Consider the following 140,766-nt stretch of genomic DNA (forward strand, 5'->3'; position numbering starts at 1 on the left):
TATGCTTCAGTTTGCAGACGATACTGTATTTGTAGGAGAGGCAATACTGCAGAATGTGCAAATTATTAAATGTATCTTGCGTTGCTTTGAGCTTATTTCTGGGCTAAAGGTAAATTTTCATAAGAGTAAGATAGCCGGAGTGGCAGTTGATCGGGATTGCCTAGGGAGGTTTGCTTCTATTCTTCATTGTAAATTAATGACTATTCCCTTTGTGTACCTGGGAATACCTGTCGGAGGCAGATTGAGGAGCTTGGCTTCATGGGAACCGGTTATTAAAAAGATGAGAGGGAGGCTTTCATCATGGAAACAGAAGCATATATCCTTTGGAGGTAGAGTATGTCTCATTCAGAGTGTATTATCCGCACTACCGTTATTTTTCTTATCATTCTTTAAAATTCCGGTTGGTGTGCTTGAGATATGTACTGGCATTATGAGACGGTTCCTTTGGGGGGGAGTTGATGCGGAAAATAAAATAAATTGGGTTAAATGGTCGGAGGTGTGTAAACCAAAGGATCATGGGGGGCTTGGCATCAAGGATTGGAGACTGTTTAACATGGCTTTGTTAGGAAAATGGAAATGGCGGTTCTTGACGGAGCCAGATGCTTTATGGTGTCGTGTGGTTAAGGCCAACAGTAGTACTTGTGGTGAATCCATGTGGTGGAAGGAGATTCAAGCGATTACTGTGGAAGGTGGCTGGCCTTGGTTCCAAGATAGTTTACACAAAACTGTGTGTGAAGGGAATGAAACAAAATTTTGGGATGAAAATTGGCTTGGTTCAGGAAGCCTGCAGTCCCGTTTTAAACGCTTGTACAATTTATCTTGTCAAAAGCGTGAATATGTAAGCAGCATGGGTCATTGGGACAATGGGGAGTGGCTATGGACATTCCGGTGGAGGAGGGCATTGCAAGGCCGGGAGATAGCTTGGTTGGCAGAATTAGTGGAGATAATTCGTGGTGCACGGTTGGTAGCAGAAAAGAAGGATAGGTGGACATGGAAGTTGGAAGGGGATGGCAATTATTCAGTTAACTCATCCTATGTTTTCTTGCAGGAACAATATTTATTGGAACCAGATTCTGTTTTTCAATGGATTTGGGCAACACAGGTCCCTTCAAATATTAAGGCGTTTGTGTGGAGAGCTATGCTGGGAAGGCTGCATACTCGCGATAATTTGCTCAGGAGACAGATACTCAGAGATGTGGATGATGCTAAATGTGCGTTCTGCAGATTGGAGGTAGAAACTTGCTCACACTTGCTCTTTACGTGTTCTGAGTCAATGGCTATTTGGTATGAATGCTTTGCTTGGTTGGGGGTGTCTACTGCTCAAGTTGCTGATCCAAGGATACACTTATTGCAATTTCCGGTGATTGGAATTAGTAAATCTCAGAAGCTAGCAGAAACTGCAATTTGGATGGCCACTGTATGGTCAATTTGGTGTGTACGGAACAGGGTCATTTTTAGTGGGGGGGAGCTAGATAAAGCACAAGTCCTGGAGCAGGTTCAGCTAAAAGCATGGCAGTGGCTAACTGTAAGAGTGGATAATTTTTCCTATTCATGGTTTGAATGGAAAACTAATCCTAGGGTGTGTCTCATGTCCACATAAGAACTGGGGTGGCTTCCTGTTATTATCCTTGGCAGCGTGTTATATTCACATATAGCACTATTGGATATGGAGTTGGTTGATAATTATTCTTAGACAGTGGGTGTATTGCAATTGAAGATCATAGCAAGTAGGTTCAGAACATGAAGATGTGATGAAATTAGGATCTATCATGGATGGTTTTTCACTTATTTGTTGGTTCTCTTGTGGGCTGGGTTTGTATTTCTTCTTGGAAATTATCTTTTGATTCTAGAAAAGTGGTACTCTTTTTCCTTATTAGGTTTTCTTAAGGGGGTTTTTCCTAATAAGGTTTTAATGAGGCCACTTTTGTAGAGTCGATTTCCAAGGGAGGGGGTGGGTAAGTTTAGCAGTAGAAAGTTTTTTATCCTTGCCTTTGTCAATGTTGTTACTGTTAATCTCTTATTGTTTCCTATTTGTATTGGGTTGAAGTACCCCTTGTACTTCATTTCAATATAATTATTTTGCTTATAAAAAAAAAAAAAAGAACATAAAAAATACAACTCAGAATTAAATGTGATAGTCACGTTCACCGTCATCACCATGGGAAAGAACAAAAATTCCTAGATTCTGAAATGCTTCCAACTGTCTGCACTGTCCTAAACAAAGCAAACTTCGTCAAATTGAGACTTGAGATTGATGCTCTCCATTTAAATAACATTAAGATATCATTCTTTTTGTTCATACTACTACTTTAATGAAGATATATCATTGAAACATTAGAAAAACAAACAAGACAATAAAATATTCCAAAATTGTTGTATTTGCATAGAAACACTTGATTAATGAGTGAATAATCCTTTATTCACACCTTAAATATAGGTGAAAAGAGGTAAAGGAGGAGAGAAATAATAAGAAAAGAGAGAAAATAAAGATGAGATAGATGATTTGATGATAGAAAAGAGAAATAGATAGAAATAAAGGTGGACAATAGATGTGAGGTGTGAATAAATCATAACTCATTAATTAACTACTCTTATAATTTTCGGCGGTGAAGATACTTCATTCATTCGGACTAAATACACATTTAATTTCCTTTTATTTACCTTCTTATTGTATTATATCGCATTATCAATAAAGTCTAGGATAACTATAGATAATTAAAATTTTTAAGCATCTATTTTATGATTCTATCCATAAACAGTACATATGGAAAAAAATGTAATCAAGAAATTTATAAAAATTAATCTCATAATTGTCAGCTGTGATGGGAATACTTAAATATATGATGTGAGTGGGATTTAGGTGTCATCACATATTATCCATATGTACATTGCAAAATTCCAGAAATACCCCCAAGACGCGTTTACAAGTGGATTTTACGCGCACACGTTTTTCCTTCCTTTCACTACTTAACACCCCACACCTGATCTCAATCTCAACAACACTCATCACTCACACAAACCTTGCTCTTCTTTCTAACTCGCCGCAACTCGCTCCTCACTCACTGAGTCACCGACTCACCACAATGGCTGACCGAGTTCACCCCCACACCTCACCCCCTGCTTCCGCCGAGTCACAACCCGCTCCACCTCCCTCGGAGAAACCAGCCTCGCCTACCGGAACCTACGTCATCCAGATCCCCAAGGACCAAGTCTACCGCGTCCCTCCGCCGGAGAATGCGCGCCGCTACGCCAACTACAACCGCCGCAAAACTCGCCGATGCGGCTTCTGCTGCTGCCTCTGCTGGCTCATCGGCCTCCTCTTCATCTTCCTCATCCTCCTCGGCATCGCCGCCGGCGTCTTCTACCTCGTTTTCCGTCCCAAAGCGCCTAACTACTCAATCCAAACCGTCTCCGTCAAAGGAATGAACCTCACCTCGCCATCGCCGTCATCCGCGGCGGCAATCTCGCCGGAGTTCGACGTCGCGGTGAGAGCCAACAACGGCAACGACAAGATCGGGATCTACTATTTGAAAGGAAGCTCGGTGGAAATGTTCTATAGAGACTCGCGGCTCTGCGGCGGCGCGTTGCCGGCGTTTTACCAGGCGTCGAACAATGTGACGGTGTTTAAGGCGGTGTTGAAGGGCGACGGCGTCGAACTCGCCGGGTCGGATCGGACGGCGTTGGTGAACGCGGTGGCGAAACGGAGCGTGCCGTTGACGATGAAGCTGAGAGCGCCGGTGAAGATTAAAGTGGGGTCCGTTAAGACGTGGAAGATTACCGTTAAGGTGGATTGTGACGTGGCGGTGGATCAGTTAACGGCGAAGTCGAAGATTGTTCATAAGGATTGTAGTTATGGATTGGATCTTTGGTGATGAAAATTGAAACTGTTTAGATTAATTAATTAATACATTCTTTATAAATTTTTTGTATTATTAGCATAGATATTATGTAGATTTTCATGTATACATTGATAATACATTGCTGTTAATTTTACATTCTTTATGCTTGTTTTTGTAATTTTGTCATTATTAATTAATTTTATAAGTATATCAATTTTAGATAAAATGGATCAATAATAAACAATGTTTCAAATAATAAGTGTTTATGACTTTCAAAAAAAAAAAAAAAGAATAATAAGTGTTTATGCAGTGCACATAAATTAAAGTAAAAAATAATATTTTAGCTAAGGTATGTTGTTAAGTGTATCATTTGATTTGATTGTGGTACATAATCCACCAAGTTAAGGAAATTTTTGTCTCCCACTTGTGGTTAAACTGATATTTAATTAAAATCTGGCTTTTGCTGTCAATTAGACTGAGTATTGATTGGTTTGCTTATAAATTTATAATTTTGTATTTGCATGATGTACTTCTTTGATTATAAAAGTGACTACTAAGTTAATTTTTAAATGAGCAATTTGGTTAGTTGTGTGTATAAATATTACACTAATATCTACCCGTTACAACTATATTTAAGTCAAAACATGTTTGTAGAGATTTTGGCTTTCGATGTTTCTGACCCTTCTTTACCTTGACACTCTTATCTAGCTTCGACCAACATTATTGTTGTTGGCCAAAACTAGATGACTAATGTTTTGAATGTCTCTGTCGCACATCGAGCTAAAATAAAAAACACACGAGTAGTAGATAAAGAACCTCTTTGAAATTGTTCTCGTCCAAATTAAAGTAAGTTAGGGAATACATCACTTGAGGTCGTTATCCACACTCGAGGATCGGCTAGCACCAAGGGTTTGCAATCTTCGTGAGCTATCTTTGCTAACAACCGGACAAGTACAAGAGATCAAAGGAGGAACGGATCATGCACTACGTGCGACATCACCTTAAATCCCTCGACCCTCACATCGAAACTTGTGGAATCTCTGTCATCTAAAAATCAGCCACCAAGGCAATTTAAGGGCAAGCCACGAAGCACGTTGCGCTCAAGGCGGCAAAATGACATCAACGCAACATCAAAACCCTTCAACCTTAGACTACTTAAAGGATTGGGGTAAACACTATCATGTATGCTTTTATGATCTAAGTTTAAGTTCTTTATTCTTCTATTCTCTTAATAATTTGAATGTTGAAGTGTCCCTGCAAGTACCAATGGTGGGAACCGAACACCTGACTTGAAGGTTGCCTAGATCAAAGTGAAATTCAAAGTCACTATTCACCGATTATTATCAGCACTTTTTCAAAGTAAACTAATTTGAGTGATTTATTAGAGTTTTTTTCTGATCAATTTGGATATACATTTACTTTGTTTAACAAACATGGTTTGAGATTAAAATCTGATTGTGGTTCTCCATTTAAGTTGATAAATTCAAACATAATTTATTTCACTTCAAATCCAATTTTAATGAATTCATTTTTTTTAAAATTAAATTTACCCAAAACAATATTCACTCACGATAAAATACACAACACTCTTAACACAAAACTGCGCCTATATATGGATCACACTTGGCAAACACTCACCAGATATCAAGTTTATCATGCAATTTGTCTACATTGCTGAGTCAAAATCAACCAATGGGAAATTCTGAATTTATTCTATCTTTGCCGACTAATTCAGTTTCAAATATTGAAGTTGCATCATCAAACACGTAAATAAACTGATATGAAATTATTCTAACCGTAACAAAAATTTCAGGAAAATATTCAATATGAAGATTTGTTGTTCATAGTAATCCTACATGACTCAAACAACCTATATTGAAAATATTTGTGACTTATAAACTAAAAGATAATTAATGAAGTTGCCCAATTAGCACAGTGTATCCACATGCTTTACTTCTAATATTTCAAACCTTCCAGCTACTTAAAATTAACTATTACTACTATTTGAGACACAACTTATTGGTGAAACACTAGTCTCAAGTCTCTGATTAATTGTGCAAACTGCAAACAGATGGGTCAATAAACTTGTAACAAATTTCTTGTACCTAACTTGCTCTAATATTCTAACATAGCTGTCCTCCCATTGATTATGGGGCAGATTTCAAATTAGATGCCACTAGGAAACTGTTTTGTGAAAAACGGGTCATTTGTTTTTCATGAGTCAGAGCTACCTTACACAATAGTACACTTATTGCTTACTACAGCCTGTCATTCTTCATTGGCTAAAAAGCACTTTTGGCCCCTGATGTTTCAAGTTTGTGCAAATTCTGCCCCTATTATATTTTGGCTTAATTACAACTTTGGTCCCCGACGTTTACCAAAGCCACGATTTTGGTCCCCCACCTAATTTAATTACATGGATGGTCCCCGACGTTGTAGGCCGTGTGCAACGTTAGTCCTACCATTTATTTCTTAATGGAGGAGGCTTACGTGGACGTCTAGTTTGAGAGAAAAATGAGATCTGAGGAGAGAGGGAAGCACATGAGTATCACGTGAACTCACATGAACCTTATATGAACCCATTATACCCAAATCTGAAACCCTAGGATCTAAATCGCGTTACCTTCTTCGTTCCAGGGAGGTCAGAGGTTTGGGTATAATGGGTTCAGATAAGGGTCACGTGATACTCACGTGCTTCCCTCTCTCCTCATACCTCCTTTCTCTCTCCAACTGGACGTCCACGTAAGCCTCCTCCATTAAGAAATAAACGGTAGAACTAACGTTACACACGACCTACAACGTCAGGGACCATTCACGTAATTAAATTAGGTAGGGGACCAAAATCGTGGCATTGGTAAATGTCGAGGACCAAAGTTGCAATTAAGCCTTATATTTTTGTCGATGTTTCTACCCCTCATGTTTTCAAACAGTGTATCGTCTACCCCTCATGTTTTCAAACAGTGCACCGTCTACCCCTCCGTCAGGGGTAGACGGTGCACTGTTTGAAAACATGAGGGGTAGAAACATCGACAAAAATAGATAGGGGCAGAATTTACACAAATTTGAAACATCAGGGGCCAAAAATGCTTTCTAACCTTCTTCATTTTATATACTGTACATACTTTTTATAATCCTTAATAAATATCTAAGCAGAAGAAACTACACAATCAATTTGTTTTAAACTTGATATCTTTTGCATTCACACGTTTTCTTCCTTTCAAATAATCCATATGAAATAAAAGGAAAATTAATACGAAATATTTTTTTGACAGTGAATACTAAAGATGATATAAGAGGAAAATGATCCTTCCTCCGCTGCTTTATTATTTATTATTTGCTATTATTTTGAGATTTTTTCTATTTATTATTTATTTTTAAATTTACTACTTAGTTTTTACTTAATATAATTCTCCATGGTAAAAAAAGTTGAAGAGTAAAAATGAATAAAAGAGATAAATAGTGTATTAGAAGTGTGTTAACAATTTTAATGAAGACAAAGTGGTGTGTTTGATCTAAGGCGTCTTCCCAAAGGAGCGTGATGTCGCCGAGCTGGGTGTTGAGCACAGGTTTAATGGGACATGACAATTGGGTGTCGTTGAATCTAGGATGCATCATGAGGCGTTGGATTTGAGACGCCACACCTTATAGGTGAGGGCCTCGAAAACCCCACCGGACTTCGTCTCTTTTGATCATTTTTCAACCTTGTAACCTTATCTCTCCGATAGTTCTGTAGTATTTTTTTTCATGTATAAAATTTTGTTCATTAACTTTAATGTCTATTATTAACTCTAATTATTATATTTTATGAAGATTATGCAAATGGTTAGGGAAAGAGTGATAAATCCTAGACCAATCGACTATGCGTAGCCACGTCTTCAACCCATCCATGTTTCAGAACATGTTTGGAACAAAGAGAATGATGAGTTCTAAAAGTGCGACTCGCACAACCAAGTTTACTTATAATACCAAATTAAATAGGATAAAGATAATAGCATAAAAAGTATACTTTAGAAAGGGCAAATAAAAATGCTAAAGAAACAGTAAGGTTTAATCAGTGACCATTTTTAATAAAAAAAAGTTGTATACTGATTTACTGTTAGAAATCTGGGTGTGATAATCCTGGATAAAGTCAAGAATCGTGAGCGTCCACTTTCCGAACAAATTATTTCGACCCTATAATTGCCTGGGTTCACGAAATCTTTGTTGGGATAAGACAATCAATCTGTTTCTTGGCACGAGAGAACAGATAACGAAAAGTACAGATATTCTGTTTCTGGTTTTCTGTGTAGAATTCCTTAGGCTGCAAGTAACCTTATATAGAGGTTGCACGAATGATCACAACTGTTTGAAAATAAGTCACGACTTTTCAAACAATTTCAAACTAGGGTCACAACCTTTCAGAAAAGAAAAAAAAAAAAAGCCAAGGGCTCCGCCCCTTGGACCCCGGTTCGTATTCGCGGTCAATTATGCGTTGGCTCACCGAGCGTGCACTCCGCACTAACCTGACTCGATTCCGAGCCTAACACATAATTGCATCAGCCTATAGTAGATCACATTACTACTAAAATACATTGATGATTCTAAAATCACCAACATTTACAAAATATTAACCTCACGAGTTTACAAGTTAAATTAACAGATTAAACCTTTCATGTATCAGTATTCCTCCCAAAATTCAAATAAACCTTAACCTATAACTATAAGCATATAGGCATCTCATTTTTTTTTTTTGGTACATCGGAAAAGATAGGCATCTCATTTATGCAAACGATTTGTACTGGTAAAGAAAAAACAAGTCTTATAAGAGACACTTTTGTTTACAAACTATACAAAATCCTTCTCTTTGCACACAAACTCTTCAACTGAATCTAGTAATTACAGCATATTCACCTATCCTGGGAGTTAACCACTCCATTTTATTGTTTAAAGGATGAATCTATCAAATAAAAGTATCACCAACCAGCAAAGATTTTATTCTGTCCTTTCCATGTGTATATGCCACATCCAATGGACAAGTTTCTGAGTCAAAATTAATGAGCTCAAAATAGCTATAAAACTGCAACTTCCCTATGTTTAATCCATTATTTTCATTCTTTGGAGCTTTCCATTTTAGACTTATCAACTTTAGATTGGGACTTGGAATGATCATCTTGAGATTGAGAATTTCCCAAACCATCTTGAGTCTGAGAATTAGATCTATAGTTATAACGACTCTTAGCATTCTGAATGTCTTGTCTCAGATCTGTGTACATCTTGACAGAAGAACCAGCAAAACCATTTAACTGACCAAGAAAGTTAATAAAGCTTGCTCGAAATCGATCAAAACCTGGATTCCAGTCTTCTGAGGTGTCATCTCTCAACAGATTATCCCTTGATTCGCTACCGATATCAGCGGCGGTCCAGGATGTTAGATTAGCGCGATTCACAGCTTTTCCATGCTTCTTCTCATGACGCGGTAAGAACCGCGCAGTTTCAACCGCTAAACTCTTCATAGAATCCACGAGATCCTGGAAGGGTAATTCACCAACCTTTTCCAACCAGATATCGCAGGTGGTGTATATTGGAGGACCATAAATTCTCAGGAGTGGAGGTTGAGGCCTTCTTTTTTTCTTGACTGATTTCTGTTGAAGGGGAACACATTTGTTCAGCCATCCATTTATCGCCACCAGATAGGACCTCTGAGCTCCGATCCACTTTGTAAAACTTGAAGCTAGATGATGGAGTTCACTTTCAAGATAGGAAGCAATTTGTCTACGTAGTTCAGAATTCATGGTGATTCTAGCATGGCTACTGTTAAGTGCTGTTGATATGATCTGAAACTGAAGCTTGTGACAATCAAACATCACTTCCCACATCCGACTTAACCTGCCATCAAAGCGAAGTAAAACACATGAAACACAAAAGCATAAGTTCATATTTATAGACACGAGTAAATTAGCATGTGTAATCCATAAATTTTATACCTAAGAGAATACAAGTGACGTGTGATTCACAGTGGAAGGTTATTAGAATAGGATCAGTAAGTTACCATAGAACAAAAAGCTAGCAATCTTGTACAATCAATTAGTAAATTTAAATTTAGGGTGCAGTGCACTTGCATGAGCTTTGAAAAAAAATTTACATATTTAAGATATAACAGTTTTGTAGTTATTTTCACAACTTATACTTTTAGGCTTTTGAGAAAGTACTAATACTGTTTCGTTTTTCTAAAAGAAAAAAAATTCTTATTATCATTTTGAAGAGGATAGAACGATCAAATTCATTTGATAGGCCAGCATAGAAGGAGAGGAACAAAGTAGTGTCCTTTGAACCATGAAGAGGTTTGGCCTATTTAAATTCTACTTAATTATGGCAATATGAACAAGAATTTGAAACAATACATAAAATTCAGTAATCAACCTTTTTGGAGGATTGATTATGATTGAATTTAATAGCTTTTCTAAACAACTTTCAAATTAAGACCTTTAAAAAAATTCTAATATTTTTTTAATAAAAGTCATGTTTGTCCCTAGACATGATTTACAAAACAATATAATATAATTGTTTGATCTATGTAGTACATCCCACCAAGTGGGGAAAAAGCTTTTGTCGTTGTTTCTCTTTAAAAATCTTTTGTATCTAAAAGACACTCCAAATTTCTCTTTCAGATGTTGCACCTTATGTTCCACTCTGCAAATATATTTCATGTAAAGCTAACACACGACAGCACGGACTACTATCTTAGCAAAACAAGACGAATCTAAGGAATCATACCCTTCAATTAACTCCTCTAGTTGTGGCTGAAGCTCTCTGTCCCGTAATTCCTCAATCCTCTTTGATATAGAGTCTATCCTGAGAATTGCAACTCTGATCCGTGAATGCAGATCCTTGACTATAGCACGAGTTTTATCAATTGTAGAGGTCTTCTCTCCTTGTGATTCCAAGTGCTGCAAGATTTTACACTTCATGTCATATTCCTTTCTGATCACCCCACTAGCCTGCAAGTAGCAAAAATATGGAAGAAAATGAACAAATAGACAGACAAATATTCATATTAATATCAGATAAGAATGCATTGAAGTTAAAGAAGGATTCCACTTATAAGGAAGCATACTGATGAAGAACGAAGAAGCAATATTATGATGTCTGTCAATCAAGAGCTCTAGTTGTTGAGGCTTAAATTTGTGTTATTGAAAAATGAAGAAGATTAGGTATGTTAGCTATTCAAGAGTCATTATTACATGTATTTGATAAGTTAAAAGCCTATAGAAATCCAATCTTATAAATTGTAATCAGAAGTTAAAGTACTTCTAGGTAGTCCAAAAATCATAAATAAAGCTACTTAAGAGTCCAGACTCCAGTCAATTCAAGACACACTGGGTTTATAAAGATTCATTCCCTACCTATTTTGGCCATGACCAGAATCGCAGAGTTGCAATTTTATTTATGTTATTCATTTCAAGTCATCATTCCATTGATACAGATCACAGGTATTATCCAGTGTTGTTAATGGCAGATGGCGGAAAGCCAAAAACAGGCCATATTTGACAAATACTGATGGCGGATTATCGGCCATGGCGGCTTCCTAGAACTCCTCCATGAGATTCGGCCATGGCTGATACTTGACAACAATTATCGCCAAACCACAGCTGCATTGCCAGTAATATTAGAATCACAGGAAACTAGATTCCTTGGTGCCTCTAATGATGCAGATCTTAGAGGAATAGGTTGATAAACAGAGGCTGTGGGATGACAGACTGAGGATGTGAGGATGGAATCTCGTCAAAGGAGAGGTCTGTGCAAATAAATCATAAAAAGGGGCTAATACATGTTGTCTTGCGCTGCGGATCTGAGGGTGTTCCTTAACAGGCACACGGTAGTATGAAAGTCTAGTAGTAGTAGTGAGGGTGACGGGGTTAATGGGAGATGAAACAGACCTAAGATCTGTATATGTAAGATGAAAAGCTGCGGAGCAAAGAGTCAGCTGAAAAAAATAGGGTTTCTGTTGCAAGGTCCTAGTAATCAATGTTGAGAGATGAAATTATGCAAAAGATCAAACTAATTAAAATACATAGAAAGGAAATGATGTCATTGTTCTATTTCAATTCGAAGTTTTATTATCATTTATCAACATAAAACATATCCAAAACAGAAAAGTTTCTGTAATTGTTGATGAGAAACACACAATATATAGTACCTTGACTTCATCATAGAGCTTCCTTTCCCATGCATATAATCTATCCAAGGTTGATGCATGGCTTCCAGAGATCATACAGAAATTATCGAATAGATTATTTGTATGGTCTTCCATATCATCTTTTGAGTTTGCTCCCATAAGGTTTCTGGATGAAGTGGATGGAGAGGACATTGTCCTATGCCAAGTTAAATACTTAACCGAGTTCTGAGCAGGTTCTAGGAAAATATAACAAGAAAAATTAGATATAAAATTCCAGAAACAGCTTTCAGCAAACATAAATGATATAGATAGAGATCATTTCATAAGTTTCTAACCTCACAACTTAATGGAGAGTAGTTAAATACCAAGATAAGCCCCAAAAAAGGTACGAACATGATTCATATTAACAATTAAGGTGGAAGGGAAAGCCACTACTATCAAAATTCAATATGAAACTTCCTATAATTCACAATTAATTTCAAGTTTTAAACACAAGATGACCGACAAAGTCCTTTTAACATGAAAGATCAAAAGCAAAAGGAATAATGGAAATACCTTTTGGGACTTGACTTGGGTCTTCCCCACATGAGAAACATGCCTTCAATAATGAGGATGCCACCGAACCATCTGTTACAATTAATAATTTATTGTTTAAACACATTTCATCTTGAAGTGCACTACATTGTAGTGACCATAAATTTCTAAAAAATCAGTCTGAAACAGGAACTAATTTTCAAACCCTAAGAGGTAAGAAAACAAGACATTCTGCCAAAACAGTAATCTCAGTAGCAGACATTCATGCAAGAACTACCTATAGCCCATGGGTAAATTCCTGTTTTTTCAGCTTGTCTACAGCATATAGTATTTATTCTACAGAAGTCGCAGAGTTTTTAAATCATACTGAAAAAGAAAACATGTCATACAAAATCTTGCCAATTTAATTTTAATGGTACATTCCTATAAACAGATTTTGAAGTTTGACATTTTCTCTGTCATTGAAAAGAGTGATAAGCACAAAGACATAGCTCAGGGCCCATAAATTTTTTCCTGTCCAGGATCTTTGTCACTATGGCTATCCACATGACCTTGTCAAGTGAAAACTCACAAGGCGGGATCTACATCCTACTAATAACTGCTAAAATTTAATACTGCCGAAATGATAAATGACACAGATAGACATGGGGAGAATAGAGAGCAATAAAACATACTTTCTTTTCCTGGAAGTATAGGGCGAAAATGCAACTTATTTGCTTCAAGCATCCTTGGAACCTCTTTACCAGATTCAGAGGCTTTAACGAAGAGGGATTCTATAACTTTCATGCTTGCAAAGAAATCCTTGGGGGCAACTTTACTTTCATTCTGATTTTCTTTCTCCACAAACTTACTTGTTTCAGTTGGAAGCACCGATGCAGGAGATGCTGTCTTTAATGGTGATGCATCAGGAGAGCTCCCCTTCCCTCGATTCACAAATTCAACTTCAGAAGCTGAATCTCCTGACTGCGGCTTATTTGGGGTAGGTAATCCATTTGCTTGTACATGGTCATTAACTCTGTTAAAATTTTCAAATCTTCGGACTAGGGTATCTGCAGCAGGCTCATCATCGAATTCATCTTCAGAGTCCAGAGAGTCTTCCTTTCCATGAGAATAAACTTTCTCTTCATCATCTTCCAACTCAGGCATTCCTTCCCCCTCCCTTAGTCTTGTTATATCGTCAGCATTGCCCATATCTTGGTGCATGCCCTTCCCTTCTTGAAAAGAAAACTGATGGTCAATTGGATGAAGAAGGCCAAAGAAATCCCACGGTGGAGTTCCATCTGGAAGAGAAGAATCTTCAAATGCTGTTGTTTCAGACCGTTCAGAACGAGGAGTGGCATTTTGTGGTGTACCTGATGATGTTACTGTTCCTACAACAGGTACAGGTGGCTTTTCTTCTACCTTTTTAGAAGAACTACTGCTAAATTTCATAGGATTTGCTTGGAACTTTCTAGAGCTAGGAGGAGAGGGTGTTGGGGAAAATGCTTCAGCTGGATCAATACGCTGTGACGCAGATGGTGAGGAGAACGAGAACTGAGACAGGGTCTTCCCAGTTAAACCAAGTGGTTCTGGCGTTGCACTGGTGGAAGTATACAACGAAGATTCAATAGGTGCTTCAGGTTCTGTGAATTTTCGCAGAGCTGTTCCTGTACTTTTCAGGGACTGCACATATATAGCATGCGCGGCTGCTAGAGAACAACGCCCATCAAGTGCTTGCCTGACAAATTTCTTCCTCTCACGGCACAGCTGGAGTGCCTTATCATCATTCAATTTGGAGCTCGTGGCCCCCATTCGCACAGACCTAGCCTTAGCTTTCCTTTTATGTAAATTTGGGAGTAATGAGACTTATATCTGCAAATTAATTCAGCATTGAATCCGTTAAAGAAAGAAACAATAAACTAATTATATCCGAGCAGTGAAGAGAATAAACGCAGTAATAACACGGGAAAACTACAGCTCAGAAAGTGTTTTTATATCCACAGAAACCGGATGGTGAAAACATTTTGATACTCACAAACAAGCATCAAGTTAAAACACGTGGAGGAGATGACATAATGACTGTTTGGTCGCAAACGGGAAAATACACATCCCAACTAATCAACGGAGAAACTAGATTTTTGCCACATTGACTCAAATGTGGATCGACATTGAGTTCAACGGAAATCCAAACATACATATAGTTATAACTCTGAAATATCTCCATCAGTATACATCTTGACACAAAAGCAAACATAAATGAATCTTACCAACACACTGGAAAAAAAAATACATGTTGATTAATTACCAATGCAACAAACAGCACCAACAATTGCTGAAAGAAAACATGCTCAATCAAAGTAATAACCAATCCCCAGCAGACAAATTTCCAAGCCTTTTTCAAGCTTTATCTCAAAAGGGGCAAATAAAATGGATAAAAGCTTGAACAACAACAACACTACCTTTACACACTAACACAGATGAAACTTTATTAATCACCAAAAATTAAAATAAAAGTAAAACCAAAGTTGAACAAAGAGGCAGAAGAATCTCATGAATATTCCCACATCCAAGTTCCTCAATCCCACCCCTTTTTAGCATAGAAAAAAAAATCAAACCCACATAACAAGCAATCCCTCATCAAATATGCATAAAAACATCACACGCAGTATGAAGCACAACGCTTGAAGATGCAGAAAGCAATAAAATTTAATGCAAAGGAAGCAACTTTCAAGCAAGAGAAATGAAACCCACTTACAAAATAAGGAAACAAAACATGGGTATCTCTCAGAACTCAGAAATGAGAAAACTTTGAATCAAACCCAAATAGCACAGTACATGTGTGAATGGAAAAAACAGCAGAGTGAACACAGAACAAAGCCAAAAAAGGAAGAGAATTTGATAGAGTTGAGAGAATTGGAGTACCGAGGGTGCAGTGAATCAGATTTGCATGCTAAGAACTTGGATTTCAGTGAGAATCATGAACACAGAGGAAAGGGGTAGTAAAATTCTTACATTTTTTTTTGTTTTCTAGAGAGAGGAGAGAGAAAGAGAGAAGTTTTTTAGAGAGAGAAAGTGAAGAGAAGAGAAGAAGATGGGGATGAGTGGGAGAAGAATCTTGATTGACCCATGCAAAAGGCACTTAGAAAAAGAATGATAATGCCACCACCTGGCTGACTAGGATGGAAAGTGGGACCACTTCAAGTGACCAAAAGATCAAACTAGCAACTAGCAAGCTTGACCATTCCCTCCTATATTTTCTATCTCATCTAAATTGTGCTACCTTTAGCATCTAAATTGTGGAAATTTTCAATTATGATCTTTCTTTTTCATGTGTTATTACTCTTTATCCTTTTAAAGGTTAACCTTCAATGTCATTGTGTTTCTTTTTACGTTTCGATCCCTCTCAACGTCTATTTGTTCGTGCCTTCATGGTGTTTTGGGGCGTTATTTCGAAATACGGGCGCGCATTGGCGCGAAAGTTATTGAACGTTAGACTGTTCATCCGTTTTTGTCTGTATATTTTATTCAGTTATTATCATTCTTCCTTGTTATACGCAATTTCTTTTCAGTCTCTGGTACAAAGAATTGAAGTTGTTATGCTCGTGAAAGAAAGTTCATTTTCCGCGCGGATAAAAGGACATTTTTACCAGTAGTTGTATTACAATAATTGCTCGAAACTTCGTTTCTCGATCTTCAAGAAAGATCGACTCTTTCGTCTCCTTTTAAAGTAAGTTTCCACGTGTCTAACATCTACTCATTTGATTTGAAATCCTTGAAATTATTCATTAAAATCCTTCCATACATTTACTTTGACTCTTTGAGTCATTTAATAATTGATATGAATTTGATGGTGATTGTTACAATAGTAGTCATAACATAATTCTTCTCAATCAATGCTGCAAAGTGATGCATGTGTTATTTATAATAGTCTCTCATTGCTCTCACACTAACTTGAGCGTTAGAGGTTCTTCTACAGGTAGTCACACATCATGGTGTAAGAAGCTCCACCATGCACCTCAAGCCAGTCCAAATCCAAGCAGTGCTCTGCCGTAGAGATGAACCTCCTAGTCTGGTTTCGGGAAGAACGACATGTGTATGGAGAAAATAGAATCTCATGGGTGACACTGCTGCGAGGAGAGGGAGAAAATGAAGTTAGGTTTTACATGAAGATAGTTTAGTCATTTCAAAAATTTAATCTCAATCGTTTAATATTATAATATTATATCAACGATAGTTAATACTGTTTATCTACCAATACAAATCTCACTTTATCCTCAATCAATTTTTCCTGCTAGTTTTCTTCTAACATATGCTCTCAAACTATCTCGCAGTAGATGGGGGAAAAAATCTAGTCACCTTACTAAAAGAAATTTTAAAACGTGGGATCCTATCTGACATCTGATAATTTATAGAAAAATGTATAAAATGTAAAAATAAAATACAATATATAGAATATATATTATTTATTGAGAGGACCTATTTTTATGTGAGAGTGAAAGGAAGAAGGCACTTTACATTATATAAGTTACTGAACTGAAAAGCTAGGAATCTTGGACAAAAAGTTCCAAATAATAAAACAAGGACCATGGGATTAGAGAAGGTTGATCACAATTTTATCATGTGATGAAGTACAAAAGTTCCTATTCAATTAACCTGCAGGCTGCATGTGCATATGCCATATTGTATAGAATCCGAGGAGATCTCGGAACAATAGCTTCTTTCTTTCAGGAACTTAATAATTAATGATGCATCCCTTGTACAAGGGAATTTGTATACTCCAAGTCCAAGCTATGACTTCAGGTACTATGCGATCACATGATTGTTAATTCACATCATCGAAAAGTGTTCACTAATAAAATAAATGGTATAGATTTCAAATAAGTATATAAATATTAGTCATTGTAATCACAAGAGGATAGTTAAGTGAATAGAATTTCATACTACTATTTCACCAGTCACAAATTTAAGCCACGCTTGCCTCTTTAGGTTAAGGTAAAATGTAAGTTAGAAATACGCGAATGCCCTAGACATCTTAAATTTTGTTTAATACGAAGCTAAACAGCGTCATGACTCATGATAAACTTTATGGTTAAAGAATAATGCCATGATTGAAGAAGCAAAACACTTCTAAACCATACATATCAAAAGATACATCTACCTCGACATGACTAATATTGACACAAATTTACAAATTAGTATTTTGATTGCTAAAACGTTGGCATTCAAGCCACAGGTCAATCTAACAAAACAAGATGGTGCTTAAAATAGTCACTCACTACTAGCGAACTGCATCGATACAAAAGCTCATTCATATAACCATGAATCTCAGCAAAAATCATCAGCAGCAAAATATATATCGCTTCACCTAGCATTCCCTGGTACAACATGGCACCATAGCTGATTTACATTTGACTAGATCTTCGAGTAACTCTTCTGAAAGCAGAAGTTGCAGAAGATTGAGATGCACTAGGTCCTCCTGTATCTGCAACGTTAGCTCTACGTGCTCTACTCGCTTTTCTTGTCAATCCATTCAGCTCATCCTGATTGCTGGATCCAACATCTTCATCCTCAATGACTATATTGGCTCTGCGCTTCTTTCTTTTAGAACTAGTAGCTCGTTGGCTTTCCTGAGGAGGTTCATTGTCTTCTTCAATATGTAGTGCTTCAGCCTTGGGTACTACATAGGGCCATGAAGTGCTACAACTTGGGCAAACTTTTGCAGCCTAAAACAACATTAAGTAGTAGTGAGATAGTCTGGGCCTCTCCTAATTTCTAACAAGGTAAGAATGGAACAAGACTAATACCTTTCTCTGTGAGAAAAGTTGCTTCAGGCAGTAGTGGTGAATTCGAACAGTACAGCTTTCATTTTGGCATAACTCTGCCTGTCATACATTGATGAATGAATTATCAAATAGAGAGTGGCAATGTGTGGAAAGTATATTGGTAATTGATACTATCTACATTATCAAAATTCTAAATCCCCATCTATTCCTTCTAATAGAAACAAAAACTAGTGATTTTCTTGTCTTGGTTCTCAGTGCCTAATCAAGCCAGACAATTAGGTGATAGGAATGACATGACAACATAAAATTTTAGAAAGCATTATACATATGAAAAAGAGTTAGTAGTGACTAGTGATAAATTAACCACTAAACTATAATGATGTTCAAATTGTGATTAACATGTAACTAACCACTGCAATTGTTGACTTACTGCTTCTGTTTTTTTCCCTTTTAAATTCCCCTTAAATTTACATGATACTAAGCACTTAAACCCAACAGAAAACAGAGTATAATGCTGATTCAAAATAATCACAACCAATGTTAGGAAAAGAAGAAAAGGGAAGGAAGACTTGTTGTAATGCAACAGGAACAAACCTTTATTCCAGCTTCATTGCAAACATGACAGGATGGAACCTCATTATTTAGAAACCAACTGCGAAGATCAAGGAATGACTTCACACCAAGTTTAATATTACCATCTGTAGTCAAATGAAGCCACCGGTCTCTCACAAGTTCATCTAGAGCTTTTTCCTTTTGAGACAAGCCAAAATTCTTCAATGCAGGAGGGACAAGTGCTTGGCTTCCTTGAGATTGTGGATCGGTCGCAACTGTAACCTGAGCATAGACCATGAAATTTGAGCACCATTATCTATATTTACCATACATAATACATTAAGGAATAAAAATATTTTTCAATATGAAACCGCTGTCATATGTTTCAACAAATCTCCAAAAACATTCTTCTCTTGATAGCATGTGTAATAATTTTCTATGAGCAGAACAGGTTATCTTGCTCTCCAAAATGTACTTCTAGTTTGGCAGCAAAAAATAAGGAAAAAGAATAAAAATAATTTTAATATGAAATCAGTATAATCTTTGTTTCGCTAAATGTCCTAACTCATTCCCCTCCTCAATAACAGGTGTAAAAGCTTCCTGAGAGCAGACCTGATTATCTTGTTCTCCAATCTGTATATGGTTTCACAGCAAAAAAATGCTCAACCCCCCCCCCAAGAAATGCACATATGTATACAAAAAGAAAAATGTGTTTTCCCAAAGTCTTCAATACTTATCAACCAAAAAGCCAGAAACAACGACTATTAGCCCAGTGTTTTTGGACAAAAAGTGAAACAGAGAAAAATTAAAGGACAATGAAAAAAATAGAACATGGAGAGAGATACTGAAAGTGTTAGCTGCAATTTCTGTAATCTCTCTTAATCAAATGAACTGAGTACAGAGTCCTCATATTTTACACAATCAGTTGAAAACAATTAGAGACACTGTCTTAACTGAGTCATAGGGTAGTTCTAACAAACTGACATAGGCAGAACAGAATCAACTAACTTATTAGCAACTAGTAGAACTAATACCTGTGTAGGAGACGGCCTATAACAACAATAAACTATTTTCAATTAAATTGCATATTTACAATTCATTGCATTTATAAACAATTAAATTCCCCCTAATCTTAGGCTGGCTAGTCCTGTCCATCCAGCTAAAAATAAAATATTATCACTAATCTAATATATTGACAAATTACAAACATTTACATGCACATGTTTGATTGCACTTCACTGCCATGCCATTAACACCAGTATATTAAACTAAAAGTAAATTGTTTGAGTAGAAAAATGTAGGCAGGTGAAAATTTAAAACCTGACTATCCAAATTAAGATTGAGAGCACCAATGCTGGAGATATAACCATTTGCAGTGGCATCTTGAACGATCGCTTCAATCTGTTGTTTGCCAAAAAAAAGAACATTATAAGATTATTAGTCTCAGATGTCAAAATATTGGGAATCCAATTATTATTCTGCAAAAATAAATACTATTATTCTGCACATATAGCAATATGCATAGTTAAACACCTCTTCACCCATCTATCTTCTCTGAGCTCTCTATTGAATGGTTATGCACACAGAAAAAGAAGCCCTGGTCTAATTATTATTAATACTTCCCTTTGGATCTATCTGTATGCACACCCTGAATTTAAGGATTAAGCAAGCTGATAACTGACACTTGAGAATAATGTAATTGTAAGTATACACAGTTGTTGAGTGCTTAAGAACCTTCTTTCTACCTAATCTTCTTAAACTTCTATCTTGTATACATGGACTATGAGTATTTACATAATATCTGACAGCCCAACTATTCCATCTCTGACAAATGCAGCAACTTCCTAAAATCCATGCTTTTTCACCAAAGCATTTAAATTTGTCATCATCAAATGTCAATCTTTCAAAACAAAGCATCAATTCTAAGACAAATTCCTCTCATTTCAAAGAAATCACACTATGTCAGATGATAGACACACACACAGGTTGGCGTACACACGGACAACCACAAATACTTTAATGCATCATTGATCATGCCAAGTAATTTATATAGCCTGGTATTTCTTCCACATCTGAGGACATACACTAATAGAAAAACACAAGCAAGTTCGGCTACACTTACAACAGCCTTATAGAAAGCAATCTGCGGAACAGTATACTTCGTTCCCAACTTCGATTGTTCATCAGAAACAGTATTGACCACTCCATAATAAACTTGCCCATCATATTGATCTATGCAGCCACGCAACTCAAAATTAGCACAAGTGAGTGCTTTGTTTATGGTCAGAATAAACGCATCAAATAGCTTACGGTCAGCGCCTACACCAGGAAAACCAATGCAATCAAGGTCATGACAAAAAAGACAAGAAAAAACACAGTACAAATAGTCTGAAATTATAAAATAATGTTTCTTTTCTAACATTACCCCCTTTCTCTATTTTCAAATCATGTTACATTTCATCCTCATTGATCATGCTACAGCCTTAGACTGCATTATCAGAACTTAACTTAAAAACCCATGTTTAAGCAAAAATATCCATCATGGGAAAAGGCTTGAATGTTGCATGACAAAACTACCAACTTCAGTGTAAATTAAAACTAACAAATCAGGGAGAAAAAAAAAACTGAACAAACAACAGAACTGTTTGAAAATAAAATTGCTAAACATTTTTTGAGAAAGGGGGAAAGAAAAACCTGGGTTTCTCTTGGTGATGTCCTCAAACATGGAGTGTAATTCCTTCTCCTTGAGCGGGCCTCGTGACAATAGAGCTTGAATTACAACATGGTGCCTCGAGTTTAACCCACCCGACATCCTTCTTTCAATGTAGATTCAAAAACCCTAATGTGGAATCAAATTTAGGAAATAGGAATTAAAACTGGTCCAAAATCTTCCACATATCCAGGAATGGAAGATAACAATAATAATAAAAATTATAGAGACGAACAATTGGAGAAAAGTTTAATAGAGATGCTCTAAGTCATCAACTTTTGAAGGCTAGAAAATGTAAAGTTTAAGGATGCAGCAATCATGTAGTTAACTAGTATTAGGGAAAACTCCATTTCATATTGGTACTTATCATATCACCCTTTTTCATTAAACTTCAAAATGAATCAAACTACCTTACCCAAGAATGATTCAATTCCACTACACCAGTGTTATCAAATCACGATCGCGGACCATCGCGGTGAGCCAAAAATCCGCTATCTCGGCTGCTATTTGGCGGCGAATAGGCGGCGTTGCGATAGTCAAAAATCCACTACGCTATAGGGTAGCCGCTATTTGATAACACTGCACTACACCTTCTTCATACTCCTAAAAACAAACTAACATACCAAACCAGATTTTAGCTTACAAATTCACAACAAAGTTTTTTGCTCCTCCTCAGTGCATATTTCGGCAAGTCCGTTTACGCACCGAACAACAACAACGAAGACTTTAACCCCAAAATTGAATCAAGACACCCAGAAACTAAACAGTAAACTAAACACCATGTTAGATACGCAAGGTTTTCAAGTAACTTCAACAGTAACAACAAACCCTAGAAATACATCAAACTGAAACTTCCTTAAACCAAAATAAACGCAAACGAAAATCACTATGTGCTTCTGAAAAAACCGAAACTGAGCAGTAAAGGGTAAAGGAACACAAAAAAATGGTTCGGAATTTGCACCGAAAAATAGGGATTTACCTCAGTAGCTCGTAACTGGCGGCGACGGAGAAGGGGGAGAATAAGGAGATGCGCGGTGGCGTGGGTGGCGCGAAACCGTTGAGGGAAGGGAGCGATTAGGGATTTTGGGGAAGATGAAGAAGAAGCGTTTGGTTGGGAAGAAAGAGGGGGGAAAACAAATAAAAATATTGCTCTGGCGGGAGAGAGTGGTCAATTATAAATAGAAATGGAAAATTATTAATTTGTGGTCTAATCATGGTTAGCTCAACCAAACCCCCCTATTGTGATTGCTCTATCATCTATGCAAGTAGGAATATTAGATTCTCATATTTTGTGTAGGGAATTGATTTCTATGTATGCTTAGATTTTTAGATTCCGTAAGTATTTTTGCACTATATTATTTATGAAAACTTCAATATGTGTGTATCAGTAATTGAAGTGCGGGAACTTGATTTCTGTCGTGCTTTAATATGTGATCTTTTTTTGTATGTGCTTGGAAACGTCAAAAAGGGTTTTGCTGACTAAAGTGTAGAGGCCTTTAATCCAACCGCACATTTAAGTGTGGAATGTATAGTCACAATTCCGCACATTTAAAGACGGAATGTGTTTTTTGTATTTTTCAAGCGTCTGGTTTAGTGGTACAAATCCATAACAGGTACTATGTTCCTGTCTGAATAAGAGTATTTGATAACGAAAAGTGATCCTATCTGAAAATAAATGATAAATTAATCTTGGCTTAATTCCACTTTGGGCCCCTGATCTTTCAAAAATGAGCGATCGGGGCCCCCCGTGTTTAAACGTAGCGGTCAGGCACCCCAACGTTTCAAAAAAGTGCGATTGGGGCCCTTCTGTTATGTTCCGTTAGTTTGACCAAACGGAGCAGTGATGTGGATTTTCTTTTTCATTTTAAGATTAATTTTTTGGCTTAATTGCCTGGTTCTTGAATCTAACACTTTCAGTATCACTTGGTCACCTTTTCTTATCATGAATTGTTACATACAATGTCCAAACACAAATTCTACCAATAAAGAGCTATCTTAGCTTGGAATCAATTCAACAAGTGAATGGATACATTCTGTCTTTTACACAAGGAGAATGGTTTACTAAGAACACATTCAGATATCTCAAAAAATCAAACCCAGCAACACTTAAATTGTTCAGTTCATTCAAGATCCCAAACAACCCTCCAATGCTTTGATTCTGGATGAAAATGAAGAGTCTGGGCAAAGAAGATAAAGAAGAGCAACCGAGCCACCACCAACACCATCCAAACCCAACAACCTAGCCACCACCAACACTACCCAAACCCAGCAACCGAGCCACCACCAACACCACCCAAACCCAGCAACCGAGCCACCACCAACACCACCCAAACCCAGCAACCGAGCCACCACCAACACAAATACGCTCCCCCCCCCCCAATTTTTTACCCTAATTTCACCCTAATTTAGCAAGAGAAAGAGAAGAGGAGAAGAGGGTGAGTCGCCGGAAATCGCCTCCGGCGGCGGCGCACGGCGGAGGTTGTCGGAATCGGAAATTTCTTTGTGGGTTTTGTTGCGGACGAGGAGAGGAGCACAGCGGTGGTGTTGGTTTGTTGAGATCGTGAGCGGTTCGCCGTAGATCGGACTTTGAAGGCGGCGGTCCTAGGTTTTCATGGTGGTGATGGCTTCCACGTGGTGGCCATGGTGGCTGCCCTTTAGGTTCGCGCGAGGATGATGAGGAGGTGATGGTGTGACCGGCGGTGGCTCTCATTGAAGAAGAAGAAGAAGGAGGAGGCGCAGTGATGGTGGTGTGGCCAGCGGCAGTGGCTCTCATGGAAGAAGAAGAAGAAGAAGAAGAAGGAGGCGCAGTGATGGTGGTGTGGCTAGCGGCGAGCTCGCGTGAGGAAGCTCGCGGTGGTGGTGGCTTGGCCGAAGAGCAGTGGCGGTGACCATGAAGAAGAAGATGAAGTTGTGTGGTTTTAGGGAGAAAAATGGAGAAGAAAGTGAGAAAAGGGAGAGATGTCGAGATTGAGAGAGAATTTGGGGGGGGGCGAAATTTTTGGGTAAAAAAATAATATTAAAATGAAAAAGAAAATCCAGGTCACTAGTTCCGTTAGTCAAACTAACGACACTTAACAGAAGGGCTTGAAACGCACGTTTTTGAAACGTTGGGGTGCCTGACCGCTATGTTTAAACACGGGGGGCCCCAATCGCTCATTTTTGAAAGATCAGGGGCCCAAAGTGGAATTAAGCCATTAATCTTTTATTTAAATTTCAAAATAAAAAATAAAAAATATTTCATTTGAATTTAAATTTTAAGTGCGAGATAAAAATATTTTCATTTGAATTTAAATTTTAAGGATGAGATGGAAAAAACACAAATTCAAAAAATTAACCAACACATTTTTTTAGTTTTGAATTAAAATAAACCAACACATAATTAGTCTTTATATTTTTGTAAAATTACTCTTGGAATATATATATATAAGATTGTTTGTTGGTATATTATTCTTTTGGAAATACAAACTCATGCAACTATGAATTTTCTTTTACATTTAATTAATTAGATTTTTTGTTTTTTTAACTAAATACTTTTTAAAAAATTCTTGAAAATATTAAAATCTTGCCCCTTATACTATAAAGATTTTTTTTGGTACATCCCCTTATACTATAAAGATGACACATATTAATATATTATAATAATTTAATCCCATCGCAATTTTTCTCAATTAAAATCTGCAAATAAAATCAATTATTCTAACAAAACTTGAAAAAAACCTTAACCCCTTACTTTGAAATCAATTTGACTAAAATGTAACCCAAACTTCATTAAAATGAGTTGAATTTTGTGTTTATCACTCTTCATATGTATGTATTAAATAGGTATATGTGAGACCTTTTAAAATGTTTATGAAAAGAAAGATAAAGGGAACATGAGAGAAGTTTCACATGAGAGGCATCCTGATTCTTGTCATGCTAAGCATGGAGTTTCACCAATAATTTGTTTAGATTTTATAATGTTCAATTGGAAGTAGAATTGTGCTTGCTACTGTCATTTTCATTTCAATGCATATAACGATACAAATCTGTGTTTCCCCTTCCATACTACTCTTACATGTCATATTGATATGTCAGATTACACTGAAGCCAATGACAAACTAATATGAACTACTGATATTTGAATGAAAGCAACTTGAATATTCATTAACTGCACATCGTAAACTCTGTAGTGTAAACATCCTCTCCTCTTTAAAAAGATCAATATGATCAATTTATATAAAGCAACAATGTTGTCTTGATGCAAAAACTCAATTACAGGTCATTCATAGTTCTCATAGGGAAACTATCTTTGAATGTGAATGCCCTCCAACAGAACTTACTTCTCCATGATGATGATCATCATGAAAAATTAGGGTCAAAACTCCAACCAAACACAGTACTGAACCAACAAGGAGTTTGTCATACCGCTCTACCCAGTGAAACTTCAGCTGACTGGCCCCATAGAATGATAACGCTACCAGTGAAGTCATCACAGTTATTGTACTGCAAATCAAATATTACAATGTGTTAAGCTTTAACAATAGTACAAATATTCGAACATAAAAACTTCCACCAACTTAAATTGACATCTGAACCAAATGAGTAGCTAGTACAATTCCCATATAAAAAATTGATAGGGCTTCAATGACTACACATACAGAATAACAGTAAAATACAAGAGAAAACCGGGACTGTTTAGTTCAATATTTTATCAGATAATCTGTATTTTGCAATAACAAACAAGTTCTTGCATAGAATCAGATGGGGCATGGTGAAATTATAGCAACTAAGAGCACGCCACTTGTGCAGTATTCTCTTTTAGCACAAGTCTTGGTGGAGAAAGGATTGACATGACATCATGTTTTATGATTTAAATTCCTAGATGTTCCTTAACATGATATGTTAATGTTAGAGTAAGGGAGATTGTATTTATAAGTTCCTGTTTCAGTATACAATACTTTTCTTGAAGTGAAAAGTTGCATATCAGCCTCTGCTGATTTCAAGTTTATAGCCGAAATCAGAATTTCTAACCATGATATTAAAAGGCCCAGATTTCCATGAACCAGTCAGCAATAAAACATGCACATGGATCCACTATATAGACACACAAAAAGTAAAAAAAGATGAAGGAAAGTTTGCAAATCTAAGAAGAAAAGGCATCAATGCAACTGATAGGTACCTGAATAGCAACACTATGATAGCCAGCACCATCATGGTAGATGAATTTCCAACAGCAAGAAATACTGGAAGTGTTGTGGCACAAGGAGACAATGCAGGAACAAGAATAAGCCCAGCAACAGCCATTTTCTCCATCGGTTGGTTGTGCGAATGATTATGGCCACCCTTTCCAACCAAAAACAACAGAACATAACTACCGCCTAGAAACACAAGCAAAAGTGATGCAAGCTTGTGAACTGCTTCTTCACCAACAATGGTGTTTGCCATGGTGACTGCTGTTATACCAAGAAGTGCCGTGGATATTACGTGTAAAATTGCTCCTAGTGCAGCTGCATGAAAAAGAGAAATGGACAATTTAAAAGAAGATTTCCACAGACAATGCCAGAGGAGTCCTCAGAAGATGTCAGTTTCAGTATTTAATTTAGGTATAACATCAAACCCCCAAAAATGTGGCAGATAACAATCTAATATTTCCATGTGGAGGAGGAATCCGTTGACTCCAGGAGTCAATTAAAAAACAGACTCCCAATCTTGACCATTGATTTTATTAAAATTTAACGGCTAAGATTAAAACCTAATTAAACCCTTCCTTGAGTTGTTGCCGGCTGCACACCCAAGAGGGAATTTCTGTTGATCGGAGCTGCTATCTAACTACCCTTTATTCTCCATCGAATTAGACAAAGTGGCTATTGGGTGAAAAAGTTGGCTTGTATTGGGGATTAGACAAAGTGGCTTCATTCTTTACGATGTTTTAAGCCAAGTTGAGTTTATGGTGGTAGAAACAATGATGCTTTAAACTAATTGCCTCGTTATTCAATCTCCCTGCATAAAGGACCTCTCAATGAGTCGATCAATAAGGAATTTTACCAAGTTCTCTTTGAATATCACTTAACTAGTGCACTGATTAGAATTTGTCTCATAATGATTACAGTGTCAGAGCAAGACAACCTAATAACAAGTTTCCACAAACATGAGAGCGTGAGATGACTTAATCTCAAGGTCAAGATCATTTTATTTAAATCTAATCATACCATTCATTTATGTTTTCCAGTCAAGTTTAAATTCTCGTCATGAGTAACCAGCTCACACTGCTCTTACTCAATGTATACATAATTTGGTTCCATATTTTGTAAGTGCTATAATTGACTCTCCACTGTCAGAATCAATATTTTGGTGTTTGGATATTTCCTTCCACAATTAAGTGCGTGATTAGAAACTCTTTGACTTTCAAAAACGACGGCGAAGACATAGTCATGGTGAACATAAGCAAAAGCTAAGGGAAGTTGCTTCTGTCCGCCATGATTTCCGCTTCAGTATGGTTTTCGAAAGGGTTTCCAAGACATGCACTAAATCTAGCTCCAAAATCAATTTTGGGATGAAGCAATAAATCCTAGCTTCTGAGGTGGAATGTCACAACTTGGGTCTCACAACATTCCTCTATGAAAATCACTTTACTCATAACTATATTCAATCATAAATCACTTCACTTTCAACTCCCTTTTACTAAAACCAATTCTTGCACTAAGAAATAGGAACTATGAGAACATTGTTCCAAACATGCACTCCCACACTCACCCTCTAGTCTGCTATGTTCTATATATAGAAATAATCAATGTTGCCAAATAAAAACACAATGATTCCATGGTATATCACCATTTTTGACAAGTTTAAGAAAAAAACAAAACAGAAACAACAAAATGCCATCTTTTTCATGAAGTATATACTAAAACAAAACAAAGCAATTATTCATGTATGATTTGATTCAAATAAAAAACCGCATTCCAATAAACTGGGATCTGAAAAATCCAAACAAGGGGAGGGGTGAAAAACGTACTAACGAGAAGGGTTCGTGAGAGAGTCCACTTCTGGGCACGACCGACAATGGAGAAGGGAAGCCAGTGGGTGGGAATGAAGGAATGGAGAAGCGAAACGGTGGCGATTCCTCCGATTGTTGGAAGATCCTCAGCTGTCAGAGTATCCATTGCAATTTGCACACACACACAGATTTGGTTCAGAGAATGGAAGTTAGATGAGATCTGTGTTATGAGTGCATCTCTCAAATGGGAGTTACATTGATTGGCATATGAAGGTTTTGAAACAATGTTCAATTCTCACTGTTTTCTTCTTGGAAATTGACAAGGGTGAGAGTGGAAGAACAGAGGGAGGAAAGTTGTTGGGGAAATGAAATGAAAATTGTTGCTTGGAATTTGGAAAACAAAAATGATTCCTGAACCACTATAGAATCACCCCTAAACACCCATTTTCCTGCGGATTTTGCTTCGGATCCCTAATTTAGGAATTTTAATTTTACACGGTTCTGTGCTTTATGGTTAGTCATGTGTATTTAGGTGGTTAGTTCAGTGTATTATTTTGCCAAATCCCTAATTTAGGAATTTCAATTTTACACGGTTCTGTGCTTTATGGTTAGTCATGTGTATTTAGGTGGTTAGTTCAGTGTATTATTTCGTCAAATCCCTAATTTAGGAATTTCAACTTTACACGGTTCTGTGCTTTATGGTTAGTCATGTGTATTTAGGTGGTTAGTTCAGTGTATTATTTCGTCAAATCCCTAATTTAGGAATTTCAACTTTACACGGTTCTGTGTTTTATGGTTAGTCATGTGTATTTAGGTGGTTAGTTCAGTGTATTATTTGGCTAAATCCCTAATTTAGGAATTTCAATTTTACACGGCGGTTAAATAAACCGCCGCAAAATCATTACCTGCGAAAATGCGTTCGAAAATAGTACTTTCCTGCGGATTTTCTTACAAATTTTACCTTCAAATTTTTCCGATGCAAAATCCGCAGGAAATCCCGTAGCAAAATCCGCAGAAAAAAGGGGTGTTTAGGGGTGTTTCTACTGTATGGTGGTTCAGGAATCATTACTGTTTGGAAAAAGGTTAAGTGTAGCAACAATATAATATCATTGACAATTTAGTATAGTATATTAAATTAGTGTAACATTTTTCAAGTGATTATATGTCTTGTGAATGGCGTGGAAATAATTAGAGAGTAACTAGTTTAGTTAAAAGGAATTAATAAGTACTACTAAGTTATTAAGGTTGATCACATGGAGGATATTATATGGTTAGAACTTAGAGGTAGAGTGGGGTTGAGAACAATTAAAAGTTGGATATTGAGAGAGATTTAGATGTAAAAGATCTAAATTTAATACTTGGACAAAATTTTTATAGGCTTAATTCCACTTTGGGCCCCTGATGTTTCATAAATGTGCGATCTGCACCCCCCGTGTATAAAACGTGCGGTCAAGGTCCCTGATGTTTATAAAACGTGCGATTAACGCCCTTCCGTCCAAATCCGTTTGGTTCCTCAGTTGACCAAACGGGAAATGCTGACGTGGCGTTATTTAATTAATTAAAAATTCATTTTTCATATAAAATTATTTCAACATTATTTCAAAACATAAAAATAAAAATTATTTCAAAGCAAAAATTTATCCAGAAGCTTCTCTACATCTTCAACCTCTAACTCATCTTCTTCAACTTCCCTAATCAAAACAAAAAAACTCAAACCCAGATAGAATCCCCAATCAACACCCAACCAACCTGCAACCTCCTCCCTCTCCCACCCACCTGCTATCACCACCCTTAGCTCACCCCAATCAATCTGCAACCTCAACAAACCCACCCCTACACACCTGCAACCGCCACCCTTAATCCATACCTCACCCCAATCAACACCCAACCAACCTGCAACCTCAACAAACCCACCCCACCCACCTGCAACCGCTACCCAACCAACCAGAGGAGAGAGCGGGATCGAGAAATAGAGGGCGAGATCCAGAGGAGAGAGCGAGATCGAGAGAGAGAGAGCGAGATGCACAGGAGAGAGCGAGATGCACAGGAGAGAGCGGGATCGAGAGAGAGAGATCCAGAGCGAGATCGAGAGAGAGAGAGAGAGAGAGAGCGAATCTAAGAGATTTGGGGTTGTGGGGTGAGGTTGGGGTGAGGTGAGGTTGAGGTGAGGTTGAGGAAGCCATGGAAGCCATGGAAGGAGGAAGGAGGAAGGAGGAAGATGAAAGAAGAAGAAAGAAGAAGAAGCGTGAAAAGGGAGAGAGAGGGTCGAGTGAGAGTCTGAGTTCATTTTTTTTATTATTGAATTTTAATATTTTTTTATTTTTGTTAGAAAAATGATTTTTTATGAAATTAAATAAGTGTCACGTCAGCATTCCATTTGGTCAACAGACGGAACCTAACGGAAGGGCGTTAATCGCACGTTTTAGAAACATCAGGGACCTTGACCGCACGTTTTATACACGGGGGGTGCAGATCGCACATTTATGAAACATCAGGGGCCCAAAGTGGAATTAAGCCATTTTTATATGATTCATGAAACCAATTTGGATGGTTACTCCTATAAGGTTATGTTTGTATTCAGGTTGATAAATTTTAAAGCACATTCAAGCCAACAAATGTAAGGAGTTACCTTTGAGTTGCTTCATTAGAATTCATGTTTATTCATCTAAATTGTTTGATACCATGTGTGAACCCGGGCTAAAAGTTGGTAATAGATTACTTGTTAATTCATAATAAATACTTAAGTAAATACTTATCAGGTGGTAACATGATATACTAACATATTATAATTTATTAACTCAAATTGATTTAGAAAAATTCATAACAAATTATAGTCTTATGGTTTATAAAACTTATCATCATATCTTTGTATTTGCGTCGAATAGTCAATTTTGACAATTTATTTTTCGTCAAAATCAATTTTGATACTTAGAAAGCTCACATAAGTTACAACCCAAAATTAATTATGACTTTAGAATCAATTCATTAGGGTGTTAAAACATGCAAATATCAATGTCTCGTGTTATATCCATCTTTTCTAGTTTCTAGTTTCACACTTGCAATTTCCTTACACTAATACTTTCATACAATGGGACTAAAAGTCAAAGAACATTCTTGTTTTTCTCTCTCATTATACATTGAAAACCTTTGCATCCTGCTCTAAATTTTACTAGATCCTTCCATATGACGAGTTGTTCTCAGTCCTAGACTATTACAATAAAAATATACAGCCAGAAAGAAGCACCTGGGGCACTATGAATGTTGTAGTGAAATATGACAGAAACCCACCAGATCCTTTCAGGCCATATGATCAAACTCTGACATGAAGCCTTTGAGTTTTCTACATCCATTCAAGATACCATATGTCCATTTCCGGTACTGTAATCATTACCCTTTTCAATATTTCATGCAACAGGAATTTTAGGTTCTCCTAAGTTCACAAAAGCCTCTCCCCATGCCAAGCGTTCAGTTGCAGCATTCCAAGACACAAGGTGGTCCATAAATACATTCACATACTTTGCTCTGTCATTCTGCCCAAAATTGGCACAAGGATTGTTAGGCAAATGTTTGTGGAAAATAAGTGTTGATTATGATAGTAGTTACATACCTTGTAATCCAGATAGTATGCATGCTGCAATAAAGTAAAGCGATAGTCAGTAATGAGCTATTGATTACTACATAAATGTTATTTCTTGTTATGTAATTTGCATATGAATCTACTTGTTTTGGTTTGAGTTGATATATATATATATATATACACACACAGAGAGAGAGAGAGAGAGAGAGAGAGAGAGAGAGGTCATACCTCCCACAAATCCAAGTTGATGATTGGCTGCATGAGAAAAGATGATCAACTCCATGTCCAATATTAAATCAAACAAAAATTATGGAGGAAAGAGGAAATGGACTTACTATGTCATCCCACACAGTAGGGCAAATGGCATTTGAAGTTTTAACAATGGCTAGTCGTCTTTCTTCTCTCTTCACTGGTACAATCGATGAATATTAGCAACAACCCACCATTATTAAAGCAAAAGATCAAACAATTAACGTTAAACTAAGACAATTTATGTTAGCATAGGTATACCCAACAGACAACTGGTCTGACAATGCACATATTCTGGAATTGAACCAGCCAAAGAGCATTTAGTAGTTAACTGCCTCAGATAAAATATTAATTCTCAATGAATAAAAGCAATGAGAAACCATTTCCACAACCAGAAAAACAAAATTGACGTTCTTATATTTAAATCTTATATTTAGTTTAGATACTTAAATTGGTTGTTCTTATTTTAATAGGATTGGGAGCAGAGGAGGAATCAATTAGGAATGGACTTACAGACTAGCCAAACCCAGCCAGAACCAAATAATGTGAGGGCAGCTTCTATAAACTTCTCCTTAAAATTTGTAAATGATCCAAAATCCTTTTCAATCTGTTCAAGAAGACCTAGTATGGGCATATCTCCCCCTCCTGGTTGCATGGATTCCCAAAAGAAGTCATGATTCCAAACCTGTGAGGAAGGGGGGAGGTTAATCAGGTTAGGCAGTATTAAAACATAAAAGCACATAGCAGCCACAATCGTAATTTTACTATTATGATGAACAGACAAGATTAGCTTCATCACACAGATAGGGCAGACAAGTTCTATTTTGACGCAGACTAGAGAAAATGCAAACAGGCAAATAAACATTTAAAAAAAAAGACTACAAGAGAGAGGAGGAACAAACGTTTACTAAAAGACAAGTAGAAATAGGAACTGGCGCAAAAGAGCCACAAGAAGAAAGATTATTAATTTATTTCAGCTTCCAATTTACATTGATTTAGTTTTGAACTTAGAGTTTGATATATTTAATACTTTATGGTCTCCAGAAGAGTCTCAGGTGCAAGTTTTCTGATCATGACCTGAGGTCTCAATATGTGCTCACCAAGTGTACATCACCTTGATCCACGTGCTTAGTGGTTATTTTTTTTTTGAGAAGACAGATAATATATATATATATATATATATATATATATATATATATATATATATATAAAGATAGGCTGGACAAAGCCAGCAAGAGATTACAAAAAGAGGGGAAAAACCCCAACAGTACAGTAGGAATAACGAACAAAACAAAAAGGCAAGGGAAAGCAAAGCTACAAATACTACAAGGAACCAGATAAGAAGACCTGCAGGCAAAGAGAAAAAAAAAACACGACAGCACAAGTAAGCAGAAAAATAGCCCAAAAAAAAGAATATGGGGCTCAATGCACTCCCTCTGAATGCCACCACAAATTCGTAGCGCGGTTGCAGCCCGCCTTTGCCAAGGAATCCGCAGAAAAGTTTGCTTCCCGATATATGTGAAAGATACCCAAGCAGTGAACTTCAACCATTAGGAGATCAATATGGTTGAGGTCATTCAGCAGCTTCCAAGGCCGATTCTTCTTAGATTTAACCCAACCAATAGCAATGGTAGAGTCGCTCTCTATAACCAAGTCTTTGAGATTGAATTGCTGGCAAAATAGCAAGGCCTTTAGGATGGCTTTCACTTCAGCTTCGAAAGCCCACCCATGCCCCATGTTAATGGAAAAGAAACCCATAATCAAGTTTCTATAGTCTCTAATAAGTCCCCCCACTCCACATGGCCCCGGGTTGCCTTGGGAAGCCCCATCAACGTTGAATTTAAGGACTCCTCTACTTGGTGGTTCCCAAACTGCCCATCTTTGTTTGTCCACAGGTTTTTTAAAGCACAAGAGGCAAAAAATTCTACAGAATTGATCCAAGGAATAGGGACACTCCTTCCAAATAGCTTTAACCCACCAACTGATTCTCAAAAGATGGATATCCCAAACCTCTTGAGCACAGGATACTTTATCTTTGAAGGTCACCTGATTCCTTTCGAGCCAAATGGACCAGACCAATGCATAAGGGATAAGAGACACAATTTTGAATCAGAGATTATAGCACACTCTTCCCACTCGGCAGCCAAATCGCAGAGTGATCTTGGGATGACCCAAGAAACACCCTCCCGCAAAGATATGTCAGTCCAAAGTTTCCAAGAGAAGGGGCAGTGAAGAAACAAATGTTCACAAGACTCAATCTCATTACGGCACAGGGAACACGCACCATTGTCAGCGAAACTGACCCCTCTTGACACCAAATTCTGTTTGGACGCAATCTTGTTATTACAGGCTTGCCAAAATAGAAGTCCAACTTTAGGGGGGAGAATTTTCTTCAGGAATGAAGGAGCTGTCCATTTCTCACGTGCTTAGTGGTTATACTTCATAGATATAATCTTACATAGTTCAAAGTTCCTACTAAAGAGTAAACTACCATTTGAGATTTACCTAAATTAGTAAATTACTCCCACCTGCCCACTTCATCGTTTTTTTTTTCCTGACAACTACAAGTGAACGTAATTTCTGAAGCAAGTCAAGAGGTAAATGCAAGTTTGGAAAATTATGAACACTCAGACACTATATTTCTCATTTACTATATAATAATATACACTAGAGTATTTTGAATAGTTTAATATGAACAAGCAAGCAGACTTAGAGACTTAATCAACTTAAAATGATCACATCCAGTAAGCAATCAATTTAATTAGTACCTCAGCTGCATTGTTGAATTCAGGCAAGGGATTGCCATTGTTGTAAGTCACTTTGACTAGTTCATCCAAGGTGTGACCATATAGTATATCATCCTTCTCCAGCTGTCTGTTCAAACCTTCTACAAAATTCCGATGATGTTCTCCCCAGTGCATGTCAATTGTCTTCTTACTCATATATGGTTCTAATGCATCCTAAGAGCATCAAAACAGAAAATAAAGTAAGAAAAGAGTTATGATAAAGGGCCTACCAGTAGCTGCTGAGGGTAATGCTGAGCATTGAATTTATAAGAGCCACAAAAGGATTGTAGGATTCCTAATTATGAATTTATCATATGGGCGCTTAGTCTTTCGAAATTCTAACATGGTGTTAGTACTTTTTTTCCAATTTACCCAAGATATAGATACCTTAACAAAAAATTGAATATATTGAAATTATAGGACATCTATCTTTGGAGTTACTACAACAAAGTTTTACGGCATCGTGTGATCCATGTAGTCAACCCCATCTAGTGGGAAAAGACTTGGTTATTGTTGTTGTATAGAAATTATAGGGCATAGGTAAGGAAGGAGGAATAAAGGAATGCTAAGAATAATAAGGTTATAATGATCTTGGTGTGTAATAATGTGATACAAAAGAGAAAGCAGTAGCCCTTATTTATGGTAGTACTAGACTCCTAATCTGAATCCATAAAGGGAATAAATCAAGAAATATAAGGTAGTCTAGAAACCACTTCTAGAACACCATCTAGGGTACTCTAACATATAAGATACAAGAAAGATATTTTCAGAAGGAAGTCTTGAATTCTAAGATATTGCAGGATATTTTCTACATATTTTCAGAAGGGGTCTTTATTTTTCGCATAAATTTTTTTCAGTTACAATTTAGAGTTTGTTGAAAGGCTAGATGCAATAAATAGTAAGACCGTCGTTAAAACATCCTTCTATGATGTCATCCCTTTGGCATTTACTAGTAATTTTCTCAATTCTAGTTTCTTTCTTGATTGTTATAATGGCTAAAATAGCAATAGGTATAGACTTGTTTTAACAAGCTTAAATAAAATGATATATGACAATTAAACCTATGAATGCAACTATTTTGCTGATAACTTTTTTACTGCACAACCTGCTTCAGCTACAAGCATGTATGCCAAAACAGTATAATTGTCACTAAACAACATGGATTCAGGTAATGAAATGGTTCACTTACAAGTTCATAAGGAGGGGTTTTCAAGCCATAAAATGCAGTAACTTTTGAAGATCTAGGCGAGCCATTAAACCTCCTGTTCTGCTTAAATGCAATTGATGGTAAACAACACATCAGCACAAAACAAAAAGTAAGTTGTCATAGAGAAGAAATGTTTGGTAGAAATCAAAAAGCAGTCCACGGAAGTTAATGGTTACATTTAGTTTGCTCAAGTGCAATAGAAGTAAACATTCAGAGACTCTTCAGAATTTTCTATGTTGAGGAGTGATACTACCCCAATAACCATTTCATGTTGTCATGAGCCTATTGTACAAAATACAGAGAGAACTGATAACACACACAGTCTACATGTAACCGCTAACTAATACTACAGAGCCACACTATTTCCCACTTATTGCCTATAACCCCATAAGTCATTTTACTTTCCTTGAAGGAATAAAACTCATGTTCAAAATCAGAAATGAATTTCAATACTGGAAAGTGGAAACCCACCCAAGTCAATGGAAACTTTGCAATTCTTGATATTACATTGTAATTTGATATGTTTCCATTTCTAGAATAGAATTAAGTTCAAACATTTTCATGCAGAAGATCCAGATTGCTCAATGCAATAATATATCACTATGTCTTCAAACAAAATTAAATATGTTTAGTGTCTGAAACTCTATTTATCAAAAGTACCAAAAGACAAATATGACACTAGAAAACTAGACGCAGACAATTTATCTTGGGTACAATGCATTTTCATGGTTATTATGTATATTATTAGAAAAAGGAAGCTACAGAAATTACGAATTTTAATACGGGAATTAATCAGCAAAACAATGAATGTCAATCAAAGAAATTTACCCTGTGAAGAAGCTTTGGAATCTTGAACTTTCTAGATAAGTCTGACAAAATGGGATGAGAGCTAGTAGGTATAGGATTGAAGTAACAGCAAGCCATTGTGACTTTGTTCCCTAGCATTTTCATAAACAAATCAATTCAATATGTAGCATTTGATTGTGTTGCAGAAAACAGCTATTATAACCCAAACTGTAGAAAATACAATTCTGTAGAATTTGGGGGAGAAAGATTCATTTTCATTCCATGGTCGGATAAGGATTTCAGGGCAGAAACAAATAGTGAAAACAATACATTAATTTAAGAGTATGAAATGAAAAGAAATAAAGTCCTTTCCCTATCAATAGAAATAATATGAACACTTAAACAGCTAAAATCAAAATGGACTTCATATACAAATAATCTCTTTAATGAATGTAAATAAATAAGATTACAGCTGCCCCAGCTAAGACGGCCTAAGAAAACAAATTCAGTCAATCACCACCGATTCTCACTCTGCTAAATCAATTATCTAAGTCAAAATTTCAAATTCTAGATAAACAATGACGAAGTGGAAAATAAACTTGATGATGCCCTCTTCATGCAAAACCAATGCCCACCCACCTCCAAATTAAACCCAAACTCATGCCTTTCCCACATGGGGCAACAACATATAAACAAGAGAATTCAACTGAACAAACCTTGACCCATCTATTCACATGAAGGCATGACATCAATTTTAGCTTGCAGATACTATGTTCCATCCAAAATCAAATAAGCTAAGCATATAACTAGAATAAACACCAAATCATGTATCCCTAAAAGTAAAAGATAAACAACAACAACAACAACTATAATAGTAGAATGATAACAGTAACAAGAGCAACACAGCTTTGAGAAACAGTTCCCGAAGCACGGACAACAATGTTTACAAAACAGAGAGATGGTATTCATTGAGGCATTTCAACAAACATTTGGCATACTCAGGAACTTCACATTTCATTCTATAGAAGAAATGAAAAGCTCGTGAAGGAAAAAAAAAAACCAGAAGGGAAATTCAGAAATGGGAAAAGAATGTTACAAGATGCTGAAAACCACGCAGTTGAAGATGTTGAAGAACAACGTTGGTAACTTGTTCTCTCAAAGGAAGACAGAATGGAGCAATGTCTTGAAGAAACACAACCTTCTTCTCTGACTTGTTTCGGTGAATAAAAGATAACGTAACAAAAGTTCAACCAGACCGGACCGGACCGTGAATAGTTACAGAACCGGTTCGCAAGGCATAGAATATCATCATCTATCATGTTGATTTGAACTATGTTAAATTGCTTTTTTTGGTCACCCATTGAGTCAATATAATGTTTAATCTGATTAATGATCACTTATGGATTAGAAGTAGTAATTTCAGTTCGAAATTGGTGAACCGACTTTGCAAACGCATACTAAAGCGAATTATACCATGCTTGCTATTTTAGAAGAGCTTACTAAATTCGATCAAGAGCCTACTTGATAGAAGTGACCATTATATAAATGATGACGATGAGATACAACTCAAAAGTGATTTTGTGGAAGTTCATTGTAGGAGACTTTATCCTTCGTAAATTAGATGTTGGTGGAATGAATTCATGGAAAATTAGCAGCCAATTGAGAAGGCTCATATAGGGCAATCCAATCAACAGATAGAAGGGTTTATGCTATAAAGTCTCTTGATGGAAAATGTGTACCATACTTTGTTGCAAACTTAAGAATATACTATGATTGAAGAAATTAAACAACCTCTTCAGATTGTTCTTTGTAAAGTCCATACTCCAACTTCTGAATCAAAGCCGAGATGAATTCCAATGATTCTTCTTATCACTCATCTTTTCTTGATGTTTGCAGGTCAATATATCACAATGACTTGATTTTCACCTCATATACACTACAAGAAAAATGATAAATGCTGACTTCCAAAAGTCGTATGTAATCACTAAAAACTATCAGGAATGCTAATTTATCGACGGATATTCAACAACTTGAAATTCATCGATAATAGACTAGTTAAAAATAGTTACAGACAACTCATCAGTAAATTATTAGCGGTCCAACTCGAACATGGATTAAGTGATAAAATTTACGTAATAGGTTAGATTTGAACTAAAAATCGGTAAGCACCCTGAATAAGCCCTTAATTAAGTACTACAACTATAATTACACGCTTACAAATATTAATTTAATACTTCTATAATTAATTTAAGCCAAGAGTCTATGTGGGATCAATTTGGCATATTCCTCATGTACTTCATTTTCTTCTTCTTCTTCTTCCTTCTCCTTCTTCCGCCATCCACCACCCACCACCCACCGGCCACCACCATCCTCTTGGGCCTAGGCTTAACAGTGTCCAATGGGCTAATGCTATCAATTTCTCACAAAGCAAAGCATTTTAGTGTAGCCTTCAAACTATTGTTTGGTAGAGAAGAGAGAGATAGAGAAGAGAGAGTAGAGAAGAGAGAAGTTGAGTAGAGAGAAATATGTGAGAAATATAGTAGATTTAAAGAGAAGAGAGATAGGGAAGAGAGAGACCCCAAACATAGTGTAAATCAAGCCTTCACTCATCTCTCTTCAATCTCTCTTCAATTTGGAGAGACCAAAAAAGTGGTGGGACCCACCACTTTTTCTCCCCTCTATCTCTCTCCTCTCACCTACCAAACACACATACTTCCCCCTAAGAGCAACTCCAACGCTGGTTTCTTAGTCCAGCTGGAGTTGCTAAGAAATCAAGGGACAGTTTCTTTTGCATTGGAGCAGTTTCTTAATGGTTTCTTAATTCTCTGAACAGTGCCCAGAGTTTCTTCCACAAGAAACTTTGCTTTTGGTTTCTTAGCATTAAAAAAATATTATTTTCTCTCACCAAAACCCAACTGATTTCAGTGGGAAAACAACAGACTGAAGATGAAGGTTAGAAGATGATCAAATTGAATAGAAAACATAACACAGATAGAAAATAATTACAAAGCTTCAGAAGATTAAAATTTTACAAAGAAAAATGGAAAAAAAAAATTACAGAAGCTGAAGGGTGTAAGGAAAAAAATTACAGAAAAAAAATTACAATAAATTTTTGCTTGATCCGGTTGTTTTTCTCTGATCTGGTGGCGGTGGCAGAGGGTGGCCCTTGAGGAAGGCTTGCATGTCTCCGATCCAGTGCTTGAGGGGCGATTTGGGTCGAGATTGAAGCTTTGGTGGCGGCTGAGGGTAAGTTTTGGTTGCGGTGGTGGGTGTTTGGTGGCGGTGAGGAGGTGGTGAGACGGCTTTGGTGGCGGTGAAGGTTGTTTGGTGGCGGGTCAGTGGCGGTGAGGTGGTTTTGGTTGTGGTTGTGGGTGTTTGGTGGCGGAGAGGTGGGTTTTGTTTGAGGTTGTGGGTGTTAGGTGGCGGTGAGGAGGGTGGTGAGGGTGAGGAGGCCGTGAGGTGGCGGTGGTGAGGGTGAGGAGGGTGAGGTGAGGAAGAAGAGAAGAGGAAGAAGAAAAGAAGAAAAGAAGATAAGAGGAAGAAGAAAGGGGAACAGCGCTAGGGTTGGATGGGAGTGATAAGGAAGTATTTATAGTGGATGACCGGGTTAGCCGGTCATCCAACCGTTTGGGACCGGTCCAGATCGGTTTTGATCGGCTGGACCCGGTTTCCTGCCCGTTTGGGCTTTTTTTTTTTGAATTTTTTTAAATTGACCGGTTTGACCGGTTTTCTGACCGTTTTTTCAATTCTCAGCTTCTTTACCTTATATATAGTGCAGTAGACCATTTGAAACACCAACATTTACTCCCACAATTTCTCTCTTGTCCAAAAATTCTCAAATTTCTCAAAATGTCTAATCCTTATGAGCAATATTATCCACTGCTCGACAATGAAACACCTCCTACAAGTGAAGGTTTGCAACCTTTGCCTATGTTTCCGGCACAAAACCAACCTCCGCAGACTTGGTGGAGCATATTTGGCAGCTTCCCGAAAACGAGAATAATGAAAATTAACCTTCAAGTGTTATTATGTATTTCATTTCAAATGTATTGTTGCTTATTTTTCATTGTCATGTATTTTCTTTCGTCTTTATTTCTATCATTCAATAAAATTGTTTTTACTAGAAATAACACAATGTACTTTTTTATTTTTGTTTCAAGTTAGCATGCCGATATTTAAATTTAATTGTTTTAAATATTAAGTAAAATTAAATTTAAATTAAATTCGTATTAATTTTAATTAAATTATTTTTAAGTTGAAGTATTGATTTAGTATTAAATTTTAAATCTAAATTGAGTGAAAATAAATATTATTAATTTATGTTGTATGGTGGGACACGGGTGGGACCCTTCAAATAGTAATTTAAGAAACCATGGGTTGGAGCAAAATCTGCTTCAGTTTCTTAGGAGTTTCTTAAGTCTGATGTGGCAGACAGGGCCCACAGGAATAATGCTGAATAGTGCTGAATAGTGTGTTAAGAAACCAGATAAGAATTTTGGGATTGGAGTTGCTCTAACTCTCTCTTCTCCATCTCTCTATCCAAACCTCCCTCTACCAAACAAAGTGTTACCAAACTAAGAGTTGTAACATGGAAAAAGAAATAAAAGCTTTATCTTTTGATTGGGAGTCTATATTATGTTCTGCTCCTTTCTACAGCCAAGGTCTACAAGGCCACCAATCAATGACCATCATCATATGTACCTTACTTTCGGGGGCCATGGCAGTGGTCACTGGTCAGCTCGGTCCCCTGGTGGTTGTCATTCTCAATTAATGTGCATATGCATGGCCTAGCTACTCTGTCACTACATGTGTTTCATACTTTTTTACATGTTTCAATTTTGAAGTTTGGAATTTATTTTAGGGTGTTGTTGCGGTAGCTTTTAAAGTTTGAAATTTATTTTAGAGCATTATTCTAGTAATTTTTAAGTTTGAAATTTATTTCCTAGATTGTTTAGAGTATAAATAAGGGTGGAAGTAAAGTAGACGCCTCATTCTAAGTCTATAGTGTGATCCGTCAAAGGTCTGATCAGGCTTGACCCATCAAAGATCTGACCCGTTATTAAAAATGTTAAGTTTAAACATTTTAAAAAAACTTCATTAACTAAAATTATTAGGCTCAAGTTATAAAAAAAATTGTTTAACCTAAAAGTCAATCTGTTACATAATATTATTTTTATTAATGATATAAATAAATATAAATCCATGACATGTAAAAATATTTGTTATATAGTCTACAATCTATAAGTCAGCTGGCTTACTAGCTTCTTTAAGAGAACATTTTCGATAAACTTGTAAATATGCTAGTAGGCTAGATCAAACCATCTTGAAAGTTAGGTCAAAATTTAAAATTTGGCTTATGAGATGCCACATGCTAGACTTAAGCCACAGAATTATAATTAAGGTCAAGATTATGAAAGTTTATTATAAGAGAAAGCATGAAAAATCAATACACAAGACATCCATTTTAAATAGGTACCAAAAGAAATTGCTATAATTTTATGACATAAAATCTGAATGAATTCAGCACGTTTGTACTAAATAAATTATGGATATGAATTCATTAAAATGACATGCATCTTTTTATACTACCATTATTATTATGTTAGGAGCAATGATTTATAAGTTATAACCTCAAATAATAATAAAAATTATTAAAAATTAAAAAAGACACCACTAAAAGTAAAACTTTATCGCATTCCACTCGCCTTGTTTATATCACATGCAAATGCAGAAAGACTGAGAGACTGAGATACAGCTTTTGGTCTTGTTAGTTACCTCCATGGCCACTGAAGGACAACCTATACGCTGCAAAGGTGTTTCATCAATACATATTTTTCCCATTCAATCAATTATATTTGTTCTTATTTTTAGTTTGATAGATATAGTATGCTTTAGATTTTGGTTGAACTCAATGTGATCTATTCAATGTGTCTAATTCTAACTTTCTGTTTATAATGTGAAATCACGTTTGTGCTACCTTTGATGCTAGAAACATGCATGCTCACCATTCTATTCTCATTTGAATCATGTTTGAGATGAATATTGAATAATGCTCTGATCTGATGGTTGCCTTTTTCATTGCAAAACTATAGCGGCGGTTGCAAGAGCCGCCGGTGAACCGCTAGTAATTGAGGAGATTGTGGTGGCGCCACCAATGCCTCGTGAAGTCCGGATTCGTATTATATGCACCTCTCTCTGTCACAGCGATGTCACTTTCTGGAAGCTGCTGGTTTTTTTCTTTAAATTTATTTTTATTATTTATTTATTTAATCTCTCAGTCCCTTTCCAGCACCTTTTTTTATGCATACTTTATTTTTTCTTAATATTTTGTTGATTTATAATTTTTTTATAATATATCTGAATGATTTTATAATATACCTTTTTCTCTGTTTTGACTTTTGAAGGACTTTTTTCCAAGAATATTGGGTCATGAGGCTGTTGGGTGAGTTTCTGCACTAAGTTTTTTTTATGATCAGATTTTAATTGCTGCCTTTGTTTCAATTGATTATTTTTCCATTGACCTAAATGTTTTGTGCTTTGCTAGTGTTGTGTGGAAGATTTTTAATTGAGGCTTATAATATTTTGAATTAGCTTATATTTCTTTAGAATCAATTCTGACATCCAAAAGCTAGCTTCTCTCCAGAATTGATTTTGACTTTAGAATGAATTGTATACAGATTCCCAAACATGCACTTACTAGATGTTTGTTGTCAAATTTTGAGCATGAATATCTGCAAGCACTTTGATGGTTCAATGAAAAGTAATTTCAAAGTACATGATGCAAATTCTGTTACTATCTATGTTTCTCCAGTTGTCTTCTTTGTATTTTGCATCCACTAACTTCTTCCACATATTCAAACTCTGATCAAATCATATGTTTCAACTTTCAACCAATATTGATGTGATTACAGGGTTGTGGAAAGTGTAGGGAAGGATGTGACAGAAGTTACAAAAGGAGATGTGGTTATTCCAATTTACTTACCAGATTGTGGGGAGTGTACAGATTGCAAATCAACCAAGAGCAATCGCTGTACTAATTTCCCATTCAAGGTGTCTCCTTCCATGCCGAGAGATGGTACCACTAGATTCACTGACCTAAACGGAGAGATCATACATCATTTCATGTTTATTTCAAGTTTCAGTGAGTACACTGTGGTCGACGTTGCCAATGTAACCAAGATTGACCCTGAAATTCCACCTGACAGGGCATGCCTCCTCAGTTGTGGCATATCAACAGGTAATTTCCTTAACAATGAAAACTCTATCTGAAAAATATAGAGAAGGTCAACATTAGTTCTAATCTAAATTATGGTCAAATTAATCGGCCTAGAATAACTACAAAGGTTTTCTTATTCATGTTAACATACATTTGATTCAATGTTTTGAAGTCTTGATTGAAAATTTCGATTTTAGGGGTAGGTGCTGCATGGAGAACAGCAAGCGTGGAGCCAGGGTCTACAGTGGCTATTTTTGGTCTGGGATCAATTGGATTAGCAGTATGGACTCTTAACATGGATTTGGTTTTCTTTGTGACTTAGTGTTCTTTGGTCATCTCTATACTTGAAATGCTCATTGCTATTGATTGGTTTCCTAGGTTGCTGAGGGAGCTAGACTTTGTGGAGCAACTAGGATTATTGGAGTTGATGTCAACCCGGGAAAATTTGAAATGGGTAATGCCTTCTTTGCAGAAATACTCATCTGATTACAGTTTCTATCATAATGTTTAAATGGTTTCTTTTGATGTTATTGTTATGCAAGAATTCTGAAATTGATCTTACGTGTTCAACATTCTCGTCTAATCAGGAAAAAAGTTTGGACTCACAGACTTTGTCAATTCTAGAGAATGTGGGAACAAACCTGTGAGCCAGGTCTAACCTCTTGAAAACTTCAATCCTTGTTGCGAAGGAGATTTTATTTTTTCCCTCATTGCATTAGATCAAACAAAAAGATAAAGGAAAATTTGTAAGTAAATATTGTAAGCATATTCATGTGTTCAATGTCTTCAAGAATTGTCTGTCAAGATATGGTTCCTGTGCAGGTTATCATAGAAATGACTGGTGGGGGAGCAGATTATAGCTTCGAGTGTGTTGGTATGGCGTCATTGGTACATGAAGCATTCGCTTCTTGTAGAAAGGTACATGAAACTCTTAAAGACTCTGAAACACAACATGAATGAAGCTATAATAAATTCTGATTTTGACCAATCTCCCCTCTGGATAAAGTTTGAATGGCCACTAAGTTCATGTTTGGATTAACTACTCTTTCATCGTAATCAATTCAAAAATCCAGAAACTACTCATCACAGAAGCTTCTCCACAGATTTGTTTATGCCTTCAGAATCGATTGTAAACATGCACTAAAAGTTGTAAAGTTTTAGTTTGTGCTAACTAACCAGAGATTCCAATATTCCACATACATTATGATCATATATACTTTACATTAGATAGAGGAAGGCTTGATTGAACTTGCCAATACTATGAGCTCCATAGATCAATACTTAATGATATAACTAAGTGGAACATATGATGATTTTATCTTCAGGGTTGGGGAAAAACAATTGTTGTAGGAGTGGACAAGCCAGGAGCCATGTTGACTTTCAGTTCTAGTGAGGTGCTTCATGATGGGAAAACTCTCATGGGATCCTTGTTTGGAGGACTCAAACCTAAGACTCATGTGCCCATTCTCCTTAAACGTTACATGGACAAGGTCAAATGTGAACATTCTATTAATCTTTCATCTTTGTGCTATGTTCTCTGTCTTTATTACAGCGATACCATTTGGGACAGTTCTAGTCTTTTGACATTTTCCCCTTTATCAACAGGAACTGCAGTTGGATGAATTTGTCACTCATGAGGTGGGGTTTAAGAACATCAATGAAGCTTTCGACTTATTGTGTAAAGGGCAGTGTCTTCGATGTGTGATTTGGATGGAAAAAATGAGCACATTCATTCTTATGTAATGTTAGCCCTTGAATCATGATATGCAACATTAGAACTATTGTACAATGCTATTCTCTTTTGTACTTGATTTGATTAAAACAGATTCAATAAAACAGAGGTGCTATTCTTGCACTGCAAATGCACTTGAAGCACCACTAGAGTAATTAATAGGGGAGGTGATGGTGATATTTGGTGGCTAAAATCAAATATAAATTATGGACAATTTTTGTAAATATTTCTTGAGTTGGAATCCATTTTTATCGCTACTGTGGTGCATTGCTTGTTTATGTTTGTGTATAGAGGCTATGAAGGTAGAAAAGGGACAAAAATATGTGTTGTTGAGAGGTTGGATCATCTAGAGCAAAGGTTCTCTACAACTCCCTTCTTCACAACTGTAGACCATTGGTTTTTGTAATCATTGCTAGGAATAATGTAAATAAAGAAAAGCTTATTAAATTAAAGAGTTTAGGGTGATTTATTTGCTGCAGAAAATCTGAATTCGACGATACAATGGTTGGGTTATGTACCTCCTATACATATTTCTGACAAGGTGCCATACTTATTTATTAGCATGTTTGGAAAACCTTATACTAATTGATTCTAAAGCTAAAATTAATTGTGAGGCGAAACATCTGTGAGTAGCTTCTGAATGTCATAATTGATTTTGAGAAAAAAATAAATTGATTCAAGCATTCTAATGTGCTTGCTGATACAACATGTACTTAATGCAGAATTTTACAATCTATAGTAGTCCAACAAAAGCTTTCCTTATGATTCACACTAGAAAACATGAATTATGTGGCAGAGCACTAAATGCACATACAAACTCACTACTACACATTACAAATACACAGTCAATACAATAGTCTTACATAGGAAGTACCTTAGATATACCATCCAATTAGCTTTGCTAGTTCATAAGCATATATTGACAGCATATTAGTAGACATAAACAGTACCTAAGTAATCTAATGGTTTACCCTTACAAAAGCACAGTATAATAAACACAACAATCGAACTGGTTTAGACAAATACAAAAACTTACTATGAAGTCTAGTTAAATATGATGACTCAAACTAAGTTTTCATGTAAGGTAGTGGGTTATAAGTTGTATGCTTAAGCTCAACAAGCATCGCTCATATCCTTCTAATAATAGAAATATTATCTCTCACTTGCAGGCTTGAACATTAAAAGCTTATATGTTAAGAAACAAGTTTAATACAAGCCCAACTACACAAATCACAGTTAAAAGATTAAAAGAAAAATGATATAAATTTAATACATACACTTTATTTAAATTAAAAAAACACTCATTACAATGAAAATATATTGTCTTGCGTCACCTTCAGGTATACCACGTTACAACGATATTTTAGTGTTACAAAATGTTGTGGTGTTAGAAACCGCTGCAAAATGGTAAAAAGAAATTACTTCATGTTTCTAATATCTACCTTCTCTCCCGTTGATGTCAACCACACATTGATAGCATCCACAAGCAACGTGAAATGAATGCCGTTTTTCACTTTCTTTCCAAACTGCCACTAGTTCAGTGCTGCAGACAGAGAGAGAGAGAGAGACACAGCTTTTGTTGTTGTTAGTTGAGCTGCACTGACATTGCCATGGAACATAAACTACCACCGACAGCAACAACTGAAGGACAACCTATCCGCTGTAAAGGTGTTTCAGCAATACCTCTTCCTTAAACATTCTCATTTGAAGTTTGAGATGAACTTTTGAACAATGTAATTTGATTCATTTTTCATTGTGAACTGTAGCGGCGGTTGCAAGAAAAGCTGGTGAGCCACTGGTGATTGAGGAGATCATTGTGGCGCCACCACTGTCTCGTGAGGTTCGGATTCATATTATATGCACCTCCCTCTGCCATGTTGATCTCACTTTTTGGAAGATGCAGGTTTTTTTATTTACTCACTAGTCACTACCATTTCACCATCATTTTGTTTATTCACACATTTTTCTTATTATATTTGAATGAATTTCTTAATGTTTTGAAGGACCCTCCTGGCTTTTTCCCAAGAATTCTGGGTCATGAGGCAGTTGGGTGAGTTTCTTCATTTATATTATTATTTTTTAATGTCTATAGCCTGTCTAGATCAGCTTAATTTTCTCAGAATCAATTCTAGCCGCCAGAAGCTACTAACAGAAACTTCTCCCCGTAATTGATTCTGGCTTTAGAATCAAATATAGAAGGACTTCCAAACATGATATTATCCTTGTTGGGTGTAATTTGTAAATGATTTGCTATATTGTGCATCCATTAATTTCTTCTGCATATTCAAACATTTAAGACTATGGGATCTGATGATTTGTTACAACTTTCAACTGTTTTTAATGTGATATAGGGTTGTGGAAAGTGTAGGGGAGGGTGTAACTGAAGTTACAAAAGGAGATGTGGTTGTTCCAATTTTCCTACCAGATTGTGGGGAGTGTGTAGATTGCAAATCAACCAAGAGCAACCTTTGTTCTAATTTCACTTTTGAGGTGTCTCCCTGGTTGCTTAGACACGGTGCCACTAGATTCACTGACCTTAATGGAGAGATCATATACCATTTCATGTTTGTTTCAAGTCTCAGTGAATACACTGTGGTTGACATTGCCAATGTGACCAAGATTGACCCTGAAATTCCTCCTGAAAGGGCATGCCTTCTCACTTGCGGTATAGGTGCAGGTAATTTCCTTAATAATGCAAACACTCACTAACTGAAAACTGGAAAAGAACAACATTGATTCTAAACTAATATAAACAAAGTTGTCTTACATTACAAATTAACAACATTTGTCTGATTTAGTGTTTAAATCTTGTTTGAAACTTCAATTTTCAGGGGTAGGTGCAGCATGGAGAACAGCAGATGTGGAGCCAGGGTCTACAGTGGCTATTTTTGGGCTGGGGTCTATTGGATTAGCAGTATGGACTCTTTGAAAATTGGCTTTGTTTCCTCTTTGATTTTGTGGTTATCTGTATATCGTAACACTCATTGCAATTGATTGGTTTTCTAGGTTGCTGAGGGAGCTAGACTTTGTGGAGCAACTAGGATTATAGGTGTAGATGTCAGCCCAGATAAATTTGAAACTGGTAATGCACTGTTTATTTAATAACATCATATCAACTATTAAGTCAAACAATATATTGTTAACTCTACCCTTCTATTATAAAGGTGTATCGTAACCTGTAATCTTTCTGTTTAGAAGAGGGAAATTCTGGTTTTGTGAATACAGTAGTACTTATCTGATTATTGTTTCTTATCATATATGCTGTAATGATTTCTCTCAATGTATTTACAATGCAAAAATTCTAAACTTGATTTCATGGCGTTGTTCTTCTTGTTTAATCAGGAAAGAAGTTTGGAGTCACAGACTTTGTCAATGCTGGAGAAAGTGGGAACAAACCTGTGAGCCAGGTCTAGCCTCTTCAAGACTTTGAATTCCCCTCTTGTTGCCAAGGGAAATAAATATCATACTCTCTACTTGCAAGAGATCAAACAAAATGATTAAATGAACTTTGTAAATATTGTAAGCATATTCATGAATCAATGTCTTTACTGATCATCTGCCAAACTATGTTGAAATTTGATTGCTGAGCAGGTTATAATAGAGATGACTGGTGGGGGAGCAGATTATTGCTTTGAATGTGTTGGTATGGCCTCATCGGTGCATGAAGCATTTGCCTCTTGTAGAAAGGTAGATGTCCCTCTCAAAACGTTCCCAAACACAACCTTTACAATATCATATATTGGCAGACAGTAATACTGTGGCTAAATCTACAACTGAATTATGGTTTGGAAGTTTTAGTCAATCATCTCAAAAGCTTGAAAGGCCACTAGAAGTAGTGAAGTCTTAGCTTACTCATAATAAATTGAAAATTCCATATGCAATATGAGAATATACTTTAAGTGGCAAACTCATGATTTTGCTTTCAGGGTTGGGGAAAAACAATTGTTTTAGGAAAGGACAAGCCAGGAGCCAGGTTGAGCCTCAGTTCTAGTGAGGTTCTTCATGATGGAAAGAGCCTCAGGGGAAACTTATTTGGAGGACTCAAACCTAAGTCTCATGTATCCATTCTCCTCAAACGTTACATGGACAAGGTACTCTGTGCAATTTCTTTTTATTCATTTTTTAACTGTTATTCGTCTCCTCTACACTCTACAATGATAGATATGTTATAAGAAATTCTGCCAACACACTCTTTGACAAAGAGAGTATCAAAAGAATGTTGCTAACATTTCCCACAATGCACAATAGAAATAATAATGTAAAAATAGTTAGGACAGAATAACAAAATGTCAAATCATTTGGGACATTTCTAGCCTGTTAAATTTTGAACCATTTATTAACAGGAACTGCAGTTGGATAAATTTGTCACTCATGAGATGGACTTTAAGGACATCAACAAAGCTTTTGATTTATTGAGTAAAGGACAGTGTCTTCGAAGTGTGATTTGGATGAACAAATGAGTAAGTTCACATGTTATCCTATCTTGACCATGACATGCAAAATAAAAGATATTGGTCATAGCTCTTTTCTTCTGTATTTGATTAAAACATATTCAATAAAACAGAGATTCTATTTTTATTGCACTGCAAATGCACTTGAAGCCCCAGTAAAGTAATTAACTGGGGAGACAATGGTGTTCTTTGATGCTCCAAAGTGTCTTAGTCTGTATACTCCAGAAACAGCACCATTTGGTATTTCCCATTCTATGGTAGCTAAGCCATGTGAGGAAACATTATCTACTTTCCACTTGAAAAACAAGCTTAAATCATCATCATCGTGAACAGAAATCCATCTTTCCCCTTGAAGGCTCTCGACTGCTGCAAATGTACCTTCTGTTAGAAGGTCATATCTTGGGTTGGCACTCCAGAATGTAGCACTTGGTCTATCTCCCTTTGTAAAATAGCCTTGTTTAGAAAATGCAATATCTTCCTTTATGTCACCAAATTTGATGCCTTCTGGGGTTGAGTCTCCAAAGGGATCAAGTAAGAGGCTTAGTTGTACTGATGAAAGATCTGGCGGCGAAGGACCTTTTCCGATGATTTTCTCGCCTTCAGCCATTGCTTGTGCGAGTCTCTTAAATTCTTTGATGTATGCTGATAATGTGTGAGGACCATATAGTGTTGAAGCAGCCTGCATATGTTATTGTTGCTTATTAGCAATAATTTAATTATAATTTGTTCAAGATATAGATTTCCAATAGAACTTGGTATCCTCTTCCATACCTCGTACCGTTGCTGCTGGTATTCTTCAAAAGTTGCGATATATTGTGAGTAAGTATTTGTCAATCCTGCAACAACGACATGTGTTTCATTATTGAATTCTCCATTACTGCTAGATATTAATGTCTTCTTCACTGCCTCCCTGAGCCTTCTACCCGACATTGTTGTGAACTCTGCAATACTCAAAGTCAAAGGATTAGAGCATGTGTTTGTGCTTCATTCTGCATTTAACAACTATGCAAATCATATGAAAGCTTTAATCTTATATGTATAAAAGCCTATTGCAGCTTCCTAGTAGCTTAAACATCATGTTATTTAGCCAACTCAAGTATTTACTTAAGTTGTCTCTTATAGATCATCTCTTATATTCCATATGTATAACCTCTTCTGTTTATATCTTTTGAGGGGAAAACATAAATATAAACTAGCAATTACAAAATATAGTTAAATTTCATTTATGCACTATGTTAGTTCACAGATTAAAGGAGCACCATATACCTCACATTTCTTCATCGAAATCTATCTCTAAACCCTAGAAATAAAATTTGTTCACCTATTTGAAAGGGGAAAAAATACTAAAATTGACAACAAAAAACATCATAATGGCTTTTGCCATTCTAATAAGAAGAAATACTTCGCAATGAGATAACACTAGAGATTAGGGATGTTTGTGAGATGAGTCAAGACGGGTTTCAGTTGACCCTATCCTGGCCATAAATTTTGGCATGGTCTATTTTTTAGACTTAAACCCGACCATAGATCCAATGAAACCTGATAATAAGACAGAGTTTAAGTATAATGAGATTGAAATGTTTGTGTATTATTTGAAATGTGCATTCTATTCAACCATTATAGATTTGACAATGTCAAAGATACAAACCTCCTGGTACAGAAAGAATGATGAGTTTTCCCAATCTCAGAATTTGGATTGGAAGAATTGCTGGCTATACAAATCCAAAACACCATGATCAGTATGCAATTGTTATCACCATTTACAAAAATTGCTGATGATTAAGTAGTCTTACCGCCCAAGGATAAGGATCAAACATTTCTCCAGTGCTTAACAATACTGCCTTTGGGTTTTGGCACCCCACTTGATATTGACTTGGTTCTTTTAGCGTATCCCTCACCGTTTTCAAAAACGGATTAATCTACACAAAAGGACCTTAGTTAATAGTGCACTGCACACATAGAAGAATAAGCAACAACTGATACAAAAAAAAAGCAGGACCATTATATAAGGGCACATACCTCAGTATCACCTTGTTGAAACCCAAAAGCACCTGGCCCATCTGTTGTTCCTGCTGCAAAACCAGCACCAAGGGCAGCAGGACATGTTTTAACCACCTTGTTGGTGTCCAATTCAACTTCAATGTTTGTGAAGTTCAGATAAGCATGGCGATAGTCAATGTTCCCTGTCAGTTCCTCTGAAGCAGACTCAAACAGGTCCACAGCTGTTTTGAACTGCCTTTCTCCTATGATCTTTGTGCTTAATATTTCATCTGGGTACCTGCTCCATGAAAAATCATAACCACATCATGTGCACATCTTTTCGTACAAGCATGCGGCTATGTTTGGATACCCGTCGGCACCTGTACAAATGAACGAAACACTTCTTATAGATTGGAATGGAAGTCTGTTCACATTGCACTCAACCGGTATCCAAACACACCCTCATCTTTCGTTAGAGTGACTCATTACCCGGGTCCCCTGCCAACACAAAGTTGGTCATTGCCATTGCATGAAGAATGGTTGAAGTCACAAGGGTGTCCAGTGTCAATGCAAAATGCTCCTAGAACATTTGGTGACACGTCTCCTACATTTGATTGGCAAAATGATCCAACAAATAAGGATCCATCATTCTTTCTAACTTTAGATGCTTGGCTTGTATGTTGATTGCAATCCTTTCCTCCTGTGGCTTTAATTGATTGTGCTTTCTTCACGAGTTGACCAATATCTGCATCATCATCAATAAAACATTAACTAAAACAAGCATTAAGGGAAAATTTTGGAAATTCAAATTCATTTTTCTGATTTTAGTATTAGTATACAGTTTGAGCCAAACTTGCTTAATTTGTATGAATATCGTATAAAAATTTCTAGAAATTGATTAACAAATATACCTGGTACTGTGGAATTGGTGTTTGAGGATGAAGAGTTAGTCTGAGAAGCAAACAAATCTTCAAAGAGTCTAGCAGCAACACCCTTGTTGTCTCCGCTGATAAGCTTGTTTTCTCTGCTCATGGAGGTTCCATGTGTTGCGTGCCAGTTGAATGCTCCAACACTTTTACCACTTGCATGATCCACAAACCTCAAAAGGGTCATCTGAGTGTCAACATTGGAGGGATATCTTGCTCTCTCCTCTGCAGGGTTTAGAAGATATGCACTTGGACTCCTGTTTATACCTGCTTCCTTCACATCTCCTAAAGAACCACAGCAAACTCAACATATTAGAATTTCACAACATGTTTGAATCAGCTTTTCTTCCGGAAGCTACCCACATAAGATTTTCTACATAACTTATTCTGGCTATAGAATCAATTGCAGAAAGATTTCCAAACATGTTATCAATCTTATGCTACCCTACTTCAATTTTAGGATACCAATAGCCTTATGAATTGTCAAATATTTAAGATGTTTTTGGATAAATGATCAAAATAGATTAGGTTATAAGCTTAATCAAGCAAATGTTATGTGTTTATATTATAAGATAAGTTCAAATAAATTCATCTAAATAAACTCTTATTAACTGATGTTTTTCATAATATATGTTTAGAGAAATGTTAATATGTGTTCTTTGACATATTTTTAATATTTAGAGAAAGGTTAGAAGCTGATTTGATTTATAGTATGGAGGCACTGAGAAATGTTCACCTGTGTTAATAAAAATGGAACCAGGCTTGAGGTTGTTGTGAGCTTGAATTATACTTTGTTCTATTGCGTTAGCAATGGCTTCAAAGGACTGCTTCACAAAACCAAGAGAAGTCACAGAGTAAAGCACGTACTGCAGATACCCGCCAGGGCCAGCATGTGTATGAATCCCACTGATTGCTACGTTTTCTTCAGTGTACAAATTTCCAAACCTTCAACAAAAATATTAATTGTTCAGACAAAACTCATTTTCAAAGCCAGATTTACCCTCTCCAACTTAATTATAAGAAACTTACTGCATGTTTGGAAATTATTCTCCAATTGATTATAAATCCAGAATTAAGTCCGGTAAGAAGTTGAGTAGCTTTTGAGTTTCAAAATAAGTTTCGACGAAACAGAAGCTGATCCTAAACTTGACTTCTACTTAATTTTAAAACAATGGGACCCTAAACTCAATTTCAATTTTGCAAAATCAAGACCACTTGAAATCTATTTTGCGAAGGCTGATATAAAATGAACTATAAAAACTGTATTAGAAAAATGCTTATAAGAGGAAGTGTTAGCTACATTTTTGTACCTTGATTTAAGTCTTTCAAGCACCTTAATAGTTAGGAGCTGTGATGCCATTCCAGCATCAAGATTAACAAAGGCAAACCTAGGACCTCCAAGGCTCTCAGCCACAATGAAAGTTCTTGCTCTTAGCCGGAAATGAATCCCAGCAGTGTTCTGTTCAAAGTTGGCATAACCCATCATGTTCACATCAGCAGCAGGACCAGTCATGTCATAGCTTCCCACACCAATTAAGTACTCACCATCTATGCTTTGTATCCAAGTCCAAGCACATACCAAACCCAAAGCAACAATAATTGGATTTTGAGCCATTTTGCTAGTGACTCCTTAAGATTGATGCTAGTCTTCTTATATACACTCGACTAGTAGCTGAGAATTTCTTGGATTGAGCTAAGTAAGTTTGTTCTTTCTGCCTATCCTAAGGTTTCATGTTGGCATAAAGTATTGATGCTTAGGTAACGACAAATATGTAAGTGATATCCAAGGCATTCTTCTGTCCCTTACCGTGGGAATTACATGCACTATGCCGTCAAATGTGTGTCAGCTTTTTATGATAAAGAGCACTTTTTTTTAACTTGTATAATTCTCCAATGATTACAAAAGTATACATTATGATTATTTTTATGTTAAATTATTAGTTTTGGAACATTGGAATTCGGAATTGCAAGTTTTGAAGCTTCAAATGTGAAAGAGGCTACCTTTGATCACCCAACACCAGTTCATGTTGGGTTGTCAAACAGTTTGTGAAAACAGTTAACCACGGTATTATTACTTTCTTAATATTATAATCAAATGTCAATTGTGGATATTATTTTACTTGATGCTAGTCTAGCATTTTGTAAAAGCAACAAACGCAGCGATCAATCAAGAACCGATTGCAGCATCTACAAAGAAAAATACAGCCCACACAAACAGAATTACTATCCATCAACCATTTTTTGTGCTCGAATGCGCTCTTACCAAAACATTAAGCTGTAGCATTATAATTAAGTGAAAGGTTACTAAAGCTGAAGCTGAGCCTGAATATGATCTAACCAAGAAGCTAAGAGTTACAAAAGCACAAAATCAATCATAAAATAACTGGTTCAAGCCACAAAGCAGCAATCAATAATATCCAGCTAGTTGAGAGTAAATTAACTGCTTGAACCAAAACAGCATGGGGTCAATTCAAGGAAAAACCTTGCTGACTGATTAAACATAACTAGAGACATTATTATATGGGCGATTTCATTGCTGCTGAGACCCTGACGCTGATGTTCCAGTTTCGGCTGGTGCAGGCCCAGCAGGTGCAGACCCCGTCTGTGAAGACCCTGGTTGCATAGAATGCTGATAGGGATGATTTGCAGCTGGAGGCTGGGATGGAGCCACGACAGCATTGTATTGTGGTGGATACTGTTGATAAGGGGGAACTGGTTGTTGCATATAACCACCATATGGAGGATAATACTGATGATGATGATATTGGCCAGGTGGAGGCGGCATCATTGGACGGGGATAATGTTGCATTGGCTGCTTCTCTGGCCCGGGTTTGTTCTCCCCTGACCCAGAAGGTCCGCCAGGAGGACTGTCTTGGTTTGCAGTAACCGCACCCATTCTCTGAGGATCCATTGAAGGGTAGTAGCTTCTTCCCTGCGGAGGTGGATTGTTATAGTAAACCATTCCTTGGGTTTGGTCCTGGTTCTGCTGCTGTGATATCACAGCTCGAGGCAACAATCCACTATGAGCCACAGATGCCTGCTGCCTTGCTTGATCCGAGCCATCGGACTCGGGTTTTGCTGACTGAGGCCTGCCCCACATAAGCTTTAGCCTCAGGCCCTTGATAACCAGTTTGTTGGCGAGTTCTTCTGCTGCCTTTTCTGCACCTTCTCGGGTTGTGTAGGTTACAAAAGCACAAGCCCGTTGGAGAACCATTTTGATGGATTCAATTTCTCCATGGGCATAGAAGTTATCCCGCAAATCCTGCTCAGTGACCCTAGCATCAAGTCCTCCAACATAAAGAGTTTTGATGCTCTCATCCTCGGGAGCATCCAGAGTTGCCATCTCTCCTGCCTTGCCAAGTAGCTTCATAGCCACTGGATCATTCACCCTGCATATTTAAAAGCATGAATGGCATATTATTCTGAAGAAAAACTAAGTTGAAATCATGATGCGAAATTTAAAACACCACCAACTACACAAATAAAACAGCTCCAGTATCTGTAGTCACAAAAATCTTTTTCTTCCAAAAAATAAAATAAAATTCTTAAACCTACCAGGTAAGGTCAGCTAAGTGTCACCAATGGAAACTACTACGAGGAAATCGTGCAGAATAAATAAAGAATTAGAAGGGCATGTTAATATGAGACAGAAAAAAGAATGAGTATTACACCCATGATCGATTACAATTTACAAAGATAGAAACCAGAAGTTGATCATCACAATAAGTTTTATACATGTTTGTCAGCTATTGACTGTCTGCTACATCATTTTGGGCTATACTCGAGGATCAAAGGCATTTTCCTTCAACCACTTAATACACACGCACACCACACATTAAGATGCAAGCAGCAAAGTACAATTACAGGTTAAGAACCATCAGGTAAGATACGCTTTTTCATTTAACCAAAAATTAAACCCAATAAAATACATGACTTAAGCCACATATAACAGAAAATAGAGTTAATGTCAAAGCAATATTGAAATGAGGAAGTCAATGATTAATGTACATACCCATAGTAACGATCTTTGATATTTTGTTGAGACAGCTCCCCAGTCACCGGCATCTCATGTCTATAAGGACACTCAGCTCCCCTAGTACACTCACCCCTTATGTAGAAACTGCAAATGTGCGCTCGGTTTCTTTTGTAATATGGTGTTGTCCTTTGAAGCTTCAGTATAGTATCATTAGGACGTACTTTACCATAAGAGGATTCATAATCTAGACCAGCTCTAGCCTGCAGCATGTTTAATATTAATAATAAGATCAACATGTAATGGCCAAAGCAAACTGATTCAAAAATAGTACTCAATTTGGATGATGTTGATGATGATGATGATAACAAACACTGGAAATTTGAAATTGATAGCTGGTGCCAAATGAGAATGTGAAAATCAGAGTTCCTTGGTAAGGAAATATGCTGGTAAGTAAGCAAAATAACTATCGCACCGCAATTACTTATGGCTCTCAGTAAGCAAATGAAAGAAGTTATGTTATGTTGTGACTTGTGATTAATAAAAAAATAACTAAATATTACAAAATCCACATAAGTCAACTAAAAAGAACTCGCTTAAAATACTTATGGACTGAACTTAAATTCATCACCAACAAGAAATTATGAGAGAGAGCATAAAAAAATCAGAGAAGAAACAAACCAAAAGAGAGCATAAAAAATGACAGAGTTGAACAGATGCGCTAGTACGGTCAATCAGATAGGAGCAGGCAGCTGAGACATTATGTAGTATGCAGATGAGCACATCCAGATTGTAGGTTGAGATTGACATTTATTGTGCAAAACACCAAGGAGATCATTGAATTGAGGGTAGGTAATAAAAAGGAGACCTCTAAGCCAAGTAAAAATAAGAAAAACAGGGAGGGGCCCCAAGAGGCAGGTACAGAATGTGTCCTAAATTATTATTAATAAGTTAAAACAAAAACAAATTCTTCAACTTCTTTTTCTGTAACATAACCCACATCAGTTGGAGGGGTTAGGAAATAAAGGCATAAAATGGGTCATTGAGTTGTTTAACGAGAATATGCGGTCTAAAAGAGCATGCCAAAAGAATGGAGAAGTATTTTAATCTATATCTTTAAGAACAAATGTGACATACGAAACTCGCAAATTATAGAGATATAAGAGATTACAGTCAAGTCATATTATGATGCTTTGATAGAGAGCCAACTAATTGATTGAGATTAAGATATTAAAGGAATAAGGAAATTTCATTCAATTGAAAAAAAGCATATAATATACTAGGGGGTGGCCCTAGAGAATAAAGAGATTAGAATTGCTTAAATTCAAGTCATGACTAGTGTGAGGATTAAGAATTCAGAGATACAAAAGGTTTCACTAAAACTATAGGCGTTCACAAGGGTAGACTTATCTTTTTATTTTAGTGTAGATGTGCTCAGTAAAAATATCCAAGTGATAGTGTCATGGTGCATATTTTTGCAGATGCTGGATTTAATGTCACGACTAGTGTGGGGATTAAGAATTCGGAGATACAAAAGGTTTCACTAAAACTATAGGCGTTCACAAGGATAGACTTATCTTTTTTATTTTAGTATAGATGTGCTCAGTAAAAATGATAGTGTCATGGTGCATATTTTTGCAGATGCTGGATTTAAAGACAGGAGATGAGACAATTCAAGTAACTGTGGTCCAAGAATAAAGTTTCAGCAACTACAGTTCATATAAGACACCCATCATAGTTGCGAAATTAGATCTACCAGACAGGTGACGCATACTGCATATTGCAAAACATGCATATCAGACGTTTCCATTTCAAAAGTGAAATGGGGTATTTGATTGGACAGAGAAGATTTTTTAATATGCAAATTGAAACAATAACTGCAACCTTAAAAGCAAACAATTCGGATCTTGAAATAATTGCAACTCCAAAACATCATTCTTTTGCCAATCTTTAATTAGTTCAACTATCACCAGCTATAAGTATGACTTATTATATAAATAAAAAAACATACCCGGCGGTCATGCTCTTCAGCAAAAAACTCCCTATTAACATCACTCTTTGGAATTGCATCATTGGAATCGATACTGAGAGCTGTGTCCCGGACTTGAACTGGAAGTCCATATTCAAGATCCAGAAGGCACACTTGACAAACATTTTTCAATTTACTACATGTCTGGCAGATCTCAGTTTTCTTATATCTTGCATCCCGACCAGGTCTCCATCTAAAAACAGTAAATGGCCGTGTACAAATCTTGCACTCCTTGTCATACTCGGCTTTTGTCTGCATCCACAAATAAACATAACACAAAGTAGTTAAATCAAACCATTGGATTCACACTATCTCATCCCCAACAAAACATGCTGAAATCTAAATCATTAACCATACATATCAATGAACTTCAGTTTCTTAAAGTGCACCAGGAAACCATCATAATAAAGCGGTACTTTCAATATTAACTACTCCAGAGTCGAAAAGTTTGATGTTCCGTATTTCCAAGACAAAATAATCTCAAAAAACTTTTTAAGCTCTAACTTGCCAAATAAGACAATGACCACAACATAACCTGCTCAGTTTTAGTTCTTAGGATCTCCAATTCCACTGAAACTGGGGAAAAAATAAAATAAAACAAAACACTACTCCTTTCATATGAAAATTCATAGAAGAATTAAGCAATAGTGCTTCAGAGTTCCATGTTTAGACCATTTTTTGCCTCAATAAGAATAAAGGTTTAATGTAAACCAAGCTTGTTAATTGCGCACAATAGCATAGCGCCTTGGAGGTTCACCTCCAGTGCTACTCCACTATTCACCACTATAGCGCCCCAATAGCGATCGAAATAGCGTTTTTAGGCTTGCCACTACGCTACGCTAACCGCCATTAGTATCAAGAGATTTATTATCAATAATGTATAATAAAGACACTGCAAACAACAAAGTGATAACTACAGCTCTTGGAAAACCAACTCTTCAATTCAAAATAGTTGGTCCTCAAATGAGGTTCCCTATTCCAAACTACAGCATAAAATAAAACCCACTAAGCAAGATCTGATTCAACTGTTCCTTCAACCTAAAATCCCTCAACAAACAAAACAATTTAAAGAAAAATGAAATTTCATCAAATCATTATCGACACTCCTGCAATCCAATCATAACCCCCAAAACAACGAAAAAACCCTAAATCAATGGAAAGAGACGAACCATTCGAACATAAGGGCTATCGCCGAGGCATGATTCACAGATGATAGGGAAGTCGGAGCGTTCCCAACCGTCGGCTTCATGGTCCCTGAGCAACCTATGCGCCATGCTCGATGAATTGGAATTCTAGGGTTTGAGCAATTGGAACCTGGTGTTTGATTCTCCCCCAAATCGAAGGGTTTCAGTCACAGCTGAAGAAAGAGGAAGAAGAAACGAGAGAGAAAGAGGAGCGAGTGTTTATCACAGAATCCAAACAAATCCAAATTGAATAACTCTACGCGTGGGTTTTCGGGCCGGGTCTATAAAAATGAGTTGAGACTCACGGGCCGATTTGTTTATTGGCGGGCTTTATTTGGGCCACTATACTTGTTTGATTTGAGCCCTTTGACTTAGTTCCAATGCTTGAACAAAAAACAAGCTTTAGCAAAGCTTTTAAAACACAATTTGATTGTGTGAGAAGAACTATCGATTTGCAAGGACTGAAATTGGAAGCAAGGTGCATTTCAAGGACCAAAAACGTACCATGTCTGACGCTGGCATGGACTTCAGTTTGTTATGGATGGAAAAGTTAGCATTTAGGTGTCTTATGCACTCAATGTCTTAAGGTTTTTGGTGAAAGATGATGTGTCTTATCCACCTGTGGTTAGCTATTGTTTGCTCAGTGTGGAAATCCCTAGAGTTTTATGTCTCTCACGGCCCAACAATGAGAGGTTTGCACCAACAAGAATGATTATTAGGTCATAGTGATTCGGATTAAGTATAAGTGTGATAATGGGTAGCGTTCAGGTTCACTATTTGGAAGAGAGTTTATGCAAGTTGCTCCCATATGAAGCTTAGATATAGAGGCTTGGGGATTGCAAGAGTACTGATTTTTGAAAGGATGAATGGATTCAACTTATGGGTGATTTATCTCAGTTTATAAATTTCAGAATGGTTAGCTCCACAAAATTAGTTTCAGTTGCAAATTTCTTGAATGCTAATGGAGATTGGTATGCACGAAAGCTTATTCAAAATTTATATATTGAGGATTATTTGCGATGGTTTCTGACAGTTATAAATTATAATTTTTTTATTATGTAAAAACTGTCACAAACTGCCGGGGTCGTCAATGCCATCCAAAAAATGGTGTTCATGAATCAACGAATCAGCTCTCTTTGTTTAAGAGAAACAAAATAGACTTTGTTTTAGAGATGATTTTAACTTTTAAGTGATTTATTTTATGATGAAAAAAATTACTCCCTCCGTTCCTTATTATAAGTCACATTTTTTGAAAAAAATTTATTCCTAAATATAAGTCACTTTCTAATATCTAGGAAGCATTAAATAATTTTTTCCAAATTCACCCTCATATTTAATATGAAAGAGATGATGAACTTTTGGAATATTAACTTGGAGAGAGAAAATCATAGGAAAGTAAATAAGGGTAGTCTAGGAAAGCTAATCATTTCCTTTACAAATTTATTATTACTAACTACTTTTCTTAATCTAAGAGAATTAGTTTTTTGTGACTTATAAATAGGAACAGAGGGAGTATAATGAAAATTTTACTAAGACCACTTATTTTCGAAAATTCAGGCTACATCAAGCACGTATTCAATTCAATAATTCATGGAAGTGGACAAATTACATTATAATCATGTTTTCATCGACTTTGCATTTATGAATAAAAAGAAAGACTTAGCATTTATGAATAAAAAAAGACTTTACATGCCACACCCACCACCAATCTTGTTTAATTTATATATTTGATTTTGATAGGATTTTGTTTTCCAATTATATAAAAAATAACACTATTTTCTTTTTATAACCAATATTAAGAAAGAAGAGTTTTTAAAAAAAATAAAAAATAAGAAGAGTTGTTTTTTTTTTGAAAAAGAAGAGTTGTTTTTAGTATACTTTATTATTATTATTATTATTATTTTATACATCAGAAAATAAACTATACTTTATTTTTTAAAGATCTCATCTTGATTTTAAAACTCACAAATCCAATTTTAGAAGATACCATCCCTGTTAAACATCCCATCTTGTTATTAATTTTTAAATAAAAATATAATTCCAACCTGTTTTAAAAAATAACACAATCTTACTAAATTTAAATATATTTTTATGTACGTAGCTAGTGATTTTAAATAATAAATATTGAATCCGGAATTTCTTTTTGAAACAGTATCCCGAAGTTCAATTGTGTTTAATTTATGTTTTCAAAAACAAATCATGGTTAATTTATATATTTGATAGGATATTTATTTTAGTTATATAAAAAATAAAACTTTTACTTTTTATAACCGATATTAAGAAAGAAGAGTTGTTTTTACTATACTTTAATTTTTTAAAGATATCATCTTGAATTTAAAAATAACAAATCCAATTTTAAAAGATATCATCCCTGTTAAACATCCCATCTTATTTTTAATTTTTAAATAAAAATCGAATTCTATCTTGATTTAAAAAATAACACGATCTAATGAACTTTTAATCATATTTTATCTTGTGATTTTAAAATATTAAAAATTGTATCCAAAGTTTAATTCATAGATTTGATTTGATTTAATATGATATGATATGATTTAATCTCTATCATCCATCCGATTTAATTTAAAAGGAGGGTGCACATCGTGTTCGTGTTGTATAGCTGCACCTCCCATTCTGAAATTAAGAGTGTTGTTGGTTTTCTTCTCTGTTCATCTGTTTGGTGCATTGCTCTGCTCTACATGGTACGCCATATATATATATATATATATATATATATATAATTTTGTCAGTTATATATTGTTATCAATATTTGCAATATGTTGTTGTTATGATCATAATAATAATTTCAATTTCTTTCATACACATACATACATGCAGGGTCGACCAAAACCAAATAAAACAGAGAGGAGGAGAAACCGTAAATGCCTTCCACCCACCCAACCTTACCCTTGGCTTCTTTTTCTCAATTACGACAATCAACAGACTTTTTGCAGCATATCAGATCCTAACAATACCTACTCGAGAAGTATTCCAGTGTTTGAGGAGAAGGTAGAATTGTTGACTATACAACACGTACGGTTGTTGTTTCTTTTTAGATATGGAGACGGAGACTCTCCAACTATTTATTTGGCAACCAACCAATCTCGAGAAAATCTTCCTCCCCGATTCTAATGAAGAGCTTACTAAAGCGCTTCTGCGTAAATGTTGCATTTTATCGTGTTCTCCTACCGCAACCGATCAAGTTTTCTCCATATTTGTATTCGGTTTGGATTGTGAAATATTTTACTATCAACTTGGTGATGAGGAATGGAGTGCCTTGGACTATACCAAAAACTATTTGGAGAACCCTGTTTATTGCAATGGTCGTTTGTATGCAGAGTCATGGATTGGGATTGAGGATCATCTAGTGGTAATCGAGAAACATGAAGGTGGCTTTGAAATAAATCCTACCGGTGTTTTATTGCCTCCCACTCCTTTCAAGTATAGAAGATGGCTGTTATCATCTAACAGTGAACTATTTTACATTCAAATTACTTATGAAGGACCTGCGATTATTCCAATTATTCCTGCAATTATTTCCGTTGAGGTTCATAAATTAGATTTTTCCCAAATGGTGTGGGAAAGAGTAAAAAGCATCAAGGACAAAGTGTTTTTTTTATCAAATTACTCATCATTTGCTTGTCAAACCATCAATCCTGAAATGGAAGGAGGACGTATCTATTATATCTTGAAGGCTTAATTCCAGTTTAGGTCCCTGATGTTTCAGAAATGGGCGATCTGCACCCTCCATGTCTAAAAGTTGCGGTCAAGGTCCCTTTTGTATCCCAACTGTGCTAACGAAGCCCTTCCGTTAGCTTCCGTATGTTGACCAAACGGAAATGGCTTACGTGTAATTTTATTTCCTTTAAACATTTTTTTTTGTCCAAAATCATTCCCCCCCAATTCATCAAACCCGATTCCCCCCAAATTTTTCCCAAATTGAACCCTATATTTCCAATTGAACCCTAATTTGCAATTGCAATTTACAACATCATAGCATAGCATCAGAGAATTTGCAATTGCAAATCAAATTGATTCTAGTTTCTAACACAAAAAGTAGCTGCTAAAGTGGGAAATATATTTCATTTTTATTCTTATCCTTTGATTCTAGTTTCACTTTGTCTGTATCCTTATCTGTTAATTCTTCTATCAATCTTCTTCATTCATAAGAGGTACAAAATCAAATAATTTCATGAGGAGTGGAGTGTAGCACACCAGAAAAAGGGTGGGACAAAGAGAAAAAAAAAAAAAAACTGTGCCCAAAAGCAAACTCATGAACCTTCGTGCAATTGCCCCATGTAGTGAAGATCACCATCGCCATATCAATAAGGGCCATAACCTTGATGCCCATATCCATAAACAGGTGCCAAATCCACCATCTTGTTCTGCTTCTGATGCTCCGGTTTCCCCTTGTCGCCGCCGCCCTCCTCCTCCTCCTTGTCGTCATCACCTCCACCGCCGCCGCCACCACCCTTCTGTTTCTTCTTATTGCCACCACTGCCACCATCTCCTTTTTCCCACCTTCCTTCTCCTTCTTTGGAGGAACCACCTCCACCTTCCTCTTAAGCTTCTGCATCAAGGTCGCCACCACTGCCTTCGCGTCCATGGCTCCCTTCACAGTCACTGTCTCCTTCTCCTTATCAATCGCCACCTCATAAACCCTGTCCCCACCACCCAAAAATAACGTCAACAAAAAAAAACAGAGAGAAACAAAATCAGTGAACAGAAGCTGAAATGACCTTGATGAAATTAGGGTTCAATTTGGGAAAAATTTGGGGGGAATCAGGTTTGATGAATTGAGGGGAAGGATTTTGGACAAAAAAAAAATGTTTAAAGAAAATAAAATTACACGTTAGCCATTTCCGTTTGGTCAACAGACGGAAGCTAACGGAAGGGCTTCGTTGGCACAGTTTGGATACAAAAGGGACCTTGACTGCAACTTTTAGACATGGAGGGTGCAGATCGCCCATTTCTGAAACATCAGGGACCTAAACTAGAATTAAGCCTATCTTGAATGACAACGCATTTGTCCACATATACAACATTGAAGACAATAGTCTAGTTCGTCACAGTTTCTCTAATCTCACAAAATTGCATACAAAATTCTTCTCACATTGGTTTATGTCAGATCAAAGGTATTAAGTTTTACAATTGATTTCCATAGATTTCAAAATTATTTTGAATTATCTAGATGAAATTATATTATATTTATGCTTTGTAGGATGACCTTTTCACTTCAAGGTGATAGAAAAAAAACACAGAAAACTAGTGTTGCAGCCCATTCAAACAAGACAGGGGATAATGCTCCCAACTCTTTTGAAGAACTTCCTCTTGACATAATCAATGAGGTTGCAAAATATCTTAATGTACTTGATTATTTGCATTTTCGAGCCACTAACAACTTCTTCCATTTAAGAGCACCACCACTTCAATGGAGGTCACTCTCTCACACTTCAAAGTCAAGTTTTGATGATCTTTCACGCTCTCTATTATTTGTTTTCTTTGAGAAAGAAAATGTCTTAACATTTGTGCACCCAAAGCATGGGATCAAGTATAAATATAACATTAATTTGCCCAAAGATATCCAAGGAGATTGTCAAATTTTATGCTCAAAAGATGGTTGGCTATTATTAGCCGTAGACAAATTTTCTACCATATTCTTCAATCCCTTTACAAGAGAAGTGAAACAACTTGCATATGGACCTTCACCAGAAAACCAAACAAGGAATTCAGTGTGCGTAGGCATTTTACATCCCCCAACCTCTTCAGAATGTGTAGTTGTTGAACTCCATAGATCATCCCACCTGATGTCCCACATGAGAGTACACACCACTCGCATTTGGCAGAAATACTGGGAATTGGATTTTGAAAAATTTAAGTTTTCCCTATCCAGCATCAGCCCTTGTTTCCATAATGGGATATTCTATTATCTGAGTTGTGAAGGAAAGTTGGTAACTCTTAAAGAAGATGAAGTAGAAGACATAATTTGGGAGGAATTTGAGAAGCCTGATGCTCCATGCACTGACTACTACAAGTCCTTTCTTGTAGAATGCAATGGTAGTCTCTTGTCGGTATTTGAATGTGCTTTTGGAAATTGGGTCCGAGTTTTTAAGTTGAATGAGTCCAAAAAGATATGGAGGAGAGTTGAAAATCTTGGAAATCATATGTTGTTTGTTGGTAAACAATCATTTTCCGCAGTGGCCAACATCCCTGGAATGGAAAATAAAATATATTTTCCAAAAATTCATGATAAAAACATTGTATTTTATTCATTAGAAACAAAATGCTTCCATACATTTGAAAGTACTAAAGTGGTGGATTTTCATATGAGTGAACAATTTAATAGCAGTTGGATACAGCCAAGATGGGAGACACTTTGATGAAGAACGCTTGGGTTGAGCTTTCAAAATCTCTTGGAGGGAGAAGTGTATTGCAGTTGCAGGGTTTCTTTTGATATTTTGGGGATTGTCATGGAGGGTGATTTGATCTAGTGGACTTTGGTTTCGTGTGCGCTTTAATTCACTTGCATTTGATTCTAGGCGTAGTATATGGACCGTTTGGTAATTCATTTTTTTTGTTTTTTTCTCTATGTACTGGGTGTGGGGAACCGATTGTGTATGTAAGTTGTGATTGGTACCAACAATTTATTTGGAATACTTTCAATTTTCATTTGATGCTCCACTTAGTATACTATGTTATGTGCCAAACATTTTTCTAGCCCCTTTCTGGGCTCTGTGGTTTAACTAAGAATTAATTTTATATTTATGCTAATGGTTGAAAATTGGAGATGAATCGTTGTAGGAATTTTTCCAATTGTCCGAAAATGTGGGTTTAAAGGAACCTTAGTCTAACTGTATGATCTTAGCATTTTTTTTTAAAGACTTAAAAGCATTTGTTGCCCCTGATGTTTCATGATTGTGCAACTGACACCCCTCATTTATTTTTGTCAATGTTTGTACCCCCAATGTTATTGAAAAGTGTAACGAGTACCCCTCCGTCACTTTGACGTTAAAAATTAACGGAAGGGGCTGATGTGGCTTTTATTTTTATTTTTTTTGGAGTTGCCACGTGGAAATAACTTTAAAATTTGAAAAAATAGGAGAAGGAGATTCGAACCCAAGCTCTGTAAGTGGCAAAACCGCACTTTACCAATTAAGCTACATAGAGAATTGATTTATTTAGTAACACAATTTTATTTATATCATTAACCCTCCTTCCCCCTCTCTCCTTCTCTTCATCTTTCACCCCCAATTTCTGGTAAAACTCCCTTTGAGTGGTTACCGATTGGGTTTCTAGGAAAGGGGTGGGGTGGGGTGGGTTGCGGTGGTGGTTGGAGGTGAGTGGGTTTCTGGTTTTTGGGGTGGGGGTGGGGTGGGATGCGGTGGTGGCCGATTGGGTGATGGCGGCGGAGTAAAGCGGCGCGACGGTGAGGCTGGGGATTGGGTTTCCAATATGGGGGCGGGGGTCGATTTGCGGTTGTGGGTTGCAGTAGGGATGAAGTGAGGTTGGGTGTGGTGGGTTTGGGGTTCGGGTGAGTTGTGGTTTGCTGGTGTGGGTGGTTCTGGGTTGCGGCGGGGATGAGGTGAGGCTGGGTGTGGGTTCGATGGTATTGGGGTGTGTTCTGGATGAAGATGAGATGAATATATGAAAAGTCTGTTTGAGAAGGTTTGATTTTGCAGAAAAATGGGATCTCTGGGTTTGTTTCTGAGTTCGATTTCTGGATTTTGTTTCCAGATCTGAGAAGAGAAGCACAAATTGATGGAGCTTTGGAGGATCACTTCAAGAGAAGGTTGTGCCCTGGTTCTTCACTGTATCCGCTTGGGTATTCTGGTTCAAAATCAATCCCTTTTGAGTTTTGTAATTTGGCTTCACTCAGGTTAAATTACTGGCTGGTACCATTGTTACTATTTTTCATATGCAATAAACATCGCTGCTTTCAAATTCCACATTCTGAATCTGCAACCAGCAACCCTTTCTTCTCTGCAGTTTGAATCTCCGCACAGGTACCTCGCATTTCAACTCTCATTCTCTTGAACAGAGATCAAATCACGCTTCAACTTGTTGCAATTCTCTGATGGTTTCTGTTTTCAATTCGTTCGAATCAATCATGCTTTCGATTTTGATATTTTACACTCAGAGTTAGAGATAAACTTGCAATGTTAAGTTCTTTCAGAATTCACATTCAACTAGTTAGCTAATCAGAGTTTTTTTGTATTTGCTTTCTTGTTTCGGTTTGATTCGTAGGAAAATGGAGAGACTCAAAAAGATGAAGGGAATGAAATAGTGGGAAGTATTTGGGTTTATGTTTATTACATTTTGATGAATAAACATGATATAAATAAATCTTTGTTCATAATATTACTAATTGTTTGTGTAGCTTAACTGGTAAAGTGTGTGTTTTGCCACTTTCATGTCTTGGGTTCGAATCTCCCCCACCCCTTTTTAAGTTTCTGATTTTTATTTAATGACGTGTCATTTGAGGAAATAAAAGAAAAATAAAAAGAAAAGCCACGTCAGCCCCTCCGTTAGTTTTTTAACGTCAATTTGACGGAGGGGCATTCGCTATACTTTCTCAGAACATTGAGGGTACAAACGTTGACAAAATTAGAAGAAGGGTGTCATTTGCACGCCCCTAAAACATCAGGGGCACAAAATGCATTTAAGCCTTTTTTAAACTAATCTTAGCATTGTTAAGCAAAAGCTACGGTTGTATTTACTACTTTCCATTTACATTATTTACTGCTTTCGCGGGACTGCTCGACGAGTTCAAAGAAGATGGGGTGGTCGACAACGTTGTTGAGTGAGGATGAAGAGGAGGACTCATCGTCGGTGACGGCGTTGCTGCTGTGCTTGGCGGTTCCAAGTTCCTACAAGTTCAAGAATGGTGACAGGCCAGAGATGATGAAATCTTCCCAAGTGGCATCATCTAAACCCATGGCCCTCAACCACCAAATCGTCCCTCGAGTCATCCCATTTCTTCACCAAATGGTTCAGCAGTATGGTGAGCAAGTTCAAAGATACAAATCAATACAATTATATGTATAGTAATAGCAGTATGGTGATATATGCTTTGATATACGTATAACTCTTATTGTTTTAATTTGTTTTGATGAATTTTGCATAGGAAATGTTTCATTCTTTTGGTTTGGAAAAACTCCATGTCTACTAATAAGGGATGTAGAGCTTGTGAGGTTTTCTTTTTTTTTTTGGGATAAGCTTGTGAGGTTTATTTTAACAAATAAAAATGGTCACTTCATCAAAAGCCACCACGTAACCCCCTAGTGAATCTTCTGCAACTTGGTGTGACAAACTTGGAGGGTGAAAACTGGAGTAGACGCCGAAAACTAGTAGCATCTGCTTTTGTTCTTGAAAAGCTTAAGGTACAACTCAACAAACATGACTAATAACATGTTTAGTTTCACGTTGAAATGTTACAGAATCCATTCAGGTCAGAAGCTACAAGTCTAAGATTCTGTGCAAATAGTGAAATAAGTTTAGAAAGCCTTTAATAGTTGATTTTGAAGCTAAAATTGATTTTGGAAAGAAGTTTCTATAAGTAGCTTATGGATGCTAGAATTAATTCTGAAGTAAGAGAAGTTACTCCAAACATATTAACTAAACCTTTTTTATTCATGTAGCTGAATAAAAAAGGACATCATAATGTTAATAAATTATGTCTAACAACATACCATTTAATTCCAAATTCTTGTCATACCAATATCAATTATCAAAGTTGCAAGTCAACTTAATTTAGGTACCAATGTTTCTTAGAAAGTAATATATATTGTTAATACAAAAAATAGGCAATGGTACCAGCAATTTCAACCAGTTGTTGCAGCCTGATACAGAGGTGGCAGGAACTAGTGAAACCTCAGGGATCATGTGAAGTAGATGTTTTCCAAGAATTGAGTGTTCTCAGTGGTGATGTTATTGCTCGAACAGCCTTTGGAAGCAGCTACCAAGAGGGACAGAAGATATTTAAGCTGCAGCATGAACAAGCATTGTTGATGATGGAAGCCTATTTCTGCACATATATCCCCGGTTTCAGGTGCAATTTTTTGTAATAATTACAATTTTTAATTTTTTACTTGTTTTGTTTTGACCTTCATATACATCAAACTCAACTTTTCTAATTGAATTCATGTCTTCCAACTAAGCTCTCTCTCTCTCTCACACACACACACACATTTTGTTGTGCCCTCAGGTTCATACCAACTAGGAAGAACAAGAGGAGATACCAAATATACAATCAAATTAATGCTATGTTGTGAGAAATGATCCAGAGGAAAGAGGAGGCAATGAGAACAGGAGTGTTGGAAACACATGATCTATTAAGCCTGCTATTGAAGTGCAAAGAAGAAGAAAACATAGATTCTCTAACAATTAATGAAGTGATTGAGGAATGCAAGTTATTCTACTTTGCTGGCCAAGAGACCACAACCAACCTGCTTACATGGACCATGATTGTTTTATCTATGCATCCAAATTGGCAGGACAAGGCCAGAGCAGAAGTATTTGAGATTTGTGGTAAAAGAACTCCTGATCTTGAAGTCATAAATCGCCTTAAAATCGTAAGTAGAAAATCATAGAGCACAAGGGCCTATTTATTTTAACTTGAAAAAAGAGTGATATTAAGATCCGTTTGGATACTGACTATACAACACTTATTGGAGCTTATGAAAAGTACTGAATAAACTCCAATAAGTGTTTTTGGCTCTACATCCAAACAGGCTCTAAGTTGTAAATTAACATGAATGGTTGATTTTAATTGTAGGTGTCAATGGTGATTCATGAAGTCCTAAGATTGTACCCACCTTTGACATATATGCAGAGGTACACACAGTGTGAAACCAAGGTAGGAGGCTTATCCATCCCAGCTGGTGTTGAGCTCTATATACCATTTATGCTTCTTCATTATGATACAAGGTATTGGGACAACCCAGAAGAGTTTGATCCAGAGAGGTTCTCTAAAGGGGTTTCCAAAGCTTCCCATGATCAAGTTGCTTTCTATCCATTTGGCTGGGGTCCCAGAATCTGCCTTGGCCAAAATTTAGCCATCATAGAAACAAAGATGGTGCTTGCTATGATTCTCCAACATTTCTCATTTCAGCTTTCACCTTCTTATGCTCATGCTCCTCGAAATCGTGTTACTCTTAAGCCACAACATGGAGCTCCAATCATTCTCCACTGTATCTAAATCTAAAATGTGGGTTTTTATGTAAATGTTTTATATTTCTTTGGATTGCTACTGTCCTCCTTATGTGTGACATTTTTCCTTTTTAGTATAATTAAGTACTTCAGTAACAATGTTACATTCTCATTAGACAAGAATGCTGTAAATAAAATTAACAGAATACAATACTATTTTGTTTGCTCAAATGTCAGGTTTACCCTGTCATTTATAAGTACCTCATTAGCCGTATCACTACTCGTGACAATGTGGGACTTAACAGAGTTCAATTAAAGCAAAAAATGTAGAGCTTTCAATGCAGGCAAGGAAGGTCCTAATTGAAGTGTGTGATTCAATAATAATAATAATGATGGTACTAACAAATGGAAGATTGCATCAAATTACAACAAAGGCTTCACAGTCAAAGCAGCTTTCAACATGCAGATAAATGAAAGATTTATGAAATTAATTAATGACATGGAGAGATGTGTATAAAATCAGAAGAATGTGGAGACAAAAAGAGTGGAAAGGGCGAAAATGAAAGTCGGCAGGGAAAATGCTTGAATGCCTGAAGCTCCATTTTTGTTTCCAGAAGTACCGACAGCAGCTTCATCAGAAGAAGGGCTTGGACCACCTGCATAATTTTGTTTTTAAAAAAAATCAAGTACTTAAGATTAGTTAGAACTATAATATAAGCATATGACTAGGCATAATAATATGTATAGAATTCCAATGACATACCGGAAGAAGGTGCATTTGAAGGACTGGTTGCTGATCCTCCTGGTGCCAAACCTTCATTATTTTACAAAACAACAAAATTAAGACAACAGCAGTTTCAATCTGGGAAGTGGAAACTCTTTTGCATTCAGAATAAATAAAGGAATGCCAAAAAAGGAGTTACTGAAAAATAAAACTGATGCAAAGTTTACTTGGTGACATACCTTCACTTGATGGAGGCAAGGACACAGGGACTCCAATAACTGTGACACAATGAAAAACAAAACAAAGTTGAGACAATCTTCAATACACATATGGCAATAATTTTCTTGGCTTAACATTACACTAATCATGGATAGAATTGTCACAAAAAAATCATGGACAGAACATATCTAATAATTGGCCTTTGGATTTTTAATGCATATTTATTAAAATTTCTTTCAGATTTTTTACCATCTTAGTACAACATTAATCTACCAAAAAAGTAATCAACACTATACTAACGATTAAGTAGAAATTACACACATTTGATGCACTAACTTAGCAGGAAATAAAAGAGGGTAGTATGAATAAAATTGAAGGGAATGAATTGGAGTTGTTGTCATGGTTATTCAGGGTCCTACCAACACCAATTTGTTGCTCTGGTTTGTTTATTATTGGCGGTGGATAGGGTAGTTCTTTGTGTAAATGAGCATGTGCAGTATACCGCAAAACAAGCTACCTCGGAGGTGGAAATTTAAAACATTTGTCTAGAAATAAATGTTGAAGAAGCAAAAAGGTAAATTGAATATTAATCAAGCATAAATAAGTCTTGTGTAATTTAACAATTATTGTTTACACTAAGTTTATGCGTTTGGTTATTGTGATTTTGAATAATCGAACTTTCAACCTAAAGATTCAAACAGCCAATTTAACCAACACAACCAACGTAGTAAGTTTAGGTGTAATAATTATTAAACGTTATAGAAAAGACTAAATTAAAGAATTGTAGTAATTTTTTATTTTAGAGATTAACAAATCATAATCTTTAAAGCTCTGTACCTATTAGACCTTAAGAAACTATTTTATAATTGTCAACTTGCAATTCATACATGATTATTTTGTAATTGTCAACATCACCATTCTTTAATTAAAACTAGATTTGATTCTTAATATTTAGTGATTCATGATGGTGCCCTTTACTGGCTAATATAGGCATATAGCTAAATCCCTCTTCACCTGAATGCTGAAACAACTAGTTATTAGTAGTGTGGTACTTATACTGGCATAAGATTCATGCCTTTCCATGATCTACAAGTTCAAACAAAGTTATAACAAGTTTCCAACATAAAACTACACTAATATAACTATCATTTGGAAGATAAATTATAATGAGAAAAAACAAGAAAACAAAATATATATGATGTGTTCTGAAATTAGAACAAAAGGGGTTTAAGGTGTTGTAGAGATTTACCAGAGCAGGTGCTAACAGGGGGTGTATCCACACCACAAACTGAAGGAAGCTTGATAGCTTTGTTCAGATTAATCTTGATGCCAACAAAATCAGGCTTTCCCAGCAGCTGACACAAGCAGATAGGATTGCTTTCTATCAACCCTGCAAACTCAGGGCAGCACCCTTTGTCTGGTTTTGTCAGATTGCTCCCAGCTTCCACAAATGTCAAGCAATCTGACACATTTGTCAGTGCTGTGAAGCAGTCAACGCCTGCCGGAGACGGTGCTGAAGCGGATTCCGGTGCCAGAGATTGAGCACTCATGCCATGACATGCCAGTGCAAGGACTAATGCAGCAAATGCAACCACTCTGGTGGTGGTGGTGGTGATGGTGGCCATTTGGTTGTTTTGATCTGTTTTGATACTCTTAGCTATGTGATTTATATGCTGCAGATCAAGGATTCAAATTTCAAGGTAAAGTGTGAACAAATAGGTAAGTTGAAATTAAATAGTAGGTGTTGATATAGAAAGAGTGGTTTTCTAACTTTTGGTGGCTGAATTTAATGAACTTTAACATCTAACTAACTCAATGTGCAATTTCTCTTTCTCTCTCTTGGGGTTGCAACTTCTACCTCTGGAAATTAAAGTCCTTCACTATTTGATCCCAAACTTGGGTGGGTGAGTGGCTTGAAGAGTAATTTCTAGTACTATTTTTGTTCAATGTGTTTTCTTGGTTTCTAGATTAGATAGTGATTAAATGTTAGATTAGGAATCATGGTTTAAGTTCTAAAGCATAATATATCTATCAACACACATATTCTAAGATAATTTGTATGTAATTTTGTCCAATTCATATCTCGTGTTATTAAAGTGAATGTGTTTTTGACCAACTTGTACTTCTAAGTGTTTCATTTCTTGCTGGCGTAGATACTTATGTGTTTCATTTCAAGTTTATGTGTTAAATCAGAATAATTATATCTTTACACCTTATCTTTCAGGTGTGGGGAGGTGGAAGAAGAGAGAGATAGAAAGAAAAGAGAGAGAAAATAAAAATGTGATAGTTGATTTAATTGATAAAAAAGAGATAAATAGATAGAAATTAAGGTAGAAAAAGAGTGAAGATGTGTGTATATATCATAACTCGTTAAATCCAGAGTGTTGTGGTTCGATAGCTATGAATGCTCTCATCCCTTAGATTAGAACAAACAAATTAAACTAAACTGTGAAGACTGCCCCTCTCTGAGATAAAAAAAGAAGTTGAACTATGCATATTTATTATGTCACATGTGCTTACAAAATTATTTTACTACATGCTATTCTTGAATCTGAAAAAATAATTTGAAAATGTGCTGGATATAGTTAATGCAATGTAATGTCGCTGACACCGCCACTCATAAAAATTTGGCACCATTACCTAGAGGCTAGAGCTAGAGTGCAATGTTTCACAGTCGGTTTTGTTTATGAGTATGTTGTCAAATATGGCAATGAGAAAGCTTACAGAGTGCTCACACTACCTTTCATGCCCTTGTTGGTGATCTTGAAAGACTTTCAGATATTCATGCATAGTTGCATACCATGACAATGTTTGGTATTAGAACTGTTTTGGGATTTTTTAAATGTGGTATATATAGCATAAATAAAATGAAGCTACTAGGATAGGAACACACATTTGTGAAAGAAGGTTCAAAAATTTATTTGTACATCATAGATAGAAATATTATTTTTTCTATGAGAAGAAAAAATTATACATATATAATTTTTTTTTTACAAGGAAGGGGAGACCCAAGCAAAAAGCTAACCAACACCACTAGAACTAGTGCCAATATCTCTAGCAAGGAGAGAATGACATTATAGAATTATCAAACTATTAGTTTTGTCGAAAAAAATAGAATTATCAAACTACTCTCGTCTATTGATAAATTTATAAACAGTTCATTCAACATTTATTTTAATTGAAGGTATTTTTTAAATCATGGATTATATTTTTGAAAATTTTCTCTTTGACTAAATATGAGAATACATTTTTATTAGAAAATAAAATAAATTATTTTCAAATTATTTTAATGGCAATGAAATATACTTTATAATTTTTTCATAATTTATTTTTAAACTTGCTTGATCTCAGTTTTAATCCCATAGTTTTGACTATGAGCAATTTCAGTCTCCCTAATAATTTTCGAGATAATTAAGCCCTCCACTTTTAAAATTAAGTAAATTCCTTAAATCATTATTTTCTATTCAAACTTTTTAAGGTTTATGATAATTGGAGATGTAAGGGTTTAAAAATAAAAAATTAGCAAAATTTGATAAACTTTGAAGGATATTAGAATTTAAAAATAAAAATTGATTATTTTTTTATTTTATTTTATTTTGTGAAATATTTAATATTTTACTTGGTGAGTTTTGACTTTAAAGTGGAAAGTTTGTTTAAATTATTCAAAATGAGAATTTAAAAATTTTTCAGTGTAACAAAAATAATGAGGGGCTAAAATCAGACATTAACTTCAATATAGTTAACTGAAAGTGCAGTTAAGGAAGAAAAAAATATTTTGTTGGGTACACCCTCCGGTCACATGTATACATTAATTAAATGAATGAACTTAAAATGTCTTTTTTGCTTATATATGTGACCGGAGAGTGTACCACCTTAAGAAACCCTCCATGTTGGGAACCTAACATTCAACTTTAGCAGCATGATGAAGATGGGAGAAATAAGCATCACTGCATTCTATCATGTATATGTGGCCCCTCAGGAATGTTGTCCACAAGTTTTGCAGGTGGGTTTGGTTTTGGGGTAACATTTGATTTTTGGTCTTTTTTCTCTTCTTGGAAGTTGGAAATTGATGGCTTGAGAGAAGTAGAAAGCATTTATGATTCTATCCCATTCTGGGACTTGAATAAACTTTGCCCATTTTGTTCATGAACATCACATGTTCAGTAATTTATGTGGTGATCTGTATATCTGTCCTACCTGCATGTTTTTATTATTTTGTTATTTATTTGTTCATTGATTGGAATATAAACAACTGCTTCTATTCATTCTGTAAACAATTCGATAATGAAAAGCCATATGAGCTATTGGCAAATCGCATTAATTGTCCACTCTAACTGATATATTAAAGTGATAATGAATGTATTATTTGTGTAACTTGGGTCTTTATAACAAATGTTGAAGAGTGAGAGATTGAAAAAAAAATCATATAAAAAAAGTGCTAAGCAGCTAGCTACTTCTAAAGGTCAATTGGTTTGAAAGAATTGATCAGCAAAGTAATTGTCCGTTTTGGCAATACATTCAATATAAAACTATTAAAAATATAATTTAACCATCTAAATTTTATTCCCAAAAATATATGATTGGTCAGAATCTGTCAATTTGTCTTTGATTCCATTCGTTAATTCAAGTACCAATATATACCATTGTTTGTACACCAAACTAAAAGTAAAAGATTTCCTTGTACCTGCTAGCAAAGCCAGCTTTAACATACTAGTTCGTATACATCTTCAGCCTGATTAAAGAACAGAAGCTTAAAGCATAAAATACAAGAAAAGAGAAAAGAGAAAAGGGAAAAAAGTCAAAACAACAAATATAAAAACAAAAAACAAAACCAGAGCTTCAAAAGTATGATACTGTATCACCCAGAACTGGCAAGAGCTGATTGCAATACATCTTCAAGATACTTCTCAGCGGCAGCATACTGCCTTTTCTTATCCTCAATTGCTAAGACCGCCAAAGCTTTATCCTGAACAATCACACCCGGCAGAAATATTGAATATACATAGCTCATTTCTATAATGATCCAGAACTATAACACAAACAGAAAGCATGAGAAACATGAAATACCGGAGGCAAATCTTGGTAGCTCCTTAGAGTCTCAAGGATGGGCATAGTTTTCTTCTCCAGATCCTTTCTATGCTCAGCCATTTCGACCAAAACCCTATGGCTAACCTCTGGGGTATAACCTGCATGATTGAGCACCGCCTGCGCCAAATATCATTCAGCTTTTCAAGGATCAGAATTCAGAAGTATGAAAAAACAAAATACAATAGCAATTTGCTAATGACTAATGAGTGTTAAATCCAGTTTTTCTGGTGTTGCTGCACTATAATATGTTCTGAGCCAAAGAATAGAGGTAAATACGTAATATTTGTTTGTTTAATACTTTAATTGCGGTTATCTTCTGTAATTTCAGAACACTATCATGTTTCAAATGTTATTTTGTCCATGATAGAACCAGAGAAAACGAGAAAAGGAGAGAGAGAGAAGAGAGAGAAACTGTAACAGAATCTGAAACTGAATTTCTATTTTCATTATGCTGAATATTACAATAGTGAGTAGATGACTTATATAGAGTGCTGGTAGCTTGCTCTTCAAGCTAACTATTCAGTTATCAAATCCTAACTGAATCCTAACTAATAACAGCTGTCATTACAGCTGTATCCAGCTGTCGATATTTACATATCCCTATTCTACCCTTATACACTTATACACCCCCACAAACTGAAGGTGGTTGCACAAACTTGTGTTTGTCAAGCACATTCAGTTTGTCCCTTAGAAACTGAAACCGAGTGGGGGGTAGGGCCTTTGTAAAGATGTCAGCTTTCTGATGCTCTGAAGAGATGTGTTGAACCACAAGTTGCTTTGCCTGAACCCTTTCTCTTACAAAAAAAATGTCCATTTCCATGTGTTTAGTTCTGGAATGAAGAATGGGATTATGTGTGAGCAACACTGTACTCATGTTGTCACAGAGAATCAGAGGTGTTTGAAATGGAAGATGCAACTCAGTAAGGAGAGACTGGACCCATAAAAGTTCTGCTGTGGTGTTGGCCAAGCTCCTATATTCTGCCTCAGTGCTGGATCTTGCTACTAAAGTCTGCTTTTTAGCTGTCCAAGAGATGAGATTGGGACCAAGGAAGACACATGATCCAGATGTAGACCTCCTATCATCTGGATCAGCCCCCCAATCTGCATCACAGAATGCAACAAGAGGAAGAGGTTTGCTGAGAGAACAAGGTTGCAGAACAACCCCATGAGAGATAGTCCCTTTGAGATATCTTAAGATTCTCTTTACTGCCTTCCAGTGCTCTTCATGTGGCTGAGCTAAAAACTGACACACTTTGTTCACAGAAAAAGCAATTTCTGGCCTGGTAATTGTTGCATACTGAAGAGCCCCCACAATACTTCGATACAAGGTTGGATCAGACATGAGAGTGCCACCATGTCTTGAGAGTTTAAGACCATGCTGCATAGGAGTTGAAAAACTAGCTGCATCACTCATCCCAGCATTGTCCAGCAGATCAGTAATGTATTTGGTTTGATTAAGCAACAAAGTGCCATTAGACAAGTGGGAAACCTGCACTCCAAGAAAGTAATCCAGCTGGCCAAGTTGCTTGAGGGCAAAAGTAGAGTGAAGTTTGTCAATAAGTTGCTGAATTTGAGGCATAGAAGCCCCTGTGATGATTATGTCATCTACATAGATGAGCATGTAAATACAACCCTGAGAAGTGTTATATGTGAACAAAGATGGGTCACATTTACTTGCAGTAAAACCAAAGTGAAGAAGAGCCTCCTTCAGCTTTTGAAACCAGGCCCTAGGAGCATGTTTAAGTCCATAAAGAGCTTTGTGTAACTTACACACTAGAGCCTTATTCCCTTGTTCAAATCCAGGTGGCTGAGACATATACACTTCCTCTTCTAGTACACCATTCAAAAATGCATTATTTACATCCAATTGCTGAATAGGCCATCCTTGAGAGATTGCCAATGAGAGAATGAGACGAATTGTGATGGGCTTGACCACTGGTGAGAAGGTTTCTGAATAATCAAAACCATGAACTTGACTATAGCCCTTAGCTACCAACCTAGCCTTGTACTTGTTAACTGAACCATCCTGATTTTCCTTTATTCTGAAGATCCATTTGCAGCCCACTGGTTTTCTATGTGGTGGAAGAGGCAATAGGGACCATGTACCATTATGCATGAGAGCATCATACTCCTCTTGCATAGCCTTAAACCATTTCTGATCCCCCAAAGCTTGTTTAACTGATGTAGGCTCAGCCTGAGTAAGAAGAAGTGTAGGCTGGAGCCTTGGCTTGACAATACCAGATTTAGCTCTAGTTTGCATTGGATGAGTATTTGCAGGAACAATTGCAACTGATGTGGGAACAGACTCTCCACAGAGAGGAGCCTCTGAAGGTGCTGGAGAACTAGGCTGTTGTGAAGAATCTGAGGAAATAAGACTCACTGGCTGTGCAACAGTGGCTGACTGGCCTGATTGAGCACTTGCTGCTGGCTGAGAGATAGAATGCTCTTGTACAGAAGGTGCTGGAGCTTCCTGAGGTTGAAAAATAGGCACTGCAGGTGGCTGATCTGCAGGCAATCCTCTAGAAATAAGAGGAATATGAGATACTGGATTGCACAGATCATCTGAGGTACAAGGAAAGCTTGCTGTGTGAAACAGTTCCTCATAGGGAAATCTATGTTCATGAAACAATACATCCCTTGAAACATATATTCTTCCTGTAGAATCTAGGCATTTGTAACCTTTGTGACTAGATGAATAGCCAATGAACACACATTCTTTAGAATGAAGAGACAATTTATTAGAGTTATAGGGTCTAAGATAAGGAAAACAAGCTGAACCAAAGATTTTGAGGCTTCTATAATCTGGAAGTTTGCCATAAAGTTTGGAGAAGGGACTGTGTCCTTGAAGAGTAGCAGTAGGCATCCTATTTATTAGATAAGTGGCAGCTAAGAAGGCATGATCCCAATATTCAAGAGGAATTTTAGCATGGGAAAGAAGAGTAAGACCAGTCTCTACAATATGCCTATGTTTCCTTTCCACACTACCATTTTGATGGTGTGTGTGAGGACATGTTAACCTGTGAACAACTCCCAGATTTGTAAAATGAGAGATTAAGGGTTTAAACTCCCCTCCTCCATCAGTTTGAACACTTTTGAGTTTGTGACCAAACTGAAGTTCAACCATGGATTGAAAATTAAGAAAAGTAGCACATGTATCTGATTTTCTTTTCAAAGGAAAAATCCAGGTAAAGCGAGTGAATGCATCAACACAAGTAAGAAAGTAATAAAATCCACAAGATGACTCTTTGGAGGAAGGCCCCTAAAGGTCTGCAAAAACTAATTCAAAAGGAGTAGAGTAAGTGGTAGAAGACAAAGAAGAAGGCAATCTATGAGATTTGCCTAAGCAACAAGCTTTGCAAAATGAAAATATGCTTTTATTGCTGGGAATTGGTATATTATAATGAGATAAAGCAAGTTTGAGTACATCATGATGGGGATGACCCATTCTATAGTGCCACAAATCATACAAAGAAATATTGCTACTGCTACTACTATCAACAACATCAGCGTGAGTGTTGGATTGTGTAAAAGAAGACAAAGAAGGTAAACTACTACTGGTAGCAAAAACTGCTTTATTGACCCTAGGCTGTGAGACAAGAGCAGCCTGGTGATGCCGAAAGGAAAGTGCTGAAGAAGACTGGCTTGAGGACAAAGAAGCTCGAGTGAGAGGTCCATCAAAGGAGTAGAGACCATCTTCACCCACACGTCCTGTGAGAAGAAGCTCAGAGGTGTCCTGATTACGAACACAACAGTAAGTAGCATGAAAGGAAAAATACACATTGTTATCCCTAGCAAACCTACTAACAGAAACAAGATTCTTTGTAATGGAAGGAACTAACAACAGTTTATTAAGAATAAGAACAGCTTTAGGGTTAAAAATTGAGGGAAGAGAAGCTGAACCTATGGATTGAATAGGCAATCCTTGACCATTGCCCATGTAAATCTGTTCTGAGGAGCTCACTGGACTGTTATCAACAAACACAGCAGGGTTATTGGTGACATGGTGAGTAGCACCAGAGTCAGGAAACCACTGTATTGCTGCTACAGCTGCAGTAGGAGAAGGACCCTGAGAAGGAACAGTAGCAAGCATTGCTTGTGGTGGTGCTTGAGGTGGTGCAGTAGGAGGAGTAAAACCTCTGGGAATAGCTCCTGCCTGTTGTTGTGGTCTGGCAGAAAATTGAGAGCCCCAAGTACCATGTACAGTAGGAGGTGCACACCAAGGACCAAAAGGATTGTGCATTCCAGCTCCAAGACCAGTATAGGGACCAAAACCTCCATATTGAGCATTAGGAAATCCCAGATTTCCTCCAGAGAACCCTAAATTGAGTCCAGAAAATCCCAAATTTGCTCCAGGAAACCCTAAATTCGTGTAGGGACCAAAACCCCCAAATTGAGCATTAGGAAACCCTAAATTCCCAAATTGAGCTCCAGAAAACCCTAAATTGGGTGCAGTAGTCGAATTTCCAAAATTGGATTGACCAATAGCACCATTCGAACCATTCGATGCTGTCGCAGGCTTCGACCAGCAAGAACTAACATCATGACCAAACTTGTGACAAAACGTACACTGGAGAGTGTTGCGACCTCTCCCGCGACCGCGTCCACGGCCATAGCTACCTCCATAGTTGCCATTGATGCTTCCTCCATTGTCGCGATCGTGCTCATCACTCTGCACCGCAGATTGTGACGCTGAAGGTGGTTGCCACGGAGACGATGGAGAAGGATTGGCCACCGATGGTGGTTGCGACACTGGTGCAGGAATCTGAGAAGGAACTTGGGTAAGAAAAACAGATGCAGTGGAATCTGCATGCTGCTTCTTCTTCATGCGCTCAAAGCGTGCTTCATGAGCAATCACCATGGCCTCAACTTCAGAGATGGTGAAAAAGGTGTCACGACTGTAAATCACAGTCATCAACGCACTATACTCATCTGGAAGTCCATCAAAGATGGCTTCAAGATGATCACGAAACAGAACTGGCTCACCAATCGAAGTCAGTGTATTGACAATAGTCTTGATTCGCTTGAGATACTCTGTAGCAGTCTTTGTTCCTTTTGTGATTGTCTTCAATTCAGAGCGCAGTTGAGTAGATTGAGCCTTGGAATGTGCGTTGAAGAAAGTATGAATTTCCTCCCAGATCTGCCATGAATGTCGACACTGAACCACTGTAGGAAGAAGAGAAGCAGATAGTGTTGAGAGCAACCAAGTAAACAAAGTAGAATCTTGTTGCTCCCATTCAGAGTATGCTGAATTCACTGTTTCTGTCAATCGATCTTCCTCAGTCAAGAACTGTTCTGGAATTTGCAGTGGATCTTGAATGAATTTCTGCAATTTGTGAGCCCTAATCACTCCTTCAACCAGTTGTTTCCAGGAGTAGAAATTCGTGTCATCAAGCTTGATGACAGCATGAGTCAAAGCTTTCTCATGCAAAGAAGAAGATGAGGGAAGCGTAGAAGAAGAAGATGAGGGAAGCGTTGAAGATGAAGCTTCTGCCATTGAACCTAAGCTCTGATACCATGATAGAACCAGAGAAAACGAGAAAAGGAGAGAGAGAGAAGAGAGAGAAACTGTAACAGAATCTGAAACTGAATTTCTATTTTCATTATGCTGAATATTACAATAGTGAGTAGATGACTTATATAGAGTGCTGGTAGCTTGCTCTTCAAGCTAACTATTCAGTTATCAAATCCTAACTGAATCCTAACTAATAACAGCTGTCATTACAGCTGTATCCAGCTGTCGATATTTACATATCCCTATTCTACCCTTATACACTTATAGTCCAATCACAGCTGAAGCTAAGGGTATGCTTCAATGCAAGGTTTTGGAGGAAAAGATAAATCCAAGTAAAACAACCATTCTTGAATTAAAAGAGTAATATAGTGTTGATAAAAAATGAACGATATTAGGAGAATGAGTTTCATGATAATCTATCATTCAAGTCCTTTCATTCTAAAAAATTAGAGATAATTTCTTGAAATGAAAATTCTACATCCAAACGCATTCTCAAGGTGGAGCAGAAACAGCAGATTTAACTGAACCATCTATGTCTGCAAGCATGCTCATACCCAAATTTGTAATGATTTTCATCTTGAGTGGTTATGTGCTGTACATACTGTACATATCTATCTTAATACTAGGATGAGTGACTTTAACAAATTATTTAAATATGCAGTTAGAAGAGATGTAAATATTGATTGTGATGTCTGCTTTAGGCTCAGATAAACATGAATCTAGTACAAGAATAGAAATTATATTCTATCAAGTTAAAATAGTAGTATTCAAGTGACTGCTGTTTTTTGTGTTCAATTATCTTGCTAGAGTAAAGATATATCAGAAAGTTTTATACTGAACAGTTAAAGCTTTATAGGTACAGATGTACAAACAGTTCATAAATTTGTGAAAGCTGTTGCACAATTTAGAGCTTCAGCATAAAAATAGAAGTCATACATAATGCTCAAAACCTTCATTTCTTGCATAACTTTGGTTACCTTCATTTCTTGCATAACTCTATTACAATCCGAATTAAAATTAGATGAGGTTGGTTCCCTAAACGGTAAAAGCGCATAAGGATTATAACAAGAATAACATCAGTTTTTCCATTCTTCTTATGCGAAGAACAGAGGCATGAAGACAAGGTGTTTTTGGCAGAACAGGATTCTCCTATGAAATTCAAATCACTTCACCTACATAGAAGAAAGGAGTACCCAAGGTGCTAATTTGGCATGTAACTTGGAAACAGCATAGCAGGCATAGGTGTTATGAAAACTAAGAAGTATGAGGATTTCCCCTTCAGATGCTACAAGAGAGTAACCACTCTTTTTGCTGATCAGAATTGGTCATCGGGCTGTGTGCATAATTTCTTAATTACGGCAGCCAGTTCTGATTTATAAATTTTTTAACCCCAACTTGTAAGATATTACGTGTGAAAAGTCAAGAACAATATTTACTTGAAAAAATGCACAGCCCTCTGGGTAAGTGACAACAATGGTTCAAGTTCAGCCCAACATTTCACTCCTTGCAATTCCCCCCACCCCCCCCACCCCAAAAAAAAGAACAGGTCTTTACTTTTTCGCAAAAAAAAGAAGACATTCGCAGTTAGTGAAAAAAAAAGAATTGGAAGTGGGAGAACAAAGATTCACAGAATAAGTAAAACTGAAACTTCTAATAGTGGTCCACAACCACAACTGCATCTGCTTTTAGTGGTCTCCACAGCTGCAATATCAAGGACTGTGACATAACCGCAGCTGCAACTTAAAACCTTGATAATGTGTTCCAACAGTTTCACATTAAGTTAAGTTCTCCCGTTCAAAACCAATTACAATTTAGAAGCATTTTAAACAACCCTGACATCTTGAAATGTAACTAAGTTTAGCTTTATAAATTATAACATTAAAATTTAGTAGAACTTTAATTTGGTCAACCTGCATGCATCTCAATCCAGGCTATGTATAACTTTGTTTACATTTTCTTTCATGAGAATGACAGCTCCCTTAACTAAAGAACACAGTAGAGGAAAAAGATAATAGCAGCAGAGATTTGGAGGCTGAGTGAGCATGTAAGAAAGGTGTGTGGTCAGCATATTGTGGGTTTGATTTGTAACAGCCAGCTCATGTGGCAGGTAGAGACAGAGGGCGGAATTGGGTAGTGGGAATGGCATGATAAGAGACAAGTATCTAGTCATTGAGTGAGAATTTGGAGCCTTTGGGCAAGGAATTTTGCAAAAACCCTCAAAGTTTTGCAGTGTTCTATGGGACTTTGTTTATGTGTGATAGAGCTGAACCTGTGGTTCTGATCTATAATTGAGGTTTATCCCTATTAAACACAACAAACAAATGATGATGCAGTGCAGTATGGGGTAAATAGTAAGCATATATTAAGGGCATGGACCTATGGTTCACATTGCTAAAGCAAAAATAGTGTTAAAAGTTAAGACTACATAAGTATAAAACATTTGCAGTGTTTAGTTTCTTTGTATTCAAGTTACTTAAGGGCCAGGATTAGATGTACTCTGAGCGGCGGGGTATAGTTTAGAATAAGAGCTAAGGTATTCTGTACTATATTATACAAAGGAGTTTTATGGCTTTAACAGAGGATAGGGTACTCTAGTCTTAATAAAAGAAATTTTACTTAAGAGATTGGTCAATGAAATTATTCTTAGTTGATAAATCCAAACAAGATGAATTGTCAAATCATGGGTAAGAAACTGTTAATATTCTTCAGCATACATAGAGAAAATACAGTTTTTCAGATTCATTGATTGTTCTATTACATTCACTCACTCTACCTGTTACTCCCAAATCACATCTCAACTTTAGAACTAATTTAAGTACCCCCGTGTGCCAAAAAAAAAGATTCTGTACCTTGAAGTTGGCACATTGTTGCATGTACTGCCTTTCTTTTGCAGCCATCACTTGTAAATTTGTGTTCCAACTTTCCATCTGCGCCTCACACGGCGGTACCTCATCTTCCAATTGGGCAAGTGTCCTGCATAAAAATTAAGCAAAGTTAACCAAGAACAAAACAGCATCTTATGCAAAAAAAAGCTAAGATATTCCATACACCTCAACCATAAACAAATTGAAAATAAACCTACACTTCCAAAATTACACAAAACTTCATTTCGGGGGAAGGAAGTTAACCTTTTCAAATAAGTTAGCCTGGCAATAGCCTTTCTAGTATAATCAAGAAGAAGCTTAGAATCCTTTTGCACTTTAGCCCTTTTCTCCTCCACACCAGTCTTCCTCAGCGAAATATCGCCCATCGCCACAAGAAAGCTAAACAAACACAGCTTTCAAGGTTCAGAATCTAACACAGCAATGAAAACCAAACAAATAAATATACATAAAAATGGTGAAGTAAAATCGAAACTCGAAACCCACCTGCTGAGTTCAGTATCCCTAATATTCAACAAGTTAGCCACATTTGCAAGAACTTGCGCCGACGAAACCACATTGGACGGCAAGCTCTCTTGGGCCAATCCCACATTCTCCAGAATCTCTCTAATCCTAGCAGCTACAACAACAACAACAAACAACACAAAATCAAATCAAAATTCAAAGGCAAAATCATGAAGGAAATGGTGCATATTTGTGAACCCTAACCTTGGGATCGATACTCGGAGGCTTTGGTGCGGAAATCGCGAGCGACGAGGCGCGCGGCTTCGTCTTTGGCTTTGGAGAGGGTAAAGAGATGGTGGAGGTGGGAGACGCTGCGAGGAGTGTACTCGAATTCCGGGACGGGTTTGCCGGCGAGTTCGAAGGTTTTGGCGAGCCATTCCTTCACTTCTCCGACACCAGATGCTTCGGTTGCCGTCGCCGCCGCATCTTGATCGGACATTGATGCGCTCCGAAATGGAAACAATCACAGTGTTGCTGTGAAGCAAAGGAAGATAGGGATCATGCACAGATCAATGGAGATAGCATGCTTTGTACTCGAAGAAGGTTGAAGATGGATTTGAATGTGTTCAGTGACAAAATTGAAATTAAGTTTTTTAAAATAGATTTTTTTAAATACACTAAACAAAATTGGGTATGAAATAATCATTGTTCTTGTTTAAAAAAAAAAAAACCATTGTTCTTAAATAGTTCTATTCGTGAGTTAGATTATTATGAATCCTGAATTTCTTATGTAGATGAAGATAAAAGGACATTTTTAATAAAAAATAAGAGGCATTCAAGTTTGATATCGTAACGCGAAGTAGCAATACGGGTCAACCTGCCCCGCCTCATTTTCAACCAACCTAAAGCTGGCTGAATCAATTTTGTGCCATAGAATGTGAGTTGGAGAAGTAAACTCATTTCCTTTAGTGGTGAGTTGGCTCACTAGTAAGTAAAAGTAAAAAAAAAAACAATATGACATATGAATATTTAAAAAACATTTTTTTTCTAAGTTGGGACAGACGAGTTAGTCCATCAAAACTCGCCAAAAAATATTTGAAAAAATTAAGTTGGCTTGTGGGTTGGTGAGTTAAGTGGGACGGCGAGCTAGCGAGTTGAATTGTCTAGCCCACCGTGCCCTATCCAATGGGTTAAACGGTTGGCTCGGCGAATCAAACTCACATTGTCACTCTTATTCACATTGGGTCATATTCAGGTCTATATTATTAAAAAGTTTCTCACATCAACCAACACCTTACTCTAAACATGCATTAATATGTATATTTGATATTCAGGTCTAAATTTGTATATTTGTTTTTAATAATAAGATTTAATATTTTTTTTCCTTTTACAATAAGTAATGTTTATTTTTTCCTTAATCTTTTTTTAATTTGATTTAAGTCACTCATTTTATTTTTAGAAATTTGACTCTATTAAGTGTTGTAGTTAGATGTGTCAAAATGAGCTAGGTCTGATGGGCCAGCCCAAATAGCCTAGCCAAAAGCATGGGTTGGGCTACTAAAATTCAATATTTTATATTTGGCCCAATTCAACTCGAAATTTAGCCAGCTTAATGCGGGTTCGCCCTGCCAACCCGTTGGTTTGATTTATTATTTTCCCTTATTTAATTTATTTTTGTTAGGAATTATAAACATGTTAAAAATACATATAAAAATAAAAAAGATGAGAGAAATATCAAAATATTTATTAGTTTTTTATATTTTTGTTTTCATGTATTAAAAAAATGAAATTTTCACCTTAATTTTAAAAAATAAGTATTTTTTTTTAAATGGCTTGTTTGGCCCACAACTCCTGGAGGTCTAGGTTGGTAAAGTAGTAGCTCGCATCAATTTTAGCCCAGTCCAACCTGACTCGATAATGTGTTGGCCCGTTGCTGATCGACTCGGAATGATAACCCTAATTGAGATAACTAATGTGAGTACTTTCCGGCATGTATAAGTGAGTTGACATGGTTCTACACGTATTTTGTGTAATGTTAAAATGTACATTGAAATCCTAACAATAAGCACTATTCCCAATCTTACCAACCCTAACCCTAATTATCTTCTTCTTAACCAAATGTTATAGTCTCTCTCACTCCCTTTAGTTCTTACCATCAATTTGAGACTAGATCTTCATTTTCACTTCGAACAAGATAAACGCCCTTCACTTTCATTTTCACCCTATATATCCCCCTTTGTTATGGCTATGTCGATCGACGGAGGCAATTGTTTCTACGTAGCGAATGAATGGCGTGTATTAGAATTGTGTGGAAGGAGGGATTCAACCTTGAGGTCCATTAGCTGTTGTGTTGCTTATATGTATGTCTCGAAACTCATAATTTATTTGTTACATTTAAGCTTCTGATTTCTCATTTATTTCGTCAGGGTTTTTCGTGTTTAGGTTTTAGGGTGGGGATCAAAACACATTATGGTTCTGCCTAATTTAACTTTCTCTTGATACATGTTAATCTTTTTTTTATTACAACTGCTTACATTCTCATGTGAGATTAAATTAGTTCATTGATTAATTTTATATGTTTTAGTCAATGTTGAGTTAGATTTTTGGTGTTATTCTTGGGGTATGAAAGTGTTTTAATTAAGGCAGGGTATGAAAGTGTTTTAGTTAGGGCATCATTTGATTGTTGGCACTGTCGTTCAAGGTCTACTACTATGATGTAGTTATAGCACAATCATACTTTAATAAGGTGTAATTTGATTTGAGATTGTTTTGATTTGTCGTTCTGTTAATTTACTCATTTTTGTAGTCATAGTTTCATCTGTAAATGAACCTAGTTACCATTACAAGGAGTGATAGCGATGTGTATAAGGGCTTAGATATTAATAGGTGATCATACTTTATGCAGTTTGCTTAGTTAAGGATTTAGGTTATGGGGCAAAAATTAAAATATGGTGGAAAAAGATGAATCAATCTTTGAGAGTGGCCGGAAGGTATTAGTGAATTATTTTGATGCATTGGAGTTGAATAATTATGCCTTTACTAAGAAACTGATAATTTTTTAATCATGTCGAACATGAAATTGAAAATCATAACATTGTGATCCTGAGTCAACTGAGGAAATGAACGATAAGATTGATTTAGGGTGTAGGTTAGTTGAACATTGTCACACACCATAAGTTAATGACAATTATGAGGAAATAAGTGAATTATTTTGGTGGAGGAAATAGTTTTGATGAAAAGGAAAGTACAAGTGACTGATATTGAAGGTATAAGTAATAACAAATTAATATAAGTATTTTACAAGTAATTAGAGTTTAGAGGCAATTAATTTAATTGATATTTTAATTTCCGCACATCCAATACATCTCTTAAGGGTATTTCCACTTAGATATCAGTAGGAGCAATCTCTCTCTGCATCAGGAAAATGTGGATGAGGTACAAGACTTTGAATCACCCATATCAATATATAATTCACCCAATGATCTTAAGCACTTCATAATTCTTAATTTGCATCAAAGGAGCAATATGTGTCACATATGCCTTAATCTTTTAGGACAAATGTCCTCCTTGAATGATCTTCACCTGCAAACACTCTAGGGTTGGAAATAGGTTGATAAGACTTTTGATTAGAGATTTTCACATAGATTTAATTTTAAATGTTGCAGAAAATGCACGTAGAATTACGTCAGCTTACTTATACGTAGATACCCTCATTAACACTTTATCACTAAACATGACTAAGATATCATTCATAGTGATTAAAAAAAAGAGATCCAAACCAAACAAAAAAGTTCAGAGACCAAAATCATGCATCACCTATTTATAAGAATTAAAAACATCTTAAAAACCTAAATATTAAAATGTATGATCTAACAACATGTATCATTATGCTAAAAAAAAAACATACCATTAAAGGGAGACAGTCTGGAACATCCACATTATGAACATTATGACTGAACTAGCTCTATAAGCATTTGTCTAGATCTACAAGCTCGAACCCAACGTCATTCTTAAGGGAGATAAACATGTACAAAATGAACCAACCATTAATTTGTAAGCCTAAATCTTAATAACATATTTGAATTAACTTTGTATTTCCTCACAATCTGTTCTGATATGCAGAACCTAACATAAGCTTCTCATCAAAATAGAATTTAATTTTAAAATCAATTGTGAAAATATTTTTTAGCATACACTAAATGTGTTTGAAAATTTATTAAGAAATCACATTGAAGTTAAAATCATGATGGAAAATGCTGCATCTCTTAGCTTTTGTACTCAACAATCAACATACACAAAACAAAAATATTGTAAGTAGTTATTGAATGAAAACTCTTGGTGTGGATAAAAAAATATTCCTAAATATATTCTTCTTCTTTTCCTCTACACTTTAAACTTCATGAGATCTCAATTCTCAACTCCACCACTACATTTTTTATTTTTTATAAAAAAATAAATTTAAGGAACAAGATAATGTAATTTTTTCACCCTTGGATCAAAAGTACACACGATGCAGTTACATATTGAACTCTAGAGGATCCATTTCATATATAAATCGGGTTACCAATCATCAGAAACCCTAATCACTGATCGGCACCAGTGACTGACAGAATCATCACTCTCTCCTTCTTCGATCAACGATTTCCGCAGAAATTCCCAATTCCCTCTTCGTTCCACCATTTCTCCCTCTCCACTCCACCATGGTCAGTTCAATTTCTTCAATTGCCGTTTGCTTTCTTCACTTCAGCTTCACACACTCTCAATTAGGGTTTTTTTCATTGTTATTGTTGAAAATTCAATAATCATGTTAATTCAATTTCAAACATGCGCGCAGTTTAAATTTAAGTATCAATCATTAATTGAACTCATTTTCCCCAATTTCTTTTCTGTTGATTCATGTTTTGGTATCAATGTGTTAGTTTTATGAGATAGGGAGAAAAGTGGGAAATTTACTGTGATTTTTGTTGTGTTTTGATAGTCAGCTCGAGGTGGAAGGGGCCGGGTTCGGAGGGATTACCCTTCTAGATATGAAGATAGTAAAGGGAATAATGGGGTTACTGGGCGAGGCGGCGGCGGTAGCAATAGCAATAGCAATAGCAGCATTAACCACCCTCCTTCCAGGCACCTTTGGGTTGGGAATCTGTCTCATGATATTGTGGAGGATGAATTGGCTATCCCTTTCTTACGGTTTGGGCCGCTGGATAGTGTCGCCTTCCAGCCTGGTCGAAGCTTTGCGTTTATCAACTTCAAGAGGGATGAAGATGCTATTGATGCCATGAGATCACTGCAAGGTTTTCCTCTTGCTGGCAACTCGCTAAGAATCGAGTATGCTAAGGCGGTCAGTGTTGCCCACCTTTTACTGCTTGTTATTTTTCCAGCTGATTATATCTATGTACTCCACAGAGTTTCAGTTCAGTTAAATCCTATTCACTTAATCAAGGCCATAGCAATAGGCTAGATATAAACCAACAATACTTGCAACATAAAAAATATGTAGGCATATAACTCATTAGTCACTGCTTTCCATGTATGGTAATTGATAAGGTTCAATCCACCAGACTAAAGCGTTCCAAAATATGCACATTGCATTGCACCTCTTACTGCTGGTTACTTTTCCAGCTGATTATATCCATGTACCCCAGAAGACAGAAGTTCAGTTCAGTCCAGTCCAATTCACTTAATCAAGTCCATAGTATTAGCCTATATTTAAACCAACAAAATTTGTTCTTGAAGAAAATATGTAGGCATATGCAACCCAGTAGTCACTGCTTTCCATGCTTGGTAATTGATAAGGTTCAATCCATCAGACTAAGGCCCTCCAAGATTTGCACATTACAATTGTTTAGTAAAGCATGATGGGAAGTTGCTTCTTTCCATTTTTAATTGATAATCACTCCAAACCAGGCTACAAAAACAACTTATCATCCAACTGCTGCCAAAGGATCCATGCACAGCATTAGCTTATCTGCTTAATACCTTTCACTAGTCCTGAACTCGTTTTCCAAATTGCTAATCTTGTGGGAAGGAAAGTTTCATGTTAGCCTCTTGCAATCTCAAGGATTTCAACATCATAGTTATATAAAAGAACCAGATATCAAAATGTGCTGGTTAGACTTCAAAAGAAGGATTGAGGTTTAATCTAGAACTAAAGTATGAATGTAGGTATTGCAAAGTAAAAAACTTGAGTTAGTTATTTAATTGAACCTTTTATGTTAAAGTACTCATGAAAATAAAATCAACAAGTCTATGGGTTTATTCAAGAAAATATTGTTAATGTGTTAGAAATAATGTAGATAGGCTTTAATGTAATTACATTGACCATAAGTTATGTATTTATGCCTCTTAGTATATATATTAGGGGTAATTGCACTGACCTCCCTCAAGGTTTGATGTTATTGCACTGACCTCCTCTCTATTTTGCAAAATGCATTGATCTCCCCTTCTTCGTATATCATTTAGAACAACAAATGAGTGCTGAGTATTATAATAATAATCTTAGGGGAAGTTCGTGCAATAATGATATACATTAAGGGAGATTTGTGCAATGATTGCAATAAAGTAAGAGTGGTTAGAATAACCTTGGGGGACGTCATTGCAATTTTCCCTCTTCCATTGTGTAATTCTAACACATATTCATCCCAAATCTTCCGTTTCTCACTCGCACTCTCATGATATCGGAGCTTATTCTATATCCGATATTGTGCCACCAAACTACCAATAATCAACTTATGCCTACAACTTTCCGGGGGCAACCTACCTTGGTCCCCATTCCCCAATGCAATATACTTGGTCTGTGGCTTTTCCAGTGCAATCAACATGGCCTCATGGATTTCTAGTGCAATGAGAAAAATTGATAGCCTATATCAGGTCCAAGGCTGTAAAGAACAAGCAAATAAGTTTGCCTAAAAAATTGAATCGAACTTCACAAAGGCAAATTAAAGGGAGATTACAACTATAGGAAAATAAAAGAAACTCAAAACCAAAGGTTCATCAACTGTAGAGTATGAGTGGAGTAACCCTCTTTAGCACAAAATTGAACTAACAGTAGATGTTTTCACCAGTAGATTAGGCAACAATAAGAAACAGTTCATATTTTTCTGAAATTTGTTATAGGTGCTACTATACTCTGAAAGTTAAATGCAAAAATATTTAAAAGCAGGGCAGTTTCTAAGAATAAGCACTCAATGGCTAATTATAATTGTAATATTTAACTAAGATGTAGTAATGTGACCATAAATGTTACTCATTTCAATTGCTGCTGCTTTGAATTGTTTGGCGAGCTATGATTCATTCATATTCATTATTTTCCACTTCATTTGCACATTCATTTTCTACTATCTCTCTTCTCTTTCAATCACATCACCCATCACATCTCTTATACTTACTTCCTCTTTTCTTCATTTCCCTCTTTTCTCTCCACCCCCTTTTAATTTAAAATGGAGTTTCAATGAAACTTTTTCCTTATTTGGCAATCACATTGCATGCCTTGGTTCATAATGTATGCGAGTTACATCAAATTTCAGTGTTATGAACTTTCGTACATTTTCAAGTACTTGATGGTTTATAGTGCATTAAATCTACTGGTTCAGTAAGACAATAAGTTCATCCAGCTCTCATATCAGAAGCTGCAGCAAGTGGTAATATCTGTTCAGTGTTTGTGTGTTTAAATCTGAGTGCTACTCTCATTATGCAACACAAATATAATTGTGGGGGATGAAAGTAGACTTGCACTGCCTACAATGTGAAATTTGTCTTCTTGTCAGTTTCCATTTTCCTTTACATCTTTTTCCTTTACATCTATCAGTATCACTGCCAATTAAGACCCATTCAAAAACTGACCTATATTAAGAAAATGGTGAGATGTGAAGAAAAGTGCAATTCAGAATTCTTTCTTGATTTCCCATAAGGAAATCTATGTTCATTTGTATTATGGCACCTGATCACATTAGTCTGATTACATAAGCAATAACCTAATTCTTCTTTCTCATCTCTTAAGTCATAATGCTAATTGAAACCTACGGTTTGTTGTATACAAAGGTATGAATGTGTATGCAATGAATGGGGAGAATAAGATATTCTATTGACAGAAGAAAACACCACATATAGGAGGAAAATACATCAAAGTTAAGTTGTTTATGTCTACGGTGTTCAGTAAAAAACCGAGCCATCATGATACATTGACATAATAACCATTGATATAACATTTTAAAATTCAACGGATATGATTTACTTTGAAAATTACATTAATGTCCTTTCTCACCCGCCCAACAAAATTTCATGGCCACCGTTTTTCATGTACCATCAACTTCTCTGGAGATCAACAATCTATCACGGCGAAGGTATAGTCGTCGCTGGGAAGTGTAAGCCCATTCATCCTTATTTTTCAGCTAACATAAGCACATTGTAACTCATTATCGGCCACCACTTTTACTGGAAACCACTTATGCACATCTCGTCTCCCCTCGATGTCAGCGCACCATTCTCCCTCATTAAGAGCACACGTGATTTTGTCGTTGAAACCTGCTCTGTCTCCCTCTGTAATGGCCTTGATTAGGTTTACCCTGATGTTGTTTATCTTTGTTTCCTTGAAGGGATGTCAAATCCAAGCCATAATCTTAATCATAAAACCAGGAATGGGTCCATTCCACTAGCTCTTCTTCTTGTGATAATAAATAGAGGGGTGCGCTTTCCCTTTGAATGTGTAGATCTTCCGGCCCTCGTGCCTAGCTTTACTTAATGCTCCTGAAGTCCAAAAAGGAAACTGAGTGGACCAGGGGCAGCGAAGTTAAGTGACAGAAATGGTAGTCGTGGACTGGTACTGCCTAGAGAATTGCAGTGTGTGAGAGGAGTCAGGGAGCAACGAGGCCCCTAACAACGAAACAAATTGATGAAGCTCACGGTGGTGGCAACATGCATTGTTGATGGTGCTTCGAGCGGCGGATCTCCTGGGAGAAAGGAGCTGAGAACATCCACCTCCTCGTTTAGCAAGGCCAAGCTTGAATGGCGATGGGCTTATACTTTCTAGGTTTGCAGCTGAGTAGAAGGGCAAAAACAAAATTGCAACACTAGAGTTAGGATATGATTGTCATTGCAGACTTGATCCATCGTGGTTCACTTACAAAATAACCCACGACAGACATAGCCATCAAAGTTTGACAAAAGAGATACCAAAGTTATCCAAAGAGCAAAACCCCAAATCAAATTTCCCATGGTAGATCAAATGACAAACTTAAAAAAATTGAAGACAATGTTTAATTCTAGTTATATCAATTACAAGAGATAACCAAATAACTAATGCATTTCCGTTAAGTTTTGAGCTCTCCTTACAAACATATCAGAAAAGTCATTGAGGAAACTACTCTTAAAGGGTGAAGTCAGTATTCCCAAAACAACAAAACTTTATCCAAATGAATGTTGCTAATGATCAGTATAAATATATGTATCTACTAGTCTTGAAGCTAGATATGTAGGCTTCGTGAGGCCTCCAAACATGGAACAGCTCAGCGTTACTATTAAAAATGCAAAATCAACATCGTCTGCAAAGAATGCTTTGTAAAGCATTATAGCTAGTTTTTGCTTCTAATTTCTGTTGATTTGTTCCAAGCAAAAACTCCAAATTCCTGCGGTTGATCCAAGGAACAAAATAGAGCTACGTTTCATTCACAATCCTATTATTTTCCACTTCATTTATACCACACTTTCTATCTATCTCTTTCTCTCTCTCCTTTATATCTCTTCTCTCCACTCCATTTAAACATAAAATGAAGTGTGAACAATTTTTTTTCCTTTCTATTTTTAGTATGTGCAATGGTGTGGCCATAGTGGCTTCATGTTAACGACTTATCGAGCATATCTGTCTCAATGAGAGTATGAACTTTGGCTTCACGCGGAACATCTGTTATGAACCATACACAACAGTGCATTCCTTCTAACAATATGTTATCAAGAAGGAGCATTAATATATTCCTGCAGTATAAAATATAAATGAGTAAAAAGTGGAGGGACCGACAAGAATGCACTGTGGAAGAATTAGGAGTTGAAAACCCTCTTTAACCATGCATGTCATCACTTAATAGCTTAATGGCCATGTCGATTTATTTAGTGTAAGGTATAGTTGTCTTTGTACTGTCCACGTCTCAACCTGGCTGGTGAGAAGGGAGTGTGCTAGATATAGATCCATCCATGAGCCTTCACTTGATAGCCTAAGCTTTTACCCTTGACAGGAATGAAGATTTGATGTGCTTTGATGTATGAACATGCTTAGAAAGGGGAGCAGTATTAACCAAACTATGAATCCAAAAGATTTGATTTTCAATTGTAGTAATCAATCATAGGCCACGGGAACTCATCCAATTTAATTCTTTAAAAGTATGTTAAGAGTCAAGATTCTCTACTAATACATGCGTCTGGAATTTGATTATTTCAAGAATTGTTGAATTAATCAAATTTCTAGATTTCCATAATCTCCAAAACCACAATCACCAAATCTAGCAAAAAAAGCCTTGCTAGAATTCGAATTTCTCAAGAAACACGAATTTGTTTTATTAGAATTTGGGTTAAGTTTAAATCTTTTCCAAAAGTTAGTTGGGGTGAGTATTGCTCCACCATATGTAAGGACTTATTTAGCTATATTTCTAGTTTATGTTAGACCTTAACACACCTCCTCACGCCCCAAATTGGACATTTGGAGTGTCAAATTTGCTTGAATGAACATTTGCGAGCAGGCCATATTTGGGTGGTCTCTGATAAATGGGATTTAGTCTGATTGTTCTACCCTATATAAAGACTTATTTAACCATATCTCTAGACTCTAGTTAATGTGAATGTGAGATCTTAACATGTTCAAGCACCTCATCCAAAGGAACAATTCAAGTTAGTTATCCTTGCTCCACATCTCCATCACATCAACATTAATTTCATAGATCACATTCAAACTCATTCAAGCAGATCAAATTTGAAGATGCAAACAAGATCTAGAGAGAGAGAATTTGAATTAACTCAATTAACAAATGAATTATAAACAGTTAAGAATAATTCTTAAGAGCATTCACAAGAGAAAAAGAAAACCCCTCAGTATTGATTCAAAGGTTCAGCAATCTATGGAAGAAAACTAAAAAATGCAGGGAAAAAAAAACCTGGAGAGAACAAGAGAATATTCTAGACTAAAGATGGCTCTGGAATCTCCAAATCATAACAAATGAATAATTGGTTCTGTACTATTTCGTTTCCTACCTATTTATACACGTTCTAAAGTTGTTTTTCTGAGTTCCACTTCAATTGTGTATAAATTTTGAGCCAAATAGAACAAGTTGGCCCAAGTCCCTTGTAATTGGGACCACATATAACTTAGTTATGACCATCAGAATGCTAAACTTGTAACTCTCTGACTACATGGATTTACACCCTCTAAACATCTCACAGGCAGAGATATCTTTATGTTAAATATAGCCTTGTATGTAAACTACAAGTTGGCTCTGGTTTAGTCTCATTTGTACATTTATACCAACTACCCCAAAAGTTTAACATGTTGGTTGAAGACACATGAACCATTTTATATCATATTTTCAACACACTCTCATGGAAGTCCATTGCCCTTAATCTGTAGCGCAGCCATGATGCTAGTATCATCACTGGCCCAATTAGCTCTTGCATGGACAATGCATAGGCTCATCCACATTGTGCTTAAATTCATAATTCTTAGAATAATAGAGCAACAAGAATTGAATCCCATGCCACTTGTTCATTGAGACTTTGATACCATGTCATAAACTAACTATCCCAAAACTTAAGTTGTTGGTAAAGACAGATAATGATCTTACGTTATATTGGTAACAATCTATAGATCCAAATATATAGACAACTTTTATGTAAAGGTCATGTTGTCAGGACCAGTCTCAACTGTGCAGTAAAAATTGCATACGGAAGGAGGCTGATTCAGGTCTCGGGCCTCTTTATTGAAAATGTGGATCTCTGTCTTAACTTTCCAGCAAGACAAAAATAACTTCAATTAGCCAAGTGTAGCTTGAGATATGCCTTGTAGGAGATAATGTCATGAGCACTAAAAATTCCAATTTAAGCATAAATTGAGACAAAGGTGTAGTTAAGCCCACTTACTCAGCTTCCTAAAAACATGTAGCATTTCTAACTAACTACTCACTCAGAATAATGACTTAGTGAGCAGCTCTAATGTTGAGAAGCCTAAGCTGATCAGGTTGCGCTTCCTGAACATAGAGCTCACATTTCTATCATGCACCAAGATGTTGGATGTCGGTAATCACTTCACCTTCATAATTCTGTTGCCTAGTTATGAAATTAGTATTCTGAATGCTTGAAATGTATGATAATTTCACATTTAGTTTATATTCTTGATTGCAGGATAAGCCACCGATAACATCACGTGATGAAGATTACTCACGGGATGAGCGGAGATCAGCATTAAGGGGATCATCTCCTGTCTCCAATAGAGAGCATAGAGGACGCCATGATAGCCCTGAACCACATTATTCTGACAAATCCAAGCTTAGTGATAAAAGTTCAGAGCCCAGTGAGGTTTTATGGGTTGGGTTCCCAGCTCAGTTAAAGGTGGAAGAATCCATTCTGAGAAGGGCTTTTTCTCCATTTGGTGAGATTGAGAAGATTACTACATTTTCAGGTCGTAGCTATGCCTTTGTTCGGTTCAGAAGTCTGACTTCAGCATGCAGAGCAAGAGACAACCTGAGGGGAAAGCTATTTGGGAACCCCCGTGTGCATATTTGTTTTGCCAAGAGTGATGCAGGTTCATCAAGCAGTGGGAGGAGCTCATTGAATGCTCCTCTTTCCCCACTTTACAAGCCACGTGATCGTGATGGATCTTCTGAGAATCTCATTCTGGATAGGAGCTTCGGTGGAGATCGGAATATTAGTTCTCCAAACCTTTACCGGAATCGGGATTCTGGAGATTCTGGTTCTTATGATTTTAACCTTAGGGGGGGTTCTTCATGGACTGGGGGAAATAACACAAATGAGCAAAGGAACATTGGACAGAAGGGAACTTCGCTAGGAGCACCACATGAATTCTATGGACATATAAATAGTCCACCAAGAGAAAGAAATGTTCATCTGGGTGATTTCCCACAGAAATTTCCTCAAAGGGGTGCATTCTTTGAAGATCAGCAGGCCATGCCAGAAGATATCCCCTATCTACATGAGGCTAAAAGGCTAAGGACTGGTCCTTCTTCTCCTGAGGGAGAGCTTCCAGAGTATCCTTTCTCTGAGTTCGAAAGGCAGAAACATGTTTTTCCAAGACTGTTACCTGATTTTCCCCAACGTGAGCATTTTGATCAAAGCTTTGATTCTGGAAATTTTGCTTATCGCCAAACACTTGATCACCGGCCAAATTCACCTCTGGCTCCTTTAGATAATAGGCATGAAGGATGGAAACCTTATGATAGCTTCCCAATGGGTCCTGGTACACTGAATTCCCAATCAAAATTTGTTGAGAAGAAAATATTCACACCTGAACCTGATAATTCATCTGTAAGTGAGTGGAAATGGGAAGGAACGATTGCTAAAGGTGGAACCCCGGTTTGTCGTGCACGCTGCTTCCCTGTGGGGAAGGTCCTGGATATCTTGCTGTAAGTATAAAATGTTCCTTTGAAAATGTTAATTTCTAGGTTAAAATGTCTTATATCAGCTTTGAAATAGTTTTGCTTTTCTATTTCTTGACTAGTCAATCTCTCTTGGTATGGAACTGCTTTAATTCAAATATAATCTATGGACAAACATGTTTTATGTTTACATTATACAGCATCTTGTTAACTTTTGAATTAAAACATTGGTTTTACATTGCAACACAATGCTATGCAACTGCAAGGATGCAAGGAGAAATTCTGATTGAAAACTCTGGCATTACACTGATTCATCAACTTCACATCCATGCAACTGTAACACAATGCAAAAAGAAGCTTACAATCATTATTTTCCTCTCAATTGTTTATGTTGTTTTCAGACCTGACTTCTTGGATTGCACTGCAAGAACTAGTTTGGACATGCTTGCAAAGCATTACTACCAAGCAGTTGGTGTTTGGGTTGTTTTCTTTGTGCCTGGAAGTGATGCAGACATCGAATTCTACAATGAATTCATGCATTATTTGGAGGAAAAGCAGCGGGCTGCGGTTGCCAAGTTGGACGACAAGACGACAGTGTTTCTTGTACCTCCATCAGAATTTTCAGAGAAGGTGTTGAAGGTACCTGGTAAATTGAGCATATCTGGCGTCATTCTCAGGTTGGAGTATCCTACTTTAAATCATGGTCCCATGCCCATTGAAGGAGTCATGAAAAATGAAAATCTGTTGTCCTATAATGAGAATGCATTCAATCCAAATTCATCATTTCCATCAGTACGTATTCCTCCTCCATCTATTTCAGAATATGGCAATTCTGGAATAAGCAATCATTCATTTCTGGGAAATAAATTTCCAGCAGCTCCATCAGTTTCGGACTCAGCTCGTGCTCTGGTTAGCATGCCTGAATCTCATGATGACCGAAGTCGTTCTTATCCTCCACTCCCGCCGCAGACATCTGGACCAAACTGGTCTTCTCACAATCTGCAGAACTTTAGATCTTTACCGATGCAATTATCAAGTGCTGCTTCTGAGCCTATTGCCGAGGAGCGGCAGCCCATCATTCCAAGACCAGACATAAGCTCAGCTCATCATTCCAATGCAATTTCTGGTATTCCTTTATCAATGCCTGTGGGAGCTCTGGAACCAGAACAACTTGTTCGACTAGCTGAAACTCTTCTGGAGCAAAGGAGGCAATCTGGAAGCTCGTTGAGCTCGTCCGCTTTCAGTGATCCTCGGCAGAACAGATTTGATGGATCTGACACCTCCCAGAGGTATGCAGCAGAGAACAACCTGGTGAATTCTGAATTTTCAGCGCCTCAGCTTAGTCAACTTCTACAGTCACAGATGTCAAACGTGGCTCTACCGCCACAAACAGTTCAAAGGGAACCACAAAGTGAGGTTAATGGAAATCAGCAGTTCAGAGATAGTGGTAGCTTGCAAGCAACATTACAACTGGCTTCTGCTCTTCTTCATCAACTCCAGCAGGGAAAACCAAGTTGAGCACTACCAGGGTGTTTGCTGTTGCTTTCGTGGTTCGGCGTTGTAGCATAAGGTTCTGAAACTAGGATTACTGGCTGTAAGATGCATGGTTAGATTTTGAGTTTATGCAGTGGCTTTTAGGCAATTTGATTTCGAGTAGAAATGCTGCAGTTCTTGGTTTTTAGAGTCTGGTTTTAGCTTACACTCAGGACTTTTTCTCTTTCAGAAAATTTAGTGCCAAACCTTGCTCCTTATTAGCATGTTTGAACTTTGAATCAGCTTGAATCAATTCTGGCATGCAGAAGCTACTCACAGAACCTTCTTCTGATAATTGATTTTGGCTTTAGAATTAATTATAAGAGGATTTCTAAACATGCTCTAAGATGGCATTTCAGAAGTTCCTTCATGGCTTGGTTTGGTTTGCCTTTTCAGAATATGTATGTGTGATGCATGAAAATGAGTTTTACTTTTCCCTTACTTGATCTTAGTGGTAAGATTCAATTACTTAAACTTATCTGAAGATTCAATAATCCTTTTTTAATTTCAATCAATTCATGAAATAGTCATTTAAGTATTAAAACGCTAATTCTTTTATTCAGCTAAGTTTAAATTTTTATTAAAAATTTATATTGATAAATTTTGAAAAATATTCTGTTGTCACCAATTTCACGTCATACTTAGAGAAATGAGAATAGGAAAAGAGAAAAATGGGATATATAAGTGATTGTGACGATAAAATAAAAGATCGAGATAAATAAAAAATGAATAAAATAAAATAGAAGAGAAAATGAATGTGAATATATCACAGTTGGAATTTCAACAACTTACTTTTATTCTTCTTATTCACTATATATTATAATTAATCTTATTATAAAGTGATAAACGGACACAATAACATGATTAGATAAACATTGGTAAAAATATGTATCTTCATGTTCATGGAGCAGATGAGACACACTTACTGTGAAGTGTGAAGCAATTCTCACGTAGTCACTAGCTACTAGGCAATTTCGTAGTCAACAAGTCAATAGACAGGAAACGCGTTGCTGAGAGAGAGAGAGAGAGAGAGTGTAAGTAGGGACCAGACCTGCAGGTATGAATGAAATTATGAACAATCATGCTTCACAGTTGACTAGAGTAGAACCACTACTTGACTTGCAACCCTGCATACTATAGTGCTTCACAGCTCCCTAAGCAATTACCTTCAAACTTCTTCCTTGTTTCAATCATCTTCAGACAACCAACCAATCTCGTTGATATTAGTACTGAGAATTGAACCAAATTAACTATCAATTTTGCTGCTTCTTCATCATCATCTAGCCTTCCTCTTCATCTTACTCAGAAAAATATATTGTCATGGAGGATAACCACCAAATCATCAATTTTGCTCCTTCTTCTTCATCTTCTGTGATGTCTCTGAAAAAATATGATGTTTTTCTTAGCTTTCGTGGTGAAGATACTCGAGACAACTTCACCAGCCATCTTTATGATGCTCTCCAAAAGGAAGTGGAGACCTACATAGACTACAGGCTTGACAAGGGAGATGATATCTCACAAGCACTCATCAAAGCCATACAAGACTCACTTGTATCTGTTGTCATCTTCTCTGAAAACTATGCTTCCTCCAAGTGGTGCTTGGATGAGATCAGCGTGATTCTTCAATGCAAGAGAGATCATGGACAAATTGTAATACCTGTGTTCTATAAAGTAGATCCTTCACATGTCAGGAAGCAGACAGGGAGCTACAAGGAAGCTTTTGCAAAGCATGAGCAAGATCTGAACAACAGTGATGATGACAAGTTGCAGAAATGGAGATGTGCACTCAGAGATGCAGCCAATTTGGCAGGGTGGGACTCTCAGAGTTTTAGGTACTACTATATATCCTCAAAACTCTACCTTTCTTCTTGATAAATATTACTTCTAGTATATCAAATCATAAGATATTGATGGTGTCTTCTGGTGTTGTTGAATTGAATTTTATGCAAGTTTAAATGATTAATATCTACTATTGTAATATTCATTCCTCTGTATTTTCACGATTTCATCCTTGCTTTTTATTTTGATTGATTTGTGATACAGTTTTTCCTTAACTCCTATCATGCTTTAATGCTAGGAATGAATCTGAATTCATTAAGGACATTGTTAAAGATGTTTTACAAAAACTGAATATCAGATACCCAGTGGAATTGAAGGGATTAGTTGGAATAGAGGAAAATTATGCAGGGGTTGAATCATTATTGAAAATTGGCTCAATTGATGATGTTCGAGTGGTTGGAATATGGGGCATGGGTGGCATAGGGAAGACCACACTGGCGCGTGCTTTGTATGCCAAGTTGTCTATTCAATTTGAAGGTCATTGCTTCCTCAAAAGTGTAAGGGAACAATCAGAAAAGAAGGGTTTAGATGCTTTGCGCAACAAACTTTTTTCTGAGTTGTTAGGAGAAAAAAATCTTCAAGTTGAGTCCCCTTATGTGATGAGAAGGCTTGCACGTAAGAAAGTTCTTATTGTTTTGGATGATGTGGCTACCTCTCAACAGTTACAAGAACTCATCACTGATTATTACTGTTTGGCACCAGGAAGTAGAGTGATTGTAACGACTAGAGACAAACACATAATTAGTCAGGTGAATGGTATATATGAGGTCAAGGAACTGAATTACCATGACTCTCTTCACCTTTTCTACTTGAATGCCTTCAAAGAAAAGTGTCTTGATGGATATGAAGAGCTATCAAAATGTGTGATTGCATATTGCAAACGAAATCCTTTGGCTTTAAAAGTCTTGGGTGCACGTCTTCGATCAAAGAGTATAGATGTGTGGAAAAGTGAATTGAAAAAGCTCTGCAAGATTCCAGACGTGAATATTCATAATGTCTTGAAATTGAGTTTTGATGGCTTGGATTCTGATGAGAAGAACATATTTCTAGATATTGCATGCTTCTTAAAAGGAGAATCTAGAGATTACGTGACAAGTCTACTAGATGCTTGTGGTTTCTTTCCCGATGTTGGGATAGAAGACCTTATAGATAAGTCTCTTTTAACTGTTTCAAATGAGGGTCATATAGAAATGCATGACTTGATACAAGAAATGGGTTGGAATATTGTTCGTCAAGAATTTGATAAAGACCCTGGACGACGAAGTCGATTGTGGGATCCCGAGGAAGTGTTTGATGTATTGAAAAATAATAAGGTTAGCGCAAATTAAAATTACTCATCTTTGAATTAATAAAATTTCATGTGTGTGTGGAATGTAGCTATTATTATAACATTTACTACTTACTATTCTCTTTTTGTTTTGTCAGGGAACTGAATCTGTAGAAGGCATAATTTTAAATGTGTCCAAAATTAGAAAGGATTTACATTTGGGCTTTAGTTCCTTCACAAAAATGACTGAAGTAAGAATTCTTAAATTCTATTATGGTAGGTGGAGTAAAGAATGTAAGATATACCTTCCTAATGGTCTTGACTCATTGTCTGACAAATTGAGACTCCTTGAATGGCATCGATACTGTTTGGAGTCTTTGCCATCAACCTTTTGTGCTGAAAAGCTGGTTAAGCTTGTCATGTCACGCAGCAACCTTAAAAAGCTTTGGGATGAAGTTCAAGTAAGAATGTGTCTATATTAAATATATTCTGGTTTTGTTTTCAACTTTTTGCAGTTTTTGTTGGTAATATTGTAGAGGTGGAAATAGAGGCTAACACATAGAAAGATTCTCTGCATAACCTAGCAAAAAATTAGAGTTTTAGAGAATTATTTAGTGGTTGAGTTCTTTAGTATTTCACTTGTTATATTTTGCATCTCATAAACATGTACTTATAACATACTGAGTGAATGTTACAATAATCAAAGAGTCCACTCGCCACTAGTTGTTTAATGCCTACTTAATCACTCTAGTGAGCATTAAACATCTCCACTAACATCAATAGCAATAAACCCATGATTCTTCACTCACAATCATTAACTTCCATAACAACACATTCCTGAACACTTTTTTTGGAGGGAGTTACTACCTCGTGCTTCCTGAGGTGAAACCCATGCACTGGACAGTGTATGAGTGATTTCCATATATATGCTTACATATCTTCTCTCATTTATTACAGAATCTTGTGAATTTAAAGGAAATTGACCTTACATGCTCCAAAGACCTGGTTGAGCTCCCAGACTTAACTCATGCTACAAATCTTGAAGTATTACGTCTTGGGAAATGTATAAGTTTGCGTGAAGTTCATCCATCCATTTTATCTCTCCCCAATCTTTGGGATCTGAATTTACGTTGTTGCACCAAGATTGAAAGCCTTGAAAGTGAGGTCCATTCAAAATCTCTTCGCACAATCAACCTCCGCAACTGCTCATCCCTAAAGAAATTCTCAGTCTTCTCTGAGAAATTGGAGGAATTGTGGTTAGATGATACAGCTATCCAGGAACTACCCTCGTCAATTTGGCGTTGTGAGAAACTTAGGGACTTGAGTCTAATGGGGTGTGACAATCTTAAGAGTTTTGGGATTGGGAGCAAGTCATCTCATGATCCAGTAAATGCATCTCTTGTGTCTCTAAACCTTTCTGGGTGCAAATTAGTGAATGAATCCAATCTAAGTTTAATCCTTGATGGTATGCGGTCTTTATCTGAGTTGTATTTGGAAGATTGTTGCAACTTACGAGCACTCCCTGACTCCATTGGCTCGTTAACATCGTTGGAGTCGTTAGACCTAAGTGGAAGCATTAATGTTGAGATGTTGTCTCTAAACATCAAGAACCTTTTGAAGCTAGAATATCTTTGGTTATACAATTGCAGGAAACTTGTGTCTCTGCCAGAGCTTCCACCTTCCCTGGTGGTGTTACCTGCCACTATCTGCCTAGAGTTACGAGCACTCGCTGACATGAAGAACCTTTTGAAGCTAGAAGATCTTTGCTTAGACAATTGCAGGAAACTTGTGTCTCTGCCAGAGCTTCCACCTTCCCTGATAAGGTTGCCGTCAACTGCACATCTCTGGAGACCAACTTCAGTACTCAATTGTTGTCGGTGGAAATACAGATGATCATGGTGGATATGTTATGGTCCGTGGATCCCAAGTTCCTGACATGTGTATGTTTGGTGGTGAAGGGGATTCAATAACTTTTCCGCAACTTGCAAATTCTGAAAACATATGCCGCATTATTTGTTGCCTGGTACGGCAAGGCTACAGTGGAAGAGTGCGATATCGGATCAACAAAACATCCCACATACGATGATTGGCGTACTTTGTTTTATCATGACGGTGACACTTCCATTTTGGATGATCATCTAGTTCCTATGATGCACGGGTACTCCAAAAATCGCATTGTACCCGTACCGGGTACGTACCCGGTACGGGTACGCCATGGGTACGCCGTGGGTACGTACCAGGTACGTACCCAAGTCCACCAAAAAAAAAAACTGGGGTACGTTTTTGGGTACGCCACGGGTAGGTTTGGGTACGTCCGTGGGTACTCCGGATACTTTTTTTTTTAAAAAAAAAATTTGTTCAAAACTACCTCGTTTTTGTTCACTGATGATGGAGAAGGGAATGATGATACCATTACTGTTTGAGAGAGCTTTGATTTTGTATTGTTGGTTGTTGAACAATCTATCGTTTAATTGTTTTGTTGTGTTGAACAATCGTATTGTCTCTTTTGTACTATTTTAATTTGTGTTACTGTCTATGTTGAACAATCTTATGTTATGTCTCTTCAATGTTACTCAATCTTATGTTATGTTTCTTCAATCTTAAGATTATCTATGACGGTATGTGTTTGAAGATATATGTTAAGGTATTACATATTCTTTTGATAGTTTTCATTAGGTTGTGATGGTTTTTATGTTGGTCTTTCATATCAGTATTGACCATTAGGAGATTTGATATTTTTAATTAATAATATTGTGGTAGAAAACATTTTATTTCTATTTATATATATATATATATATATATATATATAACTGGCGTACCCGTACCCTGGTTTTTCAAAAAATGTCGTACCCGGTACCGTACCCGTATCCGTATCCATGCAACATAGTATTTTCTCAATCCCAATTGACAGATTTGATTATTTAGCGTGTGATTCTAACAGTAAAACATTTGAATTCGAGATTCTAGATTTAAATGATAATATTGAAATAAAGAGGTGTGGGGTCATTCCAGTATATGCTTCTCAAGATCAACAACAGACTATTCCAACAGGTACGCAATTTATGAAACTTCATCTGTATTCCCTTTTTTTTTTTATAGGCATCTGGATTCCCTCTTAATATACAGTCTCTTTTTTTTTAGAGTTCAATTTATAATCTCCTTCTTTTTTTAAGGTTTACTATAGATTTTAAAATGAAAATGGAAAACTTTGGGTCTTTTCTCATAAGTTAAATCTAGTATATTGGTTTGTGAGTTTATGTAAAAAATTCTTTTTATTTTGTAAGAATGTAAAAAAAATTCAAACTAATTTAATCATTTTTTGGTAGATTAATTTAATCATTTTGGGATACTTAATTGTAGCCATTACATAAATTATATAAGAGACTAAATATACTAGAAAACTAAAATATTGAAAAGACAAAATTACACATCACCTATAGACACTAGATTGACCGAAAATGCATTTTTCTTTTGGTATTTTCTTAACAAATTTGCAGAGCTATTGAAAAAAAGGCTTTACTCCACTGATTTTCTTTTAGTTGACTTTACGAGTAATGTTTTTTTTTTTAACTCGACTTTACGAGTAATGTTTAATAAATTTAAATAGTAGAATTGAGAGGAAATTTATCACTGAAATTGAAGTAAATGAATGAAAAGTTAGAATTAATATCGCGTAATAGTGCACCGGCCCATATGTCTTCACCAAAATTTTATATTTACTTTTAGAAGTGTAAATTTAATTTAAGGGTAATGTGGGAATTAAAACTTTTTTTTAAAATATTGGGTGTATACTTTAACGATATCAGGGTGTGCAAAAATCAATCCCAATAGAAATAGCTCGCATATATATTTTAAAATTAAAGTGATTTAACTTGAATTTTTCCTACAATTATTTAGATAACTCTGAATGAAATATATTTGCACCATGCGTTCAGTGAAAGTAAAACAAAAAATTTACACTACTATATCTAAATATCTAGGGTTGTCTATCATGAAAAAGATTGGGTGAGAGGATTATTACTTTATTAGAAACATCAAAAGCAAAAATTACTTATGCACACAAACATATTATTAGTATAATCTCTCAGAAGTATTTTTTTTGAAAGGTCTCTCTCTCTCTCTGAAGTAACTTTTGAGCAATAGGTGTCAAGAAGTGAAAATAAACAATTATTGATTAGTTTTTCTATTTTGTTTAACAGATCAATGTGGTTGTAAGAGAAAAACACCAAGTTTCAACAAAGACGAAAGTTCAAGACCTGAAAAGCATGTAAGTGACTAATCTATATATTTATTAGTACTTTTCTTGTCTCATATTATAATTCATATTTTTCAAAAAAAGTTATCCTAAAGGGTTAATGCTCAAATTAGTACATGTGTTTGTAAGCGAATTTGGTTTTAATTTAGTTCCTCTGACGAAAAAGACGTTTAGTGGCGGTCAAGAACCGCCAGTAATCGTATAAATAACCGCCACTAAATGTCATTTTTTTGTTAGAGAGACTAAAATCAAACTTGCTTACAAACTTAGGGCCTAATTTTATCATTAACTCTCCTAAAATATAAAGCCACTTTCCAATATTTATGAAGCATTAATTACTTTTTTTTTTCATGTTTACCTTTATATTTAATATGAAATAGATAATGTAATTTTAAAAAGTTTTTAAGTTGGATAGCGAAATTCATGGCTATCTAGGAAAGCCAAAAAAAAAATTACAAAGTTATTGCGAGTAACTATTTTTCTTTTTTTTGAACTCAAACTATTTTTCTTAGCCTTAGAGAATTAAGTAAATAAGACTTGTAAATTGGGATGGAGGGAGTATTACTATCATTACATCTTCATTCCTTATTAACTGACCATTTAGAAGAAAAAATTAGAAGAAAAAATTGTTATTATTTATCTGTCGATTTAAAACTTCAATAGAACATTAATCGATGTATTTTCAAATAATGCTTTATGAGAAAAATAAATGAGGAGAAACAAAGTACAATTTTTTTTTTATGGAAGAAACAAAGTACAATTTAAATGATACAATAGAAAAATAAATTATACGGAGTAGTATTTAACTAAGTTCCTTTTTTGTTTTCTTGTATTTACTGCGTTATATATGTTAAATTAAATTAAGTTGAACATATGTTCAGACTTTGCTTGATTACTCTTTTTCAATTTATTTGTCCTTTTTAACATTCCATGTATTATCAGGTTGTACGCTTTGACATCGATTTAAATCAGACATTTGAAGTGTCAGAAGTCTCTGGGCGTGAAATGCAATTTGAACATATAATTTCTGAGTTTGGGGAACAAGAAAAAATGAATTGGTTGAGGCTATAGATAAACTGAAAAGAGACTTGGATTATTATGATGCTGAAAGTTGCAACCTAAAGAGATTCAGGTTTCGCAGTGGTTGCCAGAATGCAAGACTATCATCAGAGCCTTGTAGCCCATAACCATAAGTTTCGATGGTCAACATATGTATATCTTGATATCACACCTTTCTGGGTTGACAATGTATTTGATGTTTGATGTTGATTTGGAACTCTCGTTGTAATTTATCAGCTTGTTTAAGTTCACATTGATTGAACTTTCCATTTTGCTAAACCACCAATTTTGTCCTCACATTTTCTTAAAATATTTGTCTTCTAACCGAGATAGTTCAGAGACAATCGTGAGATGTGGAGATAATTTAGAGGCTAATGTATGTGATGGTGTTCAAAAATTTATTTTTTTATCAAAATTTTGTATAAAGATTAAGTTGAAAATAAATGTCAAATCGACGACAAAATTAGTGGTTTAATTACTCAATTTTATGATTTCCCTTGAGCATGTTTTATTTTTACTTTTTTGTGTTTGCAACTGGGTTGTACTCTCAAACTAAAGAAATTGACAAATTAGATAGTACTCTTTTGGAAGTATTTAACTTTTATTGAAGATTTTAAGAGATTAAAGTTCAAATTACTTATTTGTAAAAGACTAAAAGGCAAAGATACTTATCATTGAGAAATGGTTTATATTTTCTGAAGTTCATTTTACTAAGGGGAGAAAACTAAAAACGAAGAAAAACTCACCTTCCCATTTGGGTATTTATTGATACTAACTAGAAACTGAACTCAACCTCCATATTCTAAAGAAGTTCTGTCACTGGTAAGAATCATTTTTATTAAAAGATCCATAAACCTAAGAAAACTACATACTTATGTAATTGCCAAGGCACTGGTCACAATACATTTTTCTTTCTGAATCTCATAATTCAAGTTTCTCCGAGATGCTTATCAGAAAAAAGATAAACATGAAATAATCACTCACCAATTGACAGTTTCAAGGCTACTAGAGAAAAAGGGCAGTGATCTTAGACATGTTAAATGGGGTTTCAATATTTTTTGAGGTTTGTAGTCAACCCGAATCCAAATGGAAACAGAGGATCATAATGTTTGTCACCAACATTCATTGGGAGCTGATCAACTCTCTTGAACCATGTTCTTGCCAGCTTGCCAGTAAATTTATAGTCACCAAAAAGAAGGTCAGCAACACCTTGACCTTCAGTTCCAGGAAGCCATGCAGCTACAAGTGCATCAATTTTGGGTAGATATGGTTGAATCACAACGGGGCGGCCAGTGATGAGAACAACTACACACTGAATAGACCCACATACGTTGCTGATGGTGCTTGGACCTGGCTCAGGTAGAGTTAGATTCAAACTGTCACCAAATGTTTCAGCATAAGGGTTCTCTCCCACAATAACTATGGCATAGGAAAATTTGTTCGACTTAACAAAGTTGGCATCGGGGTTTTCATTGTAGACAACTTCAGCAGCAGGATCAACTGTTTGTTTTACAGCATCAAGGATTGTTGTACCTGTTAGCAAAATGGAGTACTATCAGATAGTCTGGAATATCACTAGAGGAAACTACGACCAAATATCTCTCAAGTGGTGACACAATATGAGTGAAAGTTTCTTGTGTAAGCCCTAGCTTGACTAAGACAAACTAAGATTTAAAATGTAATTACTACGCAACAATGATTGTAACCAAGGATATTATTATAAGATTTTAGAGTAATTACTAATTACTACATAATTAAAAGAAAGGGAACAGATAGAGAAGAAGTCTAAAGAGGTTAGAGAATGTTAGGAATAGTTAGACAAGTTACTTAGAAAGGGTATTGACTTACCTGTTGTAAGATCATTGCCACCAAGCCCCTGCCAGGTAATTGTCCATCCTCCACATTGATAACCCAAATTGTCAGCATGACTTCCGGCCACCAATATTTTTGCCGCTTTCTTGGGAAGGGGAAGCAATGGCTTCTGAGAAGATTTACCATTCTTTAGCAACACTAGGGATTTCCGTACAGCTTCCCTTGCTAACTCTCTATGTTCCTGTTTAAGACAATATATAACTAATTAAGGAAAAAAAAATTCATTTGAAAGAATAGCATAAAGTATCAAGCATATGTTCAAATGACGTCCTTAAGAAAATGTACCTTGCTACCCAGTTGGTTCACCAGGCTTAGATCAGCAAGTGGACTTTCAAATAGACCCATGGTAAATTTTACTCTTAAGATTCTTGCCACAGCATCATCAATCCTGCTCATGGGGATAATATTGTTCTTTACTTGATAGGTTAGCTCATCAATGAACTCAGTGAAGTTATAGGGAACCATAATCTGTCAATAATGCAAATGCCAAATAAAAAGTTAATGCATAATATTAAACTCTAGTCTATCAAAAAATTATATTTCTTCTTTAACTCCTAATAAATGAAAATAATATTTACCATATCAATTCCAGCACTAACACCAGCTTGAACAGAATACGAATAGTTAGCATGAGGAGGAGAGGTAATCCGGTCAATACCCTGCCAATCTGATATGACAAAACCCTGACAGATGGGAGAAAAAATATGAAGCTCTTTACATCTGTTTTTGTTTTCCTGATGTAGTCAGATAATTTTTACACTAGAAGACTAAATAGACAAATTTTATTACCCTGAACCGCAGTTTGTTCTTGAGGTAACCGGTGACAAGATCTTTATTAGCATGCATCTTCTTCCCATTCCAGCTAGTGTAGGAAACCATTACTGTTGAAACACCCTTGATAATAGAGTCAAAGTATGCTGGCATGTGAATTCCAAGCAACCCATTGTAACTGATCACAGTATTGTTCTCATTGATACCCTTGGTTGTGCCACCATCTCCCACATAATGCTTGGCACAAGCTGCAACCTTGTTCCTGGGTCAAAGAAATTAAAATAAGAGACATTTTTATCTTAGGTCTGTATTGCAATACCAAGTGTAAGGAATGCCAAGATTGTGTCTGCAGATAGATTAACAAATTTGAGATGACATCCGATATGAAACTTTGTCATAAAAAAAAACGACATCAGAGAAGCAGAAGTCTAAGCAAATGATATCTGAACTCTTAGACAAAGTGATCGATTACAACAAAAATATCTACATATACAACCTTTATCAGAATTGAGAGAGCAAGCTGTTACATCATTTTATGTATTATGTATGATATGCAGGTGACATTCATGCTTTATGGCCAAATCGTAATAAATCATAAGATTTTTTGGATACATGGAAATCATATCTTTATAGCATTATTAGCATATAACTTGACATTTGGATGGTCCCAGCCATTTGAATGCAAAAACTTGTGAATCCTACTATCTATAGTCTATACGGTTACGACAACCCAAATGTCTAGGACCCTTCAAATGGTTAATGACCATCCAAAAGTAGCTTATGGGTTCACAACCTTTTCTACATTTTTCTTTACCTTAATTTTTTTAACCTATTTTTTAGAATGCAATTTATGTTCTGTAATTAATCGATGCTTTGATTGATAGGAGAATCTATGTCCACAGTAAGAACTACCCCATCAAACCAAGATATCAATGTAATGTCCAGAATGAAACTGATCACTGTCATAATACTCATACAGAAATTTCAAGTATTGATAATGTAATATTTGCTTGTAGGAATGCAGGGAAACTTTTAACTGGAAACAGGCAAAATAATAAAGAAGAACAAGATGAAAGGCTTTTAAGAAAACGTATAAGGACAATATGTTGTTTCCACCAAGAAACTTAAAATATGAAAGTTTAAAAGGATTTGAGATATATTTTCTGTTTTGAAAAAAATGTATTTTCTAACAGTTAAACTAGCCCTTCAAGGAAGAGCATTAACCTTACAAGACTAACAAAATTTATCTGCAATATTGAGCTACAACCAAAAATCTTACTTTCCAGCAACAAAGGGAACCCCCTTCTTGGAATTTCCAGGGAGATCTCCTTGCAAACCAGGTATAATTTCAGTCATAATTCGAACAATCTTAGGGTCCTCACTGTAGCTTTCATAGCAACGTCCCCACCTTGGATCTCTGCAGACCTGTAGATGTAAAGTCCATCAACATATCAGATTTACAAGACTTGAACAATGTCATATATGCTCTGAACAACAGAACACATTAAATGCTACTTAATTACCGCAATACATGGAGCAAAGACATATGGAATTCCAGTAGCCCTAACTTCAAGAGCAGTAGCTTCTCCAATCTTTTTTATAAGCACTGGATCCCTAATGAACAGTAGATTCCATTACATTAAAATCCAAAAAAAAGATATATAACATAACACAACATCCATTTTAAGATTCCAAAATCACTATGGAAATGCATTGAATGATTGAGTTTGGGGTTTACCAAAGATGTTCAAATATAGCTTCAACAGTATTCACTTCATTATGATTTGGAAAAACCAGATCATTCCAATTACAAATTATCAACTATGACTTCATGAATTCTCACATTTTATTTTCTATAATATTAATCATTTCATGACTACTCAAATTTCTGCATTTACATAAACTTGCCTGGTAACTCCCAGCCCAACATTGTGAGGAAAAACAGTAGCATTGTAGACATTATTATGGCCATGAACTGCATCAATCCCATAAATCATCGGAATCCCAAGGCGAGTGGATAAAGATGCACTTTGCATCTGATTCACCATTTTCACCCAGGTCTCAGCAGATGCCTTTGGAGCTGGAACACTCCCTCCCCCACTCAGCACACTCCCTGCACATCAACAATAAGTTGCATATGCATTTTCAAAAAAAAAAAAAAAACAATAAGTTGCATATCAATCATCTCAACCCATCACATCAAAAAATTACAAAAAAAGAAACACAAAGCACTAGATTTGATGAGTGATTTACTTACCAATGAAGTACTTCTTCATGGCATCAGGAGTAGCAACACTCCTTTCAACCTGTGTCATTTGACCAATCTTTTCCTCTAGAGTCATCCTTTTCATCAAATCTTTGATTCTTCTATTCAGAGCAACCTTAGGGTCTTTGTACTTCAAGTATTCAGCTGCTTCAGAAAATGAAACCAGCAAGCACAGTAGCAGCAGAACACCACCCGCAATGTGAATCAAAGATCTCCCCATTTCAAGGGCTCAGCACACAAATCCACAAGCAATCTGCAGAAATTTCAAAACCCCATTTCAGCTTGTGGATCAAACAGTAGTACAATCACAATGTAGCATTTAAAGCAAGTAATGGAAACACACACACACAAACACAAACACAAACAAAAGACATAGAGATTTGAACAAGAATGCCATGAATCAGTGTGAGCAGTGTTAACATGACAATGGCATGAATCAAACGAGAAAACAAACCATGAATGCAAATCAAAAGCTAAAGAAACAGAGAAAAATAAACTGAAATGCTCAAAAAAGGAAGAAGCTTTCTACCTCAGAAGAGGAATTGGAGACAAGAAGGCACATAAAAATCGAAACTTGAGTGGAATGGAGTTGAGTTAATGGAAGAGGAAGAGGGAGATGATAAATACAGAAAGGAGAGAGAAAGACACGGAGAGAGAGAAGGTGACACTGGTCCCACGTTCTATTATTGTATTATGCTAAACATTTGATGTATTAAGATTTAGGCTAAAATGCATTTTGTGCCCCTGATGTTTCAGGGGCGTGCAAATGATACCCCTCTTCTAATTTTGTCAACGTTTGTACCCTCCATGAAACAAAAGAGTGTAGTGTTTACCCTTCCGTCAATTCAACGTTAGTAAACTAACGGAGGGGCTGACGTGGCTTTTTTTTTTCTTTTTTCTGGCATGCCACGTGGATAATAGTAAAACAAATGGAAAAAAGAGATGGGGGGGATTTGAACTCGGGACCTAGAAGTAGCAAAACACCAATTTAACCAGTTGAGCTACATACATAATTAATATATGTTGTACGAAAATTAAATTTATATCATCTCCTTCATCATCATCCATTTTATATCCTCTTCTCCTTCCTCCTCCTTCTCCATCACAACACACACAGACTCTTTACATTCCTCACCTGGAATGTCACTCCAGTCTTCTTCTTCTCTTTACATTCCTCACAAGCAACATGCTGCGATTCTACACCGATGACACTCCCGGCCTGAAGATCTCGCTGACGGTGGTGCCGCCTCTCCCCCTTTCGTTCTCTCTGGCCAGCCGCGAGCACCACCGCGCCTTCATCACCATCAAACGACCCTGAACGCGCCCCATGGCCACCACAACAGAGAAACTTTGAAACCCTAACCACCGCACCTTCAAGCTTCGATCTCCGGCGAACCCCTTAGCTTTTGGAGAAACAAATACTACCACTGAACTCCCCTCATCATCAGCTGCAAAACCCATAAAGAAATTCTCCATTCCAACAACCTCCGCCGTAAACCGCCGCCAGCCGCCGCCATCCACCGTCTTCTCCGGCCAACCCTCGCCGGAGGACTCACTGAGCTCAGAACCGTGGAGCTCTCCTTCCCCTCTTGTCAAATTGATAATCAATTTTTGGTAAGGAACTCTAATTTCTTCCAATTTTGGTTTGCCCCTTCCTAAACCCTAACTTTACTAGCTAATCATGTTTTAAAAGCCTAATTTATCATGTAGAAGGAGGAATGTAAAGAGTCTGTGTGTGTTGTGATGGAGAAGGAGGAGGAAGGAGAAGAGGATATAAAATTGATGATGATGAAGGAGATGATATAAATTTAATTTTCGTACAACATATATTAATTATGTATGTAGCTCAACTGGTTAAATGGGTGTTTTGCTACTTCTAGGTCCCGAGTTCAAATCCCCCTCATCTCTTTTTTCCATTTGTTTTACTATTATTCACGTGGCATGCCAGAAAAAAGAAAAAAAAAGCCACGTCAGCCCCTCCGTTAGTTTACTAACGTTGAACTGACGGAAGGGTAAACACTACACTCTTTTGTTTCATGGAGGGTACAAACGTTGACAAAATTAGAAGAGGGGTATCATTTGCACGCCCCTGAAACATCAGGGGCACAAAATGCATTTAAGCCTAAGATTTAATATCGGTTGTTAAGTGTGATAGACTCTCTTGTCAAGTTCACATTTTTGTAGATAGCCGGACATAGACGTTAAGTGTTTAGTATATGGTTTGGTTACTAGAGGCGATTAGTATTGAGAATAATTTGTTGAGAGAATTCTACTTGAAATATTCATTCGTCAGCGGGGGATTTGAGGCACGACTTCTTCATCCATAAGGTAGCATTGGACGCCGTCTGTTTGGAGAGCTCTATGGCAGGCTGCTACGCTTCTACGATGTCTGGAGTTGGCATGGCGAGCTGCGATGGGCATCATGACGATAAGCAAGCTTTGCGAGTGCAGGGAGTAAATGTTGACACAGTATATCCCTTTTGATGCAGTTGTACTGAGACGGTGATCCATGTTCTTTTGACCGGTTCGATGGTGTCGCGGGGGTGGTTTGATCTTCCACATGAATAGCCGAATTCTTAGATGTTAAAGGGTATTTAGTATATGATTTGAATTTCAATTACTCGGTGCTTAGTATAGAAAATAATTTGTTGAGAGAAATAATATACTTTTTTTTAAACTAGAAATAATATACTTAAAAAAATATGATTTATGAGTCTCGAGGTTATTAGTTTTATATCTACGGCCTATGAAGATATTTTGGTGCAACCAAAAAATATACTTTCTCTTTCCTAATTACTTATAAGACTATTTAGACTATAGAGGTGTATTACTCCAGTTTAAGAAAAAAATTTCATTAAATTTATTAAAATTTGCAATTCTAAAATTTTAATTTAAGTCATTAACTAATTGAACACTACACAATAAAATAAGAGAAAAGTAAATGTGAAAATTTGTGTCAATTTTTTAAAAAAAGTCAATACAATAATTCAATTTATTACGTATTTTTCTAATAATAAAGTTATGAAATTCTTATAATTAGGACCGATATAATAATTAAATTTAAAGTAATCATTTTTTCTTAAAAATGGTATGTAAAACTTAAAAGTAAATTTTAGAAAATAAAGATGGTTTGGATAAGATAAAGTGAAATTGTGAAATTGCTTTTAAGAATAAGATAACCGAAAAGTGAAAGTGAAATTTTAAAATGGATAATTTTATTACAAATAATGACGATTTCTGTACATATGACAAAAGGCTCCTGGTAGGATTTGAACCTTAGATTTGGAAAATTTTGTTCCTTGAACCTTACATATGACAATTGACAAAAGGCCGCTATCACTTTTCTATAAACATGAAATTCTATCAAAGTATCTAAAAAAATATTTTCCAGTGATTTATGCATCTTCATAAAATTGTGCGTTATTTTGCGGTGTGTTAAAAGTTAAAACCACAGCAAACACTGCCACATATTGTAAGGGGGCGTTTGTTTCAAGGTTTGAGATCACATTCCCGGGAATATTCCCAGGAATATGATTACCGGGTATGTTATTCCTGGGTAAATTTTATAAATGTGTTTGGTAAGTATTTTGTATTCCTGGGAACATTTTAAAATTTTCTTAATTTAAAAATTAAAAAAACTTAAAAATTGAGGTAATAATGATAAATTGTGGGAGAAGTGGGAAGTTACATTCATCTTTCCCATGGGAATGTAAGATTCCCAACCTTTTTCATGGGAATCAATATGAAGGAAATCATGGGAATTGTGGAAGTTATTTTATTCCCGGGAATGATTGATACCCAGGAATCATAGTTTCCAATCTTGTAACAAACACAGGAATGTTCATTCCCAACCTTCATATTCCCGGGAATCTCTTTCCAAATCTTGAAACAAACGCCTCCTAATTGTTTCTTTATTTTGGGGATTTTCAAAATCACCCCAAAACGTGTTTAATCAATTAATCTATCCTCAAGTTTAGCGACCGATAAAAATCACTGTCAAACACGTACGTCGGAAGTTTATCTGACAAATTCATATGTCATGACAACCTCATTATAAAATAATACCCAACACTTTTTTAATGTGTATTTAGAAAATCCAAATAAATCTACATCTAGGTGTAATTCACATCTAATTTAATAGAAGCAATAAATAGTTGTTTTTGAAAAAATGAATCCCCATCGTCTATAGAGATAGAATTTGAACCAAACATACACTTACTTAACAAGCAAATGTTTATGACCGTTTTTGTCTGCTTATTAATACTTGATCATGCTTCTTTTTTGGTCAACTATACTTAATCATACTTAAATAGCACTTACTCTTTTAACTAAAAATATCCCTTAATATTGTTCAAAAAAAATCCCTTAACAAAGACTCTTGACGCAAAAGAGTGCGGGACCAGTGGCTGCTACTCTCAACTTGCTTTTCTTTTTGGTACAAAGTTGATTTTCTCTCTTTGGCACCTCCCTCGTCCTCCACTTATATATTTTATAAAAACATATACATTTTATTATTTAACTTAAATTTTAATACTAACAAATACAAGAAAGATTACTTACCTTTTGTAGAATCCTTATAACATTTTCTCTTTCTTAAATTGTTTTATATTGTTTTCAAAAAAAAAATAGTATTATATTGACTTTGTTTATTAAGATTTGTATTGACTCTTTGACATTTTTATTTTATTTTCTGGACAACTGGGTTAGTGACTTAGTGGTGTTATCAAATTGTGATTGGTGATTGGTGTTATCAAATTGCTTGCATCTAACCCAAGACTCAACGGCACAATTTTGAGTTTTGACCCATTCTAAACCGACAAACACTTATCTACAAGGTACTCACGTTGTCACGTTGGACACTTTGCATCAGATTCAGAATAATAATGAAGAAAAAGAGAAACAGCTTTGAGGGAAGCGTATACGGCATTTTTTCAATCCAAAAAGAAGGCATAGCCCATGCGCATGCATTAGTCACCGGGAATCCGATCCCAAAGGAACAGAAAGCGATCTTTACATGATTAAAAAAGAAAAATAAGACTAATTATATCTATACATCCATATATATACTATACACATTTATGGTGACATTATTCAAAACCTAAAGAATAAATAAAGATTTACAATAGAAGAAAAACTATAACAATTGCCCATAAAAGTTACTAACGTTTAAATAAAAGTTCTTGACTTAAGTTATCATATTTCTTCTACCTTTCTTATCATTGGTATACGGTTATGGGCTCATGAGAAATTCCCTTGGTTTCACTCAATTCAAACATAAAATAAATAAGTTACTCCATCCGTTCCAAAATTGTTGTTTTTTAAGGTAATGCACATAGTTTAAGAGCTCATTAATTGATATAATATTTGACTAAAACACTCATATTTAAAGTTGAGTTATATAAAGAGAGAATGGTGATTATTGGTTAAGTGATTGGTGGACATTGTGATTGGTGAGAATTTGAGGTGATAGATGAGAGATACAATATTAAATAAGGGTATACTATCGTTTTTACCTCGTACGTTGCACGACGAATATGGATCTCATTATTTAGGCACGTATTAATGAATTAAGATATGAAAAAAATGAGCATTCAATCAAACAAAATCAATCACAATGAGTATCACACAACTTACAAAATTTGACAAAAACTTCATATATATATATATATATATATATATATATTTAATCTAAGTATTTCTAAAATTATGAAAATATACTTAAATTAGATGAAATTTTTTCCTTATACCAACATTTAATGCATTACAATTTGACAATTAAAAATGTAAGGAAAAGTAATAACTATTTTTCAAAAACTCAAAAGGATACATAAGGGTTTATACCTATAAGGAATGATGTATCAACGTCCTTATACATTATATCATAAAGTGGAACAAAGAGTACATAGTTAAGTTGATAGCCTTGTTAGGAACCAATCGTACAGATGTATGAATATCAAAGTTGATCTTGAATGGATGGGAGGTTGGCCGGAAATCACGACCGCTTTCACCAATCTCTGATCTTCTTTACTTATCTAATTTCAGGGTGTGAATATTAACATTACAATTTGACAATTAAAAATGTAAGGAAAAGTAATAACTATTTTTCAAAAACTCAAAAGGATACATAAGGGTTTATACCTATAAGGAATGATGTATCAACGTCCTTATACATTATATCATAAAGTGGAACAAAAGAGTACATAGTTAAGTTGATAGCCTTGTTAGGAACCAATCGTACAGATGTATGAATATCAAAGTTGATCTTGAATGGATGGGAGGTTGGCCGGAAATCACGACCGCTTTCACCAATACCAAAGAATGAGATATGATATACACATCATTCATTTAGCAAAGACTGGAATCGATAAATAAGGGTCTTCCTAACTGAAGCGTGAATATTAACACCCTGAAATTAGATAAGTAAAGAAGATCAGAGATTGTCCAACAATAACAACACATAATTAGAATTTAGTGGTTAGGAAAATAATTGTTATACCTTGTCATCCATAAGAACCATGTCCATCAAAAAATTATAATAAACTGAGTGATTCAAAAAAAAAGTGATATACCTTGTCATCCATAAGAATCATGTCCATTGAAAAGGGTAGCTTTGAGCCATATAAGCTCGGACTTAGCCATAGACGATTGACTTTCGAACAATTGTCCGTGTCTCTTTGGAGGCATCGATTTTGGCCAAACCGTTGATTCTTGAAGTCATCAGAAGAAAGGTTAGTTTCAAATATATCAAGTGCTGGAAAATGGATGGAATGATGGAGGAGAAATGTAACATAAGGGGTATATATAGTTCAAATTAGGGTTAATGATGACTAAAGTTGTCAAGAACATTCCATTCCCAAATAGAATATGTATTCTTAATTCAAAAACAGTTTTATTTGGCACCCAAAATATCAAAGTGTATAGTACATACAACCGTATTTCTATTTAATGATTATACAAACATATAAACAACTTTATAAAGTAACAACACACGCATATTATGTTTAATTATTTTGACTTTTTCGAAAATTAATGACTTTGTAATTAGGGAAATAAAGCTTACTTGGACTAATTAATATTTTAGAATCATTAATCATCTTAATTATTGCTTTAAAATTGGAAACCATTAATTATAAATAAAGTTAATAACGTAATTTTGCCTCAGAATTAATTGCATGACTATTTGAAATTTGACATGGGATTGATGTGTAGTAAAATACTTTTAATTCAATTCAATTAAATTTATGTTAAATAAGGAAATAAGCGTTTTCTCTTTTTTAAATAGTAATTAGTATTAAATGTTGTATTATGATTTTTTTAAATATGTTTTTGAATTAAGTGTTGAAAATTGCCAATGATACATATTTAAATTAAGTGATGGTAATCAACGGTTATAATTAAAATGTTTAGAACTAGTTTTTAACCCGTGCCTTGCACGGGGAATTTAATTTTGGATTTATTTTTTAAAATTTTTGTTAATAAATTAATATCTTTTTATTTATTTATTCTATATAGGTTTTTGGTTTATTTTTTATTTTTTACACATTTGTGGTGTAGGTTATTTTTTTGCAAAGTAATGTGTTTAAGGGTCGAAAGCACATTTAAATTGACGTATGTACGAAGATTTGCAAACATAAAACGATTTATTGAATATTTTAGTAACATGGTCAATATACGAAAAACAAATGTCAAAATGTTTGAAAGTTACCACCGAGATCAATTTACCAAAAAACACACATTGTCAACGTGGGTAAAGATAAAAGTGAAAGTTTAGCACATAGACTCTTTATTTGTAAACAATCTTGAGGAAATGCTACTAATTCTTTGAAAACTTAATCTTTTTGAACATTTTTGCATCGTTACTTCCAACAACTTCTGTTATGGATTCATCGTCTGAACGACGTTTAATAAGTGTGTTGGAGTCTTCAATTATAGGTGGAGGTGTGTTTCGTTTAACACTTTTAGTGATTGTCAGCAAAACAAACATATTTTGAAATAGTGATGACCAATGTCTAAAACAAACCTATTTGACAATAGTGATGACCAATACCTCAATCAGAGATTTTACATTTGAATCGGAAATATCAAAATTCATTATGTAGATATAAATAATCATTATTTAGCAATAAGAGTTTAAAATTTTACCTTTGTTTTGAATTTTGAAATTATTTGTGGGTCCTTGCAAATTTTCAAGACGTTAAATGCTGATTTAAACCACCTTCCGCATCTATCCTTCCCTTCAACCTTGAAAAGAAATTCCTTGTGCACTAAATCTACAATTTCTTGTGGGGGGTTTTCCATGTTCCCGGTCTACATTGAATTTAAATTAAAATGAAAAATTAATATATTATGAATTAAGTGAGCATTGAAAATATACCTTTTTTTTACATGACTATGATTACCTTTTTCATTTTTCCCAATATCTCGTTGCCTTTTTTGTTCATCAGATAACAACCTTCGCGATAAAAAACGGTAAATGTTGCAGATCCAGTATCATCAGCAACAATTTGTACCTGATGTAAACATTAATAATTAAATAAACTGAAGATCTTACAAATTAATTTATTTATCGAATTTGTAGATTATCGTATGGTAGGAGTGACATGCTTGTTACATTTTTCACAATAATATTGTGCTCCGTCAGAGTATGCTGCTGAGTGACATTCACAGTTATGGTAATACCAATCATTTGTGCTGTAAATTTTCTTAATCGTGGCATATATAATGAATAAAATGCAAAAAAAATTCGTAGTTACAACTCATTGTTAGATTAACAGTGATGATAACATATGTAAATGTAAATACTCAGTACCATGTTTTTTTAAATGAGAAATGATTGTACTTAATTTTGTTGTTATTTTTTAGATAGTAATTTATTTATAGAAAAAGTAATTAAATTTGTATAGTGTAAACTTTATTTTTCTAAAAGGAGTGATTATAGTGTGTACTGTTTTTATAACTCAATATAAAACACACTATTTAAGATCCATTAAATACGTTTACATAGTAACAAAAAAAAAACGTTTATATAAAATGGACTGGGCGAGCCCCTAGAGGGGCAACGCCCAGCATGTATCCCGCCCTGAGGCGCCAAATGTTCTGGGAATGAACATTGAGGAAAGGTATAGTACCTAAGGGAAGAGAAATTGTGCTAGAGAGAGAGAGTAAGAGAGAGAATGCTGAATTTTATGTGTTACTTCATCAAATGAGCCAAAAAGTCCCTTACAATTGATAACTACCTCCTATTTATAGAGCTTGGGTACTACCTATTGGGCCAATTGGGCCTCCGAGATCAAGGCCCATCTGAAGGCCAGGGCCCCGCCTCAGGGCGGGATACATGCTGGGCGTTGCCCCTCTAGGGGCTCGCCCAGTCCACTAGTCCACAAGACACCGAGCTCGAGGTACGAGAGCTAAGGGTGTCTTTTAAATGCTGTTACATGTCTTATTGTACACCGGAATCTACACTGCCAACATGGCTTGAGGAAAGAGAAGTTAACTATATCGCCAACATGGCGTGAGCAAAAGGAAACTAGCATTTTCAGTTACCCAGTCCACCGACTTGACGAGCAAACCAAGCTGGCAAGTCCACAAGTCCGCAAGCGGCGAGAACGACTACTTTGTATTGGTGATAAGTTGGAGCAGGTGTATGATCGCTCGCCGGCGGGAAAGGTGGCAGGCATGGGTCATGTGTCGATCATTCAATCATTGACTGGCGGTGACCCCGGCGAGCGGCTGAACTTCGTTGTTGGTGTCAATCGTCAGGCGATGGCGTTTGATCCTTATAGTGGCGAGGCTTTTCGCGCTTTCCCTTATTTTAAAACCCTTTCAAATTTCTATCTGCCTCACGTGGCTGCCCCACGTGATGTGTTGGTTACATCAATTTCCCTCTTTCTCCGGAACCGTCACTTCACCTTTCATAACCGTCCCATCATGCGCAGTAACTCCCCCTTGCACGCGACCCACCTCCCCAAAACCATCATGACTTCCAACCTTCCACACGCGTCCAACACGCGTCACCCTTCCAGCTTCTCCCCTTCTCCTATAAAAACCCTTCTTCCCCACTGTCATCCCTTTCCGAGACCCCTCTTCACTTCCCTAATCGCTTACCAAACTCCTTCTGCCCACTTCCGCTCCGGAGCCGTCGCTTATCACCCTTTCCGCTACCCACTCTTCACATCCTACTCCGGTGAGTCCCACTGTCCTTATCTTTACATCGCACACATACTGATCTTTTCCTTTCTTTCACTTCACTGTCTTCTAAAAATGGCTTCAAACCCTACCTCCCCTAATCACTCTTCTTCCTCCTCCGAAAGCAACCCTGACTCCACCGCTGCCGGCGGCCTCCGTTTAGAGGTTCCGGAGATTCCAGCACACCGACTAAAAACCTACGCCACTCTGCCCCTTCCAGTCCAAGTAGCCCCCAAACACGAGGCTATAGATCAACCTTCCATCTTCCAAGATAGCGATTCCATTGTGCAATTCGTGAACTCCCTGGGTGGCTTGTCCAATGACGATGAGTTTAACGCCAAACTCAGGATCTGGGTTTGCAGTCCCGGGGATCGCCCCTGGCTTCACAAGCCAGACGGCGACGTAAAGAGATCCCATTTTTTCTTTGCGTACGAATACATGTTTAGCGAGCTTGGAATCAGGCTTCCTTTCTCGCCCTTTGTCCAAACCGTCCTCCGCGACATCAACGCGGCTCCCTGTCAACTCCACCCTAACGCCTGGGCCTTCATTCGATGTTTTGAAATCCTAAGCGCCGCTGTCGGCATCGCCCCATCCCCCACCAGTTTCTTCTACCTTTACGACGTCGACCCCAAGTCCATCAAAAACAAAGGATGGATTTCCTTGAAGGCCCGAGCCAGCCGGAAGTGTTTGCATCCCCACAAAAGTAACGCGAAGTCCTCCTTCGCACGAAAGTACTTCCGTGTGGCGGTTCATCCCGCCTACCCAGAGGCATTCACCCTCAGAGACGGGACCGCCCTCTTTCCTCTTTACTGGACAGAGAAGCCCAACGGGATCACCGATCCTTCAGAGGATTCCTTGTCCGCCAACGATAAAGCCTTTCTTAATCTCCTTGCCCCACTTCCCATCCTTGACTGCACAACAGTCCTTGAGGGCGCTGACCTCTCAAGAACTCCCAAATACTTAGGTTGCCCATAGCTCACTTTTATTATTGACATTTCCTTTCTCGGCTCCTATGTTATCACTGATCGTTTTTTTTTTATTGTTACAGAAGATATGAATTTCACGAACACCGAGCTCCTGAAGGCCCGCGAGAGGAGAATGACTCGCTTTTCCCCAAAATTCAACACTGAGGGCGACGCGAAAAAACGGGGCGGTGCTGAGAACCAAGCCGAGAGCACCAAAGCTCCCAAGAGGAGAAGATTGACCAAAGCCTCCTCCGACGCCGGCACATCCAACCCTGGCGCTCAACCCACCACTGCTGCTGCGCCTAAAGGCAAAAATGTCGCTGAAGCCTCTGTCGCCGCAGCTACCGAGCCAACCGTCGTACCAGCTTCTTCTCCTGCCTCCGCCGGTGCGACCGCTGCTGTTGCCGCTGAGTCCTCTATTGGCGCAACAGCCGCCTCCGCCGGCGTTAACGCCACAAAAGCTGCTGCGTCCTCCGACACTCCTATTGGAGATAAGGAAAAAGAAAATGAAACCCGAAAGTCTCCCCCTCGCCAAGATGCGCCTCCTAGCCCGCCCTCAACACATGATGCAGGCTCCATGCCTTCCCCGCCTCATCAAGGGGAAAAATCCTGTCCTGGCGCTGCCACTACCTCTGAAGCAGCTCAAATTGAACAAGCCCCTGCTCCCGAGGTCGGTTCTTCAAGCTATTATAATATGCTCCCCAACGCCATTGAACCCTCAGAATTCTTTCTTGCTGGTCTCAACCGTGACGTTATAGAAAAAGAAGTTTTGAGTCGGGGCCTGAATGACACCAAGGAGGAGACTCTTGCTTGCCTCCTACGCGCTGGGTGCATCTTTGCTCACACGTTTGAAAAGTTCAATGCCGCCAACGTTGAAGCTGAGCGGTTGAAGGTCGAAAGTGCTAAGCATCAAGAAGCCGCCGCTGCTTGGGAAAAGCGTTTCGACAAACTGGCGACGCAGGCAGGAAAAGACAAAGTCTATGCCGACAAGATGATTGGCACGGCGGGGATTAAAATCGGCGAGCTGGAGGATCAGCTGGCGCTGATGAAGGAAGAAGCAGATGAGCTTGATGCAAGCCTTCAAGCTTGCAAGAAGGAAAAAGAGCAAGCTGAGAAGGACTTGATCGCCCGAGGCGAGGCGCTGATTGCTAAGGAGTCAGAGCTTGCCGTACTGTGCGCTGAGCTGGAGTTAGTGAAAAAAGCGTTGGCGGAGCAAGAGAAAAAGTCTGCGGAGTCCTTGGCCTTGGCGAAATCTGACATGGAGGCGGTGATGCAGGCTACGTCCGAGAAGATCAAGAAAGCGACCGAAACTCATGCCGAGGCCCTCGCCACGAAAGATGCTGAGATTGCTTCCCAACTAGCAAAGATCAAAAGTCTAGAGGACGAGCTGGCGACGGAGAAGGCCAAAGCCATTGAGGCGAGGGAACAAGCCGCTGACATCGCCCTTGACAACCGCGAGCGCGGTTTCTACCTCGCCAAAGATCAGGCCCAACATTTGTACCCGAACTTTGACTTTAGCACCATGGGAGTAATGAAAGAGATAACCGCCGCAGGACTGGTTGGTCCCGACGATCCTCCCCTGATTGACCAAAACCTCTGGACAGCGACTGAAGAAGAAGAGGAAGAAGAAGAACAGGAGAAAGAAAACAATGAATAATGTAATTTTAACATTACTTTAGCTCTTACTGTCACCTTGTATTGTACTTTTCCGCCATTCGTCTATGTTTAAGCAACCCTTCGCCATAGCTTTTTATATCGCCGTTGGATATTTTGTAAATCATGTTGGAATGCTTCCGCCGTACATTTTTTAGTCGCCGCCGCATCGTCATCACCATCCTGCTTTAGCCTTATAAGAAATTAGTTTGACTTGCTCGCCACTCTCAGCGTAAGGCCGCCACCATTTTGCGGTAGGTCGCTACCCTCATTTTTGGCGGTAGGTCGCAACCCTCTTGCGGTAGGTCGCGACCCTCTTGCGGTAGGTCGCCACCATTTTGCGGTAGGTCGCTACCCTCATTTTTGGCGGTAGGTCGCGACCCTTTAGCGGTAGGTCGCCATCCTCTTGCGGTAGGTCGCGACCCTCTTGCGGTAGGTCGCCACACTACAAGGTGACAGTAAAAGCTAAAGTAATGTTAAAATTACATTATTCATTGTTTTCTTTCTCCTGTTCTTCTTCTTCCTCTTCTTCTTCAGTCGCTGTCCAGAGGTTTTGGTCAATCAGGGGAGGATCGTCGGGACCAACCAGTCCTGCGGCGGTTATCTCTTTCATTACTCCCATGGCGCTAAAGTCAAAGTTCGGGTACAAATGTTGGGCCTGATCTTTGGCGAGGTAGAAACCGCGCTCGCGGTTGTCAAGGGCGATGTCAGCGGCTTGTTCCCTCGCCTCATTGGCTTTGGCCTTCTCCGTCGCCAGCTCGTCCTCTAGACTTTTGATCTTTGCTAGTTGGGAAGCAATCTCAGCATCTTTCGTGGCGAGGGCCTCGGCATGAGTTTCGGTCGCTTTCTTGATCTCCTCGGACGTAGCCTGCATCACCGCCTCCATGTCAGATTTCGCCAAGGCCAAGGACTCCGCAGACTTTTTCTCTTGCTCCGCCAACGCTTTTTTCACTAACTCCAGCTCAGCGCACAGTACGGCAAGCTCTGACTCCTTAGCAATCAGCGCCTCGCCTCGGGCGATCAAGTCCTTCTCAGCTTGCTCTTTTTCCTTCTTGCAAGCTTGAAGGCTTGCATCAAGCTCATCTGCTTCTTCCTTCATCAGCGCCAGCTGATCCTCCAGCTTGCCGATTTTAATCCCCGCCGTGCCAATCATCTTGTCGGCATAGACTTTGTCTTTTCCTGCCTGCGTCGCTAGTTTGTCGAAACGCTTTTCCCAAGCAGCGGCGGCTTCTTGATGCTTAGCACTTTCGGCCTTCAACCGCTCAGCTTCAACGTTGGCGGCATTGAACTTCTCAAACGTGTGGGCAAAGATGCACCCAGCGCGTAGGAGGCAAGCAAGAGTCTCCTCCTTGGTATCATTCAGGCCCCGACTCAAAACTTCTTTTTCTATAACGTCACGGTTGAGACCAGCAAGAAAGAATTCTGAGGGTTCAATGGCGTTGGGGAGCATATTATAATAGCTGGAAGAACCGACCTCGGGAGCAGGGGCTTGTTCAATTTGAGCTGCTTCAGAGGTAGTGGCAGCGCCAGGACAGGATTTTTCCCCTTGATGAGGCGGGGAAGGCATGGAGCCTACATCATGTGTTGAGGGCGGGCTAGGAGGCGCATCTTGGCGAGGGGGAGACTTTGGGGTTTCATTTTCTTTTTCCTTATCTCCAATAGGAGTGTCGGAAGACGCAGCAGCTTTTGTGGCGTTAACGCCGGCGGAGGCGGCTGTGGCGCCAATAGAGGACTCTGCGGCAACAGCAGCGGTCGCACCGGCGGAGGCAGGAGAAGAAGCTGGTACGGCGGTTGGCTCGGTAGCTGCGGCGACAGAGGCTTCAGCGACATTTTTGCCTTTAGGCGCAGCAGCAGTGGTGGGCTGAGCGCCAGGGTTGGATGTGTCGGCATTGGAGGAGGCTTTGGTCAATCTTCTCCTCTTGGGAGCTTTGGTGCTCTCGGCTTGGTTCTCAGCACCACCCCGTTTTTTCGCGTCGCCCTCAGTGTTGAATTTTGGGGAAAAGCGAGCCATTCTCCTCTCGCGGGCCTTCAGGAGCTCGGCGTTCGTGAAATTCATATCTTCTGTAACAATAAAAAAAAACGATCAGTGATAACATAGGAGTCGAGAAAGGAAATGTCAATAATAAAAGTGAGCTATGGGCAACCTAAGTATTTGGGAGTTCTTGAGAGGTCAGCGCCCTCAAGGACTGTTGTGCAGTCAAGGATGGGAAGTGGGGCAAGGAGATTAAGAAAGGCTTTATCGTTGGCGGACAAGGAATCCTCTGAAGGATCGGTGATCCCGTTGGGCTTCTCTGTCCAGTAAAGAGGAAAGAGGGCGGTCCCGTCTCTGAGGGTGAATGCCTCTGGGTAGGCGGGATGAACCGCCACACGGAAGTACTTTCGTGCGAAGGAGGACTTCGCGTTACTTTTGTGGGGATGCAAACACTTCCGGCCGGCTCGGGCCTTCAAGGAAATCCATCCTTTGTTTTTGATGGACTTGGGGTCGACGTCGTAAAGGTAGAAGAAACTGGTGGGGGATGGGGCGATGCCGACAGCGGCGCTTAGGATTTCAAAACATCGAATGAAGGCCCAGGCGTTAGGGTGGAGTTGACAGGGAGCCGCGTTGATGTCGCGGAGGACGGTTTGGACAAAGGGCGAGAAAGGAAGCCTGATTCCAAGCTCGCTAAACATGTATTCGTACGCAAAGAAAAAATGGGATCTCTTTACGTCGCCGTCTGGCTTGTGAAGCCAGGGGCGATCCCCGGGACTGCAAACCCAGATCCTGAGTTTGGCGTTAAACTCATCGTCATTGGACAAGCCACCCAGGGAGTTCACGAATTGCACAATGGGATCGCTATCTTGGAAGATGGAAGGTTGATCTATAGCCTCGTGTTTGGGGGCTACTTGGACTGGAAGGGCAGAGTGGCGTAAGTTTTTAGTCGGTGAGCTGGGATCTCCGGAACCTCTAAACGGAGGCCGCCGGCAGCGGTGGAGTCAGGGTCGCTTTCGGAGGAGGAAGAAGAGTGATTAGGGGAGGTAGGGTTTGAAGCCATTTTTAGAAGACAGTGAGGTGAAAGAAAGGAAAAGATCAGTATGTGTGCGATGTAAAGATAAGGACAGTGGGACTCACCGGAGTAGGATGTGAAGAGTGGGTAGCGGAAAGGGTGATAAGCGACGGCTCCGGAGCGGAAGTGGGCAGAGGGAGTTTGGTAAGCGATTAGGGAAGTGAAGAGGGGTCTCGGAAAGGGATGACAGTGGGGAAGAAGGGTTTTTATGGGAGAAGGGGAGAAGCTGGAAGGGTGACGCGTGTTGGACGCGTGTGGAAGGTTGGAAGTCATGATGGTTTTGGGGAGGTGGGTCGCGTGCAAAGGGGAGTTACTGCGCACGATGGGACGGTTATGAAAGGTGAAGTGACGGTTCCGGAGAAAGAGGGAAATTGATGTAACCAACACATCACGTGGGGCAGCCACGTGAGGCAGATAGAAATTTGAAAGGGTTTTAAAATAAGGGAAAGCGCGAAAAGCCTCGCCACTATAAGGATCAAACGCCATCGCCTGACGATTGACACCAACAACGAGGTTCAGTCGCTCGCCGGGGTCACCGCCAGTCAATGATTGAATGATCGGCACATGACCCATGCCTGCCACCTTTCCCGCCGGCGAGCGATCATGCACCTGCTCCAACTTATCACCAATACAAAGTAGTCGTTCTCGCCGCTTGCGGACTTGTGGACTTGCCAGCTTGGTTTGCTCGTCAAGTCGGTGGACTGGGTAACTGAAAATGCTAGTTTCCTTTTGCTCACGCCATGTTGGCGATATAGTTAACTTCTCTTTTCTCAAGCCATGTTGGCAGTGTAGATTCCGGTGTACAATAAGACATGTAACAGCATTTAAAAGACACCCTTAGCTCTCGTACCTCGAGCTCGGTGTCTTGTGGACTAGTGGACTGGGCGAGCCCCTAGAGGGGCAACGCCCAGCATGTATCCCGCCCTGAGGCGGGGCCCTGGCCTTCAGATGGGCCTTGATCTCGGAGGCCCAATTGGCCCAATAGGTAGTACTCAAGCTCTATAAATAGGAGGTAGTTATCAATTGTAAGGGACTTTTGGCTCATTGAATGAAATAACACTCGAAATCCAGCACACACTCATTTTGATTCTCTCTTAGCACAATCCCTCTACCTCTAGGTGCTATACCTCTCTTGAATGTCCATTCCCAGAACATAAAAGTTTTTATATTTATTAAATGATAATTAAAATAATCGTTAAAAGACCTTTAAGTAGATTTTTTTTCTTTTTTAAATACGATATTTACTTTTAAAGAATTTTTTTAAAATTGATTAAAATTTAATTTTTTTTAAATTAAATAAGTGTTCCATCATTTATTTTATAAAAAAAATTAAAACATTTTTTTATAAGAATTGAATATAGTAGTTGTTGTTTTAACTGTTGACTATGAATTAATCTTTTTTTAAAATGTTCAAAACGTGTATCAAAATCTTTTTTTCCTATTATAACGTTATGAATTTAAAGCAATCAAATTCAATGAAAGAGTCTGTAAGGCCCTAAGTTCAATTTGGAACAATTTTATGGAAGTTTGAATAAAATTGAAGTTTTTGGCTATGTTTGATAACTGGCAGATTAGAACTGTCAACTTGTGTGAATTTTTAGAGGGTCTTAACGACTTCATTTGGGAAAACTTCCTTCATAAGAGTTGTAGCCCTTCAAGTCTAGAAAATTCTCCAAGTGGTTTCGTGTCGATCCGATATCTGTAGCTCCAGATATCCCCGTTTTAGTGAACGTAGTTCCGGCTGTACAGTGCCAGCGGGATTATTACATTGTTTTTCTTCTAAGTCCGAATTTAATTATGAATTTACCTTTGAGGGCTTAGGTCTTAGTAAGTTTCAGGTCTGATTAGGTAATTAGACTGGTGGGTTAAGGTTGGACTTGGGTCGGGCTTGTGGAAAACAAAACCCTAGCCCACTTGTGGGTTGCATGGGATTTTAGCCAAGGGGGGAAACCCTATTCTTCCACAATCAGAAAACAGAGATACACTACAGCACCTTCACGTGAAAAACAAAGAGAGAACGTGTGAGAGAAGAGAAGGGAGCCGCCGCCCAAGCCACCACCATTGTCGCCGGTCACGCGCGCGAGCAAGGGAGAGAGCGCGAATAGAGAGGGTTTCGCGAAGGAGAAGGAAGGTGAAGGAGACTTGGACAGCAAGAGATTGTTCTTCCAAACTTCATTCTCTTCTTCTTTTCAGACCAAGAACCCAAGGTAAGGGCTGGTCCTAGGATTGGGTAGATTGCCTAGGGTATTTGTCATGTTTTACTATGAGAAAAGTCATGAACATGATTGCTTTTGCAAGAGTTTTGTGTTCATGATGCTTGCTGTTGTTTTTTTTTTCTGCCTTGAGATCTTGATGTTTTGCTTCTGATTTGAGATGAAATGTTGATGCCATGATTCTCCATTATTCATCACTACAACTACCGTTTTCTTCTATGACTTTGCTTGATTAAAATGATTGAAGATTTATATGCTTAGATCTGCCTTTTGTGCTAGAATTGATGGCTATCTTGGTTCTGGAAATTTAAGCATGATATATGATATATGATATGTGGTTCTTGCTGCTGGAATATGGTTTAAAACTCTGGGACTTGAATGGTTGAAAAATTAATTTGAAGGCAAAAGTATCTCTGCCAGTTTCCTGTACTGGACAGCGAGTTTTGGAGCTTAATTACACCTAATTCGGGGTCTCAAATGAAAAAGGGATAAACTGGAAAATTGTAGATTTTCGAATTGGCTTTCTATGCATATAAAGAACATAATTTTTGGTCTAGTAATGAGGTCTGGAGGTCGATCTTATTGACTGTTGCACCTGCTGTTCTTCCTGTACCGGACAGCAAGCTTTAAGGCCTAATATCACCTAATTCTGGATCTCAAATGGAAAAGTGATAAACTATAAAAGTGTAGAGTTTCGAATTATCTTTCCAGTCATGTATCATGTGAATTTTGTGGCTATGTATTGCGGTCTGTAGACCAGTTTTAGTACACGCTGCACCTGTTGTCCAAAAACACTAAATTTGAGAAATTGTTGGAAATGTTAGTAACATGTGATTAGGGACCTTTGTGAGATTTTTATATGATGATATCTGTAAACTGAGCCTCTGGAATTTGTAAATAATTTGTGAATTTGGGAGGCCCTGATTATTTCTATGCTTTGCATGAAGTTTAGTTGTGACTTGTTTAGGAGGTCGCTCACCCAGCTGTAATTCCTCCTAGTGTGACTGTTATTTCTTGACGTTGTAATCTGATATGATATTAACTCATAAGACTCTAGGATTGACATTAGAGCCTTAAACACCAAGAGAATGAATTTATAACTCGCTTGCAAGTAAATGTGAATAATTTGGACATAGGTCTGGTTAGGACTATGGACCATGAGAACAATGGTTCCGTTAGAGACAAAACGGATAACTTGCACGCGAGGGTGAATGCGGTTTGAACCGTGATGTTATGACTTGTGGGTGTCTGACCCATGGTGTGCTGTGGTCGTTCCAAGGAACGCCATGATGTTGTGAGCTTTGCTCATGGTGTTGTTCGTCTGCTGGACGAATGGTGTTGGATCCAAGGTGAAAGGTGGTTGTGTGAAGTGAGATTCCGTTAGTAACTGACTCTTTCCCATAAAAGACATATAATGTACTTATATTATGTTGTTGTTGATTTTGTCATTATCATTCTTTTTGTTGGACCTGACCCTGCTTGTTTGCTATGTGTTTATTTGGGGGGGGGGTAGATGGTCGTGGAGATAATGGCGATGACTCATTCTTGGGAGTTGATGCTACGTGACGTGCCAATACCGGAGGACGACTACACTTCAGAGGAAGAGGAAGAGGCTAAGGAATAGGGTTTTGGTTGAGAGTCTTTTGTTTTCTGTTGGGGTTGAGAGTTTCCGAAGTGTTGGTATCGAACAATTTTATTGCTTAAATTCGAATGAACAAGTTTTGATGTAATCTTTATTTTCATTCAGGCCTTTGATTCGTACTCTTTACAGTTGGTTATTTAAAAAGTTTTACGATGTTGGTTACTTCCGCGTGTTTTTGGAAAGGTTATGTTTCAAGAGTTTTCGTAAAATGAAAGGTTTGTCATTAATTGAAGATTAATAAGTGAATCGACGAAAACTCTTTACGAAAATTGGGTTAATTAGTTACTGAGTAACACTCGAGAAATCGGGGCGTTACAGAGTCTATGGTCTAATTAATTGATATTTTATCTCATTATTCATGTGTTGTTAATTTCCCATAATAGGTGATTATTAAATTAGTTTAATAAGTATTTAAGTTTGTAGTTAGTGTTTAAAAAACTCTAACCCCATGAATTTTGTGTTTAAAATGCATTTTTGTTTAATGTACTAACATTAATTGTTTATTTACTAATTTAATAATTTATTCATTAATACTAAGTTACTAATATAATAAGTAATTGTTTTATTTAATTAAAACATTGAATGAAAATCAATGTCTGTTTTTTTTAATAAAAAAATGTCTAATAAATTAAATTAAAAGTGATGAGAACATACCGATCTGCAAGTAACCAAATTTGTAATACTTGTGCTTGGGAAAAGCGTCAGGAACTCATCTTTTTCAGTAACGTTTAATCTATCAATCACAACGTTCATTACTTGAGTATGAACTGCGTGACACTCAAATAATCTGCGAAGAAACAAAAATTATGTTGTTATTTGTCATCTAAATTTGTTCAAAGTAATATGAAATCCACAGTACATACATACCTTTCTCAGTAGGACACTGCTTGTGGAATGTCAGGATTGAACATTACTTTAGTGCAATTTAACCCAGTAGTTAGTTTATATTCCCCTGGAAAAAAAATTAGCGATCGATTGTAAGTTTGAGTTTGAACATGTTGATTTATTATATAGAAGTTTATGTTTGTTTGTTGCTCAAAATAATTAAATGTACCTTGATGAATTGTTAAAACTCCCAACAATATGATAATAACAACATGTTTGTGGTCTTTTGAATTTAGAAGTTCATCCAATTCGTCGGCAAATTGGCCGTATAAATTTAATTTTTTTGCTGGAAAAAAATTAAATAAAATTTGTTAACTTTCTTCCGTAGGAATTTATAGAAATTAATAATACTACTTTGTTATTGATAAAAGCAAATTTACCCTTGAGATTCAATTTCAATGTCTCTGCTCTGCGTATGGACTCCGTTCCGCTCAAATTCGTTGTAATATCCGATGGTGTTACTTCTCCCATAACATCTGTTTAATGGTAATGTCAATACATGGAAGTGTTGATGCATTTGAAGTTATTTAAATGAAGGTATTTACATACCAACTAAGAACCGCTCATCATATCAAAGTCAGGATTTAGAATTTCATGCACGATGTCAAATATCAGATCACGCATAGAAACACATCTTTATTGTGTCGAACCATCCGTCCTACTTTGCAAGTGTATCTTGTAGATATGCCTAAATGCATTAAGACCTCGGAAATTATGCCATACCTAGAAATATTCAAAACGCTATACCAAACCTTCCGTGTTTCTGTTGGCAAAACGTTCATGAAGGTTACGCCTACACTCTGCATGGATTGTTTGACCCTAGAAATGAAGGAGTTACATATGAATTTATATCCGTGAATTAAATTAAAATACAATTACATATTTAATAATAGCAAAATTGTTTCTAGTTTACATACCTTTCGATCCATCAACAACAGATTATAGAACGAACCGTCGTGTCCTTCCTCATCTTCTTCAGCAAACCACACCCTTATTACTCGAACGACAATGGTCCAACATGGAAGTTGGATTCATGATGCATGGAAGTTTTGGAGATGAAAACTAACGTCTGGCCTAAACTTGTATATCAAAGGAGATGTATACTAAAGTATATATATAGACTTGTTACTCTTCTGTGATTCCTAATTGATTTCGTTTCGATTTTTTTTTTGGTTAAAGCTCGAATTTTTATTAGTATAAGTTGAAAAATTTAAAAACTTTAATGCGTTATTCAATTTTTTATTTGATTCCGAATTTTTCATTTATGTATGTAGGTTTTATTTACTTAATTAACGCACATAATTTTGTATAATTAATGTATATAATCAAGTAATTGTAATTAAGGAATTATTACTAAGTAGTTGCTTGATTTTTTAAAAATAACTCGATGTAATTAATGTACTTAATTGTGATGGATGAATTTTAAAATTAAATAATGTTATTGATTTTTTTAATTCTAATTTAAAAGTATTTTTATTCTATTTTCCTAAATAGCAGTCAACGGTTTTAAGGAAAGATATTTTAAAGGAATATTTGTTAAAAATAATTGATTGTAATTAATGCAGTTAGATTATTTTGTTATTTTGAATTTAATGTACTTTATCGCGTTATTAATGCAATATATTTGGTATATTTTTAATAAATATGGTGTTTTACGCATTAAAGGTTGAAAAATACCTTTATTTAAATTTAATTTTTAAAATGCTAAATATTATAAATGCGCTTGATTATATATTGACTTAAAGTTAATGCAGAAAAAAAATCATTAAATGCGTGACTTATAATTTTTTTGTATATGTAACTTAAATTATATAATTAAATCATTGTAATTAAGCAAATAAAATATATTTTGTCATGAATTTTTAAAGATAAGTCAACCGAATTAATGAAAATTTTTTACGGATTCATTCTAAAAATAATTGAACGTAATTAAGGCAGTTAAATTATTTTGTTATTTTTAATTTATTTTACAATAAGTCGTAATTAATGCAATAAATTTGGAATAAATGATGGTTATTATTATTTTTACCCATTAAAACTTAATTAAATTATAATTTCTTTATAGTTAAGTTGTTTTTTAGTAACAGGGGTGTAACTGCAATTAAATAAATTTTAATAATCAAATTGTTAAAAAAAAGTCAAGCATTAAATAAAGTTTTTTTGTACCAATAAAGGTTGCAAAATACCTTTTTAAAAATTTTAATTTTTAAATGTTAAAAATCATAAATGCGCGTGATTATTAATTAAATAAAAGGTAATGCAGTAAAAAATCATTAAATGCATGACTAATTTCACGTGTAGGCATTAATTAAAGTATATAATTAAATCATTGTGTTTTCAAAAGAGAAAAAATCTAATGAAATCATTGTAATTAATGAAATAAACTTTAACAGATTCATTATAAAAATAATTGAACGTAATTAATGCTGTTAAACTACTTTGTTCTTTTGTATTTATTTTAGAATATCTAGTTATTAATGCAATAAATTTGGAATATTTATAATAAGTGATGATTATTCATTTTTTTACTCATTTAAACATTAATTAAATTATAATTTCATTATAGTTATGTAATTTCTATTTTTTTTTTGAACAGGAGTCTGCCCTTGAATAAAATTATAAGTAATTAAAATTTAAAAAAATTTATTTTCTAAAGTTTAGTAATCAAATTGTTAAAAAAAAAAGTCAAGCATTAAATAATATTTTTTCTACAAATTAAAGTTGAAAAATACGTTTATTTAAATTTTAATTTTTAAATACAAAAACACATAAATGCGCGTGATTATTTAAGGAATAAAAGTAAATGTTGGAAAAAGTCATCAAAATGCGTTTATTAATTTGTAATGTGAGAAGTTATGATTTTTAATCACTCCTCTAATTTATTTATTTCTAATTAAATTCGCAGTGTAATATGTTTCAATACGATTGTTCAACGATATTTTTGGACAATTAGTAAAGAAGCAAAACGTATAAAGAAAACAAATAATAACAGCAACATAAAATAGAATTGCTAAGCAAATTAAATAATGTCGTCAAAACAAAAATCTGGCAATCACATTTGACTAATTTATGTAAATTTGTGATGCCTCATAAATTTAACCGTCATACACATTTCATAAAATTCAAAATTATTTAGGTTGTGAATTGGATAACTTCGAAAAAATCAACATCCGAGAAAATGTAAATTCTTTTAGAGACTTCCCATTAGACTGAAGATGCTTGTCAACGTAACTACTTAATAATGCAGTAAATTTGTAATATTTGCAACAAATGATCGGAATTAATTTTTCTACGCATTAAAACGAACGTCATTTTTTTTAACAGTTAACGACATTCTTCAATGTAAGTGAACGTAATTTTTTTTGTTACACATTTTTTTGAAACTGGTTACAAAATTAATTGTAATGTAATTACAATAATGTTGTTTCCCTTTTTAATAAACAATAGTAAAAAAAATTAAGAATTAAAATAATTTTTTGTTTCTATAAATTAAAGTTTGATAGAGACCTTGATTTAACATTTTGAATTTTAAAAATAGGAAATGCGTGTTATTATTAATTAACTAAAATTTAATATAGAAAAAAAATCATTAAATATGTGACTATGTATTGTTTTTATAAAAAATGATTGAGCTATACTAATCATTGTTTTTATCAATGTTTAAAAAAAAATAGTTCAAGTTCGTGTGATGCATCCCTTAAGAAACAAAAAAGACCGTCATAATAGTACTGACAAAGGAATTAGGTTTATCATAGTGAAGAACAGAAACAAAGTTCATCAAAATTTCACTACAAAACAAATGCTAAATTTGCTGAAATTTATGAAGACAATTGGGTCTTCATTCTGTTAAAGTGAAGACAACGATCTGGGAGCGTTACTTCACCATTAAATCTTCTTCAAATAGCTGCTCGATAAAAAATTATGGTTGGAACAAATATTGCAGCTATATATCTGTCAGTAGTGCCTACAACGGTGAACAACATATATTTTATAAATTAAGAAATAACTAAATAGTAAATTTGAAAACGCTAATTTGGCAATGAAAAATTGTACACGCAACATACCTGGGTGCGTCTTTACTTTCCCAAGCGGAATCAAAACCACTGCTCCGTGTGCACGACCAGTGGAGACGAAATCAATGTATTCGTCTACAAAGTTACTTATCAAAGCACATTTTATTTTGGCTCTACAAAATCAAATAATGAAATACATTAGACTTTTTGGTCTAAAAAAAAAGATTGAAATTATTTTCACATCAAGGCCAATACGGTTACCCTGCTGCAGAAAGCTCAAATTGAACGATCTTCTCGACATTTCCGTGAACATTGTATTCTTGAACTCTTCCAACTTTAGTTAAAACTACAATTACATCTATAATTTTTAAAAATCAGAAAAATATAGAATAAATGTAAACATAAAAGAAAAAAAGAATTAACAAAGTCTCACTGATTAAACAGTTGTAGCGACATCTAGGTTTAGGACACCGGGTAATCGGATAAAAGAGTAGGGTGAGCGACTTATGGGAAAATCACTAATTTGATGGAACCAAGTATCATCCCGGAAGTTGAATTAAATTCCATAAAGCATTTAATGTCCTTTATGATTTTATATAACGAAATTAATATAATTAAGTAATTTATATAAGGAAATTGAAGGAAATAAATAAATAATTATGAAAATTAATTTCCTTACATAAGACTTAGCTACCGAATTTAAAAAGTTTTAAATATTTTTAACTTTTTTTTATAATTTAAAATTTGAAATTATTTTACAACAAAGGAAAAGGGGATTCATGTCATTAATTTTTTTATATAATGAAATCGATTATTTAAAACGTAATTAATTATTTAAATATTTTTTTTCCAGTTTGAAAATGGAAATTATTTTAAAAGAAAGAAAACGTGTTTCACGTAATTAAATGTTTTATGTAAGGAAATAGAAGGAATTAATCAATTAATTTTTAATAATATTTTCCTTAAATAAATAGTCAATACATTAAAATTTATTTAATTATTTTAAATTTCCTTATTTAAAAAAATGAAAATAGCATTTATTCCATAAAGCATTTAATGTCTTTTATAATTTTAAATAAGGAA

At 36.5% G+C, this 140,766-nt stretch overlaps 15 protein-coding genes, 1 long non-coding RNA gene and 2 pseudogenes across 22 annotated transcripts; 8 read left to right on the forward strand and 10 right to left on the reverse strand.

Annotated features, from left to right (window-relative positions):
* The first annotated feature begins 2,974 nt into the window (after positions 1-2,974).
* Positions 2,975-3,993, forward strand: LOC130725878 (NDR1/HIN1-like protein 13). Its single transcript, XM_057577065.1, has one exon. The coding sequence runs from the start codon at positions 3,084-3,086 to the stop codon at positions 3,870-3,872; it is 789 nt and encodes a 262-aa protein (XP_057433048.1). The 5' UTR covers positions 2,975-3,083; the 3' UTR covers positions 3,873-3,993.
* A 4,604-nt stretch (positions 3,994-8,597) lies between these two features.
* Positions 8,598-15,621, reverse strand: LOC130722833 (protein ALTERED PHOSPHATE STARVATION RESPONSE 1-like). Its single transcript, XM_057573678.1, has 6 exons — positions 15,430-15,621; positions 13,203-14,379; positions 12,550-12,621; positions 12,016-12,230; positions 10,593-10,816; positions 8,598-9,704 (listed from the first exon to the last, which is right to left on the reverse strand). The coding sequence occupies exons 2-6, from the start codon at positions 14,317-14,319 to the stop codon at positions 8,927-8,929; spliced, it is 2,406 nt and encodes an 801-aa protein (XP_057429661.1). The 5' UTR covers positions 14,320-14,379; positions 15,430-15,621; the 3' UTR covers positions 8,598-8,926.
* A 1,953-nt stretch (positions 15,622-17,574) lies between these two features.
* LOC130726318 (uncharacterized) lies at positions 17,575-22,707 on the reverse strand. 4 transcript variants are annotated; one of them, XM_057577565.1, is made up of 8 exons: positions 22,532-22,707; positions 21,968-22,166; positions 21,537-21,681; positions 20,965-21,161; positions 20,163-20,243; positions 18,885-19,124; positions 18,312-18,389; positions 17,575-18,230 (listed from the first exon to the last, which is right to left on the reverse strand). In XM_057577565.1, exons 3-8 carry the CDS (start codon positions 21,652-21,654, stop codon positions 17,910-17,912), a joined length of 1,035 nt encoding a protein of 344 aa, XP_057433548.1. In that variant the 5' UTR covers positions 21,655-21,681; positions 21,968-22,166; positions 22,532-22,707; the 3' UTR covers positions 17,575-17,909. The 4 variants fall into 4 exon arrangements, with proteins under 4 accessions (XP_057433548.1, XP_057433547.1, XP_057433549.1 ...); XM_057577564.1 differs by lacking the exon at positions 21,968-22,166 and having other exon boundaries at positions 22,532-22,706; XM_057577566.1 differs by lacking the exons at positions 21,968-22,166; positions 22,532-22,707 and having other exon boundaries at positions 21,537-21,683.
* A 2,821-nt stretch (positions 22,708-25,528) lies between these two features.
* On the reverse strand, positions 25,529-28,929 carry LOC130726310 (uncharacterized). The gene is made up of 3 exons (XM_057577552.1): positions 28,544-28,929; positions 26,711-27,038; positions 25,529-26,034 (listed from the first exon to the last, which is right to left on the reverse strand). The coding sequence occupies exons 1-3, from the start codon at positions 28,689-28,691 to the stop codon at positions 25,824-25,826; spliced, it is 687 nt and encodes a 228-aa protein (XP_057433535.1). The 5' UTR covers positions 28,692-28,929; the 3' UTR covers positions 25,529-25,823.
* Positions 28,930-31,532: 2,603 nt separating this feature from the next.
* On the reverse strand, positions 31,533-38,509 carry LOC130726567 (superoxide dismutase [Fe] 3, chloroplastic). The gene is made up of 9 exons (XM_057577861.1): positions 38,227-38,509; positions 37,173-37,282; positions 36,327-36,404; positions 35,120-35,311; positions 32,865-33,036; positions 32,438-32,511; positions 32,331-32,357; positions 32,133-32,156; positions 31,533-32,055 (listed from the first exon to the last, which is right to left on the reverse strand). The coding sequence occupies exons 1-9, from the start codon at positions 38,489-38,491 to the stop codon at positions 31,930-31,932; spliced, it is 1,068 nt and encodes a 355-aa protein (XP_057433844.1). The 5' UTR covers positions 38,492-38,509; the 3' UTR covers positions 31,533-31,929.
* Positions 38,510-42,787: 4,278 nt separating this feature from the next.
* Positions 42,788-46,208, forward strand: LOC130726833 (alcohol dehydrogenase-like 7). Its single transcript, XM_057578144.1, has 10 exons — positions 42,788-42,943; positions 43,223-43,359; positions 43,535-43,572; positions 44,042-44,367; positions 44,544-44,626; positions 44,725-44,800; positions 44,934-44,998; positions 45,169-45,264; positions 45,672-45,836; positions 45,952-46,208. Exons 1-10 carry the CDS (start codon positions 42,910-42,912, stop codon positions 46,087-46,089), a joined length of 1,158 nt encoding a protein of 385 aa, XP_057434127.1. The 5' UTR covers positions 42,788-42,909; the 3' UTR covers positions 46,090-46,208.
* Positions 46,209-47,547: 1,339 nt separating this feature from the next.
* Positions 47,548-50,782, forward strand: LOC130724586 (alcohol dehydrogenase-like 7). Of its 2 annotated transcripts, XM_057575858.1 has the most exons (11): positions 47,548-47,746; positions 47,845-47,981; positions 48,082-48,128; positions 48,430-48,755; positions 48,910-48,992; positions 49,085-49,160; positions 49,421-49,485; positions 49,670-49,765; positions 50,005-50,169; positions 50,422-50,538; positions 50,643-50,782. In XM_057575858.1, exons 1-10 carry the CDS (start codon positions 47,689-47,691, stop codon positions 50,536-50,538), a joined length of 1,170 nt encoding a protein of 389 aa, XP_057431841.1. In that variant the 5' UTR covers positions 47,548-47,688; the 3' UTR covers positions 50,643-50,782. The 2 variants fall into 2 exon arrangements, with proteins under 2 accessions (XP_057431841.1, XP_057431840.1); XM_057575857.1 differs by having other exon boundaries at positions 47,549-47,746; positions 50,422-50,661.
* Positions 50,590-55,066, reverse strand: LOC130724585 (neutral ceramidase 2-like). Its single transcript, XM_057575856.1, has 9 exons — positions 54,746-55,066; positions 54,172-54,380; positions 53,421-53,720; positions 52,999-53,254; positions 52,549-52,807; positions 52,323-52,448; positions 52,178-52,241; positions 51,301-51,470; positions 50,590-51,208 (listed from the first exon to the last, which is right to left on the reverse strand). Exons 1-9 carry the CDS (start codon positions 55,048-55,050, stop codon positions 50,654-50,656), a joined length of 2,244 nt encoding a protein of 747 aa, XP_057431839.1. The 5' UTR covers positions 55,051-55,066; the 3' UTR covers positions 50,590-50,653.
* Positions 55,067-55,694: 628 nt separating this feature from the next.
* LOC130722761 (zinc finger CCCH domain-containing protein 40-like) lies at positions 55,695-60,864 on the reverse strand. The gene is made up of 4 exons (XM_057573588.1): positions 60,607-60,864; positions 59,420-59,689; positions 57,448-57,671; positions 55,695-56,824 (listed from the first exon to the last, which is right to left on the reverse strand). Exons 1-4 carry the CDS (start codon positions 60,709-60,711, stop codon positions 55,966-55,968), a joined length of 1,458 nt encoding a protein of 485 aa, XP_057429571.1. The 5' UTR covers positions 60,712-60,864; the 3' UTR covers positions 55,695-55,965.
* An 8,479-nt stretch (positions 60,865-69,343) lies between these two features.
* On the forward strand, positions 69,344-71,966 carry LOC130724583 (cytochrome P450 CYP72A616-like; annotated as a pseudogene).
* A 152-nt stretch (positions 71,967-72,118) lies between these two features.
* On the reverse strand, positions 72,119-74,553 carry LOC130724582 (non-specific lipid transfer protein GPI-anchored 12-like). The gene is made up of 4 exons (XM_057575854.1): positions 73,959-74,553; positions 72,730-72,768; positions 72,530-72,580; positions 72,119-72,422 (listed from the first exon to the last, which is right to left on the reverse strand). The coding sequence occupies exons 1-4, from the start codon at positions 74,332-74,334 to the stop codon at positions 72,286-72,288; spliced, it is 603 nt and encodes a 200-aa protein (XP_057431837.1). The 5' UTR covers positions 74,335-74,553; the 3' UTR covers positions 72,119-72,285.
* Positions 74,554-77,286: 2,733 nt separating this feature from the next.
* On the reverse strand, positions 77,287-87,333 carry LOC130723232 (AUGMIN subunit 1). Its single transcript, XM_057574202.1, has 6 exons — positions 86,900-87,333; positions 86,678-86,810; positions 86,438-86,572; positions 86,159-86,282; positions 77,777-77,914; positions 77,287-77,675 (listed from the first exon to the last, which is right to left on the reverse strand). The coding sequence occupies exons 1-6, from the start codon at positions 87,132-87,134 to the stop codon at positions 77,568-77,570; spliced, it is 873 nt and encodes a 290-aa protein (XP_057430185.1). The 5' UTR covers positions 87,135-87,333; the 3' UTR covers positions 77,287-77,567.
* Positions 81,390-84,804, reverse strand: LOC130723231 (uncharacterized). The gene is made up of 2 exons (XM_057574201.1): positions 81,698-84,804; positions 81,390-81,530 (listed from the first exon to the last, which is right to left on the reverse strand). The coding sequence occupies exons 1-2, from the start codon at positions 83,289-83,291 to the stop codon at positions 81,520-81,522; spliced, it is 1,605 nt and encodes a 534-aa protein (XP_057430184.1). The 5' UTR covers positions 83,292-84,804; the 3' UTR covers positions 81,390-81,519.
* Positions 87,334-91,163: 3,830 nt separating the features above from the next.
* LOC130726492 (flowering time control protein FPA) lies at positions 91,164-102,092 on the forward strand. 2 transcript variants are annotated; one of them, XM_057577769.1, is made up of 4 exons: positions 91,164-91,338; positions 91,614-91,973; positions 99,011-100,248; positions 100,623-102,092. In XM_057577769.1, exons 1-4 carry the CDS (start codon positions 91,336-91,338, stop codon positions 101,737-101,739), a joined length of 2,718 nt encoding a protein of 905 aa, XP_057433752.1. In that variant the 5' UTR covers positions 91,164-91,335; the 3' UTR covers positions 101,740-102,092. The 2 variants fall into 2 exon arrangements, with proteins under 2 accessions (XP_057433752.1, XP_057433753.1); XM_057577770.1 differs by lacking the exons at positions 91,164-91,338; positions 91,614-91,973 and adding an exon at positions 92,104-98,905.
* A 686-nt stretch (positions 102,093-102,778) lies between these two features.
* Positions 102,779-107,458, forward strand: LOC130722581 (disease resistance protein RPV1-like; annotated as a pseudogene). Its single transcript, XR_009014019.1, has 4 exons — positions 102,779-103,586; positions 103,832-104,906; positions 105,019-105,321; positions 105,818-107,458. The product of XR_009014019.1 is annotated as a disease resistance protein RPV1-like (transcript).
* A 79-nt stretch (positions 107,459-107,537) lies between these two features.
* Positions 107,538-110,557, forward strand: LOC130722583 (uncharacterized). Its single transcript, XM_057573347.1, has 3 exons — positions 107,538-107,911; positions 109,060-109,127; positions 110,058-110,557. The coding sequence occupies exons 1-3, from the start codon at positions 107,737-107,739 to the stop codon at positions 110,184-110,186; spliced, it is 372 nt and encodes a 123-aa protein (XP_057429330.1). The 5' UTR covers positions 107,538-107,736; the 3' UTR covers positions 110,187-110,557.
* Positions 110,558-110,972: 415 nt separating this feature from the next.
* Positions 110,973-115,770, reverse strand: LOC130723007 (uncharacterized). Its single transcript, XM_057573914.1, has 10 exons — positions 115,613-115,770; positions 115,075-115,336; positions 114,726-114,930; positions 114,341-114,431; positions 114,097-114,242; positions 112,836-113,079; positions 112,625-112,729; positions 112,332-112,514; positions 112,023-112,227; positions 110,973-111,707 (listed from the first exon to the last, which is right to left on the reverse strand). The coding sequence occupies exons 2-10, from the start codon at positions 115,301-115,303 to the stop codon at positions 111,223-111,225; spliced, it is 1,893 nt and encodes a 630-aa protein (XP_057429897.1). The 5' UTR covers positions 115,304-115,336; positions 115,613-115,770; the 3' UTR covers positions 110,973-111,222.
* Positions 115,771-132,540: 16,770 nt separating this feature from the next.
* On the forward strand, positions 132,541-134,898 carry LOC130723746 (uncharacterized). The gene is made up of 2 exons (XR_009014343.1): positions 132,541-133,137; positions 134,657-134,898. It is a non-coding gene; the product is annotated as an uncharacterized LOC130723746 (long non-coding RNA).
* The last annotated feature ends 5,868 nt before the right edge of the window (positions 134,899-140,766 follow it).

Source organism: Lotus japonicus, chromosome 6, assembly GCF_012489685.1.
Source record: "Lotus japonicus ecotype B-129 chromosome 6, LjGifu_v1.2".
Taxonomy (NCBI): domain Eukaryota; kingdom Viridiplantae; phylum Streptophyta; class Magnoliopsida; order Fabales; family Fabaceae; genus Lotus; species Lotus japonicus.

Excerpts from the sequence above, each read along its gene's own strand:
- LOC130725878 (XM_057577065.1), top strand. The coding sequence starts at position 3,084 with ATGGCTGACCGAGTTCACCCCCACACCTCACCCCCTGCTTCCGCCGAG.
- LOC130722833 (XM_057573678.1), bottom strand. The coding sequence starts at position 14,319 with ATGGGGGCCACGAGCTCCAAATTGAATGATGATAAGGCACTCCAGCTG. Across the intron at positions 10,817-12,015 it reads AGCTCTATGATGAAGTCAAG|GCTAGTGGGGTGATCAGAAA; the intron begins GTACTATATATT and ends TGCTACTTGCAG. Across the intron at positions 9,705-10,592 it reads CTAGAGGAGTTAATTGAAGG|GTTAAGTCGGATGTGGGAAG; the intron begins GTATGATTCCTT and ends CTTTGATGGCAG.
- LOC130726318 (XM_057577565.1), bottom strand. The coding sequence starts at position 21,654 with ATGTCGGGTGGGTTAAACTCGAGGCACCATGTTGTAATTCAAGCTCTA. Across the intron at positions 21,162-21,536 it reads CATCACCAAGAGAAACCCAG|GCGCTGACCGTAAGCTATTT; the intron begins GTTTTTCTTTCC and ends TTCCTGGTGTAG. Across the intron at positions 19,125-20,162 it reads ATCTTAATTTGGATAGTCAG|GTTACAGTTGCGACCGATCC; the intron begins GTTTTAAATTTT and ends GTCTATGCTCAG.
- LOC130726310 (XM_057577552.1), bottom strand. The coding sequence starts at position 28,691 with ATGGATACTCTGACAGCTGAGGATCTTCCAACAATCGGAGGAATCGCC. Across the intron at positions 27,039-28,543 it reads CTCACGAACCCTTCTCGTTA|CTGCACTAGGAGCAATTTTA; the intron begins GTACGTTTTTCA and ends TTTTTCATGCAG. Across the intron at positions 26,035-26,710 it reads ATCATAGTGTTGCTATTCAG|TACAATAACTGTGATGACTT; the intron begins GTACCTATCAGT and ends TTTGATTTGCAG.
- LOC130726567 (XM_057577861.1), bottom strand. The coding sequence starts at position 38,491 with ATGGGTGACCAAAAAAAGCAATTTAACATAGTTCAAATCAACATGATA. Across the intron at positions 33,037-35,119 it reads AATTCAACAATGCAGCTGAG|GTTTGGAATCATGACTTCTT; the intron begins GTACTAATTAAA and ends CCTTCCTCACAG. Across the intron at positions 32,157-32,330 it reads TCAACTTGGATTTGTGGGAG|CATGCATACTATCTGGATTA; the intron begins GTATGACCTCTC and ends ACTTTATTGCAG.
- LOC130726833 (XM_057578144.1), top strand. The coding sequence starts at position 42,910 with ATGGCCACTGAAGGACAACCTATACGCTGCAAAG. Across the intron at positions 44,801-44,933 it reads CCCGGGAAAATTTGAAATGG|GAAAAAAGTTTGGACTCACA; the intron begins GTAATGCCTTCT and ends TCGTCTAATCAG. Across the intron at positions 45,837-45,951 it reads TTAAACGTTACATGGACAAG|GAACTGCAGTTGGATGAATT; the intron begins GTCAAATGTGAA and ends CTTTATCAACAG.
- LOC130724586 (XM_057575858.1), top strand. The coding sequence starts at position 47,689 with ATGGAACATAAACTACCACCGACAGCAACAACTGAAGGACAACCTATC. Across the intron at positions 48,129-48,429 it reads CTGGGTCATGAGGCAGTTGG|GGTTGTGGAAAGTGTAGGGG; the intron begins GTGAGTTTCTTC and ends AATGTGATATAG. Across the intron at positions 49,766-50,004 it reads CATTTGCCTCTTGTAGAAAG|GGTTGGGGAAAAACAATTGT; the intron begins GTAGATGTCCCT and ends TTTTGCTTTCAG.
- LOC130724585 (XM_057575856.1), bottom strand. The coding sequence starts at position 55,050 with ATGGCTCAAAATCCAATTATTGTTGCTTTGGGTTTGGTATGTGCTTGG. Across the intron at positions 53,721-54,171 it reads TTCCATTTTTATTAACACAG|GAGATGTGAAGGAAGCAGGT; the intron begins GTGAACATTTCT and ends GTGGTTCTTTAG. Across the intron at positions 52,242-52,322 it reads TTGATCCTTATCCTTGGGCG|CCAGCAATTCTTCCAATCCA; the intron begins GTAAGACTACTT and ends GGATTTGTATAG.
- LOC130722761 (XM_057573588.1), bottom strand. The coding sequence starts at position 60,711 with ATGGCGCATAGGTTGCTCAGGGACCATGAAGCCGACGGTTGGGAACGC. Across the intron at positions 59,690-60,606 it reads ATAGCCCTTATGTTCGAATG|ACAAAAGCCGAGTATGACAA; the intron begins GTTCGTCTCTTT and ends TTGTGGATGCAG. Across the intron at positions 56,825-57,447 it reads ATCAAAGATCGTTACTATGG|GGTGAATGATCCAGTGGCTA; the intron begins GTATGTACATTA and ends TTAAATATGCAG.
- LOC130724582 (XM_057575854.1), bottom strand. The coding sequence starts at position 74,334 with ATGGCCACCATCACCACCACCACCACCAGAGTGGTTGCATTTGCTGCA. Across the intron at positions 72,581-72,729 it reads CTTGCCTCCATCAAGTGAAG|GTTTGGCACCAGGAGGATCA; the intron begins GTATGTCACCAA and ends AAAATAATGAAG. Across the intron at positions 72,423-72,529 it reads TTCAAATGCACCTTCTTCCG|GTGGTCCAAGCCCTTCTTCT; the intron begins GTATGTCATTGG and ends AAAATTATGCAG.
- LOC130723231 (XM_057574201.1), bottom strand. The coding sequence starts at position 83,291 with ATGGCAGAAGCTTCATCTTCAACGCTTCCCTCATCTTCTTCTTCTACG.
- LOC130723232 (XM_057574202.1), bottom strand. The coding sequence starts at position 87,134 with ATGTCCGATCAAGATGCGGCGGCGACGGCAACCGAAGCATCTGGTGTC. Across the intron at positions 86,573-86,677 it reads AGGGATACTGAACTCAGCAG|CTTTCTTGTGGCGATGGGCG; the intron begins GTGGGTTTCGAG and ends GTGTTTGTTTAG. Across the intron at positions 77,676-77,776 it reads GCTACCAAGATTTGCCTCCG|GATAAAGCTTTGGCGGTCTT; the intron begins GTATTTCATGTT and ends GTGATTGTTCAG.
- LOC130726492 (XM_057577769.1), top strand. Across the intron at positions 91,974-99,010 it reads GAATCGAGTATGCTAAGGCG|GATAAGCCACCGATAACATC; the intron begins GTCAGTGTTGCC and ends TCTTGATTGCAG. Across the intron at positions 100,249-100,622 it reads AAGGTCCTGGATATCTTGCT|ACCTGACTTCTTGGATTGCA; the intron begins GTAAGTATAAAA and ends TGTTGTTTTCAG.
- LOC130722583 (XM_057573347.1), top strand. The coding sequence starts at position 107,737 with ATGCAACATAGTATTTTCTCAATCCCAATTGACAGATTTGATTATTTA. Across the intron at positions 107,912-109,059 it reads ACAACAGACTATTCCAACAG|ATCAATGTGGTTGTAAGAGA; the intron begins GTACGCAATTTA and ends TTTGTTTAACAG. Across the intron at positions 109,128-110,057 it reads GTTCAAGACCTGAAAAGCAT|GTTGTACGCTTTGACATCGA; the intron begins GTAAGTGACTAA and ends ATGTATTATCAG.
- LOC130723007 (XM_057573914.1), bottom strand. The coding sequence starts at position 115,303 with ATGGGGAGATCTTTGATTCACATTGCGGGTGGTGTTCTGCTGCTACTG. Across the intron at positions 113,080-114,096 it reads GTTCCCTTTGTTGCTGGAAA|GAACAAGGTTGCAGCTTGTG; the intron begins GTAAGATTTTTG and ends TCTTTGACCCAG. Across the intron at positions 112,515-112,624 it reads TTAGTGCTGGAATTGATATG|ATTATGGTTCCCTATAACTT; the intron begins GTAAATATTATT and ends CATTATTGACAG.